Source organism: Clarias gariepinus, chromosome 16 (assembly GCF_024256425.1).
Source record: "Clarias gariepinus isolate MV-2021 ecotype Netherlands chromosome 16, CGAR_prim_01v2, whole genome shotgun sequence".
NCBI lineage: Eukaryota > Metazoa > Chordata > Actinopteri > Siluriformes > Clariidae > Clarias > Clarias gariepinus.
In genome coordinates, this window is record NC_071115.1 from 27,661,783 (window position 1) to 27,805,961 (window position 144,179).

At 37.6% G+C, this 144,179-nt stretch overlaps 2 protein-coding genes and 16 gene segments (V, D, J or C); 15 read left to right on the top strand and 3 right to left on the bottom strand.

The window, feature by feature from the left end:
* The first annotated feature begins 8,668 nt into the window (after positions 1-8,668).
* LOC128544299 (immunoglobulin heavy variable 4-30-4-like) lies at positions 8,669-9,138 on the top strand. The segment is given in 2 exon segments: positions 8,669-8,729; positions 8,813-9,138. Coding segments are annotated over 2 exon segments (369 nt in total).
* Positions 9,139-14,718: 5,580 nt separating this feature from the next.
* On the top strand, positions 14,719-15,642 carry LOC128544700 (immunoglobulin heavy variable 4-61-like). The segment is given in 2 exon segments: positions 14,719-14,808; positions 14,892-15,642. Coding segments are annotated over 2 exon segments (366 nt in total).
* A 4,938-nt stretch (positions 15,643-20,580) lies between these two features.
* On the top strand, positions 20,581-21,669 carry LOC128544697 (immunoglobulin heavy variable 4-39-like). The segment is given in 2 exon segments: positions 20,581-20,659; positions 20,747-21,669. Coding segments are annotated over 2 exon segments (369 nt in total).
* A 5,337-nt stretch (positions 21,670-27,006) lies between these two features.
* LOC128544300 (Ig heavy chain V region 914-like) lies at positions 27,007-27,550 on the top strand. The segment is given in 2 exon segments: positions 27,007-27,144; positions 27,237-27,550. Coding segments are annotated over 2 exon segments (366 nt in total).
* Positions 27,551-33,525: 5,975 nt separating this feature from the next.
* On the top strand, positions 33,526-33,981 carry LOC128544301 (immunoglobulin heavy variable 1-3-like). The segment is given in 2 exon segments: positions 33,526-33,572; positions 33,665-33,981. Coding segments are annotated over 2 exon segments (363 nt in total).
* An 11,491-nt stretch (positions 33,982-45,472) lies between these two features.
* On the top strand, positions 45,473-46,640 carry LOC128544708 (Ig heavy chain V region 914-like). The segment is given in 2 exon segments: positions 45,473-45,537; positions 45,637-46,640. Coding segments are annotated over 2 exon segments (351 nt in total).
* A 1,001-nt stretch (positions 46,641-47,641) lies between these two features.
* LOC128544302 (immunoglobulin heavy variable 3-53-like) lies at positions 47,642-48,174 on the bottom strand. The segment is given in 2 exon segments: positions 47,642-47,976; positions 48,077-48,174. Coding segments are annotated over 2 exon segments (375 nt in total).
* A 13,529-nt stretch (positions 48,175-61,703) lies between these two features.
* Positions 61,704-62,186, top strand: LOC128544303 (Ig heavy chain V region 6.96-like). The segment is given in 2 exon segments: positions 61,704-61,777; positions 61,870-62,186. Coding segments are annotated over 2 exon segments (369 nt in total).
* A 6,756-nt stretch (positions 62,187-68,942) lies between these two features.
* LOC128544304 (Ig heavy chain V region 914-like) lies at positions 68,943-69,422 on the top strand. The segment is given in 2 exon segments: positions 68,943-69,016; positions 69,109-69,422. Coding segments are annotated over 2 exon segments (366 nt in total).
* A 5,844-nt stretch (positions 69,423-75,266) lies between these two features.
* LOC128544305 (immunoglobulin heavy variable 2-26-like) lies at positions 75,267-75,778 on the top strand. The segment is given in 2 exon segments: positions 75,267-75,368; positions 75,462-75,778. Coding segments are annotated over 2 exon segments (363 nt in total).
* A 2,466-nt stretch (positions 75,779-78,244) lies between these two features.
* On the top strand, positions 78,245-78,749 carry LOC128544306 (Ig heavy chain V region 5A-like). The segment is given in 2 exon segments: positions 78,245-78,303; positions 78,403-78,749. Coding segments are annotated over 2 exon segments (390 nt in total).
* Positions 78,750-78,868: 119 nt separating this feature from the next.
* On the bottom strand, positions 78,869-80,535 carry LOC128544307 (immunoglobulin heavy variable 3-53-like). The segment is given in 3 exon segments: positions 78,869-78,889; positions 80,047-80,363; positions 80,464-80,535. Coding segments are annotated over 3 exon segments (378 nt in total).
* A 13,432-nt stretch (positions 80,536-93,967) lies between these two features.
* Positions 93,968-94,495, top strand: LOC128544308 (Ig heavy chain V region 914-like). The segment is given in 2 exon segments: positions 93,968-94,086; positions 94,179-94,495. Coding segments are annotated over 2 exon segments (369 nt in total).
* A 7,499-nt stretch (positions 94,496-101,994) lies between these two features.
* On the bottom strand, positions 101,995-106,434 carry LOC128544309 (uncharacterized). The gene is made up of 3 exons (XM_053514317.1): positions 106,180-106,434; positions 105,695-105,796; positions 101,995-104,842 (listed from the first exon to the last, which is right to left on the bottom strand). Exons 1-3 carry the CDS (start codon positions 106,432-106,434, stop codon positions 102,710-102,712), a joined length of 2,490 nt encoding a protein of 829 aa, XP_053370292.1. The 3' UTR covers positions 101,995-102,709.
* Positions 106,435-106,619: 185 nt separating this feature from the next.
* Positions 106,620-110,929, top strand: LOC128544688 (uncharacterized). Of its 2 annotated transcripts, XM_053514963.1 has the most exons (8): positions 106,620-106,709; positions 106,821-106,912; positions 107,485-107,612; positions 108,244-108,651; positions 108,736-108,821; positions 109,303-109,439; positions 110,245-110,304; positions 110,645-110,929. In XM_053514963.1, exons 2-8 carry the CDS (start codon positions 106,873-106,875, stop codon positions 110,893-110,895), a joined length of 1,110 nt encoding a protein of 369 aa, XP_053370938.1. In that variant the 5' UTR covers positions 106,620-106,709; positions 106,821-106,872; the 3' UTR covers positions 110,896-110,929. The 2 variants fall into 2 exon arrangements, with proteins under 2 accessions (XP_053370938.1, XP_053370939.1); XM_053514964.1 differs by lacking the exon at positions 106,620-106,709 and having other exon boundaries at positions 106,748-106,912.
* Positions 110,930-114,130: 3,201 nt separating this feature from the next.
* On the top strand, positions 114,131-114,574 carry LOC128544310 (Ig heavy chain V region 5A-like). The segment is given in 2 exon segments: positions 114,131-114,173; positions 114,267-114,574. Coding segments are annotated over 2 exon segments (351 nt in total).
* Positions 114,575-124,756: 10,182 nt separating this feature from the next.
* On the top strand, positions 124,757-125,191 carry LOC128544311 (Ig heavy chain V region MC101-like). The segment is given in 2 exon segments: positions 124,757-124,799; positions 124,884-125,191. Coding segments are annotated over 2 exon segments (351 nt in total).
* An 18,429-nt stretch (positions 125,192-143,620) lies between these two features.
* LOC128544312 (Ig heavy chain V region 914-like) lies at positions 143,621-144,115 on the top strand. The segment is given in 2 exon segments: positions 143,621-143,686; positions 143,796-144,115. Coding segments are annotated over 2 exon segments (357 nt in total).
* Positions 144,116-144,179: the final 64 nt, after the last annotated feature.

Sequence of the window (144,179 nt, forward strand, 5' to 3'; positions counted from 1 at the left end):
AAATCAGACTAACAGAAATCTGCTTTCTCTGTCATGGTTTTAAAAAAGTCTATGACTTAGTCTAGTCCAGAATTTAATAGGCTAATTTCCTGGAGGAAGACTAGAGCAATTTCAGGACTAAATTGGATTCAGGCTTAAATTAAACCTACCAGGAGGCAGGTTTACCTTTAGATTAATTTCATTTGGAGGACACAGGGATTACTTAGTGTAGGTGCATGTTATTCACAAGTTCTGACGCGTGTCTTTAGTTACACAGTGTCACTGACGACATCAGACGTTTCGTTGATTTCTTTGTCTCTTGTTTATTTTCAACATCAAAAACAACGGTTGTTACAGTTTCTTGCATAAATCCACTGTAGTCACGACAAGTCGCTTGCTGTGTTCTGTAGCTTCGATGGATTACAGTAACAACAACTTATTTTACTGTATTCCTTTTAGCTTACTGTCTCACGTTATCACGGTCAAAAGCTTGTGTGCTCCAAACCTTTCTGTATCCTTCCGTGTCTAAACAACAACTACAACTAACGTGCGTGATAGACATGGAACTGCATAACTGTGGGATGATGTCACAGAACAACCCATGAAATGATGTCACAATACAAATTATATGTATGATACTTAATGCTTAATGCTTAACTAATAAACCTAAATAAGATAAACATAACAACAAATCACAAGAATGAAATATGGCCCTTACACTTAGACTATTTCAATGATGATCAGCGCTTTCCACCAGCCAGGCAAGTTCTTGCAGACAGAAGTGACACATTGCAACGTTTTGATAAAATAAGTTTTCGAGATCGTTTCCGCAGGCATAAAGTAAATGCAGTGAAGATAATTTCACTCTTAGAACCCAGGCTTTCATCTGTGACACAAAGAGGACAGCCTACTCCAGTTTGTCTCTAGGTGCTCATAACTTTAAGGTTCTTGGCATGTGGCACCTTTCATCGAGAAACTGGGGTTCCCTTTCAAAGGCTACACTCGATGCTGTGTGAAAACGCTATGGGAATATCTTTTCGTGTTGCCGGTTGTGAAGCATGTGTGTACCAAACACGCCAAATTTTGGCTTATATAACCTCGGTCAGGTGACGTCATCTGATTAGATGCACCTGCAGGTTATAAATAGGAGTGAGACGGCAACATTCCTCAGATCTTTTTCTTCACCGCATTGTGCGTGTGTGTGTGTCAGCAAGCATAACAAAAGTACAAAATAAGCAGAATTAAATCTCATAAAACTCACCAGATAGTATGGCGGAGTTTAGAACTAGATGTCCCCCTCCTTGTGAAAATTTCCTTTCGGAGGGCGATATGCACACATTCTGCTTCGAATGTTTGGGTGAAAAGCACCCTCTCGAAGGGCTTAATGGAGAGTGTGAGCACTGTGATCTTCTCCCCATGAAGCTGCTTCGTGCGCGTCTCGCGTTCTTTAGGGAACCACGAGCCGCGCTGCACTCATGGGGATCACAAGCAGATCTGGCCGAGGAGCGAGAGACGGAGTCCCTCCTTTCTCTAGCCCTCTCCCCCGATCCCGATGTCTCTCCTTCCACTTCACGAGCGCACTCCGGTGCTTCTCGCGCGTGTGTTGAAGAGACTCGTTTTTCTGCTTTTGTGGAAATGGAAGTTGCTTCCTCAGAACGCTCCTCAAAAGATGAGAGAGAATATGAGGAATTGCTCGAAGTTATAACGCGTGCAGTCGAACGACTGCATAACAGGCCACAGGAGCAGGCTCACCCAAAACAATCTACGTAAATTAGATGACAGATTTCTGTCGGGTGGCCAGGAGATGGAGCCAAAACACTGCTCTCTCCCATTTTTTGATGACCTCCACAACGAGTTATCTCGTTCTTGGAGAAATCCTTTTTCTTCCCGTATTTTTGTACCATCGACTTCGTTTAATTCGAACATCGTTGATGCAAAAGCACGAGGTTTTGTGGTGATGCCCCAGATAAAAGAGACGCTTGCGGGCTATCTCTCTCCTGGAACATCATCCTCATTAAAGAAACCAACACTTCCCTCCAAGTCGTGTAGAACTCCTTCTACCCTGGTAGGGAAAGCGTTCCAAGCAGCAGGTCAGGCCGGCGCTTCCTTGCACACCATGGCGGTTTTGCAGGCGTATCAGGCTGATCTGCTGAAAGATTTGAGCACGAGCGGCACACTGAATCATAACGCATTCAATGAATTACGCCGGGCTACTGATTTATTCCTGCATGCGATTAAACAGACAGCCCGTGCAATCGGCCGTTCCATGGCCTCCTTGGTGACCGCTGAAAGGCACCTGTGGTTAAACCTGACAGGCATCAAGGACAAGGATCGACGATTCCTCCTTGATGCCCCTGTCTCACCTTCCGGCCTATTTGGCGACGCTGTGAATTCCGTCGCCAGTAGGTTCCGAGAAGTTAAATTGTATGAACAGGCTTTTGAGAAATTTCTCCCACGCCGTGCTCAAGTGTCGAGGCCCTCGGCCACCCAGCCTCGGCCAGATCTGAATGTCACCAGGCGAGAGGCACAGAAAGAGAGCGTCAGCAGCCGGGCACCCCGCCGTAAGGACTGGGGTACGGCTCGTCGCCTCTCACAAGCTGCCTCCAAAAGATCAGATCGCAGCACTGTCTTCTTTTCAAAGACTAAGTCCTAAAAGCCTACGTGCCCAGGACTGTGGGGGTGATCTCTCCCGGGGAACGGCACTCAACGCTCTTTCCTATAAGAGCATGCCCCCCCGGACACCCCCAGGATCCAGAGATATGTTAGTGCCTCGGATTTATCCTGCTATATTCCAGGATGCCGAACCACTAACACCCCCCCGTGCACTAAAACTTGTACCCCTTTCGGAGAAACTGGCAGCGTGGAAGCTACTGCCAGGCATATCTCCCTGGGTGCTAAAGACTGTAGAGAAAGGCTACAGGATTCAGTTTGCTCATCGCCCTCCGCGTTTCAACGGCGTGGTCTACACTTCTGTGATACCGGAGAGAGCGCATCTGCTAAACTCCGAACTCCAGGCGTTGCTGGAGAAGGGAGCCATAGAACAGGTTCCTCCTCCAGACAGGGAGTCAGGCTACTACAGCCGCTACTTTCTGGTTCCCAAGAAAGGCGGGGGGCTGCGTCCGATTTTGGATCTTCGCGGGTTGAACCGCTATCTCAAAAAGTACAGATTCAAGATGTTAACCATCAATATGATTGTCTCGCAAATCCAACCAGAAGATTGGTTCGTGACGATATATTTAAAGAACGCATACTTCCACATAGAAGTTTTGCCACAACACAGGAAGTTCCTGAGGTTCGCTTTTGGGGGAGAAGCTTACCAGTATCAGGTCCTTCCATTCGGTCTAGCTCTGTCACGCCGCACATATACAAAATGTATGGATGCTGTCCTGGCTTCCTTGCGACTCCAGGGCATCCGTATTCTCAATTACATAGACGACTGGCTAATCCTGGCCCAGTCTCAGCAGCTAGCGCTCCGACATCGCGATGTCGTCCTAGCTCATCTTCATTTGCTGGAATTGAGACTTAACGCTACCAAAAGCGTTCTCGTTCCGGCTCAGAGGACAACATACTTGGGTGTCAGATGGGATTCGATCACTATGCGGGCACAATTGTCTCCCGTTCGTGTCGAATCCATCTTCAGCGCCCATAAGGAAATCAGACTAGACCAGGAAGTGACTATTTATCACTTTCAAAAATGTTTAGGCCTCATGGCAGCTGCATCCACGGTGATACCTTTGGGCCTTCTGCACATGAGAGCTTTTCAGTTGTGGCTAAGAGCCAGGGGATTTCATACAAGGGCCAATCCCCGAAGGCGAATAAGGGTTACGCTCGAAGGACGTCGTACCCTTTCTATGTGGTCAGACCCCAGTTTCTCACCTTGGGTCCCACTCTAGGTCCGTCTTGTCGTCGCAAAATGCTAACGACAGACGCTTCCCTTACTGGCTGGGGTGCGGTCTTGGAAGGCCGTCCAGCTCAAGGGCGCTGGAGAGGTCATCTTCTCACATGGCACATCAATTGCCTCGAAATGATGGCTTTATTTTTGGCCCTACAGCACTTCCTCCAGCAGCTGAGAAGCTACCATGTTCTAGTGCGGGTGGACAATACATCGGTAGTCTCCTACATAAATCGCCAGGGCGGACTGCACTCGTACTGCTTGAAAAAGCTAGCGCATCAGGTTCTGCTCTGGGCACAGGCCAAGTTCCTGTCCCTCAGGGCGATTTACATTCCAGGGCACATGAATGTGGGAGCAGATTCACTGTCCAGACAAGCTGTGACAAAGGGGAATGGAAACTCCACCCCGACATAGTCAGCCAAATCTGGGAAAGATTCTTTACAGCAGAGGTGGACCTCTGTGCCTCCCAAGAGACAGCACAATGTCCTTTCTACTACTCTCTGACTCATCCAGCTCCCCTGGGTCTGGGCGTGATGGCCCATACGTGGCCCAATTTACGCCTTTATGCGTTTCTGCCAATATCTCTGCTCCCGGGAGTCCTGGCGAGGGTCCGTCAACACGGTTTGCGCCTCTTACTGATAGTGCCCCGTTGGCCAGCCAGAGTATGGTTCTCGGATCTAATATCTCTCCTCGATGGCTCACCTTGGATGATTCCAGTGAGGAGGGATTTTCTGTCTCAGGCGCAGGGGACAATATTTCATCCCCGACCTGAGCTTTTGAACCTTCACGTTTTAACTAAGTCACGCTGGTCTCCCAGCCAGCGTTATTGACACTATTCTAGCCACTAGAGCTCCCTCCACTAGAAAAGCTTATGCCCTCAAATGGAATGTTTTTGAAAGTTGGTGCATGACGAAGCAGGTAGACCCAGTCCACTGCCAAATTGTTTCAGTGCTGAAATTCCTGCAAGATAAGTTGTCCTCGGGCTTGTGCCCTAGTACCCTTAGGACGTACGTGGTCGCTATCTCAGCCTGCCACGTTCCAATCGAGGGGATTACTGTGGGAAAACACCCTTTAGTTGCCCGTTTTATTCGTGGAGCTAAACGGTTGAGGCCACCCACTAGAGCCACGACCCCTTCATGGGATTTATCTATCGTGCTCAAAGGTCTAATTGACACTCCTTTCGAACCGCTAGAGTCAGCGCCTGACAGGCTTCTGACTCTTAAGATGGTTTTTCTTATGGCCATTACCTCTTTCAAGAGGATTGGGGATCTGCGCGCCTTGTCAGTCTCCCCATCCTGCCTGGACTTTGCCCCTGGGCTAGTCAAGGCCATTCTGCATCCTCACTCGAACTATCTTCCGAAAGTTCCATTTTCAAACATGCACCCTGTTGTTCTTGAAGCCTTCTGTCCTCCGCCTTTTACAGCTTCGGAGCAGGAGAAACTTCACCTATTATGTCCAGTACATGCTCTTCGGATTTACGTCCACCGCACCTGCCAGTGGCGTAGATCAGAGCAGCTCTTTATTTGCTACGGAGGCCGCAACCGGGGGGCGGCCGCTAATACGCAGACCATGTCACATTGGGTGAGAGATGCTATTGCTCTCTCCTATGAGGCGTGTGGGCTCACTTCGCCTCTAGGAATCAGGGCTCATTCAACCAGGGGGATTGCTTCATCTATTGCACTAGCAAGAGGTATTCCCCTGCAACAAGTGTGTGACGCGGCGGGCTGGTCCTCTCCGCACACATTTATTAGATTTTATAGTCTGGATGTTCCTGTCACTCCGGGCTCACGAGTCCTCGAGTCAGCTTCCCAGACATAGTTCTGAGACCTCTCAGCCTTGTGCGCACACACTACACAATGCGGGGTCCAGACACTCGCAGTGCGGCGACGTTGGTACTCTCGTTCCCATAGCGTTTTCACGCAGCATCGAGTGTAGCCTTTGAAAGGGAACGTCTCGGGTTACTTTGTTGTAACTCTGTTCCCTGAAAAGGCGGGAACGAGATGCTGCGTCCCAATGCCGCACTGCCCACGTGACCGGACGTCCGTTCAGACAATCAATCTGAGGAATGTTGCCGGCTCACTCCTATTTATAACCTGCAGGTGCATCTAATCAGATGACGTCACCTGACCGAGGTTATATAAGCCAAAATTTTGCGTGTTTGGTACACACATGCTTCACAACCGGCAACACGAAAAGATATTCCCATAGCGTTTTCACGCAGCATCTCGTTCCCGCCTTTTCAGGGAACAGGGTTACAACAAAGTAACCCGAGACGATTTATGCGGTGTCATTTTACAGTTTTTTCCAAAATTATTACAATCAAACACCTTCAATAAAGCAAAAGCATTAGACATTTAGCAGGGAAACACTGTTATTTACAGATGTTTCCTAAATTGAAGATCAAACACCTTTAAATAAGCAATAACACAAAAACCCTGATATTTAACAATTTTTCTCATAAATTCCTATCAACACACATGTTCAATAAAGTGTTAACACAAACTTAAGATTACAATATTTGTAAAATAGCCTGTAGAACTGTTACACGGTATAGTACAGGTACGATGCAAAATACAATAAAAAGAAGTTCAGTTTTATAGCATTACAGTAAAATCCTAAAATGAAAAACAAAATGAAATATTTAGACTATTGTGCTATAACAGTGGAACATTCTCTCTCACAAATTTAAACATTTCTGTGAAATATCCTTGACTAAAAACCTATGAAGAAATGAACAATTCCAAACAAGATTCCAAATGTTCCAATTAAAGTTGGATTGGAAACTTTATTACAAATAAAGTACAATGTGGTCCCTTTTTTTACTCTATAGTTCTTTTATAATGTACAGTATGTGTACAAATAACTTTAACTTTTAGTTCAGAATCCTAATGCCTTAGTGCAAGTAAGTCAAATCTAAATTATACCAAAATGGCAAAATGGATGGTCCAGTGTATCCAAGAAAGATCCTCTTCCAAACAGGCAGGAAACAACTGGATCCTTGGTGCATTAGGATGGATTGGAAGAGAGAAGAGAAAAACACATTAAGATCTTAGATTTAAAAGAAAAACGTAATCTGAGATTTGCGGCAGATTAATAAATGAGCTTTGTTTACAGCAACAACAATAAAAATTAAAATAACAAAAAAATATCTTACCGTCATTGTCTCTTGAGCTTGCAGGTATTTTTTTTCCCCACAGAAACACGATGTGACTGCTTTTCTTCTCACCTGTAGCTTGTCTTCACTCCTCTAAATTTACACAGACAACCATTTACCGGCTGGAGTGTCAGACCACCTCTGCACGCGCTAAACATTTGAAGGACGCCTGTTTCCCATTGGCTGGTTCATATCACGTTACAGTATGTCTGTGTCCGATACCTGAGCAATAAACGTACTGTAGGCGTATTACGCATCAGGTTCCACAGTCGACTTAGTAATTTACAGATAATGTCTGTAATTTAACAGAGATTTGTATGTAGTTTTTTTTTAAAAGTCATTTTTCTTGAAATTATGCAAATCATGCAAATGAGATTTCCTCTTTATAAGTACAGACTCCAGATGCATTATTTCTACATAGTTTGGACTGTTTTTCAGTAACAACCATGCATCCACAAGCCGTTTACTGTTTTATTTTGACATTAGTGACCAAAACCTATGAATAACAGCATATTTCAGAATGTTTCACTAAAGTATATTGTAGAATTATGTAAGACTTTATAATCATTATATTTATTTGACAGGTTGTGGATGTCAGACACTAACCGAGTCTGAGCCGGTGGTCATTAAACCTGGAGGATCTCATCAACTCACCTGTACCTACTCTGGGATTAGTGATAGTGATGCGTATGTAGCTTGGATTAGACAGGCTTAAGGAAAAGGCCTTAAGTTGATCTCATACATTACTGCTCCGAGTGGTAACAATAAATACTACTCTCAGTCTGTTGAGGGAAGATTCACCATCTCCAGAGACAACAGCAAGAAGCAGGTGTATCTGCACATCACCAGCCTAAAGACTGAAGACACAGTTGTGTATTACTGTGCTCGGGACACACAATAACATAAACTTCACTCCACTTTCACTTACTCCTTCATTTATTTTAAATAAAGCTGAAAGACTCACATTGGAGTCACATGTTCTGTCTTATTCCCACAGTGAAATAAATCCACAGAGATCCATACTGTATGTATAAATAGGCTAACTAATATTTTAACCTCAGATAAAAATGATGGTGTGTGTTCACTGTATCATGTCATCAGTAATGATTGAGAAGGTGGATTTGAACACCTGACTTGCATCAACAGGAAATCATATATTCCTCTCCATCCCACCTAAAATAGAAAGAATATCTGCCTTATTGTATATTATTTAGTGGAGCCATTATCGATGATGATGATGATGTTGATGATGATTATTATACTTGTTCGTATTATTATTATTATTATTATTAATATTATTATTATTGTTGTTTTTGTTGTTGACAATCTTCAGTTATTTTTACAGCATAGCTATAATATTTTATTTATTTATTCATTCATTTATTTGCTTGTTTATTTACAATATTTTAATTATTTTACAAAATATATTATATAAAATCATATAATTTACTAATGAGAACAAATAGTTATATTATTTATCCTATAAAACTGATATTTAAATAAGTAAATAAATAAATGGGATGTGACTGTGATTCCCAGCTGCAAAGCTGCACTTTAGTTTCTGTGTAATATTTATGCAAATCTTTATTTCCTGTTGTGATATAATAACCATGTTTATCTAGAGATGAAGCGGTTCTCATTAGTCCTCCTTCAGCACAAACATGTTCACTTCAGCTCCACTGCTGCTGTTGGCTCTCGCCACCTGTGAGTGTTTGGGTTTAAACTTTATTAGTTCAACTGACACTTTCAGGTCAATGTGTAAATCTTTTCTGTTTCTCTTGTTACAGATGTGTTTTGTGCTACTGAGCTCATCCAGCCAAACTCAGTGGTTATAAAGCCAGGAGAGACTTTAACCATCACCTGTAAAGTGTCTGGAGCTTCTATCACTGATGGCAGCAGCCACTATGGAACAGCTTGGTTTCGACAACCTGAAGGAAAAGCTTTAGAATGGATCAATTTAATTTACTATGATGGGAATATTTATAAAAAAGATTCACTCAAAAACAAATTTGTCATCTCTCGAGACACATCCAGTAACAGCGTGTCCTTACGAGGACAGAACATGCAGACTGAAGACACAGCTGTGTATTACTGCGCTCGTCGTCCACACTGACACAACAAGCTGCAGCGCTGCACAAAAACATCATCTACTGTACATCTCAACTCAGTTCTGCATTTAAACAAATGAGTTAATACATTTAACTCATTTGCTCATCCCCACATTTTAATGTGTTTTACCTAGCCATTTAAATGATATAGAATTTAACTAAAAATAATATGAATGTTTACTCAGATTATAGGTGAACTATTTATTATTAATATTTGTTAGCTGTTTGAAATTGAATTAATCTAAATTTACATTTTCCGTTCATCTTGCTTCATGTTCGAAAAATGGTTTAGACTTCATATAACTGAATTTAAATGCTACTCATAATACATGACATTTGAGTGAAATTATAATTCTAAATCCTCTGCATCCCCAACTAACCTCATGTCCTCTCTCACTGCATCCATAAATCTCCTCTTTGGTCTTCCTCTAGACCTCTTGCCTGGCAGTTCCAACCTCAGCATCCTTCTACCGATATATTCACAATCTCTCCTCTGAACATGTCCAAACCACCTCAATCTGGCCTCTCTGACTTTATCTCCAAAACATCTAACGTGGGTTGTCCCTCTGATGAACTTATTCTTGATCCTATCCATCCTTGTCACTCCCAAGGAGAACCTCAACATCTTCAGCTCTGCTACCTCCAACTCTGCCTCCTGTCTTTTCTTCAGCGCCACTGTCTCTAAGCGGTAGAGCATTGCTGGTCTCACCACTGTCCTGTACACCTTTCCCTTCATTCCTCGCTGATACTCTTTTATCGCACAACACACCTGACACTTTTCTCCACCCATTCCAACCTGCCTGTACCCGCCTCTTCACCTCCTTTCCACACTCTCCATTGCTCTGGACTGTTGACCCTAAGTACTTAAAGTCCTGCACTTTCTTTACCTCTGCTCCCTGAAGCCTCACCGTTCCTCTTGGGTTCCTCTCATTCACACACATGTATTCCGTCTTGCTGCGGCTAACCTTCATTCCTCTGCTTTCCAGAGCATACCTCCACCTCTCCAAATTTTCCTCGACCTGTTCGCTACAAAGCACAATGTCATCTGCAAACATCATAGTCCATGGAGACTTCTGTCTAACCTCATCTGTCAACCTGTCCATCACCAAAACAAACAAAAAAAGGCTCAGAGCCAATCCACCTTGAACTCTTCTGTCACACCTACAGCACATCTCACCACGGTCGTACAGCTCTCATACATGTCCTGCACCACTCTAACATACTTCTCTGCCACTCCAGACTTCCTCATACAACACCACAGCTTCTCTCTTAGCACCCTGTCGTTTGCTTTCTCTAAATCTACAAAGACACAATGTAACTCTTTATTACCTTCTATGTACTTCTCCATCAGCATCCTCAAATACTGCATCTGTTGTACTTCTCACAAATGCTCACCTCTTTCCTTAACCTAGCTTCCACTACTCTTTCCCACAGCTTCATTGTATGGCTCATTAGCTTTATGCCTCTATAATTGCCACAGCTCTGCACATCTCCCTTGTTCTTAAAAAAATCGGCACCAATACACTTCTCCTCCATTCCTCTATGAGTGCCAATAATTATTTAAGGCACTGTATATGGTGATAAATCATCAATGCTACAGGGCTTTTTGTGACTCATGACCTATTGGGCTGTTGTGTAGAATATGTACCTACTGTATGCATCATGTTATACACTGTGTTCTTGGATTTCCTATATCCTCGTGCACTGTTGCAGCTCTTATATTGTCTAATTACATGAATAACTGCTTCTGACATCCCTAATGTTTGACATCCCTAAAAAATCCCTAATGTTTACACACATATACAATTGCAATAATAGAGCTCATATCCTTTTGACCATTATAGGTTAAATTAATTTTAGTCTAAACTAAGAAATACTAATGAATTGCACAATTTAATCCATATGATATTACACTGTGAGATGATAGGGGGCACTCTTGTACTTTGTCACTTCATGTCATATTATTTCTGGTTCTCAGTTTCAGGTGATATACAATGTCATGAGATATTACAGAATTATAGTCACCTAAAATCATTGGGTTTATTATGATTTTAATATTTTATGTTTATTATATAGTTTCTCAGTAATATTATATACTGCATTTGAGAAATTGCTTTTTTTTCCCACTTTTCTCCATGAGTTTGATGTCATGATGCAAATATGTGTCCATGCAGTATTTATGTAAAGCTGAGCTGACCATCTTCACTTACCATGAAGATCCCACTCTTCCTTTCTCTGCTACTAATAAGTCTGTGTCCAGTGATTTATTTATTTTTTTTGTTAATTCATTTTACTGCTTTAATGCTAATGGTAAATATATCGGTAGAAGGATGCTGAGGTTTGAACTGCCATGCAGGAGGTCTAGAGGAAGACCAAAGAGGAGATTTATGGATGCAGTGAGAGAGGACATGAAGTTAGTTGGTGTGAGAGAAGAGGATGCAGAGGATAGGGTTAGATGGAGGCAAATGATCTGCTGTGGCGACCCCTGAAAGGGAACAGCCGAAAGACAAAGAAGAAGAAGAATGCTAATGTACTAATTTGTAAACAACCTCTCCCTATTAGCTGTGAAAGGACAGAGTTTGAAATCTACTCCTAGTCACGCGGTATTGAGTAATCCCGGTGGAACTGTCAGCCTCTCTTGTAAGGCTGTAGCATAATTTGGAAAGTTATCCCATGGGCTGAATATGACAACCTCATGAAAAGTTTCATAAATGAGTTGTCAAGCTGCTGTGGTATAAACAGAATAAAACATTTGGGGACCTCAATATAAAATGAATGATAATAAGAAAAAAACAAGTAGTGCAAGCACTCAAATACATTTACAAAAAAAAAGATAATAATAATAATAATAATAATAATAATAATAATAAATAAATAAATAAATACTGTATCTCATATTGCCTTTATTTCTAAAATAAAGAAAGAAAGAAAACAAGTTTGTTGAAAAAGAAAAAGTTTATATTTAAAAAAAAAACAATTATTTATCACACAAGTCATATAGGTTAAATCATATAAGTTTATTAATTACAAAACACATGGGATTAATTAACAACCATGTGTCAAGTGGAAAACAATACTTTTATGAACAACAACAACAACAATAATAATAATAATAATAATAATAATAATAATAATTGTCTCCTGCTGTGGTACAGAAACCTAGAGAAACTGAAGATATCTTAATGATGACGATGATGATGATGATGGTGATGATTATTATTATTATTAAAAACTTTCAGTTATTTTTTTCAGCATAGCTACAATTACAAATTTATTCATTAATATATTTATGTTTTCATGTATTTATTTGTTTGTTTAAAATATTTTAATGATTTCACTAAATATTATATAGTCATATAATTTAGTAACGAAAACAAATAGTGAAACCATTTACCATATTAAACTTATATTTAAAGATAAATGAATGAATGAATAAATGAATGAATAAATGAATGAATAAATTAATGAATGGGATGTGACTGTGATTCCCAGCTGCAAAGCTGAACTTTGGCTTCTCTGTAATATGTATGCATTTAAGAAATCTTGCAAAATAATTAGATATTATAAGACAAGCTACAACATACACTGGATATCCCAGAACCACGGAAAGCTCGGGATTGTATCCGTGAAAAGTATACAGCCAAACATTGAGCAATATACGCCAGTTCACCTTTTGCCAGTTCAGTCAGAAGACGTTTAAGCAAACATACAGTACATAGAAGTCAGGAGTTTGAGGACAGAGGACACTGTGGTTTGTTAGTGTGCCTGAAGAGACACAGTGACTGGAGCTGAGGAATCTGCTGTACTAAAAACAGATACAAATATTTTTCACGCAGCATTTTACTAAACAAGACATTACTATTGTCATGCTGTTGTAACAGATTAATTTAATCTCCCCCTGATTATGCTCGATCATATTGTCTTTTTTTATTGGAATACAAACCAAAGACAAATAAATGTGATTTATAAACATATATTAAATAAAATGTCATTTTAATTAAATAAAGGATTACTGCAGAATGCAGATTCTGTAATGGCCAATTGACACGAGCACATTAAAATTTCCATCCTTCTGTATAATAATTCTGAATGACAAATAATCACAGCAGCCTGCAAGCAGGGGAAAAACAGAAAAAAAATTAAAAAAAGGAAGATATAGGTCAATTTTAAATGAGTATTTTTTGTGTTTTTGTTTTTTGAGTCTTACAGTGTTAATAAAGCACCTGGGCAGGACACAATATACCCGTATGTTTACATCACTAATATCAAATACCTGACATTGGTCATTTATATACAACACATTGCTTGCATTGATCATGTTTGACCAGAATATCAGATTTTTATACTGTATATTGTTTAACTCCTCTAGGGGTTGGACATGCAAATGAAAATTCCTCTTTATAAGTAAAGACTCCAGATGCATTATTTCTACATAGTTTGGACTGTTTTTCAGTAACATCAGTGGATTCACAAGCTGTTTAACTGCTTTATTTTGACATTAATGACCAAAACCTGTGAGTAAGAACATATTTTAGAATGTATCACTAAAGTATATTGTAGGATTATGTAAGACTTAATTATTGAAAATAATAATAATAATAATAATAAAAATCATTATATTTATTTGACAGGTTGTGTGTGTCAGTCACTAAACGAGTCTGAGCCGGTGGTTATTAAACCTGGGTAGATCTCATCAACTCACTTGTAACTATTCTGGGATTAGTGATAATGATGCAGACTTAGCCTGGATTAGACAGGCTCAAGAAAAAGGCCTTGAGTGGCTCTCACACATTTCTGCTCCGAGTGATATGTCTAAATACTACTCTCACTCTGTTCAGGGAAGATTCACCATCTCCAGAGACACCAGCAATTACTGTGCTCAGGACACACACTGACACAAGCTTCACTCCACTTTCACTTACTGCTTCATTTATTTTAAATAAAGCTGAAAGATTCACATCAGAGTCACATGTTCTGTCTAATTCCCAAAGTAAAATAAATCCACAGAGATCCATACTGTGTGTATAAATGGGCTAACTAATATTTTAACCTCAGATAAAAATGATGGTGTGTGTTTTCTGTATCATGTCATGAGTAATGATTAAAAAGGTGGATTTTCAACAAGAAATCATAAATTCCTCTCCATCCCACCTAAAATAGAAAGAATTTCTGCCTTATTGTATATTATTTAGTGTAGCCAGGGCTGACAATGATGAAGATGATTATTATTATAATTCTTCTTGTTCGTATTATTATTATTATTATTATTATTATTATTATTGTTGTTGTTGTTATTGTTGACATTCTTCAGTTCTTTTTACAGCATAGCTATAATATTTTATTTATTTATTCATTCATTTTATTCATAGCAATATTTTAAATATTTCACAAAATATAATCTAAAATCATATAATTTACTAATAAGAACAAATAGTTACATAATCCTATGAAACTGATATTTAAAATAAATAAATAAATAAATAAATGGGATGTGACTGTGATTCCCAGCTGCAAAGCTGCACTTTAGTTTCTGTGTAATATTTATGCAAATCTTGATTTCCTGCTGTGATATCATATAACCATGTTTATCTAGAGAGGAAGCGGTTCTCATTAGTCCTCCTTCAGCACAAACATGTTCACTTCAGCTCCACTGCTGCTGTTGGCTCTCGCCACCTGTGAGTGTTTGAGTTTAAACTTTATTAGTTCAACTGACACTTTCAGGTCAATGTGTGAATCTTTTCTGTTTCTCTTTTCACAGATGTGTTCTGTGCTACTGAGCTCATCCAGCCAAACTCAGTAGTTATAAAGCCAGGAGAGACTTTAACCATCACCTGTAAAGTGTCTGGAGCTTCTATCACTGATAGCAGCTACTATGGAACAGCTTGGATTCGACAACCTGCAGGAAAAGCTTTAGAATGGATCAATTTAATTTACTATGATGGGGATATCCGTCAGAAAGATTCACTCAAAAACAAATTTGCCATCTCTCGAGACACATCCAGTAACAGCGTGTCCTTACGGGGACAGAACATGCAGACTGAAGACACAGCTGTGTATTACTGCGCTCGTTACCCACACTGACACAACAAACTGCAGCGCTGCACAAAAACATCATCTACATCTTAACTTAACTGTTGCCTGTGGAATCAGATCTTTCATGACATGGTCAGAGTCTCCCAGTGCAGTGCAGGGATGGTGTGATTGGCATTGCTGACTGTAGTGTCAGTGGTCACAGGGCTTAACTTACAGTTAACTTACAGTCCTTATAGTTACCAATGACAATAACTGAATATGTCTGGTTTGTTTGCTCCATAAACACACAATGTTTTGTCAAGGTTACAGTCACAGGAACAGGATGCATCTGTTCTCTAACCTTTGCTGCCACATGTGCTTTCTTTCTACATAATGGAAATCTAAAAGCAACTCTGTGAAACCTGTTCATTATTAATGTCTGAAGGATGGATTGAACTCAGTCTTCTCATTATATGTATTTTTTATTTAAATTACAACCTGACCACTGCTCATATTCTTTTGACCATTTTTAGGTTAAATGTATCTAAACAATAAAATACTAATGAATTGCACAAATAAATCCATGTGATATTACACTGTGAGATGATAGGGGGCACTCTTGTACTTTGTCACTTCATGTCATATTATTTCTGGTTTTCAGTTTAAGGTGATATACAATGTCATGAGATATTACAGAATTATACTTACCTAAAATCATGGAGTTTATTATGATTTTCATATAATATTTTATGTTTATGTTATGTTTTTTTTTTTTTTTCACTTTTTTCCATGCGTGTGATGTCATAATGCAAATATGTGTCCATGCACATTTGAGCCTCATCACTCACCATGAAGATCCCACTCTTCTTCCTCCTGGTACTAATCAGTCTGTGTGTCTCCAGTGATTTTTATTATTAATATTCATTTATTAATTATACTGCTTTAATGCTAATGGTCTAATTTGTTAACCACCTCTCTCCATTAGCTGTTAATGGCCAGAGTTTGGAGTCTATTCCTTGTCACAAGTAATCCTGGTGGAACTGTCAGTCTATCTTGTAAGGCTGTAGCATATAATTTTGGAAGTTATCCCATGGGCTGGATATGACAACCTCATGGAAAGCCTTTACAGTGGATGGGGTAATTCAGAACTATTACTGGAAAGACATAAGTTCTTGAAGGACAAATTGAAATAAAAAAAAATATATATATATATATATAGATATATAAATAAATAACAGTAAAGGCATTTCAAGACACAGTGGCATAAATAGATGGGAAGGAAGTGCAAAAAGTTTAGCTGCTGACGCTGATACTGAGCCTGACCTCATTGGGGTCCTTAAGCAAAATTCTGTTAAAAGGCGCTCCTACCTAACTTGTGGGACATGCAAACTGTTTGCTATACAGTCACAACTGACATTCTACTTCACTTGAGTTGATGGAAGTACTATTGTTATCAGTTTATCAGGGCAAATTGATCAACAAAAAGTTTGTTTTTACTCATTTTTTAAAGACTACATATATATATATATCTGTGTGATTGCATTACTTACATTATTATCATATGAAATCTGATAATGCCTTCATTTCTAAAAACAACAACAACAACAACAACAACAACAACAAAAACAAGATTATAATAATCACCGGTCTCCACCCAGTAGAGTACCTGACTCTGATCTTTTTTAATTGTGACGTTGTAATGCAAGTCCAGAGTGCTGTGTGTCCGTGCAGTATTTATGTGCAGCTGAGCTGAGTGCAGCAGTCGAGTCTCATCAACACTCACCATGAAGATCCCACTCTCCTTATTCCTGCTACTAATCAGCATCATCAGTGAGTTCTCAACCTCCGTTTATTAGTATTAAAACCCAAATAACTACATTTTCTTCATTTATATATATTACTTCCTTCAGCAGGTGTGAAATGTAAAAGTCTCGAGTCATTACAAACAACAGTGCAGAAGAAACCTGGAGAAACTCTGAGTCTCTCCTGCAGAGGATCTGGATTTACTTTTGGAAGCTACAACATGCACTGGATCAGACAACAGGCGAATAAACCACTGGTGTGGATGGGGGATATCCATCATGATGCCAGTCTTACTGGTTTTAGTAAACTTTTTGAAGATAGAGTAAAAATCAACAGAAATAATTCCAACAGCATGGTGTATCTGAAACTTTCTGGTGTAACAGCAGAGGACACAGCTGTGTATTACTGCGCACGTCAAGCACAGTAACAGAAATAAGGCGAAACACTGTACAAAAATCAGTGGTGCTCCTGATCCATTACATCTGTCCAAAACATTTTAAAGAATAAAATATCTTCCATTCAAATTTAAGTATTTAAGCAGTATAATTAACATTTTACACTGAGTCAGCACAATTCCTATTGCAATATGATTACATGTGAAACATTGAACCTGTGTTTGACTGTCTTTTATACACATTACCAATATTTCCACAGTGTTTTGAAATATAATTATGATTTTATAAAATTAATGTGTTAAAATGTATTAAATACGAAAGATTTTTTTTCTTGCAGAATTCTGCTTCACCTCTATCAGAGTTTTTCCAGTCCACTACACATACAGTACATCATATTCATTTTCATTCAGTTTTCTATCACATACAAGATAGTACATGATGAAATATTAAGTGCTCACAGACAAATCGAAAATATAATCAAAAATATATAAAATTATATATAACTATAAAATAAAAATATATTAATAAACATAGGCCAAGCTCGATTCCCATCTCTGTGTGCATGGAGTTTGCACTTAATTGGCGTTTCCAAATTGCCCATAGTGTGTGAATGAGTGGGTGAGTGTGTGTATGTGTGTGTGCCCTGCGATGGATTGGCACCCTGTCCAGGGTGTTCCCTGCCTCGTGGCCTAAGTCTCCTGGGATAGGCTCCAGGTCTCCGCGACCCTGAATACAGGATAAAGGGGCGCTGTTTCTCTATTCATACAACATCTACCTAACTACTAGGACTTAAGTTTAATAAATATGAGAGCATGTTCTCCTGGAATTTACATAAAGGTCATAAACTCTAACTGAAACATTGTTTCAAAGCTTAGAAATTTTAGACCTATTATATCAATGCTATTAAACCAGGCTTCATCCTCACTGTAAATACTAGTAACTCTACATGTGTATGTACTTTAGTGAATGTGTACATATATTCTACATTTGCATGAAATGCATCATGCCTCCATCCTTCTGTGCCTTTATGAAAGACTAAACACTGTTATGCAAATCAAACTCCCTATATTCCAACAGCGTAGTCCGATCATAAACTATAATAGGTGAAACAACAGCTAAAACAAACAATAAAAAACAAAGTAACAAGTGGCAAGCCAAACATAGCGGCGCAATCTTGAATTTCATCTTGGATACAGCCAAACATTGAGCAATATACGCCAGAAGCCAGGAGTTTGAGGACAGAGGACACTGCGGTTTGTTAGTGTGCCTGAAGAGACACAGTGACTGAAGCTGAGGAATCTGCTGTACTAAAAACAGATACAAATATTTTTCACGCAGCATTTTACTAAACAAGACATTACTATTTTCATGCTGTTGTAACAGATTAATTTAATCCCCCCCCCCCCCCCGATTATGCTCGATCATATTGTCTTTCCATTGGAATACAAACCAAAGACAAATAAATGTGATTTATAAACATATATTAAATAAAATGTAATTTTAATTAAATAAAGGATTACTGCAGAATGCAGATTCTGTAATGGCCAATTGACACGAGCACATTAAAATTTCCATCCTTCTGTATAATAATTCTGAATGACAAATAATCACAGCAGCCTGCAAGCGGGGGAAAAACAGAAAAAATAAAAAAGGAAGATATACTGTAGGTCAATTTTAAATGAGAAATTTTTTGTGTTTTTGTTTTTCAAAAGTTATGAAACAACTGACATGAAATATAAAGTTTGAAATTATCGTCTAACTAAAATGTTTAGTGATTCCACATTTACTCTCACAGAGTCTTACAGTGTTAATAAAGCACCTGGGCAGGACACAATATACCCGTATGTTTACATCACTAATATCAAATACCTGACATTGCTCATTTATATACAACACATTGCTTGCATTGATCATGTTTGACCAGAATATCAGATTTTTATACTGTATATTGTTTAACTCCTCTAGGGGTTGGACATGCAAATGAAAATTCCTCTTTATAAGTAAAGACTCCAGATGCATTATTTCTACATAATCATACTGTTTTTCAGTAACATCAATGGATTCACAAGCCGTTTACTGCTTTATTTTGACATTAATGACTAAAACCTGTGAGTAAGAGCATATTTCAGAATGTATCACTAAAGTATATTGTAGACTTATTAATGTAAGACTTAATCATTAAAAATAATAATAATAATAATAATAATAATAATCATTATATTTATTTGACAGGTTGTGTGTGTCAGTCACTAAACGAGTCTGAGCCGGTGGTTATTAAACCTGGGTAGATCTCATCAACTCACTTGTAACTATTCTGGGATTAGTGATAATGATGCAGCTATAGCTTGGATTAGACAGGCTCAAGGAAAAGGCCTTGAATCGATCTCACACATTTCTGCTCCGAGTGATATGTCTAAATACTACTCTCACTCTGTTCAGGGAAGATTCACCATCCCCAGAGACAACAGCAATAAGACTGAAGACACAGCTGTGTATTACTGTGCTCAGGACACACACTGACACAAACTTCACTCCACTTTCACTTACTGCTTCATTTATTTTAAATAAAGCTGAAAGATTCACATCGGAGTCACATGTTCTGTCTAATTCCCAAAGTAAAATAAATCCACATTTATACTGTGTGTATAAATGGTAACTAGTATTTGTACCTCAGATAAAAATGATGGTGCGTGTTTCCTGTATCATGTCATTAGTAATGATTGAAAAGGTGGATTTTCAACAAGAAATCATAAATCCATCTTTATCCCACCTAAAATAGGAAGAAATTCTGCCTTATTGTATATTATTTAGTGTAGCCAGGGCTGACAATGATGAAGATGATTATTATTATCATTCTTCTTGTTCGTATTATTATTATTATTATTATTATTATTATTATTATTATTATTATTATTATTATTGTTGTTGTTGTTGTTGTTATTGTTGACATTCTTCAGTTATTTTTACAGCATAGCTATAATATTTTATTTATTTATTCATTCATTTTATTCATAGCAATATTTTAAATATTTCACAAAATATTATCTAAAATCATATAATTTACTAATAAGAACAAATAGTTACATAATTTATCCTATGAAACTGATATTTAAAATAAATAAATAAATAAATAAATGGGATGTGACTATGATTCCAAGTTGCAACTTTAGATTCTGTGTAATATTTATGCAAATCTTGATTTCCTGCTGTGATATAATAACCATGTTTATCTAGAGATGAAGCGGTTCTCATTAGTCCTCCTTCAGCACAAACATGTTCACTTCAGCTCCACTGCTGCTGTTGGCTCTCGCCACCTGTGAGTGTTTGGGTTTAAACTTTATTAGTTTAACTAATAAACACTTTCAGGTCAATGTGTAAATCTTTTCTGTTTCTCTTTTTACAGATGTGTTCTGTGCTACTGAGCTCATCCAGCCAGATTCAGTGGTTATAAAGCCAGGAGAGACTTTAACCATCACCTGTAAAGTGTCTGGAGCTTCTATCACTGATAGCAGCAGCCACCGTGCAACAGCTTGGATTCGACAACCTGCAGGAAAAGCTTTAGAATGGATCAATTTAATTTACTATGATGGGGATATCCTTCAGAAAGATTCACTCAAAAACAAATTTGCCATCTCTCGAGACACATCCAGTAACAGCGTGTCCTTACGGGGACAGAACATGCAGACTGAAGACACAGCTGTGTATTACTGCGCTCGTGAAGCACACTGACACAACAAGCTGCAGCGCTGCACAAAAACATCATCTACATCTTATCTTAACTGTTGCCTGTGGAATCAGATCTTTCATGACATGGTCAGTGTCTCCCAGTGCAGTGCAGGGATGGTGTGATTGGCATTGCTGACTGTAGTGTCAGTGGTCACAGGGCTTAACTTACAGTTAACTTACAGTCCTTATAGTTACCAATGACAATAACTGAATATGTCTGGTTTGTTTGCTCCATAAACACACAATGTTTTGTCAAGGTTACAGTCACAGGAACAGGATGCATCTGTTCTCTAACCTTTGCTGCCACATGTGCTTTCTTTCTACATAATGGAAATCTAAAAGCAACTCTGTGAAACCTGTTCATTATTAATGTCTGAAGGATGGATTGAACTCAGTCTTCTCATTATATGTATTTTTTATTTAAATTACAACCTGACCACTGCTCATATTCTTTTGACCATTTTTAGGTTAAATTTATCTAAACAATAAAATACTAATGAATTGCACAAATAAATCCATGTGATATTACACTGTGAGATGATAGGGGGCACTCTTGTACTTTGTCACTTCATGTCATATTATTTCTGGTTTTCAGTTTCAGGTGATATACAATGTCATGAGATATTACAGAATTATACTTACCTAAAATCATGGAGTTTATTATGATTTTCATATAATATTTTATGTGTATTATATAGTTTCTCAGTAATATTATATTATATATACTGTATTTGAGATTTTTTTTTTTCACTTTTTTCCATGAGTGTGATGTCATAATGCAAATATCTGTCCATGCACATTTGAGCCTCATCACTCACCATGAAGATCCCACTCTTCTTCCTCCTGGTACTAATCAGTCTGTGTGTCTCCAGTGATTTTTATTATTAATATTCATTAATTAATTAATTATACTGCTTTAATGCTAATGGTCTAATTTGTTAACAACCTCTCTCCATTAGCTGTTAATGGCCAGAGTTTGGAGTCTATTCCTTGTCATGGACTAAGTAATCCTGGTGGAACTGTCAGTCTATCTTGTAAGGCTGTAACATATAATTTTGGAAGTTATCCCATGGGCTGGATATGACAACCTCATGGAAAGCCTTTACAGTGGATGGGGTAATTCAGAACTACTACTGGAAAGACATAAGTTCTTGAAGGACAAATTGAAATAATAAAATATATATATATATATATATATATATATATATATATATATATATATATATATATATATATATATATAGATAGATAGATATATATATATATAGATATAGATATAGATATATAAATAAATAACAGTAAAGGCATTTCAAGACACAGTGGCATAAATAGATAGGAAGGAAGTGCAAAAAGTTTAGCTGCTGACGCTGATACTGAGCCAGGCCTGACCTCATTGGGGTCCTTAAGCAAAATTCTGTTAAAAGTCACTCCTACCTAACCTGTGGGCCATGCAAACTGTTTGCCATTGCTACACAGTCATAACTGACATTCCACTTCACTTTAAATTTACTGTTTTCCTGAGTTGATGGAAGTACTATTGTTAATTTTATCAGTTTATCAGGGCAAATTGACCAACAAGTTTGTTTTTACTCATTTACTCAAGACTATATATATATATATATATATATATATATATATATATATATATATATATATATATATATATATATTTTTTTTTTTTAAGAAATTACCTACATAAAAAAAAAAAACTACATTGTTTCATAAATGAGATGTCGAGCTGCTGTGGTATAAAGAGAATAAAACGTTTAGGACCTTATCATCAAATGAATGATAGTAGGAGAAAACAAGTAATGCAAGCACACAGATACATTTACAAAATAATAATAATAATTATAATAATAATAATAATAATAATAATAATTATTATTATTATTATTATTATTATTATTATTATTATTTATATTAATATTACCATTATTATTATTATTATATGAAATTTGATAATGCCTTCATTTCTAAAAAAAAAACAACAACAACAACAACAACAACAACAACAAAAAAACAAGATTATAATAATCACCGGTCTCCACCCAATAGAGTACCTGACCTGAATCTTTTTTAATTGTGACGCTGTGATGCAAATCCAGAGTGCTGTGTGTCCGTGCAGTATTTATGTGCAGATGAGCTGACTGCAGCAGTCGAGTCTCATCAACACTCACCATGAAGATCCCACTTTCTTTATTCCTGCTACTAATCAGCATCATCAGTAAGTTCTCAACTGTAACCTGTGATTCACTCTTATCTCCTGTAATCTCTTGATTCACTTATCTGTATTCATTTTTATTAAAACCTGATTAACTACATTCTCTTTATTTATAAATATTACTTCTTTCAGCAGGTGTAAAATGTCTTGAGTCAATACAAACAACAAAATTCTTGAGTCATTACAAACAACAGTGCAGAAGAAACCTGGAGAAACTCTGAGTCTCTCCTGCAGAGGATCTGGATTTACTTTTGGAAGCTACAACATGCACTGGATCAGACAACAAGCGAATAAACCACTGGTGTGGATGGGGGATATCCATCATGATGCCAGTCTTACTGGTTTTAGTAAACTTTTTGAAGGTAGAGTAGAAATCACCAGAGATAATTCCAACAGCATGGTGTATCTGAAACTTTCTGGTGTAACAGCAGAGGACACAGCTGTGTATTACTGCGCACGTCAAGCACAGTGACACAAATAAGGCGAAACACTGTAGAAAAAGATCAGTGGTGCTTCTGATCCATTTCGTCTGTCCAAAACATTTTGAAGAATAAAATATCTTCCATTCAAATTTAAGTATTTAAGCAGTATAATTAACATTTTACACTGAGTCAGCACAATTGCTATTGCAATATGATTACATGTGAAACATTGAACCAGTGTTCAATGAACTCCTCATGCTTGGTGGGTTAGGATAATTGGGGTTCCCAAATTGGCTGTAGTGTGAGTGTGGCACAAATCCTGCTAAATAAATACAAAGCTCTACAATGATCACTAGGTTTCTGTATGGATGGAGAGGGAAAATAACTTTTCCTAGGTTGAAGGGACAAAACATCATGAATACCCTTATTCCTTGGTGCATAGATACATACATCACACAGACATATTCATTCACTACATTATAAAGATACAAATATTGAGAAGTGTTCTAGTACTAGCCTGTAAAGGCAAAATTGTCATAATGACAAAGTAGCAGCGCCATGTCTCTCAATGTGAACCTGTGTTAAAATCATTTACATTAAAAGCACATGTAATTACAAACATTGATTAATAACATCATGTCTCATTTACCTTGTTGTCCTCCGAGTGTTACCACACTGTAAAATCCAATTAGTAAACCTTACTAAACAAAAGCATGCAAACTGATTGCCCTAAAAAAAAAAAAGAAAGTTAAATAGAAATAGTTTGTAGTATTAACAAACGGCTCTCCAGTATTGTATACTTACAAGAGAGTTACAGTAACTTAAAGCTAAATTGTAGCATATACTTGATTGTTTACTTTAGATGTACTCATCTTTAGTACAGGTTACTCAGAATGACTATTTTTAACCACTATAGAATTTCAGGTGAAAGATACTTTGTATGTATTCCAAACTACTGATTTATGCAAGTTGAGATAACTTGACATTTTCTGCATTCAACTTGAATTTCTAAGTTAAATTTACTTCAAAAGCAACCCGGTTTACTTGTTAAAACCATGCAAACCGATTGCCTTAAAAAAAAACAAGTAAGCATTACTCTGATAACTTAAGTGCATCAATTGTTTATTACGTTTAAAACACTGAGAAGTGGTTCGCAATTTCACAAAGGAATAATCTAGTGACAATTCAAGGGTCAATTTATGGAATTTTTTTTTTTTCTTCTTAAGTGAAAGTTTACATTGGGGTATAAAATTACTTCAAATATTCACTTTAGGTTTTACAATTTATTACATTTTTAAAATAAAATATAAACCATTCAATTGTAAAATAAATCTATTTACAATTCTTCATAAAATACAATTTCTGGACCAAAGAAAAAAAAAAAAGACCTTGCCCTGACTGTAACATCTTAAACCAACAGATATAACACTTCGATCAATATCCACTTCGATCAATATCAGGAACAATTAAAATCTAACCCAAATCACCCCTATTCTTACACATTTTAACCTAACATGTAACTTAAAACCGTAACAAAGCTTCAGATGTTAAAAACTTCCTGCTGCTTCTTTCAACATCTGGAAATTGGCGCCAATTCACCCGTTCATGAGCTGAGCAGGCACAAATTCTATTACGCATGCTCTCACAAGTCTTGCTTCTTCTTCCCCCTTTTTTTTACTTCTTCATTATTCTTGGGTGCACTGCTGCCTCTCACTGGTACAATAACATCATTGCTTCCTTTGTTGCTACTTATGTGTTGCAAGTAAGTACCACTAAAACTATTAAGTAAATTGTTTTACTCACCCTGCAATTACGTGTAACTCAACAAAACCTTGTAAGAAGTATAGTTTTAATTTTTTTTGAGTAAAGTTTACTATTTATATGCGAGTCAGCAAAGCTATTGGAATTTACAGTGCATTAGCAAATATGCCCGACATTTAGAGATGCTTGACACAGATCTAGATTAAAATACCTCAATCATTAAATAACTCACATCCCTACTGTATATCACTTTTTTTTAACAAGTTAAATTTTTTAAACTGTGGCACAAAATAACAACTTTTGTGTTCCCAAAACTGACTGGTATGATATATTAAAAAGAAAAAGTCCAAATGCACACAGGGAAAACTATATTACAAATATAATGCTTGACCCATACACTGTTTGACCATATTTATCATTTTAAAGTGGCCCTACTGGCATTTCTAGGACTAGACCAACAATGCATTGCAAAATACAGAAGAAAAACCGTATTAAATAAATACAGACGACTACTGATGAAAAGTGAAAAATATTTCCCAAAATACATTGTTTTCTACAGCACATTACTGATTTAATGGAAAACACTACATTACGGTCAGATTGTGGCTGTTTTTTTAACAGCATTTTTTTTTTTACGATGTACATTCAGTAGCTTCTTCTGTCTCTAATAAGTAATTAAATGAAGAGCCATGTGCCATGTTGAAATGCTGTGATCACAGGTATTTGAAATGTTGTGATAAAGACCCAAAATTATACTGTTTCATATAAACTAGTTTATAAGAAACGATATCTAAAATAATATGTTAACTAATAATGTGTATTTTTTTTGTTATTAATCTTTTAAATTAAAAAGAAACAATGGACACTTTAAAAGTCTGTGTCTCAATACAAGAACCAGTTACTGTTGTTTCTTGCCTAAAGAGGGCAGCCTGTGTAAACTAAATCATCTCTATCTGTTCTTTAATACACATTCAGCTTCTTCTGCCCTGTTTTGGGGACCTGGACCCTATCCCAGAGGGGTGCCAATTCATTGCAGTGCACACACACACACACACACACACACACACACACACTATACAAGCAAATTGGGAATGCCAATGAATCTAATCTGCATCTCATTGCTGTAGGAGAAAACTAAAGAACCTGAAGGAAACCCACAAAACCCAGGGAGAACATGTAAAGGGCATGTACACAGACCCGAGGTGGGAATAGAACCCTGGAATGTAGATGTGCAAGACCACAGTGCTAACCAGTATGCCACCATGCCGTCTTCTGTCTTATTTTTGAAAATAATTTCAGTTTTATTAGGTAACCCGGATTAGACAAACATCTAAAACTGATAGTTTCAGAAACATTTGTGCAGTCCAGTGATTATCCCTGTTCAGAAATCTTCATGATCCGTTTAGTGTTACCATTATACCATTATACAGTATCTAATGAGTAAATTTAACAGTATGAAACACAGTCTTACAGTAAGATTTCTTTTTCTCCCTTCATTTATATTCCTCAGTGAAGTCTCTAGTGGGAGTGACATGCAAATGAACCCTGTGTTTGAACCATTTATTCTGGAACCAGCAGTTTGAGATCATTTACAGCAACAGTAATCATTTTTTAAGATGGGACAAGGCCGAGTTCTTATTTACTTTGCTCTAGCAATGTTTATTCAACGTTAGTATTAATACTGATTTCTTAATAAAAAATCTTCATTTATACTTTTTTTCTTAAGTTAACTTAAATCTTTGTTTACTCTTGTATTTCAGATTCCTGCAGTCAGACACTGATTGAGTCTGAATCAGTAATTATTAAACCTGGTCAGTCTCATACACTGACCTGCACCGCCTCGGGATTTACCTTTAGTAGCTACTGGATGGCTTGGAACAGACAGGCTCCTGGAAAAGGGCTGGAATGGGTTGCATCTATCTCAGATGGTAGTGGTAGCAAGTATTACTCCAGTGCAGTTAATGGTCGCTTCACCATCTCCAGAGACAACAGTAAGATGCAGGTGTATCTGCACATGAGCAGCGTGAGGACAGAAGACACTGGAGTGTATTACTGCGCCAAAGACACACAGTGATACTTCTGCTTAGACACCAGTACAAAAACACATGCTTGGTGTAGTCACATGACAAGTTCACATTTTCATAAGCAGAGCATTCCTAAAGAACCAAAAGGTTTAGATTGGCTATGAGTGACCTAATACCACTTTTTGTGGCCTATATCGACTTTTATACTGTATTTACTCATTTCATGTAAGTTTAAGACCTTTTCACTGGATTTATATAGGAAAATTAACCAATCTGCCCTGATACAACATAACAATACATGGTGATTTTTTTGCTGATTCTTATGTACAGTCCCTGACCTTCTCTGCTTCTGTGATAAAGAGTTCTGTAGAGTCAGTCACTCCTGTAATTTATCTGGGCTCATAATGAGCAGCTACTATACGCACCGGATCCGTCAGAAACCAGGACAAGGACTTAAGTGGATTAAGTGCATTGATGCTAACGGAAGTAAAGAGTCTGAAAGCTGATGACATGGCTGTTTATTACCGTGCACAAGACTCGCTCTGACACAACAGACTCCAGAGCTGTACAAAAACACTTTATCAAGAGCTGTGAAAATTCCCTTAGCAAGGAACCTAACATCAGAAAAATTTATTATAAACATCATCCATTCTAACTCAGAATTTACCTCTTTATTCCCGACACCTTTAAAAACTCCTTAAGCTAGTTCTAATTAATAATAGCGGCATCTGATGTCATTTGTCCACAGCATACATTGATAATGGATAAATATAAGGACAAGGCATGCATTACTTATCCATTTATTTTTTTATTTATTTTTTATTTCTTTTTATTTATTTATTAAACCTCAAAAATGCTGTTGAATGCTTTTATTAGTACTGTATTTAATGGATTCTGTATAGGATAATGTGAATTGTTTAATAAGTGGGAGTTTCTGAAAGGATGTAACATGTTTTCTTTGTTCAGTGATCATCCCTCATCAGAAAACTTCATGGTTTAGACACAAAAAAATAGAAATACACTTAACACAACAGCTTTCTCTAATATTAAACAAAAATCATTTATGCATTGTTAAGCAATAATATATCCGGATGTATGTTGAAAATAATCTAAAGTGCCATGTTCCTGAGTTTCTCTTAGAACCCTGAAGTTGGTGTTTCTGTAACTCTAAGAGGCTGCTGCACAGATCCCCAGAGTTCTCCAGTTTGATTAACATGGATTGCCATCAGATGTCATTCCGGATACTTTATTAGATACCTAAACGTCAGACCTGGATACAGTTTTTCGTCACTTTTTTTTTTTTTTTTTTTTTGCCTGCAGGTAAGATGAAAAGAAAATAGAAACAGGATAAAAAAGGAAAACATTTAGAAAAGACACAGAAAATAGAAGAATCAGGGGAGAAGAGAAATTTAAGGCATGACCAAGAAAAAAGTTGCACTTTAATTGTTTGTACTTACAACTAATATTAAGTGTCCACCAAATAAGATGTAAACCACCAAACCTTCCATTCTGAAGACTTTTTAACTGTACATTATTGATAACAATCCTATTATTGATTTTATCAGTGGCATCAGACCGATTCCACCTGACCCTCAGATTTCTTTTCATGCATTTTAAACGTAAAATACTATTTATGCTATGATTGGCTGAATGTCTACCAGTTATTATAATGGCAGCATAAACCAATCTCATCCACATCTTAAATTCAATATTTAATCATCAGTCAATGTAAATCCAATGGCATTGCTTTTTATCTTGCTTTAGTCCAGAGTTGTTACCTAACTATGATTAACAGACCAGATGATTAATGTTTAGTCTGACACTTATACACACCAGACAGACTAGATAGAGAGATGCACTGCAAACTAGTGCATCAGTTTAACATTTCTTAATACATGATCTTGCAATATGGTAAAAAGATACTCCTTCAAAAATGTTCTTTATAATTTCTACCACAATGATAGTGGAAGCTCTACTATGTGGACATTTTTCTATGTTATTATTTCTAAATTTCTAAGTAAATGTCGTTGTTCTGGCATCAAAACGAGAGTGCTTCTTAATAACATGCCAAGCTACTCTAATAACATGAACCAACTTCCTATTAACAGTAATTACAAATGGATAAAAAGAATTTACATTGTAAATAATTTATCCAGATGTTGTTGCATGAACGGAACAAACTCTTTGGGACCTCAACATGAAATAATAGTATGAACAGTAAGAAAAATCAAGGAATGCACACACAGATACATGCACAAAGAAAAAGAAAAAAACACTATCTATAGTCCCTTATTTATTTATTTATTTATTTATTTTATTTTTTATTCCTTTATTTATTTTTCCTCTATACTGCTTATCCTGTGTGCAGTGTTATAGAGGCCTGGCACGATTCCAGGAGACTTAGGCACAAAGCAGGGTACAATATGAGCAGGGTGCCAAATCCATCACAGGGCACACACACACACACACACACACACACACACACACACACACACACACACACACACACACACACAGACTCCAACAAGGCTCCAATCATTCTTTATGTTTTTAGTGGCCACTGAAAGCTGTAAAACACAATTTTGAATTATGGAAAGACATATAATATATAATATATATAATATATAATATTAATAATGCATGTGTTATCGTGTTGTTAGTGGGGTTTCTAATATAACAGAGGCATCTATCAAGAAAACAGTTTTTCCCACCAAAAATTAAAAATTCATGCTTTGTCTATTTTAAACATGTTTTAAATACTAACTCCTCCCATCATTAGATATGCAAATACAAGCATCAGGGCTGGACATCACTCAATATATGTGATGTGATGGTCGCTTAAACTTTGGAGAACAGAGAAGAGAAACAACACACATCATGTTCTCTACATCTCTACTCCTCCTGCTGGGAGCTGCTTCCTGTGAGTGTTTTATATAATATAATTTATATATATATATATATATATATATATATATATATATATATATATATATATATATATATATATATATATATATTTACTACAATAATAATAAATCTGCAGCAGACTGTATATTGTGTGAGATAATACAGTGAGTTTTCTTGTACAGACGTCCACAGTGAGGAACTGACTCAGCCTGCTGCCATGACAGTCCAGCCGGGCCAGAGTCTCTCCATCACCTGTAAGACTTCATATTCAGTTACACTATATGGTACAGCTTGGAACCGACATCCTGCAGGAAAAGTTATGGAGTATATTGGGTACATATGGATGGATGGGAATACATATTACAGTGACAAGCTAAAAAATAAGTTCAGCATCTCCAGAGACACTTCTACTAACACAATAACAATTCGAGGACAAAATCTGCAAACTGAAGACACAGCTGTGTATTACTGCGCAAGATTCTCACAGTGATACAGAACAGTGGATTCCGCTTACAAAAACTATATAAGAAATAATGATTGTACTCAAAGCTTTACTTTCTTACACAAACTGAGTATATAATAGTTTGTGTTAATTTTAAACAATATTTATTAAAAATGCTTTCTTCAAAACTTTTTTTTTTTTTTTTTCATTTTGAACCATTACTAATCCCTTCGTTGAAGAAAATATTTAATATTCAGTTCAAATAAATGTTCAGGCAGCGGATTCAAGAATAATACAGCATGTTTACAACAGAGTATTGTGTTTAAGTATTTTACATAGTTTAGATTCTGATAATTGAAATAAATCATGGAGGCAGCAGAGAAAGGAATTATATTCAAATGCACGAGACAGCATACTCAGGAGGCAGAATACGCACCATACTCATACGCAGGCAGCAACATACTCATACACAATAGACAGAATACGCAGCTTACTCATATGCAGGAGGCAGAATACACAGTATCTTCATACGCAAGAGGCAGCATGCTCGTACGCGGGAGGCAGCATACTCATACTGTAAGTAGGAGGCAGAGTACGTAGCATACTCATACACAGGAGACAACATAGACTGTATAGGGCTGGATAACACTCAATTTATGTAATGTGATGGTATCTTAAACTTTGGAGAACAGAGAAGAGAAAGAACAAACACGTTTTCTACAGTGGATCTCTACTGCACCTGCTAGCAGCTGCTTCCTGTGAGTGCCAATTTACTACAATTATAATAAATCTGCAGCATGCTGTTTATTGTGTGAGATATCACAGTGTGTTTTCCTTCACAGATATCTACGGTGAAGTGCTGATTGAGACTGCTGCCAAGACAGTCCAGCCAGGCCAGAGTCTCTCCATCACCTGCAAGGTTTCATATTCAGTTACAAAATATGGTACAGCTTGGATCCGACAACCTGCAGGAAATCTTAGGGAGTATATTGGGTATATATGGATGGATGGGAATATATTACATTGACAAACTGAAAAATAAGTTCAGCATCTCCAGAGACACTTCTACTAACACAATAACAATTCAAGGACAAAATCTGCAAACTGAAGACACAGCTGTGTATTACAGCACAGGTGTACTCAATTTGGTGCAAACAGAAATCAACGGGAAAGCAATACACACGTAGACACACTAGGGGGAGACAAAGAGGCAGCTCAGTAATCCAGTGTAATAATAATAATAATCTTATTCCCCAGGGCTGAGGTGGCTCAGATGTGACACAAATGTTTTGTTAGTCCTCTAAAATAGCAATATAATATAATTGTAATAGGTTCTGGTAATTTTAAATGCAGATTTAAAAAAAATGCATTCTTTAAAGACTTTATTTTGAACCATTATTTATTGCTTCTTTGTACAGATTTAAACAAATGTTTAATTAGCAGATTTGGAAATAATACAGCATTTAAGGCACACTTCATTCTCGTAGTTTGAGTTCTGGCATGAATGTTTAACAGTGTCCATTGAGACAGTAACAGTATATTATATATATACAGTATATAATAAGACACATTAGAATGGTTTTTAGAAACTTGTGTGTTTGTTTGTGCATGGATCATGTAAATGAGCACTACTGAGCAAATTTTAAAGGGGTTTTCACTGGTGTATTTGGCTGAGCTTGAAGTAATCACAGTGGCCCACGGGAAGAGAAGATTTGGAATGTAAATAAAATAAAAAAAAATACATGTGTACTTTCATCTTTAAATTCAACAGATGGTGCTGTAATTTTTTTAATACGCACTTATGAATGTGCAATTGAAATCTAATTAACAAACGTGATCTCACACCTTCATTCTGCAGACTTCATAGTAACACGTAAAAATTTTAGTTTATTCCAAAATTCAAAACATTTTTGCTTTGTTATTGTGATTTGGATAATATCGCTGTTGGTAAAAACTTTTTAACAAGGCTAGAAATGCAGAATTTCAGGGAATTCACAAATTCATTTTTACTATACCTATTTATTATTTGACTTATTTGACTGGTGTGTGATTTGGCTTTTTGGGGGGTATTCCACAAAACAAAGTTACTGGCACAGCTAGTATACTGTATACTATAAAATAGCAGCAGTATCAAAAGTTGGACCCTCACCACACTCTCTCTCTCTCTCTCTCTCTAATGTGTAAAGTTGTAGTTTATGCTGCTGTAAAACCGCAAAGTAGTACCTTCTGAACACTTTCTGAAAAATTATTTTGAAAAGTTATGTCTTCGCTTTTGACTAGTACAATGCCCTGCCCCAGACTGCAAAGTAAACTCCTTAACAGAAAACCAAATCAACAATAACACGTGTTTAAATCTGTTTATGTGAAGTGCTGTACAGATATAACTGTGTAATGACACAACAGGCATTAACAACTTATTCACACATGGCCTTATGAGCTGTAAATATTCTCTCGGTATGAATTAGCAAACAATAGATTTTTATTACAGGAAGTGGACTAAAAACCTAAAGGACATATATACAATGATATAATAATACAAATAATCAACTTGGCTGTAGTAAAAGTCATTAAAATATTTTTTTCCTCGGATAAGGAGTGTCTCTATGCAAATGTCCTTCCCTGTGATATACAGTATATAAGCAATCAAGGCCAAGCACTTTTAATTTCAACACACACCATGATCTCTACATCCCTACTGCTGCTGCTGCTGGCAGCCACCGACTGTAAGGGTTTTAATTATATAATACACTTTTTCTTCCTCGATTTGCAACATTTACATGTGTATAATTTTATCTTCTTTTTTTTTTTTGAACAGTTGTTCACAGTGTTGAGCTGATCCAGACTAACTCCATGATAGTAACCCCTGGTCAGTCACTGACTCTGACCTGTAAAGTGTCTGGATATTCATTGACTGATAGCAGCTACTGTACACAGTGGATACGACAACCTACAGGAAAAACTCTGGAGTGGATCGGATGGATATGTAGTGATGGTGGCACTGGCTACAGTGAAAAACTGAAAAGCAGGGTCCAGATTTCCAGAGACACGTCCAGCAGCACAGTAACATTAACAGGACAGAACATGCAGATTGAAGACACAGCTGTGTATTACTGCGCTCGTCAACCACAGTGAGACAGAACAACAACATCACTGTACAAAAAACCCTGTACAGTGAAAGAGTGTACAGTCTCAGTATGGTCACTGACACTATGTCATAAATTGTGCATGATACTCCTAAGATTGAAATAACTGTCTTTATCTAGTAGGTGCTGTAATGTATACAGTAAAGTGATGTTTAATTATTTAATTAACCATTTGTTATTTAGTGTATTTATGGAAGCAATTTGAGATAGCAGAACCCAGAAAACTCCTCTGTCCTGATGATGTACAGTACATCTCTTTATAAAAATCTTCATTATATTACTGACCATACTGTACATTTTGTATTGTTAAATAAGAGCACATGTTCCAATCTGTTCTTATATTATGTGGAAAATACCCTCATACAAGTCCCTGACTAGTCCCTTAACTAAATAAAGGAATTAGAAAAAGTTCACTTAAAGTTATTGTTGTAAAACCACAAGACCTGGAAACAAAACTGTGTGATGTAAATTGCTCAGTGTTTTCACTGCATTACACCACAGCACAACTGAATTCACCAATCTGATTAGTCAGTGGTTTTGGTTGTAATTCAAATCACATTGTCAGGGGCGGACAGAGGTGGCTGGACGGAAATGAACCCAATAGCAGACACACAGTGATTAAATGATGGGAAATAATGTTTTTAACCTTTATTTTATAAACTGAGGCTTGGGTAGCAGGCACAGCAGGAGCAGGGGAGAGAAGCAGTGGCTGTGTGTGCTTGGTGACTGGGGAAGCCTTTAGTGACGTGAGAGGAGGCGGGGCTATGACGCGAGGGGATCTCCACAATCCCGGAAGTCGAACGCGGGGAATCCTCTCGGGCTCTTGCAAGCGATCTTTTCTTTTGCTGTCAGTCCGCTTAGCACGTATACGTTGGTGAATGGAGTGCAGTGGCTTGTCTTCTTCGGCGAAAGTGAAGATCGGCGCGCGCCGCGAGTGTCTTTTCTCCGCGAATACGGGAATGCTCGAATGCGGAAGTGCTCGCGAGCAAGGCGAGCAAGATGAAGTGGCGGCTGGAAGAGTCGCCCTTGTCCAGGCAGAGGTCGATATCCGAAAATCCAGCAGCGAGGGCGAACAAATCCAAAACGTGAGTGCAAATCCGAAATCCCGGGAACATGCGAGGTCATACACATTAATCAGTCCGATAACAGCAGAAGTACCAGGAGGGGCGTAGACGAGAGAGAAGTCCGAAAAACAGGCAGGGTCGATAACAGGCTAGATAACACTGAAAACTGCTTTACAAGATAGACGTGGGGCACACGAGTAAGATACTGCGGCACTGAATGGTTCTCTCAGCGTGCTTAAAAAGCCTAGAGATGATTGCATAATAGGTTTCAGGTGTGCTTGAGTGGCAGGTGACATTGAGAGGGGAAAAACCTGGAGTGGAGTTTAGAGTCTGGAGGTGCTGGGTTGATCTGGCTGGCGTGTGACAGTACCCCCCCTCCTACGGACGCCACCTGGCGTTCTGGCTGGTGCGTTGGGATGTTGTTGGTGGAAATTCTCAATGAGGGATGGATCCAAAATGAATCTTGACGGAATCCAGCTCCTCTCCTCTGGGCCATAGCCCTCCCAATCTACTAGATACTGGAGGCCCCTGCCTCGTCGTCGAGCCTTCAGCAGTCTTCGTACGGAGAACGCTTCGCCACCATCGATGACCTGGGGAGGAGGAGCTGGGCGGGTGGGTGGATTTAGCGGGCAGGAGACCAGAGGTTTGATCTGGGAGACGTGAAATGACAGGTTTATCCGACGCATAGTGGAGGGAAGACGGAGTCTGACGGTGCAGGGGTTGATGACTTTAATGATAGTAAATGGGCCGAGAAACCTGGGGGACAGTTTCCGAGAGATGGTCTTGAGGGGGATATGACGGGCAGACAGCATGACCCTTCGGCCTACTCGATAGGGCGGTGCCCTGGAACGATGTCGGTCGGCTTGTTGTTTGAAGGCCGAGACGGTGCGGCGGATCCTTGATCTGGCATTTAGCCAAGTTCTCCGGCATCCATGAATGAAGGCTTGTGCCGAAGGGACCGAGACCTCCTCCTCCAGAGAGGGAAACAGGGGAGGCTGGTACCCGAGAGAGCACTGAAAAGGCGACAGGCCGGTAGCTGACGTGGGCAGAGAATTGTGGGCGTATTCGATCCATGGGAGCATCCGGCTCCAGGACCGGGGCTCCTTGGATATCATACACCGGTGGGCTGTCTCCAGGTCCTGGTTGGCCCGTTCCGTCTGCCCGTTAGTCTGTGGATGATACCCCGAGGATAGACTGGGCGTGGCACTGATTAGTCTACAGAAGGCAGACCAGAACTGTGCTGCAAACTGGGGTCCACGGTCCGATACAATGTCCATCGGGAGTCCGTGAAGTCGGAAAACATGAATGATTAGTAGTTCCGCTGTCTCTTTGGCCGTGGGGAGACTAGATAGGGGAACGAAGTGAGCTGACTTGGAGAAGCGGTCCACGATAGTGAGGACGCAGGTGTAACCTTCGGACTCGGGAAGCCCGGTAACAAAATCAAGGGCTATGTGGGACCAGGGTCTGTGTGGAATTGGAAGCGGCCTAAGGTGGCCAGCAGGCGGCTTATTGCTGGTCTTGTTTCTTGCGCAGAGGTCACAGGCATTCACGAAGCGACGGATGTCATTTCTCATGGTGGGCCACCAGAAGCGTTGCTGGACAAGGGCTAGAGTGCGTGCCGCCCCAGGGTGGCAGGCCAGCCTTGAACCATGCCCCCATTCCAGGACACATGGTCGTTCTGCCTCTGGGACGAAGAGCCTGCCTGCTGGTGTCTCTGGGGGACCGGGTCCCTGGTTGAGCGCTGTCCTGACTCGTGACTCGACGTCTAGCAGTGCCGCCCCTACCAGGCATTGGGGGGGCAAAATGGAGGCATCGGATGCTTGATCTTGGACTGGTGAAAACTGGCGGGAGAGCGCGTCCGGTTTAGTATTCTTCGAGCCCGGGCGGTAGGACAGGGAGAAGTTAAAACGAGAAAAAAATAGGGACCACCTTGCTTGTCGGGAATTGAGGCGTTTGGCTGTCCTTATATATTCCAAGTTCTTGTGGTCCGTCCAGACCAGGAACGGGGCCTCGGTTCCCTCCAGCCAGTGTCTCCACTCCTCTAACGCCAATTTTACAGCCAGCAGCTCCCGATCCCCAATGCCGTAATTCCTTTCGGTGGGCGAGAGACGACGGGAGAAAAAACAGCAGGGGTGCAGCTTGTTGTCCGCGGGAGACCTTTGGGACAGCACCGCCCCTACTCCAGAGTCTGAGGCGTCCACCTCGACCACAAACTAAAGGGCAGGATCAGGTTGTTGGAGAATCGGAGCTGAAGTGAAGCGCATCTTCAGTTCCCGAAATGCCTCAGCTGCTTGTTTCGTCCAGGTAAACGGGCTCTTTACTGAGGTCATGGAGGTGAGTGGCATAGCTACAGAGCTATAGTCTTGGATAAACCGCCTGTAAAAATTGGCGAAGCCCAAGAAATTCTGAAGGTCCTTACGGGTGGTCGGAACGGGCCAGTCGGTAACAGCTTGCAACTTTGCGGGGTCCATCTGGATCTTTGACGGGGCAATAATGAAGCCTAGAAAAGAAACAGTGTTTCGCTGAAATTCACATTTTTCAGCCTTCACGAAGAGCTGGTTCTCAAGGAGCCTCTGAAGCACCTGGCGAACATGTCTTGTATGTTCCTCCATGGAGCGGAAGAAGATAAGAATGTCATCAAGATAGACAAAGGCAAATACATTAATAAAGTCCCTAAGGACATCGTTGACCAAGGCTTGGAAGACTGCCGGGGCATTGGCCAACCCGAAAGGCATTACAAGATATTCATAATGACCAGATGAGGTGTTGAAGGCGGTCTTCCACTCATCTCCCTCCCTGATTCTAACGAGGTGATAGGCACTGCGGAGGTCCAGCTTGGTAAAGACCTGGGCCCCCTGCAGAAGGTCAAAGGCTGTTGACATCAGGGTAGGGGATACCGGTTTTTAACGGTAATGTCGTTAAGCCCTCTATAGTCAATACAGGGGCGCAGGGACCCATCTTTTTTGGACACGAAGAAGAAGCCTGCCCCGGCGGGTGATGATGATGGTCGGATGATGCCGGCGGCTAATGATTCTGAGATGTACTTATCCATGGCCTCTCTTTCGTGTTGGGAGAGTGAGTAGAGACGTCCGCGTGGTGGAGTCGTGCCAGGGAGGAGGTCAATGGCACAGTCGTAGGGTCGGTGTGGTGGTAGAGAAGTCGCCCGGGATTTACTGAAGACCGTTCTGAGATCAGCGTAGTCACTTGGGACTGAGGAGAGGTCAGGAAACTCCTCAGGGGAGATTATTACTGGAGCGGGGCTGAGCGCAGACTTGAGACATGATGCTAGGCAGAGTGGGCTCCACCCAAGGACGGCGTTGTGCTGCCAGTCTATTTGTGAGTTATGGCGGATGAGCCAGGGGCGTCCAAGAACGAGCTGGGCTTGAGCTTTTGGCATGACAAGAAATGATACCTCCTCTGAGTGGTTCCCAGATGTCCTCAGGGTTACTGGGGCGGTCCGTTGGGTAATGGGGGGAAGAAGTGTCCCATCGAGAGCGCGGACTGACAGCGGCGGTGCCAGAGGGACGGTTGGCAAGTGCAGTTCCTCAACTTTTGATGCACTGATTAAATTCTGGTCTGAGCCGGAGTCGACGAGAGCGTGAAGAACATGGGAGCGATGATCCCAAAGGAGCATGACGGGAAGAAGTGAACGGTCCTTAGGCGACTGTCCTTGGCACGCCCCCTCCAGTGTGCCTAGGTTCACTGGGGGGGCCTTGCTTTTAATGGGCACTGGAGGCGTAGGTGTCCGAGTTGCCCACAGTAAAGACACGCCCCTGTCTGAACCCGACGTTGTCGCTCCTCCGGTGAGATCCTGGTTCGCCCAATCTGCATGGGTTCGGTCGGAGAGCCGTTGGAGGTGGTTTGAACAGGAGAATTATTGGTCCTGGGCTGGAGTTGGCCAGGGGCGCGGCGTCTTTGTCGGAGGCGTGCGTCTACTCGCCCTGCCAGATCCATTAGACCATTAATGTCTTCAGGGAGCTGCTGGGAGACTAACTGATCCTTGACAGACTCCGAAAGTCCATTTAAAAAGGTGTCGTACAAGGCCTGGGCGTCCCACTCAGTGGCAGCCGCCAAGGTTCGAAACTCAATGGCATAGTCGTAAGCAGACCTAGAACCCTGGCGAAGCTCCAGCAGTTGCCTCGCGGCCTCCCTTCCTGCGTAAGAACGATCAAAGACCCTCTTCATCTCCTCAGTGAAGGCACTGAAGGTGGCACAGCAAGGGCTGTTAGCATCCCAGACGGCGGTTCCCCACTCACGGGCTCTGTCTGTGAGGAGGGTGATGACATAGGCCACCTTAGAGCGTTCGGTGGAAAAAGTTGAGGGTTGGAGCTCCAGTGACAGAGAACACTGAGACAGGAAGGAACGACAGGTTCCGGGATCGCCATTGTATGGTTGTGGGTTGGGCAGGCGAGGTTCGTGCCGGGTCACGGGTGTTGAAGTAGAAGGAAGGGCAGAGCATACCTGTTGAAATTGAGTCGACAGCTGAGACAAGGCCTGGGAGATCTGCTGGAGACTTTGCTGTTGGGAATTGATCAAAAGTCCCTGCTGGGCGACAGTCTGACGCAGTCGGGCATCAGAGCGTGCGCTAGACCTGAGTTGAAGCCTGGCCTGAGAGCTAGGTCTGTGGCGAGAAGCGTCCGCTGGGTCCGTCATGGCCGCAGTATACTGTCAGGGGCGGACAGAGGTGGCTGGACGGAAATGAACCCAATAGCAGACACACAGTGATTAAATGATGGGAAATAATGTTTTTAACCTTCATTTTATAAACTAAGGCTTGGGTAGCAGGCACAGCAGGAGCAGGGGAGAGAAGCAGTGGCTGTGTGTGCTTGGTGACTGGGGAAGCCTTTAGTGACGTGAGAGGAGGCGGGGCTATGACGCGAGGGGATCTCCACAATCCCGGAAGTCGAACGCGGGGAATCCTCTCGGGCTCTTGCAAGCGATCTTTTCTTTTGCTGTCAGTCCGCTTAGCACGTATACGTTGGTGAATGGAGTGCAGTGGCTTGTCTTCTTCGGCGAAAGTGAAGATCGGCGCGCGCCGCGAGTGTCTTTTCTCCGCGAATACGGGAATGCTCGAATGCGGAAGTGCTCGCGAGCAAGGCGAGCAAGATGAAGTGGCGGCTGGAAGAGTCGCCCTTGTCCAGGCAGAGGTCGATATCCGAAAATCCAGCAGCGAGGGCGAACAAATCCAAAACGTGAGTGCAAATCCGAAATCCCGGGAACATGCGAGGTCATACACATTAATCAGTCCGATAACAGCAGAAGTACCAGGAGGGGCGTAGACGAGAGAGAAGTCCGAAAAACAGGCAGGGTCGATAACAGGCTAGATAACACTGAAAACTGCTTTACAAGATAGACGTGGGGCACACGAGTAAGATACTGCGGCACTAAATGGTTCTCTCAGCGTGCTTAAAAAGCCTAGAGATGATTGCATAATAGGTTTCAGGTGTGCTTGAGTGGCAGGTGACATTGAGAGGGGAAAAACCTGGAGTGGAGTTTAGAGTCTGGAGGTGCTGGGTTGATCTGGCTGGCGTGTGACACACATATTATTTATATACAGTAGTAACTTTCACAGCCACTTGTGCCATGGACACTTCACATAACCAGATTTAAGAATGTGTGTAATTGTTGATTATGGTGGAGTTTTATTTAGCATTATTCAAAATCTAGTCTCCAATGTCTTTGCTTTGTAACAGTCAGAAAAAAATCCGCAAATTAAAGTTCTGGTGCATTTAAAAGCCACACTTTTAAAATTGTTGTAATGCATTTTTTCACCACCCAGACAATTTCACCATTTTCCTTTATGATGGTGTTTCTCCTTACCTAGGAATCAGCAAGATGATATGAAACCTCTCAGTAAATGAACATAATGCCATGCTATAAAGATCTTAAATTGCCGTTCACCACAGACACACTAACACAAGGAGTTTTTACATTTTTATGTAACGATTTACACGATTGTTAAGGATTTTTATAAGCAAAGCTAACGCAGCTGTTGCCCTTCTATAGCTGTGGCGGATTCAAATAAAAATAAAATAATGAAATCAAATTCAAATAAACTTTGAATTTGATTTCATGCTGAATATTATACAGTATATGTTTAAAAATTGGAAATTTTTATACACCAATGTTTGTCTTTTATGTGGCAGGTATTCATGGTCAAAGTCTTGAGTCTCTCAAACCTGTTAATGAGCTGTACAAAATCTTCTCAAAATTGTGTTTAAAGAGAAAAATGCATTCAATTTATGTGCAACTTTCACAAGATCTGCAGGTGGCGATACAGCAAAACAAATATTAGACATTGAAGCTTGCTATTAAATTGACACAAATACAACATATTTCATCCACAGACATGGCTAAACACTGAGACTGGGACACTAAACACTGAGACTGTCAATTTATAGCAAATTCCCGCTGAGGACCAATGTAAAAATATACATACATATATAACATTTAGAGAACTATTGCTGCCTTTAATCAATGATTATTAAATACACACAGCATCAGAATATTTAAAATTAATAATTGCATGAAGCTATCACTTTTACCATTTCTGACACTGTAAAGTTCTCAGGGTGGAGGGCTTCACTCATTGCAGTTTTGCTAAAGCTTTTTTCTAAACTTCAAGTGAGGAAAAAAAAAACATGTTTATTTATTCAATGTCATTGAATTTATTTTTGTCCAGAGTTGCATTATTTTTTACCCTGATATCTTGTATCCATGAGGGGAGATTCAAACCACTCTTTAAAGTCTTCTCTAACACAACCAGTGGTGCATGTGGAAATGCTTGTACATTTAGTATTAAACATAGCTGTGATCTTCTATCATAAAGTTTTTACAATATAACTTCACCAAGCATTTAATTCAATTCAATTCAATTTTATTTGTATAGTGCTTTTAACAATTGTCATTGTCCCAAAGCAGCTTTACACAATCAAAAGAATTATTTAAGTTTGTATGGAATGTGAGTGTGTATGAATCAGAATGATCAGATAGTCCCTGGTGAGCAAGCCGAGAGCGACAGTGGCAAGGAAAAACTCCCTGAGATGGTAATAGGAAGAAACTTTGAGAGGAACCAGACTCAACAGGGAACCCATCCTCATTTGGGTGAAACAGAAAGCAGGAATTGATCTGCATTCATACTGTGTGTTAGTTGGCAGGCAGTTCAGCATAACAGTTGATGTTAATTGATGTTAATATGAAGTCCAGTTAGTTATTGAAAACTCAGGTAGACTTGTATGAAGTTCCAGTCCTGAACTATCGAACTGTCAAGTCCTCAGAGAAACAGCTGCCAACACCAGTCGAGGCCAGAACCGTCTTCTAGGTCGAGAGAACCATCCCCAGACACGTAGCGCATCCCAGAGAGACACACGGGGCATCCATGTGATTTAAGTGATCTCCAATCACACTCACTTATGATTTCATTGTGGGTTTTCATTCTTAATTGAATTCCAGTTATTTCAGCAATTTCTTTAGTTGTTTGCTTTGATAGATTCTTATTATTTGACATTTCTGAACCGAAGTATAGTCCTTATCACCATCAAGGGTTTATAGTTTAATTATCTTCAGGTTGGTAACAGTAACTTGAATTCACTGTACTGCCAAAGAGAACAGAACTACACAGAACTATGCTATACACTACACTATGCCTAGTAATTTGTGAACTGAAGTTTTTTTCTTTGTTTTCCTTTTTTTTCTTTTTCTTTCTTTCTTTTTTTTTACAATTTCTAAACATTCGATTTGCATGTGAATCCTCCCATCACCAACAGATATGCAAATACAGTACAAGCATCAAATCTGGATATCATTGTCTGTGATGTGCTGGTCTCTGTAGAGAGAGAGGATACCCCAGTCCAAACACCACACACCATGTTCTCTACATTGCTACTGCTTCTGTCGAGCTACACATGTCGTTCCTGGGCTGCCAATGATCCAGACTCCCTCTGCCCTCCGGACCTGTCTGAGCCGTCCTGGTGCCCCGCTTCTGGTTGGAGTTCTCGTCGCATGGATGCCCAGTTGTTCTTTGGGATGCGTCTGGTGTCTGTGGATGGTTTCACTCTACCATCAAGGCGGTTCTGGACTCGACAGATGTTGACAGCTGTTTCTTTGAGGACTTGACTTGGCTGCAGTTGCTCGATAGTTCAAGACTGGAATTTCCTACAAGTCTACCTGAGTCTCCAATAACTACCTGGACTCCATATTAACATCAATTAACATCAACTGTTATACTGAACTGACTGCCACCTAACACACAGTATAAATGCAGATCAATTCCTTCTCTCTGTTTCACCCAAGGGATGGCTTAAAACACAATTGGATGAGGACGGGTTCCCTGTTAGGTCTGGTTCCTCTCAAGGTTCTTCCTATTACCATCTCAGGGATTTCCTTGCCACTGTCACCCGTGTCTTGCTCACTAGAAACAATCTGCTCATTTTGATTCATGCACACTCACGTTTCATACAGACTTAAATAATTCCTTTGATTGTGTAAAGCTGCTTTGCGACAATGACATTTGTTGAAAGCGCTATACAAATAAAATTGAATTGAGTTGAAAAACTCTGACAAAGAGTGAAATAATCTCAATGCAACTAATGAACATCTCAGTCAAATTTATCTTTATTGGAATAAAAATTCAAGAGCTTTCATTATTGACGAAGGTACAAACTAGTCTTTATTACAGAATTGCATAAAAATAGCAGTATTTTAAGCATTTGAAAGTCATTTTAAATCATGGTATTCTCAAACCTTTATTAATTTTTAAATTTTACAGAATATTTAATGAACAGTTGAAATGAATAATTATTCAGTAAATTATTATTGAGCAATAATGCAGGATGGACCCAACAATGCAGTGGGTTTACCAGCTCACAGTCAAAAAACCTAAAATATAGAAGGAATTAGAAATCAGCAAAGAAAAAAAAAAGAGTCTCTCAACCAATTAAATACTACTACTGCAAATAATAATAATAATAATAATAATAATAATAATAATAATAATAATAAATGTTAAGTCAAGTTATTTGTAATAAAATTGATCAATATCAATCAATAAATAATTAATTAAACTATAGCAGCAGGAAAATTACAGGGTGGTGGTTACTTTCTCCTATTTATAAACACTGAGTGTGTCTAGAAGAATCTGACCAGAGATATAATGAAATGTACAGGTTGTTTACAGCTTTTTTACTACAATCACTTAATTAGGATATTTAATTTCATAGATAGGGGGCAGCATCTCACTTGTTTTGAATAAAACAATAAGCAAATTTATATTGTTATAAAAATCAGCAACTTGCTCACCCAAAGCTTATGTCATATTGTTTAATATGTTTATGCAATGTGGTATAGAGATATAACTTTGTATTGGCACACACACACACACACACACACACACACACACACACACCATGGCTTGCAGCCGTACACTAAAAGTCATTTACATTTAACATCTGCAGTAATACATTTTTGCTTCCTTACCCTAGATATTTTTATTTGAAATATTAAAATATTTTTCAGACTCTTAATTGACTCTAAAGTTTAAAGCTATCACTTTTAATTTTCTCAGATTGGAATGTTGTTAGAGCGCTGTCTTAAAGTCCATTAGTGAAGTTTTTTAAACTCATTAATTTTTTTTTCCACAAAGTTGCTAATGCATCATTATCGTTTCACATTATAATTATATCAGATTATATAATATGTTGGACAGTTTGTAACCCAATTCCAGTCATTTCATTAACTTCCTTAGAGGTTCACTTTGCCTAATGCAGGACTATAGAAATTAAAAGCTCCTTACTACATATTTTAGACTTAAAAGAAACTTTTTAAGGACTGCAGTAATTACTAATCCAAGATTCATGAGTATTTGCTTATTTACAGTTCAAAAAGTGACAATTTAAAAAGTAAACTTGGCAGTGCAACTATCTTTAGGCTGGTAACAGTAACTCCATATGATTGTAGCGCCAAATGGCCCATAACTACACTACGCTACACTACACTACACTACACTACACTACACTACGCTACGCTACACTACACTACACTACACTACACTACGCTACGCTACACTACACTACACTACGCTACAGCATGCCATGTGGTGTTAATAAGGCATAAAGAATTAAAAGATAAAAGGTATATGACATGCTCTAGCTGTAAGTCCTAGTTTTTCATTATCTTACCATAACATTTTAGTTGTAGTTGTGCATGTCTGTGTGTTCTTGTGTGTGTGTGTGTGTGTGTGTGTGTATGTGTGTGTGTGTTCATACTTCACAGTAAATTATCTGCACTTTTTTACAATTTCTAACTGTGCTTGTGAATCCTCGCATTACTAACAGATATGCAAATGCAAGCCTGTGGGTTGGATCTCACTCTATTTATAGGATTAAATATTCTCTGTTAAATGTGTAAAACAGAGGAGAACCCAGGACAAACAACACACACCATGTTCTCTACATCTCTACTGCTCCTGCTGGCAGCTGTTTCCTGTGAGTGTTTTATTTAAATTTATCAATTGATTACAATAATAATAAATGTGCAGCATATTGTATATTGTGTGAGATATTACAATGTGTTTTCCTCTACAGATGTCCACAGTTATGAACTGACTCAGCCTGCTGCCATGACAGTCCAGCCAGGCCAGAGTCTCTCCATCCCCTGTAAGACTTCATATTCAGTTGCAAGCTACTGGACAGCTTGGATCCGACAACCTGCAGGAAAAACTCTGGAGTGGATTGGACATATCAGTAATGGTGGGAGTGCATATTACAGCGACAAACTGAAAAATAAGTTCAGCATCTCCAGAGACACTTCTACTAACACAATAACAATTCAAGGACAAAATCTGCAAACTGAAGACACAGCTGTGTATTACTGCGCCAGAGAGTCACAGTGACACAGAACAGTGGATTCCCCTTACAAAAACTTTATGAGACATGAAATGACTCAAGTTGTCTTCCTGGTTTCTTACAGTTGCTCATTGAGAATCCAGAGTCAGTACAGGACAGAGTGACTGACTCCCCAGGTCTCTTCCCCACAGAAGCAGAGGAGGTCAGGGACAGTCCAGAAGAATCTGGAAAATAAGAATAAATTCAAATTTAAATTTTATTTGTCACATACACAGTCATACACAGTACGCTATGCAGTAAAATGCTTAGACAACTGCTCGTGACCTTAAAATAAAAGCCTAAGAATAAGAAATAAATATGAAAAATAAAATAACAGGTAAATTTAACTAGGAAGCATAAAATATAAAATTAAAGTTAAAATAAAATAACTGTACAACAAAATACACAATATAGAAAATATGTGAAGAAATATTGAACAAAAAGAAAACAGCTGTATAAAGTAGGTATGGATTTATGTCATTTTTGTGGAATGAAGTTAGAATAAATGGTAAAAAGGAAATGGTAATGTCCAGGGTTGTGCAATCCACATATTTAAAGTGTCTTGTGCAGTGCAAGTATGCTTAAAGAATGTAACTAGGTAATGTTATTTTATGTTGTAATGTTTATTAAGCCAGAATGGTTCATTTTCCTTTAGGCATCGCATGAAAATGTTGAAAATGTTATCCATAACAGAGATTACTGGAAACTAGACCAGGCAAAAATGTGCTATTTATACATGACTCTTTAAATAGGAAATGAGTGTCTATGGTCTCTATAGATGTAGAATATTCACAACCACAAGCTGCTCGGTGCACTGATATAATTGATGTTTATAAACTGTAACATTATACAAATTTTATTTTTTTAAATATTACTGTAGATTCTCCATAATAAATAGATAATCTATGGTTCAACACAACACAGGTTGCTGTTTTCTGTAACTGAGAGTCGTGATGCTGGATACAGTCATAACAGAACGTGAAACGGTAGATTACAAATAGCAACAGGTTATTTTCCTGTTTTACTTATTTCTTTATTTTAACACAGAAAAAGTAAATAAATGTTTAAAAGCATTTTAATGTTATGCACTGAGAGTATCAAATGTAAATTCAGTCTTTTATAAGTTTGTCTTTTTTTGCGTTTGATCTTTACCTTTTATGTTACTAATGTTGTTTAAAGAACAAAATACAGAAATTATGTAAACTAATTTTATAATTCATGAAGTTTGTCAGAAGATGTTAATTGATTTTCTATTATTTGCACCTCTTCTAATGAGTTTATTTTAACATTTTATTCTTTACAGTAAGTAGGACTTAAGCAGCATGGTGACTTAGAGGTTAGCACTATCTCTTGGAACCTTTAGGGTCCAGGTTTCCTCCCTCTGGGTCTGTGTGCATCTAGTTTACATGTTCTCCCCATGCATGGTGGGTTTCCTCTGGTTTCCTCCCTCAGTCCAAAGGTATGCAGATTAGACTAATAGTTTTTTCCCTATTCGCAAAATATATATATATATATTTTTGTGCTAAATTTTTCTGCTAAAAGATTTAAATGCTCATCAGGGTCATTGAATGTTTTAGACATTTTTCTAAGCATAGAGAGAAGTTATACGTTTCAGTAAAAGTCACAGTCTTTACTTAATCTAATACACTAATGATGAAAATGTAGGCTCAATTCATGACCACAGCATGTGTTTTTGTATTGACATCTAAGTGGAAGTATCAGTGTGTGTGTAGCGGGCGCAGTAATACACAGCTGTGTCTTCTGTCTGTAGATTCTGTCCTCTCAGAGTCACCGTGCTGCTGGAGCCGTCTTTAGAAATACTGAACTTGTTTTTTAGAGACTCTTTTTGACGAATTGTTCCACCTCCCCAAATGTGGTTTATCCATTCCAGAGTTTTCCCTGCAGGTTGTCGAATCCAAGCTGTGCCGTAGCTGTTATCAGTAACAGAGTATCCGGATACTTTACAGCTGAGGGTTAAAGATTCTCCTGGCTTTAACATCACTGAGGAGACCTGAGTGAGTTCTACTGCACATTCCACATCTGAAAACAAAGACACAATTTCAATCAAACATGTACAGTAGGTTATAGAGACAATCGTTTACTAGCATCTCTCTGAGTTCATTACTGAAGTGAGACTCACAGGATGAAGCTGCCAGCAGCAGCAAAAATAACAGGAACATTGTTTAACTAAAAGCAGTGCTGAATTCTCCAGAGCCCACAGTGACCGAGGATGATATTTCTCTATATGTAGCTGTAAATTGGTTGGGGCTGAGAGAGATTTTGCATATGAATTTGTATATTGTAATGCTGGTCCATTTAAAACACCTTACTGCTTTCTGTTTTTATTAAATGACACAATGGGAAGGTTTACAGTAATTAGCTTTGTTCATATTTAATAAAGACAGAACAATTATTCTAGAATTAGTTCTTTAAATGAGATTATTACCATACTGTATTTTTTAAGCAACACTACTATTAAAATTGTTGCTAGACTATACTTGTTCATTATTCATATGAGTTTCAAACTATACCAAACATAACCACAGATTAAATTTAATTTACCAAGTTACATATAAACTGTATGTAACAATTTTTAACTATGATTAAAAAAGATATGAATAATAAAATAAAATAATAGAGTATGTGTGTGAGAGAGAGAGAGAAAGAGAGAGAGAGAGAGAGAGAGAGAGAGAGAGAGAGAGAGAGAACTCAAGAGTGCTCCAGAAAGCTGTTGCATTTGCGAAGTATGGCTCTGTTCACTCCATTCCATTCTCCTTTAGGATTCTTAAACTATATTATAACCTTATGGGACCATGGGTGTATATGTCTTAATTGTACTATTCTTAGGTGACGTCATCAACTATGCAGATGAACCTGGTAGAGTTCAAGGTTGATGATGCTGTAAACTGAAAATATTTTTTAATCCATATGACACAGATCTATAGTCTTGTACAGATGCATAGTCTTACGGTTTGAATGAGAACGGGCAGATCAGAATTCATGTAACTTTTTGCCTCTGCATATGCGTAGAGCACTTGCTGACGTCAGGCCACATTCACAGCACTGGGGTTTCACAGCAGGGGTAGCAATAGCTGATAAAACAGTTGAAAAGAGGTGTCTGGCTTTCTTCCTTCTTCTGGACCTTAACAAATACAGCGGACTACCTGCTTGTCATCAGCCAGAGTAAAGGCCTGAGCATATTTTGCAAAAAATCGTTTGAAATGAGAGGTTTCACAAATCAGTGATGTATTTTAACCAAGATGGCACAAGCAAGTTAGACAAAAGTCACTTTTAATTATAAATATTACACTTCACGACATAAATCCGATCTGACTAGAAAGAGGAATTGAGCAATGTGGCTTGTAATGTAAAGTCAAGACAATATATCCAATTTTGACTTCAAAGGCAAAGGCTGTCCGTGTTTCATGTTGCGGGTTTGTCATGTGTGTATTTGAAAAATTGAGCACAGGATGGCAAGTTTTCCACATCTACAAAATGCATTATAATCTATGGACTGCTTTTTGTCACTGATTTCAGGGCCATTTTTAAGATGAATTATTTTTAATTAACATGTTTTTATCACATGTCAATGCCTCAGTGTAAATTGTCTTAAAATTTAGTTTATTTCCTATTTGATAGTGTTAACTACGGTATGTGAATGTCGTGATTCGTGAATATGTCAAAAACAACATATCTGAAACAAATTAAAATCTATATTTTCAAGTAAATATTTTAATATGAACATACTGTAAGAATCTTTCTCCGAGAAAATGACTTGAAAATGGCCCTGATAACCCCGATTTGTACATACAGTTTTCATGCGATTTGGCATGCTTTTTGTTTTTTTAAATTGCTGTTGGGTAACTTTATACCACTCTTTTTGCAAAAAAGCAAACAACTCAGATTTGCTTGATGGTTTGTGACCATCCATCTTCCTCTTGATGACATTTCATACATTTTCTGGAATTAATTTTTTTGGAGTAAAGAGCTGTATATACAGTACACCCACTCACAAAAGTAAGTACATCCCTCTAATTTAAGTTAACATTTTAGTTTACTTCTGAAAGGACACTCACTCACTCACTCATTATCTATACTGCTTAATTCTGTAATCAGGGTCACGGGGCCGTGGAGCCTATGCCAGGAGACTCAGGGCACGAGGCAGGGTACACCCTGGATAGGGTGCCAATCCATCGCAGAGCACACACACATACACACACTCACACACTACTGTAAATTTGGGAACTTTGGAGGTTTAAGGTGACAGCGCTAATCATTACACCACTGTGCCACCTTTCTAAAGGACAATAGAAATAAAACTTGGATATATTTTAGAGTAGTCAATGTTAGACAGTAGATTTACTGTCAAAATAGCTGGCAGCAAAAGTAAGTTCACCCGAAGTAAAAACAACTGTATATCTTTACTTATGCAAAGTCACAAGTCTTATTCATCATGTTCATGTCTTTCTCAGTAGCCGTATTGTATGTCTCCAGACCTGAACCCTATTAAGCACCTGTGAAGCATCCTCAAGCAGAAGGTGTCTAACATCCAGCAGAGCTGTAATATCATTATATAGGAGTGAAAGAATCTCAGCAGCAACATGTGTAGCTCTGGTGAATTCCATGCCCAGGAGGAATAAGATGGTAACAATCTAGGCATAGACAGGTTGTTTCCAAATCATGCCCAATCAACTGAAGTACAGGTCCAGGTAGACTCTAATCAAGTTGTAGAAACATCACCAGGATCATCAGTAGAAACAGGATGCACCTGAGCTTAATTTTGAGTGAAGGTTGTAAATATAAGGCTGAAAATATACAAAATATACAATGTGAACTCCTTTCACATTGCTATTATGGGGTATTGTTTGTAAACAATTTAGGGAAAATAATGAATTTAATCTATTTTGCAATAAGACTTTAACATAACAAAATGTGTGTCTTTCTAAAGTAATGTATTGCTCCAAACATTTGCACTCATTTGCTTAAAATACTGTATCTTCTGTTCTGATAATGATATAACAAAAATTAAAATTAAGTACTATTGTTACTCATGAGTTATATTCTTATTAATAATTAATGTAATTAAAAACATTATTATTTAATATGTATTTGTTTTTACTTAATTTTGCTTTCAATTTTAACAGGACAGCACATGAGAATGTGATTGTGTAAGTGGCTTAGACGTTAGAACTGTCACCTTGCACCTCTAGGGTTCAGGTTTGATTCCCAGCAAGATTCCATTCTCACCTCTGTGTGCATGTTTTGAGTTTGCATGTTCTCCCCGTGCATGGTGGGTTTACTTCGGGTGCCCCCGTTTCCTCCCACAGTCCAAATACATGCAGGTTAGTCTAATTGCCGTTTCCAAATTGCCCGTGGTAAGTGTATGTGTGTCTGCCCTGCGATGGATTGGCACCCTGTCCAGGGTGTACACTGCCTCATGCCCTAAGTCTCCTTGAATAGGCTCCAAGCCCCTACGACCCTAAATACAAGATAAAACGGTATAGTAGATGAGTGAGTGAGTGACTCCTTTTTACCACTATCTAAGTTTGTCCAGTGCACCATGCATACAGTATACAATGTCCAATGTACATATAATCTACAGAAGATTTTTTTAAATCTGCTTTAACATTTGAGCAGTAATGTAAAGTATTTTATTTATTTATTTTTTTACAGATCAAATAAAAAAGTTTACTTAAGGTTTTTTTTTTTTTTTTTGTAGCTTTGATGTGTGTGCAGGTGAAATACTGTGTACTTCTGTTGCAATAAGCTTCAAGGCCAGTGAGGGGCGCTCTTTCTCTATTCATTTAACATGTTGAGGTTCAAAGGACTGAGACAGTGTAATAATTATAAGAGCATGTTCTTCTTTAAAATAAAAAGAAATAAAGTCTAACTGAAACATTGTTACAAAGCTAAGAAATTACAGATCTATTATATCAGTGCTATTAAACCAGGCTGCTTAATCCTCATTGTTTGATGAATTAGTCAACTCTTATAGGTAACCCTTATATTTTATGAATTGTTGCATATTTTTTACATTAGCAGGAGATGTAATCAAACTTCCTATAAAATGTTAATGGTGCTCTGAAGAAGTGAGATTTTGGGACCAGGTTTCACTTAAACCATGTTCTCTACATTTCTTCTCCTGCTGTTAACAGCTGCATCAGGTAAAAATGTGGAGAATTTTGAGGATATACAGATATACGTGTGCATTTTCTTTTTTGACAGAATGAATCTGAATAATTTTATGGTTGTTGTTCACAGGTATTAAATGTATTGAACTGGTTCAGCCTGCAGTCATGGTGGTTAAGCCTGAAGAATCAGTTTCATTCCCATGTAAAATCACTGGATACTTACTGTAGCCACAAGTAGCTGTACTGATTGGATACGGCAGGGATCAGGACAAGCACTGGAATTGATTGGCTGGTACTGCAGCTCCAGTAATACCGACAGTATCGAGTCACCAAAGAATAAGGTCCATTTTTTAGTCAAGGCCTTCAGCAACACTGTGATGGTACATGGACAAAACTTTCAGACTGAGGACACAGCTGTGTATTATTGTGCTTATAAAACCACAGTGAACCAGATCAATAACATGCGTCGTAGGCCTTAGTACAATCTCAATATCAGAAGTAATTTATTTACTAAATAGGTATTCACTGACATCTGTTCATACATAATGTATATTATCACGTACATGCATTACAACACTAAACCATGGTGAAACAGATCAAGGACCATATATAAAAACACATAGTACAGAAGACTGTTACAGAAAGAAAAATCTTTACACTCTCTAGCCAAAAATAAGAAAATCTGGCATTACAGAAGTGTCAAATTACTGGCTTGCAGCAAGCAAATGGAACAATTACTAAAATTAGGTCATTAATTGTCCCACACATAATTATTTATCGGAAGGATCAGCTGCCAAGTTTGTGAAAGAAATGTGAGCAGAAAAAATGTCATGAATGATCAAGATCACCTTAATGGTTGGTGAAGTTTTGTTGTAAAAAAAAAAAATGAACATAACTGTAAAAGCATATTTGTCATGAGCCAGCACAACCAACCTGAGCGCACCTGCTACTAATCTGCAGAGGTGGAAAGTAATGAATTACATTTACTGTAATTGAGTAGTTTTTTTGTGTGTATTTCTACTTTTTAAAGTAGTTTTTAAAATCTGTAATTTTACTTCTACTTGAGAATTTTTTTTATTTGAAATATTGTAATTTACAATTATTGTAATTGTAAATTATATTCGCTACTGAGTAAAAAATAAATGATTGAAAATGATAAAATATTAAAAATATTATGCTTTGTATAACTGCTTCGTTGCGCTCGCGTGTGTGTATCATGTCCTGGTCGCGCGCCGCTCCAGACTCCACTCCAGGTTTTCTGACTGTCCCCACATGGGCATCTACCTGACCTTCCACACGGTCGCTTCCGCCCTGAGAGTGACGTCATCGACTCGCGCGACCATATATAAACCGGAGAGAGACGCGGGAAAGAGGAAAGAGACTGTGATTTTGGCGTTTTGATATGTGGTTGTGTATTCTGGTTTTGACTTTATGCCTCCCATTGACTTTGATTGTTGCTTTGTCCCTTTGGTTTGGTTGGTCTTTGTATATATTTGTAGATAATTTCACTGTATGTTTGTGCACTCACTAGTATTAGGGGTGTGGCTGCCATTTATTTTTAGGAAAAGGAAATTTGTTTACTGTTTTTGGTTTAGGGAGACCTGTATTTTTGTTTGTGTGTGTGTTTTTTTTTTTTTTTGCAGGTAATCTAGCTACTAAATATAAATACCATTTTGTTTATTATTTTGGCCTGGGTTCACCCTGAATCTGATCCTCTTCCTCCTGTTGTGTGTGTGTATTATTATTATTTTTTTAATATATAAAACCTCATTATTTATCTCAGTTAATGATTGGATCTAGTTCTTTCAGCCATAAACCACCATTTCCATAAAGTTTAAAATAGAACCCTGAACCATTCTTTTGCTGTATGGCCCAACCCTAGACTGGGACGTAACACCATATTTAAGTGACCACTTTGATTTTCAAGCACAAGAAAGACAACAGCTTTCCCATTGCGCAATGTGACGTCGTAGTGACATCTTTTCCATGTCATTTTTGGACATCCAATTTCCATCTTTTGTAAGATAGGAATAAGGTGGATAGGCTAGGCTACCAAGATTTTTTTTTATATAAAACATAATATATATCAATTTATATGTATTAATTTTTTTATTTAATACTGCCGTTTTTTTTTTCTGCCGGAAGGATCTTAGAGAACAAGTGAGCTTCCTTGCTGCCTAATGCAAATGGCTGGGTGTACTTTATTTACACACAGCACTGTATAGCATAAGCAACACATTCACCTGGGACCTACACCCAATTTAGCTTTAGCATGAACTTGAGCACATTTACAGGTCACACACACACCCACTAATACACAAAGTCACTAGCCCAAACAAACGCACAGAAACCCTCCCGCAATGCATGATGGTCGTCAGCTGCCGCCCCGCCTATGCCACAATACAATATAAAATAAAAATTAAATAACTTAATTTTAAGCTACTTTAAGTAAAATAAAAACTGTAATATATATATATATTTATATAGTCTACCAACTAAATAAATAGTCATACAGATAATAAATCTTGTTTTTTTATAAATAATCTGTATTTATATGTACACTCACCTAAAGAATTATTAGAAACACCATACTAATACGTTGTTTGACCCCCTTTCGCCTTCAGAACTGCCTTAATTCAACGTGGCATTGATTCAACAAGGTGCTAAAAGCATTCTTTATAAATGTTGGCCCATATTGATAGGATAGCATCTTGCAGTTGATGGAGATTTGTGGGATGCACATCCAGGGCACGAAGCTCCCGTTCCACCACATCCCAAAGATGCTTTATTGGCTTGAGATCTGGTTTTAGTACAGTGAACTCATTGTCATGTTCAAAAAACCAATTTAAAATGATTCAAGCTTTGTGAAATGGTGCATTATCGTGCTTGAAGTAGGATAGCCATCAGAGGATGGGTACATGGTGGCCATAAAGGGATGGACATGGTCAGAAACAATGCTCAGGTAGCCTGTGGCATTTAAACAATGCCCAATTGGCACTAAGGGGCCTAAAGTGTGCCAAGAAAACATCCCCCACACCAGTGGTTAAGGCATTAGACTACGGTTTAGAAGATCCCAGGTTCAAACCCCACAACCACCAAGTTGCCACTGTTGGGCCCTTGAGCAAGGCCCTTAACCCTCAACTGCTCAGATGTGTAATGAGATAAAAATGTAAGTCGCTTTGGATAAGAGCGTCTGACAAAATGCCCAAATGTAAATGTAAATTACACCACCACCACCAGCCTGCACAGTGGTAACAAGGCATGATGGATCCATGTTCTCATTCTGTTTACACCAAATTCTGACTCTACCATTTGAATGTCTCAACAGAAATCGAGACTCATCAGACCAGGCAACATTTTTCCAGTCTTCAACTGTCCAATTTTGGTGAGCTCGTGCAAATTGTAGCCTCTTTTTCCTATTTGTAGTGGAGATGAGTGGTACCCAGTAGAATCTTCTGCTGTTGTAGCCCATCTGCCTCAAGGTTGTGCATGTTGTGGCTTTACAAATGCTTTGTTGCATACCTCGGTTGTAACAAGTGGTTATTTCAGTCAAAGTTACTCTTCTATCAGCTTGAATCAGTCGGCCCATTCTCCTCTGACCTCTAGCATCAACAAGGCATTTTTGCCCATAGGACTGCCGCATACTGGATGTTTTTCCCTTTTCACACCATTCTTTGTAAACCCTAGAAATGGTTGTGTGTAAAAATCCCAGTAACTGGGCAGATTGTTAAATACTCAGCCCGGCCTGTCTGGTACCAACAACCATGCCACGTTAAAAATTGCTTAAGTCACCTTTCTTTCCCATTCTGACATTCAGTTTGGAGTTCAGGAGATTGTCTTGACCAGGACCACACCCCTAAATGCATTGAAGCAACTGCCATGTGATTGGTTAATTAGATAATTGCATTAATGAGAAATTAAACAGGTGTTCCTAATAATTCTTTAGGTCAGTGTAAAATCATTTGTTGATAGGCTCTATTTTGTAAAACACATATACTGCCACTGTCATAGACGTCCAAATGATGTCCAAAAAAATAAGCCAGATTAGGTCAAATGTTGAACGTCAAAATGACGTCCAAGCTGTTTAAAAAAAAAAAAAAAAGAAAGTAACTCTGTAACTTTTACTCTGAGTAAATTTTTAATGAGCTACTTTTTACTTGAGTAGATTTTTATAATGGTAACTTTACTTGTACTTCAGTAAAATTTTACTGAAGTAACAGTACTTGGACTTTAGTACAAAATTTTATTACTCTTTCCACCTCTGCTAATCTGGCATTCTACTGTCGGCTTTAAAAGGACGCAGAAAGTTCCACTCATCGCAGATGTATCTTACTTGCGTGCATTGTCTCCCGTTTCCCTGAAGATTTCTCAGAGTGCTCTATTTCTGTGTTCAATCTCGCTCATTTTCTGGATACTGTCTCGTGCCTAGTCCTTTTGGATTATCTCTCTTCGTGTTTCTCCCTACATGTATGACCTCGCCTGCTTAACGACTTTGATCTTGGACCGCTTTTGGATATCTCTGCCCTCACTGCTGGATAAAGATTACCGACCCTGTTTCGTTTTACTGGCCTTCCGCCTTCACGTCTGGACTTTGAAACCGTCATTGGATTTCCCAGGTTTTCTACCCCGCCTGTCCCTTTTACCTTCATTCACGCTCTCTTAACCTGCATGTTTGCGCTTGTGGATACTTATGCGCCCGCAGACCGCAGACAAAACCGCATCAACATCACACTCAGGATCTCTTTCCTGGCTGGATTAACTAACTATAGATCAAGTGCCGCGATCATGGATACTCTGCCTTCATTCACAGACACACAATGTTCTAGAAATCCTATCTCACGCTCTACTTCCGGGTTTGTGGTGATTCCCTCACGTCATCGACACGCCCCCGCTCACGTCACTGGGGATTTTCCCACACAGTCTGGTCATTCACTCTCGCGCAAGGCTTTTCTTCTCTACTCATGCTGCGCCAATACAGTAACATCTCTGGACTATAATAAAGCCTCTTAAGTAACTGTCTGCCATTCACTCCTGTTCATCCCCGCCCGTGACAAAAACAGTGTTTAATAGTGAATGCAAGATCAGGATTTGGACTAAAAAGCTGTGTGGCCATACGAAAACAATTTGTTAGTGAAACTAATCACAAAATTATCATGGTCATTTTGTCAGTCTACAAGCTCCTGGATGCAGTGATATGATCTAGAGTTACTTCAGTTGGTCTGATCTTGTCCCAGAAACATTATATGGCAAAGCTAATGCGCAAGGCACTATGGGATTTTGAGGCTGACCATGCCGGTGGAGTTCCACGTCTTATCTATGGTAGAATATCCAGTGAATTATAGCGTGATAACATTATAATTTTTACTGAATTTGCAAGTGGACACACTTACCAGGTACTGTTTAATATATAATATTAATTGAATGTTACTGTTTAGGGCAGTAAACAGTAGCTTTAAAAAACTCTGAGACAGGTTTAAACATCTTCACACAATATTATGTTGCACATTTATTATAATTGTATTAAATGACCAATGAAAAACACATAATATCTCAGACAATACATGGTAGAATGTTATTGTATTTAACAAATTACTGTATATTATATAAACACTTACAGGAAGCTGCTGTCAGTAGAGATGTAATGAACATGGTGTGTATTGTTTGTTTTTTCTGTTCTCTAAAGTCTAACAGAGATGATCACATCTCATAAATGGTGATATCCAGCCCTGATGCATGTATTTGCATATCTGGTGATGATGGAGTTAGTATTAAAAACACACATAAAATAAATAGGACACTAATTTCATGGAGGCAATGTTATTTTTTTATTGGAAAAAAAACCTTTCTTAGTCAAATGTCTCTTTTCTACTTTAAACTGTAGTAAAAAATCATATTAACACATTTAGATAATATTCTTTTTGGAGTCAAAGTTCTTTCTATAATTCCTAGAAGTAAAAGAGTGAGGTATGTAAAATAATATAAAGTAAATTATCTGTAAACGTATCTGTTTTTAAGCTGCTGAGAAATTGTTTACACAAAAAAATACCTACAGTACACTAATATCTGTAGGTAATGCATACAGCGTAGAGTGTGCTTTATGCATAGAGTGTAACATGGTTATGATCTTACATTCCTCCTGCGAATGTTTATTTTCTTAATAATACTGCAGGAAAAGCCTGTAGCTATAAAATCCATTTGCTGATCCTTATGGCACCGTCTCAACATCAACATGTTGGGTGGATGTTGTGTTTGATTCGTCTCGCTCTTCTGTTTCATTAGCGGTTCATGACAGCTGGCGTCTCGCTACTTCCCCCCTGCTGTATGTATGAAATGTTGACTTAACATGAACGGTTTGTGTTTAGACAACGTATTAGGAATGTGTACGGTCAAGATCAGACAAAATTACGTTAACCTTAAATGAAAAAAAAACAAAAAAACATTTTAAATCAACAAATACGATAATTTGAGTATACTAAAAGTAATTGTGTGTTGTAAAGTGCCTTTTTCATTTTTTTAAAGTGTAGGAACATTATGCTTTTTTATGCATATAACGTTTAAGACCTGTGGAGCGCTGTTTCTGTATTAATACAATGTTCTCCTGGGATTTGCATAAAAGTCATAAACTCTAACTGAAACATTGTTACAAAGCTTAGAAATTTTAGACCTATTAAATCAATGCTATTAAACCAGGCTTCATCCTCACTGTTTGATGAACTGGTAAGTAAATACTAGTAACTCTAATGTGTACGTACTTTTGTGAATGTGTACATATCTCTTACATTGGCAGGAAATGCATCATTCCTTCATCCTTCTGTGCCTTTATAAAAGCCTAAACACTGTTATGCAAATCAAACTCCCTATAAAATATTAGAGGTGTTCCTGTAGAAGGGAGGTTTTGGGTTCAGGTTCAAACCATGTTCTCTACATTTCTTCTCCTGCTGTTAACAGCTGCACCTGGTAAGTAAGGAGACTTTGGGGGATATACAGTACAGATATTTTTTGTGCATTTCCTTTTGATACAATGTAGCTGAATGATTGCATGGTTGTTGTTCACAGGTATTAAATGTATTGAACTGGTTCAGCCTGCAGTCATGGTGGTTAAGCCTGGAGAATCATTTTCATTCCCATGTAAAATCACTGGATACTCAGCCTCAAGTAGCTGTACTGATTGGATACGGCAGAGATCAGGACAAGCACTGGAACTGATCGGCTGGTACTGCAGCTCCAGTGATACTGGCAGTCACGAGTCACTAAAGAATAAGATCCGTTTCTCAGTCGAGGCCTCCAGCAACACTGTGATGTTCCATGGAAAAAACTTTCAGACTAGTTTTCCAAACGACGTTTGAGTTTGAATTTTTTCACATCTACATCTATTATTGGTGCGCAAACTTGAATACCGGCGCGCTAGAGATAGTACGGTAGTTCACGTTGACCAAAACAAAAAAGAAAACACATTTTGGGAAAAAAAAAATCGGCCAATCACAGACATTCGCATTCGGACGGGACTAGATTTCTCAGAGGACCTCCGAGTTTGCCGGAAAACAGTAGTTAATTTGCTCTGGAATTTTTACAGAGGTCGTGTGAGAGAAAGAAGACATGGCAGATTCGGACGGGATTAAATCACAAAGTACACAAAGTCTGTGAAACAGAAAAATCTCTAACGACCCTGTGTAAAACTAGTCGCGTCCGGATCGGGCTTTAATCCTATGACTATACTGCATATGTTTAGAAAAAAAAAAAACGTCAAAACGTCATGTGATTTGTCATGATTAACGAATTTAAATATTTAATCAAAAACTAAATATGAAAATTGTTATAGAGAACAACTGAAAAATGTGGGAACATATAGATAATAGAGAAAATATACATATTCTGAAGATCTTTATCTAGATGTTACGATTAACATTGTATGAAGAAATGGAAGGTGAGAAATATTCACATTGACATTTGTTTACTATTACCATGAACACTTGCGATAAAAGAATATATATATATATGTGTGTGTGTGTGTGTGTGTGTGTGTGTGTGTGTGTGTGTGTGTAAATACATAAATAAATAACATATGATCCAAATGACAATTAAAAACAATTTAATAAGGCTTGCTGAGACCAAAATCCATGTAAATATAAATGCTCGAGTTACTCACATGTCAGCACTAAAGTACATTCTAAACACATGTTCACAAGCTCGACAGCTTTTACTGTCAAGAAAATGAAGAAAAAGGTTTAAATTATCATTTAGTTTGTTGGTGCAGATACTGATAATTGTAGAGTTGAAATCTAAGACCTTCTCGTGTGTCCTCTTTAAAATAAAAGCTATATAAATAATCAATGACGTTTAAATTTGACGTTAAATTGCTGCTTCTAAAAGTTCTGTTTAAAATAATAACACAAGAATTTTGACAGAACAGTAATAAGATTTGATTAGATTTGCACTTATACACTCCAATCAGTTTACGAAAAATACTAAAATGTATCATTATTTAAAACATTGGCAAATAGGACTAGACCACAATGCATTGCAAAATACAGAAGAAAAACCGTATTAAATAAATACAGAAGACTACTGATGAAAAGTGAAAAATATTTCCCGTTTTCTACAGCACATTACTGCTTTAATGGAAAACACTACATTACGGTCAGATTGTGGCTGTTTTTTTTAACAGCATTTTTTTTTACAATGTACATTCAGTAGCTTCTTCTGTCTCTAATAAGTAATTAAATGAAGAGCCATGTGCCATGTTAAAATGCTGTGATCACAGGTATTTGAAATGTTGTGATGAAAATCCAAAACCATACTGTTTCATATAAACTAGTTTATAAAAAACGATATCTAAAATAATATGTTAACTAATATTGTGTATTTTTTTTTATTAATCTTTTAAATTAAAAAGAAACAATGGACACTTTAAAAGTCTGTGTCTCAATACAGGAACCAGTTACTGTTGTTTTTTGCCTGAAGAGGGCAGACTGTGTAAACTAAATCATCTCTATCTGTTCTTTAATACACATTCAGCTTCTTCTGCCCTGTTTTGGGGAGCTGGACCCTATCCCAGGAGGGGTGCCAATTCATTGCAGTGCACACACACACACACACACACACACACACTATACAAGCAAATTGGGAATGCCAATGAATCTTATCTGCATCTCATTGCTGTAGGAGAAAAATAAAGTACCCAAAGGAAACCCACAAAACCCAGGGAGAACATGTAAAGGGCATGTACACAGACCCGAGGTGGGAATAGAACCCTCGAATGTAGATGTGCAAGACCACAGTGCTAACCAGTATGCCACCATGCCGTCTTCTGTCTTATTTTTGGAAATAATTTCAGTTTTATTAGGTAACCCGGATTAGACAAACATCTAAAACTGATAGTTTCAGAAACCTTTCTGCGGTCCAGTGATTATCGCTGTTCAGAAATCTTCATGATCCTTTAAGTGTTAACATTATGCCATTATACAGTATCTAATGAGTAAATTTAACAGTATGAAACATAGCTGCAGTCTTACAGTAAGATTTCTTTTTCTCCCTTCATTTATATTCCTCAGTGAAGTCTCTAGTGGGAGTGACATGCAAATGAAACCTGTGTTTAAACCATTTATTCTGGAACCAGCAGTTTGAGATCATTTACAGCAACAGTAATCATTTTTTTAAGATGGGACAAGGCCGAGTTCTTATTTACTTTGCTCTAGCAATGTTTATTCAACGTTAGTATTAATACTGATTTCCTACTAAAAAATCTTCATTTATACTTTTTTTCTTAAGTTAACTTAAATCTTTGTTTACTCTTGTATTTCAGATTCCTGCAGTCAGACACTGATTGAGTCTGAATCAGTAATTATCAAACCTGGTCAGTCTCATACACTGACCTGCACCGCCTCGGGATTTACCTTTAGTAGCTATTACATGGCTTGGAACAGACAGGCTCCTGGAAAAGGGCTGGAATGGGTTGCATATATCTCAAGTGGTAGTGGTAGTAGCAAGTATTACTCCAGTGCAGTTAACGGTCGCTTCACCGTCTCCAGAGACAACAGTAAGATGCAGGTGTATCTGCACATGAGCAGCGTGAAGACAGAAGACACTGGAGTGTATTACTGCGCCAGAGACACACAGTGATACTTCTGCTTAGACACCAGTACAAAAACACATGCTCGCTATCGTCACATGACAAGCTCACATTTTCATAAACAGAGTATTTCTAAAGAACCAAAATGTTTAGATTGGCTATGAGTGACCTAATACCACTTATATCATGTAAGTTTAAGACCTTTTTACTGGATTCATATAGGATAATTAACCAATCTGCCCTGATAAACGTTGCAACATTACATTACATGGTGTGTATATATTTATTTATTTATTTATTTATTTATTTATTTTTTATTTTTTTGCTGATTCTTATGGACAATGCCTGACCACCTCTGCTTCTGTGGTAAAGAAACCTTTTAGAGTCAGTCACTCCTGTACTTTATCTGCATTCGTAATAAGCAGCTACTATATGCACCAGATCCATCAGAAACCAGGACAAGGACTTGAGTGGATTAAGTGCATTGATGCTAACATTGGCACTGGCACTATATTCGCTCAGTCTCTGCAGGGCCAGTTCTCCTTCATTAAAGACACTAACAAAAAAATGCAGTATCCAGGAGTGAAGAGTCTGAAAGCTGATAACACGACTGTTTATTACTGTGCACAAGACAAAAGACTGCTGTACAAAAACTTACAAAAACACTTTATCATGAGCTGTAATAATTCCCTCAGCAAGGAACCAAACATCAGAAAATTTTATTATAAACATCATTCATTCACATTCAGAATTTACTTCTTTATTCCAAATACCTCTAAAAACTCCTTAAGCTAGTTCTAGTAAATAACAGCGACATCTGATGTCATTTGTCAACAGTGCATACATTGATAATGGATAAATATAAGGAAAAGGCATGCATTACTTATCCATTTATTTTTTATGCTCAGAAATGCTGTTGGATGCTTTTATAAGCACAGTGTTTAATGGGTTCTGTATAGGATGCTGTGAATTATTTAATAAGTGGGAGTTTCTGAAAGGATATAACATGTTTCCGTTGTTCAGTGATCATCCCTGATCAGAAAAAAAAATGTTTTAGGCATAAAAAATGTAAATACATTTGACAAGACAGCTTTCTCTAGAATATTAAACAAAAAGCATTTCTGTATTAGTAAGTAAAACAATCTAAATTGCAATGTTGCTGAGTCCCTTTTAGAACCCTGAAGTTGGTGTTTCTGTAACCCAGAGTTCTCTAGTTTAATTAACATGGATTGCCATCACATGTCTTTCAGGATACTTTAATAGATATATAAAGGTCAGATCTGGCCGCAGTCATTTTTTTGCCTGAGGTAAGAGGAAAAGAAAATAGAAACAGAAAAAAAAAGAAAAGACACAGAGCAGAACATGGAAGAACCAGGGGAGAAGAGAACTTTAAGGCATAAATCTTATAAAGAAAGTTATAAAAAGGAGACAGATGCTAAAACACACTAAACCCTAAACCTTTATATTATCTATAAATAAATCCTATATGAATTCATTACATTACATTCTCATCAACACTTACCATAAAGATAACATTGTCAGCCTAATATAATTCTGCTGCTAGACACGGAATGTACGGTAGGAATGCTTTCAACAACAGTTCAATTTCTAAACTCTAAACTATAAGACTAATATGTTGTAAAATCTTTTAAATAAAACCCTAAGTTTTACCCAAGGTTTGGATGGTAGGCTATGCTCATTTTTTGTCTTTATGTCCCCCAAGACAATTTAGTCGGTATGCGGACATAATGCAGGACCAGGTATAAGAGGGAGACAATCCGATAATGAGGAAAAAGTTAAAAGACAAAAGAGTGAATACTGTTTTAGTATACAGAAAAGATGAGAATATGCAAAAAGAAAACAAAGAATTGCAGAAATAGAAGAATTGTTCTGAAAAAATTTATCATTTTAAAGAAAAAAATAAGTTGATTTTAAATTTCATGGCATCAACACATTTAAAAAAAGTTGGGACAGGGCCATGTTTACCGTTGTGTGAAATCCCCTCTTCTTTTAATTTTTAATTTTACAGTCTGTAAACGTCTGGGGACTGAGGAGACAAGTTGCTCAAGTTTAGGAATGGGAATGTTGTCCCATTCTTGTTTAATACAGGCTTCTAGTTGTTCAACTGTCTTAGGTCTTCTTTGTCACATCTTCTTTATGATGCATCAAATGTTTTCTAAGGGTGAAAGATCTGGACTGCAGGCTGTCCATTTCAGTACTCGGATCCTTCTCTTACGCAGCCATGATGTTGTAATTAATGCAATATGTGGTCTGGCATTGTCATGTTGGAAAATGCAAGGACTTCTCTGAAAAAGACGACATCTGGATGGAAGCATATGTTGTTCTAGAACTTGGATATAGCTTTCAGCATTGACGGTGTCTTTCCAGATGTGTGAGCTGCCCATGCCACACGCACTCATGCAACCCCATACCATCAGAGATGCAGGCTTCTGAACTGAGCGCTGATAACAACTTGTGTTGTCCTTGTCCTCTTTAGTCTGGATAACATTTTCTCAAAAAGAACTTTAAATTTTGATTTGTCAGACAGTCCATATTAAATGAGCCTTGGCTCAGAGAAAACATCTGCCCTTCTGGATCATGTTTAGATATGGCTTCTTTTTTGACCTATAGAGTTTTAGCTGGCAACTGCGAATGGCACGGTGGATTGTGTTCACCGACAATGTTTTCTGGACGTGTTCCTGAACCAATGTTGTGATTGCCATTACAGTAGCATTTCTGTATTTGATGCAGTCTAAGGGCTTGAAGATCATGGGCATCCAGTATGATCTTCCAACCTTGACCCTTACGCACAGAGATTGATCCAGATTCTCTGAATCTTTGGGTGATATTATGCACTGTAGATGATGATAACTCTTTGCAAAGTTTCTCTGCAAAACATCTGTCTGATATTGCGACAATATGTCTCTCCACAGCATTGGTGATCCTCTGCCCATCTTGACTTCTCAGAGACCCTGCCAATTTGAGAGGCTCTTTTTATACCCAATCATGTTACCAATTGACCAAATAAGGTGCAAATTAGTCCTCCAGCTGATTCTTATATGTACATTTAACTTTTCCGGCCTCTTATTGCTAACTGTCCCAACTTTTTTAGAATGTGTAGCTCTCCTGAATTCCAAAATGAGCCAATATTTGGCATGACATTTCAAAATGTCTCACTTTCAACATTTTATATTTTATCTATATTCTTTACTGAATAAAATATTGAAATTTGAAACTTCCACTTCATTGCAATCTGTTTTTATTTAAAATTTTTACAGTGTCCCAACTTTTTTAGAATCAGGTTTGTATTTTAAGCATAAATATAATAATAAGCACACGGTAATAAGCATAATCTCCACCAGTAACAAATGCTCTTATTAATTAAAATTTAAACAGGAATGTATGGATGGAGAGGGAAAATAACTTTTCCTAGGCTGAAGGGACAATACATCCCTTATTCCTTGGTGCATAGATACATACATCACACAGGCATATTCATTCACTACATTATAAAACTATAAATTTTGAGGAGTGTTTTAGTACTAATGGTATAATGTGCAGTGTACAGTATGGAGACTCAGAACCAATAGCCTGCAAAAGCAAAATTGTTGTAATGACAAAGTAGCAGCACCATGTCTCTTAATGTAAACCAGTGTTAAAATTATTTACATTAAAAGCACATATAATACAAACATTGATTAATACTGTAACATTGTGTCTCATTTACCTTGTTGTCCTCCAAGTGTTACCATTAGCAAATATGCCCTCCATTTCGAGATGCTTGACACAGATCTACACTGTTAGACATTTTAAGGGGTTTTTACAGTAACTTACTGGCAACACTGTTGCAATACTATGGATAGTGAATACTTTAGCGCTATTCGGACGGGACTAGTTTTCCAAACGACGTTTGAGTTTGAATTTTTTCCAAATGACGCCTGTCATTTCATGTATGCATTCGGACAGGACTAACATCTCCGGTTTTGTTACGGAGGTACTGTAGGAGTGTCTGTGTTTTACATGTGGTCGTTGCACAAGATCACATGTCCACATCTACATCTATTATTGGTGCGCAAACTTGAATACCGGCGCACTAAAGATAGTAAGGTAGTTCACGTTGACCAAAACAAAAAAGAAAACGCATTTTGGAAAAAAAAAAATCGGGCAATCACAGACATTCGCATTCGGACGGGATTAGATTTCTCAGAGGACCTCCGAGTTTGCCGGAAAACAGTAGTTAATTTGCTCTGGAATTTTTACAGAGGTCGTGTGAGAGAAAGACAGACATGGCAGATTCGGACGGGATTAAAATCACAAAGTACGTCTGTGAAACAGAAAAAACTCTAACGACCCTGTGTAAAACTAGTCCCGTCCGAATCAGGCTTTAATCCTATGCCTATACTGCATATGTTTACAAAAAAAAAAAAAAAAACGTCATGTGATTAGTCACGATAAACGAATTTAAATATTTAATCAAAAACTAAATATGAAAATTGTTATAGAGAACACCTGAAGAATGTGGGGACATATAGATAATAAAGAAAATTTACATATTCTGATGATTCTTTAATTAGATGTTACGATTAACATTGAATGAAGAAATGGAAGGTGAGAAATATTCACATTGACATTTATTTACTATTACCATGAACACTTGCGATAAAAGAATATATATATATATATATATATATATATATATATATATATATATATATATATATATATATGTGTGTGTGTGTGTGTGTGTGTGTGTGTGTAAATAAATAAATAAATAAAATATGATCCAAAAGACAATTTAAAACAATGTAATAAGGCTTGCTGAGACCAAAATCCATGAAAATATAAATGCTCGAGTTACTCACATGTCAGCACTAAAGTATGTTCTAAACAGTGGCGCAGTGGTAAAAGTGCTCACCCTATCATCCGGAGATCGCTGGTTCGAACCCCGGGTGATGCTGTTTTCCTCTCACAGCCGGAGGCACAGAGAGAGCTCATTGGCCGAGCTCTCTCAGGGGGGAGGGATGAGAGGTACTTGCGCTCCCACATTAATCATGGCTCTACAGCCAATCAGGGGCGTCTGTGAGCTCACGCACGCGGAAGGAGCGGCTAGCGCTTTCCTCCGAGTGTGTTACTCCGCCCCTAACGGTGCGTGAGCGAGCAGTTCGAAAAGATGCGGTCGGCTGACGTCACGCGGTTCGGAGGAAACACGTGATAGTCTTCGCCCTCCCGGCTGAATGGTAGTAGAAGCCTTAATGTGGGAGCCCCCTAGTGACGGGGAGGAATTAGCCACAACTAAATTGGGGAGAAAATTGGAAAAAAATAAATAAATAAATAAAAATAAAAATAATAAATTATCATTTAGTTTGTTGGTGCAGATACTGATAATCGTAGAGTTGAAGACTAAGACCTTCTCGTGCGTCCTCTTTAGAATAAAAGCTATATAAATAATGAATAACGTTTAAATTTGACGTTAAATTGCTGCTTCTAAAAGTTTTGTTTAAAATAATAACACAAAACAAATTATTTTGACAGAACAGTAGTAAGATTTGATTAGATTTGCACTTATACACTCCAATCAGTTTACAAAAAATACTAAAATGTATCATTATTTAAAACATTGGCAAATAGGACTAGACCACAAAGCATTGCAAAATACAGAAGAAAAACCGTATTGAGTAAATACAGAAGACTACTGATGAAAAGTGAAAAATATTTCCCGTTTTCTACAGCACATTACTGCTTTAATGGAAAACACTACATTACAGTCAGATTGTGGCTGTTTTTAACAGCATTTTTTTTACAATGTACATTCAGTAGCTTCTTCCGTCTCTAATAAGTAATTAAATGAAGAGCCATGTGCCATGTTGAAATGCTGTGATAAAGACCCAAAACCATACTGTTTCATATAAACTAGTTTATAAAAAAAAAACATATCTAAAATAATATGTTAACTAATAATGTGTATTTTTTTTTTTGTTATTAATCTTTTAAATTAAAAAGAAACAATGGACACTTTAAAAATCTGTGTCTCAATACAGGAACCAGTTACTGTTGTTTCTTGCCTGAAGAGGGCAGCCTGTGTAAACTAAATCATCTCTACCTGTTCTTTAATACACATTCAGCTTCTTTTTCAGTTTTGTTTTTCATTCATTTATCTTTTATACCACTTATCCTGTGTACCGAGTCTCAGGGGAGCTGGACCCTATCCCAGGAGGTGTGCCAATTCATTGCAGTGCACACACACACACACACACACACACACACACACACACACACACACACACACACACTATACAAGCAAATTGGGAATGCCAATGAATCTTATCTGCATTTCATTGCTGTAGGAGAAAACTAAAGTACCCGAAGGAAACCCACAAAACCCAGGGAGAACATGTAAAGGGCATGTACACAGACCCGAGGTGGGAATAGAACCCCCGAATGTAGATGTGCTAACCAGTATGCCACCATGTTGTCTTCTGTCTTATTTTTGGAAATAATTTCAGTTTCATTAGGTAACCTGGATTAGACAAACATCTAAAACTGATAGTATCAGAAACTTTTGTGCGGTCCAGTGATTATCGCTGTTCAGAAATCTTCATGATCCTTTTAGTGTTACCATTATACCATTATACAGTATCTAACGAGTAAATTTAACAGTATGAAACATAGCTGCAGTCTTACAGTAAGATTTCTTTTTCTCCCTTCATTTATATTCCTCAGTGAAGTCTCTAGTGGGAGTGACATGCAAATGAAATCCTGTATTTAAACCATTTATTCTGGAACCAGCAGTTCAAGTTCATTTACAGCAACAGTAATCATTTTTTTAAGATGGGACAAGGCCGAGTTCTTATTTACTTTGCTCTAGCAATGTTTATTCAACGTTAGTATTAATACTGATTTCCTACTAAAAAATCTTCATTTATACTTTTTTTCTTAAGTTAACTTAAATCTTTGTTAACTCTTATATTTCAGATTCCTGCAGTCAGACACTGATTGAGTCTGAATCAGTAATTATCAAACCTGGTCAGTCTCATACACTGACCTGCACCGCCTCGGGATTTACCTTTAGTAGCTATGACATGGCTTGGAACAGACAGGCTCCTGGAAAAGGACTGGAATGGGTTACATATATCTCAAATGGTGGTAGTAGCAAGTATTACTCCAGTGCAGTTAACGGTCGCTTCACCGTCTCCAGAGACAACAGTAAGATGCAGGTGTATCTGCACATGAGCAATGTGAAGACAGAAGACACTGGAGTGTATTACTGCGCCAGAGACACACAGTGATACTTCTGCTTAGACACCAGTACAAAAACACATGCTTGGTGTAGTCACATGACAAGCTCACATTTTCATAAGCAGAGTATTCTTAAAGAACCAAAATGTTTAGATTGGCTATGAGTGACCTAATACCACTTATTTTATGTAAGTTTAAAACCTTTTTACTGGATTCCTATAGGATAATTAACCAATCTGCCCTGATAAACGTTACAACATAACAATACATGGTGATTTTTTTGCTGATTCTTATGGACAGTCCCTGACCTTCTCTGCTTCTGTGATAAAGAGACCTGTAGAGTCAGTCACTCCTGTAATTTATCTGGGCTCATAATGAGCAGCTACTATACGCACCGGATCCGTCAGAAACCAGGACAAGGACTTGAGTGGATTAAGTGCATTGATGCTAACAGAAGTGAAGAGTCTAAAAGCTGATGACACGGCTGTTTATTACCGTGCACAAGACTCACACTGACACAACAGACTCCAGAGCTGTACAAAAACACTTTATCTGTAAAAATTCCCTTAGCAAGGAACCAAACATCAGAAAAATTTATTATAAACATCATCCATTCTCACTCAGAATTTACCTCTTTATTCCAGACACCTCTTAAAACTCCTTAAGCTAGTTCTAGTTAATAATAGCGGCATCTGATGTCATTTGTCAACAGTGCATACATTGATAATGGATAAATATAAGGAAAAGGCATGCATTACTTATCCATTTATTTTTATTATTTATTTTTTTTTATTTATTAAAGCTCAGAAATGCTGTTGGATGCTTTTATTAGTACTGTATTTAATGGATTCTGTACAGGATCATGTGAATTGTTTAATAAGTGGAAGTTTCTGAAAGGATGTAACATGTTTCCTTTGTTCAGTGATCATCCCTCATCAGAAAACTTCATGGTTTAGACATAAAAAAATAGAAATACACTTGACAACAACAGCTTTCTCTAATATTAAACAAAAAGCATTCATGTATTTTTAAGAAATAAAATATCTGAATTTATGTTAAAAATAATCTAAAGTGCCATGTTCCTGAGTGCCATGTTGGAGAGTTCTCCAGTTTAATTAACATGGATTGCCATCAGATGTCATTCCGGGTACTTTATTAGATACCTAAACCTCAGACCTGGACACAGTTTTTCGTCACTTTTTTTTTTTTTTTTTAAAGAGGAAAAGAAAATAGAAACGGGATAAAAAAGGAAAACATTTAGAAAAGACAAAGAAAATAGAAGAACCAGGGGAGAAGAGAAATTTAAGGCATGACCAAGAAAAAATTTGCACTTTGATTGTTTGTAGTTACAAGTAATATTAAGTGTCCACCAAATAAGATGTAAACCACCAAACCTTCCATTCCGAAGACTTTTTAACTGTACATTATTAATAACAATCCTATTGTTCATTTTATCAGTGGCATTAGACTGATTCCTCCTGACCCTCAGATTTATTTTTATGCATTTTAAACGTAAAATACTATTTATGCTATGATTGGCTGAATGTCTACCAGTTATTATAATGGCAGCATAAACCAATCTTATCCACATCTTAAATTCAATATTTAATCATCAGTCAATGTAAATCCAATGGCATTGCTTTTTATCTTGCTTTAGTCCAGAGTTGTTACCTAACTATGATTAACAGACCAGATGATTAATGTTTAGTCTGACACTTATACACACCAGACAGACTAGATAGGAGATGTACTGCAAACTATCGCATCAGTTTAACATTTCTTAATACATGATCTTGCAATATGGTGAAAAGATACTCCTTCAAAAATGTTCTTTATAATTTCTACCACAATGATAGTGGAAGCTCTACTATGTGGACATTTTTCTATGTTATTATTTCTAAATTTCTAAGTAAATGTCGTTGTTCTGGCATCAAAAGGCGAGTGCTTCTTAGTAACATGCCAAGCTACTCTAATAACATGAACCAACTTCCTATTAACAGTAATTACAAATGGATAAAAAGAATTTACATGGTAAATAATTTATCCAGATGTCGTGGCATGAACGGAACAAACTCTTTGGGACCTCAACATGAAATAATAGTACGAACAGTAAGAAAAATCAAGGAATGCACACACAGATACATGCACAAAGAAAAAGAAAAAAACACTGTATCTTATAGTCCCTTATTTATTTATTTATTTATTTATTTTATTTTTTATTCCTTCATTTATTTTTCCTCTATACTGCTTATCCTGTGTACAGTGTTATAGGCCTGGCACGATCCCAGGAGACTTACGGCACAAATCAGGGTACAATATGAGCAGGGTGCCAAATCCATCACAGGGCACAAACACACACACACACACACACACACACACACACACACACACACACAGACTCCAACAAGGCTCCAATAATTCTTTATGTTTTTAGTGGCCACTGAAAGCTGTAAAACACAATTTTGAATTATGGAAAGACATATAATATATAATATATATAATATATAATATTAATAATGCATGTGTTATCGTGTTGTTAGTGGGGTTTTTAATATAACAGAGGCATTTATCAAGAAAACTGTTTTCCCCACCTAAAATTAAAAATTCATGCTTTGTCTATTTTAAACATGTTTTAAATACTAACTCCTCCCATCATTAGATATGCAAATACAAGCATCAGGGCTGGACATCACTCAATATATGTGATGTGATGGTCGCTTAAACTTTGGAGAACAGAGAAGAGAAACAACACACATCATGTTCTCTACATCTCTACTTCTCCTGCTGGGAGCTGCTTCCTGTGAGTGATTTATATAATATAATTTATATATATATATATATATTTACTACAATAATAATAAATGTGCAGCAGACTGTATATTGTGTGAGATAACACAGTGTATTTTCTTGGACAGATGTCCACAGTGAGGAACTGACTCAGCCTGCTGCCATGACAGTCCAGCCGGGCCAGAGTCTCTCCATCACCTGTAAGACTTCATATTCAGTTACACTATATGGTACAGCTTGGAACCGACATCCTGCAGAGTATATTGGGTATATATGGATGGATGGGAATACATATTACAGTGACAAGCTAAAAAATAAGTTCAGCATCTCCAGAGACTCTTCTACTAACACAATAACAATTCGAGGACAAAATCTGCAAACTGAAGACACAGCTGTGTATTACTGCGCAAGATACTCACAGTGACACAGAACAGTGGATTCCCCTTACAAAAACTCTATAAGAAATAATGATTGTAGTCAAAGCTTAACTTTCTTACACAAACTGAGTATATAATAGTTTGTGTTAATTTTAAACAATATTTATTAAAAATGCTTTCTTCAAAACTTTTTTGTTTCATTTTGAACCATTACTAATCTCTTCGTTGAAGAAAATATTTAATATTCAGTTCAAATAAATGTTCAGGCAGCGGATTCAAGAATAATACAGCATGTTTACAACAGAGTATCGTGTTTAAGTATTTTACATAGTTTAGATTCTGATAATTAAATCATGGAGGCAGCAGAGAAAGAAATTATATTTAAATGCAGAAGACAGCATACTAATGCGCACGAGAGAGCATACTCATACGCAGGAGGCAGAATACGCAGCATACTTTTACACAGGAGGCAGAATATGCAGAATATGCAGCATACTCATATGCAGGAGGCAGCACACTCAGGAGGCAGCATACTCATACACAGGAGGCAGAATATGCAGAATAGTCATATGCAGGAGGCAGCATACTTGTACGCAGGAGGCAGAATACACAGCATCTTCATACGCAAAAGGCAGCAGACTCGTACACGGGAGGCAGCATACTCATACTGTAAGTAGGAGGCAGAATATGTAGCATTCTCATACACAGGAGACAACATAGACTGTATAGGGCTGGATAACACTCAATTTATGTAATGTGATGGTATCTTAAACTTTGGAGAACAGAGAAGAGAAAGAACACACACGTTTTCTACAGTGGATCTCTACTGCACCTGCTAGCAGCTGCTTCCTGTGAGTGCCAATTTATTACAATTATAATAAATCTGCAGCATGCTGTTTATTGTGTGAGCTATCACAGTGTGTTTTCCTTCACAGATATCCACGGTGAAGTGCTGACTCAGACTGCTGCCATGACAGTCCAGCCAGGCCAGAGTCTCTCCATCACCTGCAAGGTTTCATATTCAGTTACAAAATATGGTACAGCTTGGATCCGACAACCTGCAGGAAATCTTAGGGAGTATATTGGGTATATGTGGATGGATGGGAATATATTACAGTGACAAACTGAAAAATAAGTTCAGCATCTCCAGAGACACTTCTACTAACACAATAACAATTTAAGGACAGAATCTGCAAACTGAAGACACAGCTGTGTATTACTGCACAGCTGTACTCAATTTGGTGCAAACAGAAATCAACGGGAAAGCAATACACACGTAGACACACTAGGGGGAGACAAAGAGGCGGCTCAGTAATCCAGTGTAATAGTAATAATAATCTTATTCCCCAGGGCTGAGGTGGCTCAGATGTGACACAAATGTTTTGTTAGTCCTCTAAAATAGCAATATAATATAATTGTAATAGGTTCTGGTAATTTTAAATGCAGATTTAAAAAAAATGCATTCTGTAAAAACTTTATTTTGAACCATTATTAATTGCTTCTTTGTACAGATTTAAACAAATGTTCAATTAGCAGATTTGGGAATAATACAGCATTTAAGGCACACTTCATTCTCGTAGTGTTTGGCATGAATATTTAACAGTGTCCATTGAGAATGCAAAACAGTAACAGTATATATATATATATATATATAAGGTTCTGTATTTTTTTTTAATACGCACTTATGAATGTGCAATTGAAATCTAATTAATAAACGTGATCTCACCTCCTGCATTCTGCAGACTTCACAGTAACACATAAAAATTTTAGTTCATTCTTTGTGTCATGCTTTGTTATTGTGATTTGGATAATATCGCTGTTGAGAAAATGTTTTGGTTCTTATTTGACTAGGCTAGAAATGCAGAATTTCAGGGAATTCATTTTGTGACTTGAATTGTTGTTGTACTATACCTATTTATTATTTGACTTATTTGACTGGTGTGTGATTTGGCTTTTTGGGGGGTATTCCACGAAACAAAGTTACTGGCACAGCTAGTATACTGTATACTATAAAATAGCAGCAGTTTTATTTTTTTGCTTTGGATTTTCACAATGCAAGGTCAACAAAACAAGGTACTGTACTTTTAATACTTACATTACAGCAGTATCAAGAGTTGGACCCTCACCTCAAAGTTGTAGTTTATGCTGCTGTAAAACCGCAAAGTAGTACCTTCTGAACACTATCTGAAAACTTTTTTGACTAGTACAATGCCCTGCCCCTGGACACTCCTTCCATGACTGCAAAGTAAACTCCTTAACAGAGAACCAAATCAACAATAACATGTGTTTAAATCTGTTTATGTGAAGTGCTGTACAGATATAACTGTGTAATGACACAACAGGCATTAAAAACTTATTCACACATGGCCTTATGAGCTGTAAATATTCTCTCGGTATGAATCAGCAAACAATAGATTTTTATTACAGGAAGTGGACTAAAAACCTAAAGGTCATATATACAATGATATAATAATACAAATAATCAACTTGGCTGTAGTAAAAGTCATTTAACTTTGTGTTCAGCCCCATCACCGCTCATCATCTATAATCGTTAGTTTCTGCAAGTATGTCTTTATTACATAATTCTAGTTATGTTCTGGTATGTTCACGTAATATATAATCAAAACATCTGAATTTTCTTATATATGAAAATATGGATTTGAATAGAAAAACATATTTCATTATTTTTTTCCTCGGATAAGGAGTGTCTCTATGCAAATGTCCTTCCCTGTGATATACAGTATATAAGCAATCAAGGCCAAGCACTTTTAATTTTAACACACACCATGATCTCTACATCCCTACTGCTGCTGCTGCTGGCAGCCACCGACTGTAAGGGTTTTAATTATATAATACACTTTTCCTTCCTTGATTTGCAACATTTACATGTGTATAATTTTATCTTCTTCTTTTTTTTTTGAACAGTTGTTTACAGTGTTGAGCTGATCCAGACTAGCTCCATGATAGTAACCCCTGGTCAGTCACTGACTCTGACCTGTAAAGTGTCTGGATATTCATTGACTGATAGCAACTACTGTACACAGTGGATACGACAACCTACAGGAAAAACTCTGGAGTGGATCGGATGGATATGTAGTGATGGTGGCACTGGCTACAGTGAAAAACTGAAAAGCAGGGTCCAGATTTCCAGAGACACGTCCAGCAGCACAGTAACATTAACAGGACAGAATATGCAGACTGAAGACACAGCTGTGTATTACTGCGCTCGCTATCCACAGTGATACAGGTCAACAACATCCCTGTACAAAAAACCCTGGTACATGGAAAGAGTGTACAGTCTCAGTATGGTCACGGACACTATGTCATAAATTGTGCATGATACTCCTAAGATTGAAATAATTGTCTTGATCTAGTAGGTGCTGTAATGTATACAGTAAAGTGATGATTAATTATTTAATTAACCATTTGTTATTTAGTGTATTTATGGAAGCAATTCGAGATAGCAGAACCCAGAAAACTCCTCTGTCCTGATGATGTACAGTACATCTTTATTATATTACTGACCATACTGTACATTTTGTATTGTTAAATAAGAGCACATGTTATAATCTGTTCTTTATTGGTCTTATATTATGTAGGAAATACCCTCATACAAGTCCCTGACTAGTCCCTTAACTAAATAAAGAAATTAGAAAAAGTTCACGTAAAGTTATTGTTGTGAAAACCACAAGACCTGGAAACAAAACTGTGTGATGTAAATTGCTCAGTGTTTTCACTGCATTACACCACAGCACAACTGAATTCACCAATCTGATTAGTCAGTGGTTTTGGTTGTAATTCACATCACATATTATTTATATACAGTAGTAACTTTCACAGCCACTTGTGTCATGGACGCTTCACATAACCAGATTTAAGAATGTGTGTAATTGTTGATTATGGTGGAGTTTTATTTAGCATTATTCAAAATCAGTCTCCAATGTCTTTGCTTTGTAACAGTCAGGAAAAAAAAATCTGCAACTTAAAGTTCTGGTGCATTTAAAAGCCACATTACCACAATACACCCTCATAATTCAAATGCTTTTAAAATTGTTGTAATGCATTTTTTCACCACCCAGACAATTTCACCATTTTCCTTTATGATGGTGTTTCTCCTTATCACCAAGATGATATGAAACCTTACAGTAAATGAACATAATGCCGTGCTATAAAGATCTTGAATTGCCGTGCACCACAGACACACTAACACAAGGAGTTTTTACATTTTTATGTAACGATTTATACGATTGTTAACGATTTTTATAAGCAAAGCTAACGCAGCTGTTGCCCTTCTATAGCTGTGGCGGATTCATGCTGAATATTGTACAGTATATGTTTAAAAATTAAAAATTTTCATACACCAATGTTTGTCTTTTATGTAGCAGGTATTCATGGTCAAAGTCTTGAGTCTCTTAAACCTGTTAATGAGCTGTACAAAATCTTCTCAAAATTGTGTTTAAAGAGAAAAATGCATTCAATTTATGTGCAACTTTCACAAGATCTGCAGGTGGCGATACAGCAAAACAAATATTAGACATTGAAGCTTGCTATTAAATTGACACAAATACAACATATTTCATCCACAGACATGGCTAAACACCGAGACTGGGACACTAAACACTGAGACTGTCAATTTATAGCAAATTCCCGCTGAGGACCAATGTAAAAATATACATACATATATAACATTTAGAGAACTATTGCTGCCTTTAATCAGTAATTATTAAATACACACAGCATCAGAATATTTAAAATTAATAATAGCATGAAGCTATCACTTTTACCATTTCTGACACTGTAAAGTTCTCAGGGTGGAGGGCTTCACTCGTTGCAGTTTTGCTAAAGCTTTTTTCTAAACTTCAAGTGAGGAAAAAATAAACTTGTTTATTTATTCAATGTCATTGAATTTATTTTTGAGTTGCATTATTTTTTACCCTGATATTTTGTATCCATGGGGAGATTCAAACCACTCTTTAAAGTCTTCTCTAACACAACCAGTGGTGCATGTGGAAATGCTTGTACATTTAGTATTAAACATAGCTGTGATCTTCTATCATAAAGTTTTTACAATATAACTTCACCAAGCATTTAATTCAATTCAATTCAATTTTATTTGTATAGCGCTTTTAACAATTGCCATTGTCCCAAAGCAGCTTTACACGATCAAAAGAATTATTTAAGTTTGTATGGAATGTGAATGTGTATAAAATAAAATGGTCAGTTTGTCCCTGATGAACAAGCCGAGGGCGACAGTGGCAAGGAAAAACTCCCTGAGATGGTAATAGGAAGAAACCTTGAGAGGAACCAGACCTAACAGGGAACCCGTCCTCATCCCATTGTGTTTTAAGTCATCCCTTGGGTGAAACAGAAAGCAGTAAATGATCTGCATTTATACAGTGTGTAGGGTGGCAGACAGTTTAGCTATAACAGTTAATGTTAATTGATGTTAATATGGAGTCCAGGTAGTTATTGGAGACTCAGGTAGACTTTTTAACATTTTAGTTGTAGTTGTGCATGTGTGTGTGTGTGTGTGTGTGTGTGTGTGTTCATACTTTACAGGAAATTATTTGCACTTTTTTACAATTTCTAACTGTGCTTGTGAATCCTTGCATCACAAATATGCAAATGCAATCCTGTGGGTTGGATCTCACTCTATTTATAGGATTAAATATTCTCTGTTAAACGTGTAAAACAGAGGAGAACCCAGGACAAACAACACACACCATGTTCTCTACATCTCTACTGCTCCTGCTGGCAGCTGCTTCCTGTGAGTGTTTTATTAAAATGTATCAATTTACTACAATAATAATAAATGTGCAGCATACTGTATATTGTGTGAGATATTACAATGTGTTTTCCTCTACAGATGTCCACAGTTATGAACTGACTCAGCCTGCTGCCATGACAGTCCAGCCAGGCCAGAGTCTCTCCATCCCCTGTAAGACTTCATATTCAGTTTCAAGCGAGTATACAGCTTGGATCCGACAACCTGCAGGAAAAACTCTGGAGTATATTGGGTATATCACTAGTGGTGGGAGTGCATATTACAGCGACAAACTGAAAAATAAGTTCAGCATCTCCAGGGACACTTCTACTAACACAATAACAATTCAAGGACAGAATCTGCAAACTGAAGACACAGCTGTGTATTACTGCGCAAGACTCACACACAGTGACACAGAACAGTGGATTCCCCTTACAAAAACTTTATGAGACATGAAATGACTCAAGTTGTCTTCCTGGTTTCTTACAGCTGCTCATTGAGAATCCGGAGACAGTAGAGGACAGAGTGACTGATTCCCCAGGTCTCTTCCCCACAGAAGCAGAGGAGGTCAGGGACAGTCCATAAGAATCTGGAAAATAAGAATGTAACTAGGTAATGTTATTTTATGTTGTAATGTTTATTAAGCCAGAATGGTTCATTTTCCTTTAGAAAATGAAAATGTTGAAAATGTTATCCATAACAGAGATCACTGGAAACTAGACCAGGCAAAAATGTGCTATTTATACATGACTCTTTAAATAGGAAATGAGTGTCTATGGTCTCTATGGATGTAGAATATTCACAACCACAAGCTGCTCGGTGCACTGATACAGTTGATGTTTATAAACTGTAACATCATACAAATTTTTTTTTTCAAATATTACTGTAGATTCTCCATAATAAATAGATAATCTATGGTTCAACACAACACAGGTTTCTGTTTTCTGTAACTGAGAGTCGTGATGCTGGATACAGTCATAACAGAACGTGAAACGGTAGATTACAAATAGCAACAGGTTATTTTCCTGTTTTACTTATTTCTTTATTTTAACACAGAAAAAGTAAATAAATGTTTAAAAGCATTTTTATGTTAAGCACTGAGAGTATCAAATGTAAATTCAGTCTTTTATAAGTTTGTCTTTTTTTGCGTTTGATCTTTACCTTTTATGTTACTAATGTTGTTTAAAGAACAAAAAACAGAAATTCTGTAAACTAATTTTATAGGTGATAAACTTAAATTCATGAAGTTTGTCAGAAGATGTTAATTGATTTTCTATTATTTGCACCTCTTCCAATGAGTTTATTATAATATTATATTCTATACATTAATCAGAACTTACTGTAAGCAGCATTAAGACTTAGAGGTTAGCACTATCACCTTGCACCTTTAGGGTCCAGGTTTCCTCCCTCTGGGTCTGTGTGCATCTAGTTTACATTTTCTCCCTATGCATGGTGGGTTTCCTCTGGTTTCCTTCCTCAGTCCAAAGGCATGCAGATTAGACTAATAGTTTTTTCCCTATTCGCAAAATTTTTTTTTTTTTTAGTGCTAAATTTTTCTGCTAAAAGATTTAAATGCTCATGAGGGTCATTGAATGTTTTAGACATTTTTCTAAGCATAGAGAGAAGTTTTAGGTTTCAGTAAAGGTCACAGTCTTTACTTAATCTAATACACTAATGATGAAAATGTGGGCTCAATTCATGACCACAGCATGTGTTTTTGTATTGACATCTAAGTGAAAGTATCACTGTGGGGTAGCGTGCGCAGTAATACACAGCTGTGTCTTCTGCCTGTAGATTCTGTCCTCTCAGAGTCACCGTGCTGCTGGAGCCGTCTTTAGAAATACTGAACTTGCTTTTTAAAGACTCTTTTTGATGAATTGTTCCACCTCCCCAAATGTGGTTTATCCATTCCAGAGTTTTCCCTGCAGGTTGTCGAATCCAACCTGTGGCGTAGCTGTTATCAATAACAGAGTATCCGGATACTTTACAGCTGAGGGTTAAAGATTCTCCTGGCTTTAACATCACTGAGGAGACCTGAGTGAGTTCTACTGCACATTCCACATCTGAAAACAAAGACACAATTTCAATCAAACATGTACTGTAGGTTATAGAGACAATCGTTTACTAGCATCTCTCTGAGTTCATTACTGAACTGAGACTTACAGGATGAAGCTGCCAGCAGCAGCAAAGATGACAGGAACATTGTTTAACTAAAAGCAGTGCTGAATTCTCCAGAGCCCACAGTGACAGGGGCTGATATTTCTCTATATGTAGCTGTAAATTGGTTGGGGCTGAGAGGGATTTTGCATATGAATTTGTATATTGTAATGCTGGTCCATTTAAAACACCTTACTGCTTTCTGTTTTTATTAAATGTCTAAATAATCACAATGGGAAGGTTTACAGTAATTAGCTTTGTTCATATTTAATAAAGACAGAACGATTATTCTAGTATTAGTTCTTTAAATGAGATTATTACCATATTTTTTAAGCAACACTCCTATTAAATTAAAATTGTTGCTAGACTATACGTGTTCATTATTCCTACATGAGTTTCAAACTATACCAAACATAACCACAGATTAAATTTAATTTAACAAGTTACATATAAACTGTATTTTTAACTATGATTCAAAAAGGATATAAATAATAAAATAAAATAATAGAGTATGTGTGTGTGTGTGAGAGAGAGAGAGAAAGAGAAAAAGAGAGAGAGAGAGAGAGAGAACTCGAGAGTGCTCCAGAAAGCTGTTGCATTTGCGAAGTATGGCTCTGTTCACTCCATTTCATTCTCCTTTAGGATTCTTAAACTATATTATAACCTTATGAGACCATAGGTGTATATGTCTTAATTGTACTATTCTTAGGTGACGTCATCAACTATGCAGATGAACCTGGTAGAGTTCAAGGTTGATGATGCTGTAAACTGAAAATATTTTTTAATCCATATGACACAGATCTATAGTCTTGTACAGATGCATAGTCTTGCGGTTTGAATGAGACCGGGCAGATCAGAATTCATGTAACTTTTTGCCTCTGCATATGCGTAGAGCACTTGCTGACGTCAGGCCACATTCACAGCACTGGGGTTTCACAGCAGGGGTAGCAATAGCTGATAAAACAGTTGAAAAGAGGTGTCTGGCTTTCTTCCTTCTTCTGGACCTTAACAAATACTGTTTGTCATCAGCCAGAGTAAAGTCCTGAGCATATTTTGCAAAAAATGCATCCATCGTTTGAAATGAGAGGTTTCACAAATCAGTCATGTATTTTAACTCAGATGGCACAAGCAAGTTAGACAAAAGTCACTTTTAATTATAAATATTACACTTCACGACATAAATCCGATCTGACTAGAAAGAGGAATTAAGCAATGCGGCTTGTAATGTAAAGTCAAGACAATATATCCAATTTTGACTTGTTGCGGGTTTTTCATGTGTGTATTTAAAAAATTGAGCACAGGATGGCAAGTTTTCCACATCTACAAAATGCATTATCTATCTAATCTATGGACTGCTTTTTGTCACTGATTCAGGGTCATTTTTAAGATGTTTTGATCACATGTCAATGTCTCAGTGTAAATTGTCTTAAAATTTTGTTTATTTCCTATTTGATAGTGTTAATGTAAGGATTTCTTGAATTTTGGTAGACCTCCTTTTGTCTACTCAGTGCTCAGCCTGTATTCTGCTTGTCCCGCCTGGTACCAGGGAACCCCTCAATGATACACACAAGTCAGTGCTCAGTGAGACGTTCAAAGTTTATTGTGGGAGACAGGAGTATATATACGCACACACACAAAGAACCAAAGAAAAGGTGGATGCAGGAGTGTTTACATCCGGTCTGGAATGATTTTAAAAAATAAGGTAAAGAAGAACATAAATTCAGGAGTAGCTTTGCATTTATAAGCGTTTAACAGTTTTACGACCTTTAACATAAACTACTATAGAATGTGTTTATTGAAAGTACAGCTCGTGTCGTGAGAAAAGGAAGAAAAACACTGTGTTCTCACGAACACAGAATATAATGAAACACACTAAAAATCAAATAGCAACTCAGATTTGCTTGATGTTTTGTGACCATCCATCTTCCTCTTTGACATTTCAGACATTTTCTGGAGTAAAGAGCTGTATGTACACCCACTCACAAAAGTGAGTACATCCCTCTAATTTAAGTAAATATTCTGTTCTGATAATGATATAACTAAAAATTTAAATTAAGTACAAATGTTACTCAAGTTATATGCTTATTAATAATTAATGTAATTAAAAACAATAATTATTAATATAAAACAATTTTATTAATTAATCGAATTATTTAATATGTATTTGTTTTTCCTTAATTTTGCTTTCAATTTTAACAGGACAGCACATGAGAATGTGATTGTGTAAGTGGCTTAGACGTTAGAACTGTCACCTTGCACCTCTAGGGTTCAGGTTTGATTCCCAGCAAGATTCGATTCTCACCTCTGTGTGCATGTTTTGAGTTTGCATGTTCTCCCTCGGGTGCCCCCGTTTCCTCCCACAGTCCAAATACATGCAGGTTAGGCTAAATGCCGTTTCCAAATTGCCCGTGTTGAGTGTATGTGTGTCTGCCCTGCGATGGATTGGCACCCTGTCCAGGGTGTACCCTGCCTCGTGCCCCAAGTCTCCTGAAATAGGCTCCAAGCCCCCGCGACCCTAAATACAAGATAAAACGGTATAGTAGATGAGTGAGTGAGTGATTTACCTGGGAGTGAATCAATAATTATAATTATTGGTTTATAAAATTTAATTTTAGCCCACGGTACTCCTTTTTACCACCATCTACAGTAAGTTTGTCCAGTGCACCATGCATAGAGTATACAATGTCCATTTTAATTTTGCACTATATTTATTACAGTACATACTGTACAGTATGTACATATAATCTACAGAAGATTTTTTTTTAATCTGCTTTAACATTTGAGCAGTAGTGTAAAGTATTTGATTTATTTTTATTTTTTCACAGATCAAATAAAAAAGTTTTATAAGGTTTTATAAGGTTTTTTTTCTTGTTGTTGTAGCTTTGATGTGTGTGCAGGTAAAATACTGTGTACTTCTGTTGCATTAAGCTTCAAGGCCAGTGAGGGGCGCTCTTTCTCTATTCATTCAAAATGTTGGGGTTCAAAGGACTGAGACAGTGTAATAAATATAAGAAAACGTTCTTCTTTAAAATAAAAGAAAATAAACTCTAACTGAAACATTGTTACAAAGCTAAGAAATTACAGATCTATTATATCAGTGCTATTAAACCAGGCTGCTTAATCCTCATTGTTTGATGAATTAGTCAACTCTTATAGGTAACCCTTATATTTTATGAATTGTTGCATATTTTTTACATTAGCAGGAGATGTAATCAAACTTCCTATAAAATGGTAATGGTGCTCTGAAGAAGGTTTTGGGACCAAGTTTCACTCAAACCATGTTCTCTACATTTCTTCTCCTGCTGTTAACAGCTGCATCAGGTAAAAATGTGGAGAATTTTGAGGATATACAGATATACGTGTGCATTTTCTTTTTTGACAGAATGAATCTGAGTAATTCCATGGTTGTTGTTCACAGGTATTAAATGTATTGAACTGGTTCAGCCTGCAGTCATGGTGGTTAAGCCTGAAGAATCAGTTTCATTCCCATGTAAAATCACTGGATACTTACTGTAGCCACAAGTAGCTGTACTGATTGGATACGGCAGGGATCAGGACAAGCACTGGAATTGATTGGCTGGTACTGCAGCTCCAGTAATACCGACAGCCTTAGTACAATCTCAATATGAGAAGTAATTTATTTACTAAATAGGTATTCACTGACATCTGTTCATACATAATGTATATTACTGTAACACTTACATGCATTTCAACACTAAACCATGGTGAAACAGATCAAGGACCATATATAAAAACACATAGTACAGAAGACTGTTACAGAAAGAAAAATCTTTACACTCTCTAGCCAAAAATAAGAAAATCTGGCATTACAGAAGTGTCAAATTACTGGCTTGCAGCAAGCAAATGAAACAATTACTAAAATTAGGTCAATAATTGTCCAACACATAATTATTTATCGGAAGGATCAGCTGCCAAGTTTGTGGAAGAAATGTGAGCAGAAAAAAATGTCATGAATGATCAAGATCACCTTAATGGTTGGTGAAGTTTTGTTGTAAAAAAAAAAAATTAACATAACTGTAAAAGCATAATTGTCATGAGCCAGCACAACCAACCCAGTACATCCAGGTCATAACTCCATCCAAGGTTTTCCACGCTTCCTGAGTTGATTACCTGAGCGCACCTGCTACTAATCTGCAGAGGTGGAAAGTAATGAATTACATTTACTGTAATTGAGTAGTTGTTTTTTTGTGTGTATTTCTACTTTTTAAAGTAGTTTTTAAAATCTGTAATTTTACTTCTACTTGAGAATTTTTTTATTTGAAGTATTGTAATTTACAATTATTGTAATTGTAAATTATATTCGCTACTGAGTAAAAAAATGAATGAAAATGATAAAATATTAAAAATATTATGCTTTGTATAAATGCTTCGTTGCGCTCGCATGTGTGTATCATGTCCTGGTCGCGCGCCGCTCCAGACTCCACTCCAGGTTTTCTGACTGTCCCCACATGGGCATCTACCTGACCTTCCACACAGTCGCTTCCGCCCTGAGGGTGACGTCATCGACTGGCGCGACTATATATAAACCGGAGAGAGACGCGTGAAAGAGGAAAGAGATTGTGATTTTGGCGTTTTGATATTTGGTTGTGTTTTCTGGTTTTGACTTTATGCCTCCCATTGACTTTGATTGTTGCTTTGTCCCTTTGGTTTGGTTGGTCTTTGTATATATTTGTAGATAATTTCACTGTATGTTTGTGCACTCACTAGTATTAGGGGTGTGGCTGCCATTTATTTTTGGGAAAAGGGAATTTGTTTACTGTTTTTGGTTTAGGGAGTCCGGAAAGGTACCTGTATTTTTGTTTGTGGTTTTTTTTTTTGCAGGTGTTAGAATTATTTTATATATAAAGGAGTTATTTCTACTCTCTTGCTCTCTTCCTCATAGATCTGATATTAACGTGTTAAATCTTTCCTGTTGCTATCTTCCTGTCTCCTCTTGCATCTGCTCCTTAAGGTGTGAACGCTCCCACGCTCACCTTCCTATTCTCTCTTCATGTCTCTCTCCCCCTCTCTCTCTCTCCCCCTCTGTCTCCTACCCCTCTCCCCCTAACTCGAGCCAACATCTTGTGATCTGTCTCTGGACGGACACCTCTCTATCTTCCTCTTCTTTGATTCTTCAGGATCTCACCAGGACATTTACAATGGTTCATGTTCTTTGTAGTAACATATGTCTATGGCACAGGCGTTTGGTCAAACATATATAAACCCCATCTTTTGCTGTTAATAAACAGAGACCTTTCTGACAGACAACGTGTGTGTGTGTGTGTGTTTGACTGAGTCTCTCCTGGCGCTAGAGAAGCTTACCGAAGCACAGCGGACAGACCGAGCAACTCGCCTCTTCTACTACGTAACTTTAGAAAAACTTTACAATCTGGGGGCTCGTCTAACCTTTTCTCTCCAGGAAGGTAAGTTAAGCATTATTTTTGCTATTGTACTTCCTTCCTTGGTCAGAAAAGTTTTTGAACCAATAGTTCATTTTACATGGTAAATTGGCGTATATTTGGGGTATATTTTGGAAAAAGATACTTTATGCGTGTTAATTTGTTTTTGTCTCCCATTGTTTTTGGCATTACTCGCGTTGATTTATTGATTAAAATTACAGCGGCTGTAGCGGTTGTGGTTAATTGAAAGATATAGATAAAACTAGGTGTTTAACTGAAACTGAACCGGTGTTGTTAGCAATAAGCTAAAAACATACACAGCGCTGTCGTCGCGAGTACCTACGTCATCAAAACCGCGTCCCGTTAGAGGAGATGCGCTACTTCGGGTGTGTTTTAAAAAGTTTTACGTTCACTAACTTCTGTTGTTGACGTAATTTATGCATTACAATATTAGTAATTTAGTGAGGCATTTGTAGCGTGCACTTTGTGTATAAGCTGGCCCTGGCGTAGAGGCGCGTGGTTAGAAAATAAATAAATTAATTGGTTATAGCCATATTCCTTAGAGTGTTCTTTGGAACAGGGAGCGGCGTGCAGTTGCAGTTATACACGTGGGAGGTGCATGAGTTTTATTGTCTCCCTGACGTAGAGGCGTGTGGACTCAGCCCGGCGCACCTGAGGTTCATTTTTCTGAGAGTGTTCTTAGAAACAGGGTAGATTGGCCGAATGCCTTATTAATTCACTATATTGGTATTTGATAAATGTGTGGATAATCTCCAAAGGTGTAGAGGCACGTGAGATTTGAAATAGAATCCATATTCCTGGTAGTGTTATCAGGAACGCGGAGATATTGCACATTTTGATAATACACTTATAAATTACAGTATTCTTCAGTTTTAAATAGATTCTGATACACTCTGTTCGAACGTCACACCACCCATAATTAAAAAAAGCTTAAAGTGTCCGCTTAACTTCGATAAGCTTGGTTTGTTTACTAACTGTAACTTACTAACAAAATGGGTAATGGTCGTTCCAAACAGTCTCTTACTCCTAATGATTGGATGTATAATCAAGGATTTGGAATTTTTGTTCAACCTTTCATTAACAATTTGGCTGGATGGACGGAGGGTTCTTCTCAGTGGAGACATTATCCAGGAGAAGGTTCATTTGACAATGCTGACATTATCACATGTTAATCTTGTCTCTAATCTTTTACAGGCTAGTTTGCTTCCCTCACAATTGGCTATAGTGAAGGTCAAAGGTCATGCATCTGGTGACTCTGAAGAGGTTTTGGGTAACTGTTTAGCTGATGAAGTTGCCAAATGGGCCACTAAAGAAGCACCTTTGTCCCCACAGGTTTGTAGGGATACAGTATTCTCTCTGACGTCCCATGTCTCCGTCCCAAGTTTGTCATCTGACATTGACATAGCCTTCTTGCAAACCCATTCATCACCCGAAGATCTACATTTTTGGTCCTCCCGTAAGTGTTCACCTGGCAGCGATATGCTAATTCGGGATGAGACTGGCCGTATATCTCTCTCTTCCAGCATCTGTCCTCCCGTTATTAGTGCGACATTTTCATGGTATTTCACATGTCGCAAAACGGGGGGTAATCCGTATGATCGAGGACAGATTCTGCATTCGCAATATCAACGAGGCTACACTTGTTCTATTAGATTCCTGTTTGATCTGTGCTCGCGCAAATACACAAGGACAACATGTTAAACATGATGCCTTGCCGATGCCTATTGCACCATTTCAATGTTTACAAATTGACTTTACACACATGCCACCTGTCAGAAATCTTAAATACATGCTTGTAATTGTGGACAGATTTTCTAAATGGGTAGAAGCATTTCCATGCTCAAAAGAAAATGCAACAATAGTAGTTAAAATTCTGGCTAAAGAAATCATTCCTAGATATGGTATTCCAACATCTATTGACAGTGATAATGGCACGCCCTTCGTCTCCAAAGTGACACAAAAATTGTGTAAATTTTTAAGCATTGATTGGAAATTTCACATCCCCTACCACCCCCAAAGTTCTGGTGTGGTAGAAAGGATGAACAGAACAATCAAAGATAGGTTGACCAAAGCCATGATGGATACAGGTAAGAACTGGGTTGACCTGTTACCGTCTGTGCTTTGTGAAATTAGAATGACACCCAACTCTACAACCAAACTTTCACCATTTGAGATTATAATGGGACGACCATTCCCCACCCCCTGGGTAAAAGGTAACCCTGGTGTTTCCCTTACAGGTGATCTGGACGTGATTGTCGGCGATTACACGCAAGCACTCATTGAAAAACTGAACAGTGTTCATGGTAATGTCTCTGCTTCTCTCCCTCTGCCTACAGACAAGCCTACTCATTCTTTCATCCCAGGTGATACAGTGCTGGTGAAAAGTTTGAATCCCAGGAAGGTGGGGGACGCTGCCTACAGTACACCTACAACTGTAATTGCAGTGACTCGCACAGCTGTTCTCACAGATTCACAGCCACAGTGGATTCACGCCAGCCGTGTGAAGAAGGCACCGCAGACGACTCTGACTGCTTGAGATAATCGACCACTACTTCACAAGATCTCCTAGCCTGCACCGAGGGGCTAGTGGAGCGACACACGTCCTGAAGACACCTCAAAAGGGGGCTCTCGTCGCTTCTCACCTTTTTCACATACACATATAGGTTCAACTTTGTATTAGCTCTTTTTCCACATTTTATTTTATTTTGTGCCAACGCCTGATGACCTATGTACTGTTAATTTCATTTCTAATTGTGATTCTAGAAGTGATTTAATCCTGATCTTCTCTATAACTGTTCTATCTATTCTCTTTATTATCCTTCTTATCATCTTTGCTGACTTTACTAATTATGAATCTCTGCTTCTTCACGTTAATATCTCTTGCTATGTTAACTAATTGACATTCACAAATTCTTTTAGAATTTAAGGGGGCAACTGTTAGAATTATTTTATATATAAAGGAGTTATTTCTACTCTCTTGCTCTCTTCCTCATAGATCTGATATTAACGTGTTAAATCTTTCCTGTTGCTATCTTCCTGTCTCCTCTTGCATCTGCTCCTTAAGGTGTGAACGCTCCCACGCTCACCTTCCTATTCTCTCTTCATGTCTCTCTCCCCCTCTCTCTCTCTCCCCCTCTGTCTCCTACCCCTCTCCCCCTAACTCGAGCCAACATCTTGTGATCTGTCTCTGGACGGACACCTCTCTATCTTCCTCTCCTTTGATTCTTCAGGATCTCACCAGGACATTTACAATGGTTCATGTTCTTTGTAGTAACATATGTCTATGGCACAGGCGTTTGGTTAAACATATATAAACCCCATCTTTTGCTGTTAATAAACAGAGACCTTTCTGACAGACAACGTGTGTGTGTGTGTGTTTGACTGAGTCTCTCCTGGCGCCAGAGAAGCTTACCGAAGCACAGCGGACAGACCGAGCAACTCGCCTCTTCTACTACGTAACTTTAGAAAAACTTTACAGCGGGTAATCTATCTACTAAATGTAAATACCATTTTGTTTATTATTTTGGCCTGGGTCCATCCTGAATCTAATCCTCATCCTCCTGTTGTGTGTGTGTGTGTGTGTGTATTTTATTATTATTTTTTAAATATAAAACCTCATTATTTATCGCAGTTAATGATTGGATCTAGTTCTTAAACTACCATTTCCATAAAGTTTAAAATAGAACCCTGAACCATTCGTTTGCTGTATGGCCCAACCCTAGACTGGGACGTAACACCATATTTAAGTGACCACTTTGATTTTCAAGCACAAGAAAGACAACAGCTTTCCCACTGCGCAATGTGACATCGTAGTGACATCTTTTCCATGTCATTTTTGGACATCCAATTTCCATCTTTTGTAAGATAGGAATAAGGTGGATAGGCTAGGCTACCAAGAATTTTTTTTTTTATAAAATATAATATATATAAATTTATATGTATTAATTTTTTTATTTAATACTGCCGGATTTTTTTCACTGGAAGGATCTTAGAGAACAAGTGAGCTTCCTTGCTGCCTAATGCAAATGGCTGGGTGTACTTTATTTACACACAGCACTGTATAGCATGAGCAACACATTCACCTGGGACCTACACCCAGTTTAGCTTTAGCATGAACTTGAGAACATTTACAGGTCACGCACACACCCACTAATACACAATCCTGGTCGAAGCCACTAGCACAAACAAACGCACAGAAACCCTCCCGCAATGCATGATGGTCGTCAGCTGCCGCCCCGCCTACGCCACAATACAATATAAAATAAAAATGAAATAACTTGATTATAAGCTACTTTAAATAAAATAAAAACTGTAATATATATATATATAGTCATACAGAAAATAAATCTGGTTTGTTTATAAATAATCTGTATTCATATGTACACTCACCTAAAGAATTATTAGAAACACCATACTAATACGGTGTTTGACCCCCTTTCGGCTTTAGAACTGCCTTAATTCTGCATGGCATTGATTCAACAAGGTGCTAAAAGCATTCTTTAGAAATGTTGGCCCATATTGATAGGATAGCATCTTGCAGTTGATGGAGATTTGTGGGATGCACATCCAGGGCACGAAGCTCCCGTTCCACCACATCCCAAAGATGCTTTATTGGCTTGAGATCTGGTTTTAGTACAGTGAACTCATTGTCATGTTCAAAAAAACTATTCAAAATGATTCAAGCTTTGTGACATGGTGCATTATCCTGCTGGAAGTAGCCATCAGAGGATGGGTACATGGTGGTCATAAAGGGATGGACATGGTCAGAAACAATGCTCAGGTAGCCTGTGGCATTTAAACAATGCCTAATTGGAACTAAGGGGCCTAAAGTGTGCCAAGAAAACATCCCCCACACCAGTGGTTAAGGCATTGGACTACGGTTTAGAAGATCCCAGGTTCAAACCCCACAACCACCAAGTTGCCACTGTTGGGCCCTTGAGCAAGGCCCTTAACCCTCAACTGCTCAGATGTGTAATGAGATAAAAATGTAAGTCGCTTTGGATAAGAGCGTCTGACAAAATGCCCAAATGTAAATGTAAATTACATCACCACCACCAGCCTGCACAGTGGTAACAAGGCATGATGGATCCATGTTCTCATTCTGTTTACACCAAATTCTGACTCTACCATTTGAATGTCTCAACAGAAATCGAGACTCATCAGACCAGGCAACATTTTTCCAGTCTTCAACTGTCCAATTTTGGTGAGCTTGTGCAAATTGTAGCCTCTTTTTCCTATTTGTAGTGGAGATGAGTGGTACCCAGTGGGGTCTTCTGCTGTTGTAGCCCATCCGCCTCAAGGTTGTGCATGTTGTGGCTTTACAAATGCTTTGCTGCATACCTCGGTTGTAACAAGTGGTTATTTCAGTCAAAGTTACTCTTCTATCAGCTTGAATCAGTCAGCCCATTCTCCTCTGACCTCTAGCATCAACAAGGCATTTTTGCCCACAGGACTGCTGCATACTGGATGTTTTTCCCTTTTCACACCATTCTTTGTAAACCCTAGAAATGGTTGTGTGTAAAAATCCCAGTAACTGGGCAGATTGTTAAATACTCAGCCCGGCCTGTCTGGCACCAACAACCATGCCACGTTACAAATTGCTTAAATCACCTTTCTTTCCCATTCTGACATTCAGTTTGGAGTTCAGGAGATTGTCTTGACCAGGACCACACCCCTAAATGCATTGAAGCAACTGCCATGTGATTGGTTGATTAGATAATTGCATTAGTGAGAAATTGAACAGGTGTTCTAAATAATTCTTTAGGTGAGTGTATAATCATTTGTTGATAGGCTCTATTTTGTAAAACACATTTACTGCCACTGCCATAGACGTCCAAATGATGTCCAAAAAAATAAGCCAGATTAGGTCAAATGTTGAACGTCAAAATGATGTCCAAGCTGTTTAAAAAAAAAAAAAAAGAAAGTAACTCTGTAACTTTTACTCTGAATAAATTTTTAATGAGCTACTTTTTACTTGAGTAGATTTTTATAATGGTAACTTTACTTGTACTTCAGTAAAATTTTACTTAAGTAACAGTACTTGTACTTGAGTACAAAATTTTATTACTCTTTCCACCTCTGCTAATCTGGCATTCTACTGTCGGCCTAAAAGGACGCAGAAAGTTCCAGTCATCGCAGATGTATCTTACTTGCGTGCATTGTCTCCCGTTTCCCTGGCGATTTCTCAGAGTGCTCTATTTCTGTGTTCAATCTTGCTCGTTTTCTGAATACTGTCTTTTTCTGAATACTGTCCTTTTGGATTATCTCTCTTCGTGTTTCTCCCTACATGTATGACCTCGCCTGCTTAACGACTTTGATCTTGGACCGCGCTTCTGGATATCTCTGCCCTCGCTGCTGGATAAAGATTACCGACCCTGTTTCGTTTTACTGGCCTTCCGCCTTCACGTCTGGACTTTGAAACCGTCATTGGATTTCTCAGGTTTTCTACCCCGCCTGTCCCTTTTATAAATATATATATATATATATATATATATATATATATATATATATATATATATGTGTGTGTGTGTGTGTGTGTGTGTGTAAATAAATAAATAAATAAAATATGATCCAAAAGACAATTAAAAACAATGTAATAAGGCTTGCTGAGACCAAAATCCATGAAAATATAAATGCTCGAGTTACTCACATGTCAGCACTAAAGTATGTTCTAAACACATGTTCACAAGCTCGGCTTTTACTGTCAAGAAAATGAAGAAAAAGGTTTAAATTATCATTTAGTTTGTTGGTGCAGATACTGATAATCGTAGAGTTGAAGACTAAGACCTTCTCGTGCGTCCTCTTTAGAATAAAAGCTATATAAATAATGAATAACGTTTAAATTTGACGTTAAATTGCTGCTTCTAAAAGTTCTGTTTAAAATAATAACACAAAACAAATTATTTTGACAGAACAGTAATAAGATTTGATTAGATTTGCACTTATACACTCCAATCAGTTTACAAAAAATACTAAAATGTATCATTATTTAAAACATTGGCAAATAGGACTAGACCACAATGCATTGCAAAATACAGAAGAAAAACCGTATTGAATAAATACAGAACACTACTGATGAAAAGTGGAAAATATTTCCCGTTTTCTACAGCACATTACTGCTTTAATGTAAAACATTACATTACGGTCAGATTGTGGCTGTTTTTTTTAACAGCATTTTTTTTTACAATGTACATTCAGTAGCTTCTTCTGTCTCTAATAAGTAATTGAATAAAGAGCCATGTGCCATGTTGAAATGCTGTGATCACAGGTATTTAAAATGTTGTGATAAAAACCCAAAACCATACTGTTTCATATAAACTAGTTTATATAAAAAAAATCATATCTAAAATAATATGTTATTTTTTTTTGTTATTAATCTTTTAAATTAAAAAGAAACAATGGACACTTTAAAAGTCTGTGTCTCAATACAGGAACCAGTTACTGTTGTTTCTTGCCTGAAGAGGGCAGACTGTGTAAACTAAATCATCTCTACCTGTTCTTTAATACACATTCAGCTTCTTCTGCCCTGTTTTGGGGACCTGGACCCTATCCCAGGAGGGGTGCCAATTCATTGCAGTGCACACACACACACACACACACACACACACTATACAAGCAAATTGGGAATGCCAATGAATCTTATCTGCATCTCATTGCTGTAGGAAAAAAAATTAAGTACCCGAAGGAAACCCACAAAACCCAGGGAGAATATGTAAAGGGCAAGTACACAGACCCGAGGTGGGAATAGAACCCTCGAATGTAGATGTGCAAGACCACAGTGCTAACCAGTATGCCACCATGTTGTCTTCTGTCTTATTTTTGGAAATAATTTCAGTTTTATTAGGTAACCCGGATTAGACAAACATCTAAAACTGGAAGTTTCAGAAACCTTTGTGCGGTCCAGTGATTATCGCTGTTCAGAAATCTTCATGATCCGTTTAGTGTTACCAATATGCCATTATACAGTATCTAATGAGTAAATTTAACAGTATGAAACATAGCTGCAGTCTTACAGTAAGATTTCTTTTTCTCCCTTCATTTATATTCCTCAGTGAAGTCACTAGTGGGAGTGACATGCAAATGAACCCTGTGTTTAAACCATTTATTCTGGAACCAGCAGGTTGAGTTCATTTACAGCAACAGTAATCATTTTTTAAGATGGGACAAGGCCGAGTTCTTATTTACTTTGCTCTAGCAATGTTTATTCAACGTTAGTATTAATACTGATTTCCTACTAAAAAATCTTCATTTATACTTTTTTTCTTAAGTTAACTTAAATCTTTGTTTACTCTTGTATTTCAGATTCCTGCAGTCAGACACTGATTGAGTCTGAATCAGTAATTATCAAACCTGGTCAGTCTCATACACTGACCTGCACCGCCTCGGGATTTACCTTTAGTAGCTACTGGATGGCTTGGAACAGACAGGCTCCTGGAAAAGGGCTGGAATGGGTTGCATCTATCTCAAGTAGTAGTGGTAGTAGCAAGTATTACTCCAGTGCAGTTAACGGTCGCTTCACCATCTCCAGAGACAACAGTAAGATGCAGGTGTATCTGCACATGAGCAGTGTGAAGACAGAAGACACTGGAGTGTATTACTGCGCCAGAGACACACAGTGATACTTCTGCTTAGACACTAGTACAAAAACACATGCTTGCTATAGTCACATGACAAGCTCACATTTTCATAAGCAGATTATTCTTAAAGAACCAAAATGTTTAGATTGGCTATGAGTGACCTAATACCACTTATGGACATTTTTACTGAATTCATATAGGATAATTAACCAATCTGCCCCGATAAACGTTACAACATTACATTACATGGTGCGTATATATATATATATATATATATATATATATATATATATATATATATACTGTATATATATATATATATATATATATATATATATATATTTTTTTTTTTTTTTTTTTTTTTTTTTGCCTGACCACCTCTGCTTCTGTGGTAAAGAAACCTTCTAGAGTCAGTCACTCCTTTATCTGCATTCCTAATGAGCAGCTACTACTGTATATGCACCGGATCCGTCAGAAACCAGGACAAGGACGGGCACTATATTCGCTCAGTCTCTGCAGGGCCAATTCACCTTCATTAAAGACATAAAAAAAAAATGCAGTACCCAGGAGTGAAGAGTCTGAAAGCTGATGACACGACTGTTTATTCCTGTGCACAAGACAAAAGACTGCTGTACAAAAACTTACAAAAACACTTTATCAAGAGCTGTAATAATTCCCTCAGCAAGGAACCGAAGATCAGACAATTTTATTATAAATATCATTCATTCACATTCAGAATTTACTTCTTTATTCCAAATACCTCTAAAAACTCCTTAAGCTAGTTCTAGTAAATAATAGTGACATCTGATGTCATTTGTCAACACTGCATAAATTGATAATGGATAAATATAAGGAAAAGGCATGCATTACTTGATTATTTATTTTTATGCTCAGAAATGCTGTTGGATGCTTTTATTAGCGCAGTGTTTAATGGATTCTGTATAGGATGCTGTGAATTATTTAATAAGTGGGAGTTTCTGAAAGGATATAACATGTTTCCGTTGTTCAGTGATCATCCCTGATCAGAAAAAAATATGTCTTAGACATAAAAAAAATTTAAATACACTTGACAAGACAGCTTTCTGTAGAATATTAAACAAAAAGCATTTCTGTATTAGTAAGTAATAAAACATTCGGATGTATGTTGAAAACAATCTAAAGTGCAATGTTGCTGAGTTCCTTTTAGAGCCCTGAAGTTGGTGTTTCTGTAACTCTAAGAGGCTGCTGCACAGATCCCCACAGAATGGAGTTCTCCAGTTTGATTAACATGGATTGCCATCACATGTTTTTCAGGATACTTTAATAGATACAGTGGCTTGCAAAAATATTTGGCCTCCTAAAACTTTTCCACATTTTGTCACATTACAGCCACAAACATGAATCAATTTCATTTGAAAGACCAATACAAGGTGGTGTACACTTGAGAAGTGGAAGGAAAATCATACATGATTGCAAACATTTTTTACAAATAAATAACTGCAAAGTGGGGTGTGCGTAATTATTTATCCCCCTTTGGTCTGAGTGCAGTCAGTTGCCCATAGACATTGCCTAATGAGTGCTAATGACTAAATAGAGTGCATCTGTGTGTAATCTAATGTCAGTACAAATACAGCTGCTCTGTGACGGCCTCAGAGATTGTCTAAGAAAATATTGGGAGCAACAACACCATGAAGTCCAAAGAACACACCAGACAGGTCAGGGATAAAGTTATTGAGAAATTTAAAGCAGGCTTGGGCTACAAAAAGATTTCCAAAGCCTTGAACATCCCACATAGCACTGTTCAAGTGATCATTCAGAAATGGAAGGAGTATGGCACAACTGTAAACCTACAAAGACAAGGCCGTCCACCTAAACTCACAGGCCGAACAAGGAGAGCGCTGATCAGAAATGCAGCCAAAAAGCCATGGTGACTCTGGACGAGCTGCAGAGATCTACAGCTCAGGTGGGGGAATCTGTCCATAGGACAACTATTAGTCGTGCACTGGTTGACCTTTATGGAAGAGTGGAAAACAAAGAATTGGAAAAATGGAAGAATTGTTTTATCTTTGCATTTTTTGGTTATTTTAAAAGAGAATCATGTCCTGAGAAAACAACGTATCTCGTTGTCACAGTGTGTGCTTGTGTGCTTCTTGTTGTCCTTTTTTGTTTGTTTGAAAGAGTTTTCCCACATGTGTGCACAATCACTCCAGCAACTCCCTTCTCCTTCCACACACACACACACACACACACGCACACACACACACACACACACACACACACTTACACTCCAGAATATGTTATTTAGAATACAACATAGATGGCATATCAAATGTTTAAACTGAGAAAATGTATCATTTTAAGGAAAAAATAAGTTGATTTTAAATTTCTTGGCATCAACACATTTAAAAATAGTTGGGACAGGGCCATGTTTACCGTTGTGTGGAATTGTGTGGACTGCAGGCTGGCCATTTCAGTACTCGGATCCTTCTTATACTCAGCCATGATGTTGTAATTAATGCAATATGTGGTCTGGCATTGTCATGTTGGAAAATGCAAGGACTTCCCTGAAAGAGACGACATCTGGATGGGAGCATATGTTGTTCTAGAACTTGGATATACCTTTCAACATTGATGGTGCCTTTCCAGATGTGTGAGCTGCCCATGCTACACGCACTCATGCAACCCCATACCATCAGAGATGCAGGCTTCTGAACTGAGCGCTGATAACAACTTGTGTTGTCCTTGTTCTCTTTAGTCTGGATGACATGATGTCCTAGTTTCTCAAAAAAGAACTTTAAATTTTGATTTGTCAGACAGTCCATTTTAAATGAGCCTTGGCTCAGAGAAAACGTCTGCGCTTCTGGATCATATTTAGATATGGCTTCTTTTTTGACCTATAGAGTTTTAGCTGGCAACGGCGGATGGCACGGTGGATTGTTTTCACCGACAGTGCTTTCTGGACGTGTTCCTGAGCCAATGTTGTGATTGCCATTACAGTAGCATTCCTGTATTTGATGCAGTCTAAGGGCTTGAAGATCACATGCATCCAGTATGATCTCCCGACCTTGACCCTTACGCACAGAGATTGTTCCAGATTCTCTGAATCTTTGGGTGATATTATGCACTGTAGATGATGATAACTCTTTGCAAAGTTTCTCTGAGAAACTTCCTTCTGATATTGCGACAATATTTTTCTCCACAGCATTGGTGATCCTCTGCCCATCTTGACCTCTCAGAGACCCTGCCAATTTGAGAGGCTCTTTTTATACCCAATCATGTTACCAATTGACCAAATAAGGTGCAAATTAGTCCTCCAGCTGATTCTTATATGTACATTTAACGTTTCCGGCCTCTTATTGCTACCTGTCCCAACTATTTTGGAATGTGTAGCACTCCTGAATTCCAAAATGAGCCAATATTTGGCATGACATTTCAAAATGTCTCACTTTCAACATTTGATATTTTATCTATATTCTTTACTGAATAAAATATTGAAATTTGAAACTTCCACTTCATTGCAATCTGTTTTTATTCAAAATTTTTACAGTGTCCCAACTTTTTTAGAATCAGGTTTGTATTTTAAGCATAAATATAATAATAAGCATACGGTAATAAGCATAATCTCCACCAGTAACAAATGCTCTTATTAATTAAAATTTTAAAAGGAATCAAATAATAAAGAAGTGCACCCTCAGACGAGTGTCTCCATTCAAATGTCCTTCCCTTTTATATTTAAGTAACAGAGACCAAGAGCTCTTACTTATTCTACTTCAACACACACCATGATCTCTACATCATTACTGCTGCTGCTGCTGCTGCTGGCAGCCGTACACTGTAAGTGTTTTACGTTTAACATATACTACGTACAGTTTCTGCTCATTTTTACTTTATGTATTTATTTATTTATTTACTTATTTATTTACCAGGTGTTCACAGTCTTGACCTGATCCAGACCGAGTCCACATTAATAACTCCTGGTCAGTCACTGACTCTGACCTGTAAAGTGTCTGGATATTCAGTAACAAGTACCTACTGTACAGGCTGGATACGACAACCTGCAGGAAAAACTCTGGAGTGGATCGCACTTATTTGCCATGATGGTAGCACTTACTACAGCGAGAAACTGAAAAGCAGGTTTCAGATTTCCAGAGACACGTCCAGCAGCACAATAACATTAAAAGGGCAGAACATGCAGACTGAAGAAACAGCTGTGTATTACTGCGCTCGATAGACACAGTAAGACGGATCAACAACATCCCTGTACAAAAACACTTCTGTACATTTTAACAGAATATCCCCAGGAAACAACACTATTCTATCCAAAGTGTTTTTTATTATTATTTTATTTTATGATTTTATACATAATTGTATAATTTTAAAGTCTTAAAAAAAAATTCACTTTTTGTGTCCTTGGTTTCTGGCAGTCTTTTTTTTTTCAGCTTATTTGTTTATTTATTTATTTATTTATTTTTTGTTAAATAACTGGCTAGAATTAAGCAAAAGAAAACAAGTGAATATTTTTCAAGTGCAGTGAAGTAAGTCTGGGCTTTGAAATGCATGTGATAGGCTAATCAGAGTTGTATAGTGGTGTTGAATTGATGATGTGTAGGAAAAACCCTGAAACAATCTCTCTCTCTCTCTTGCTCTTGTTTTGAACTCTTTCTGAAGGTAAAACATTCTGTTGTAAGATTCTACAGTTCATGGAACATTATAATCATCTTCTCATCTCTACACTGAACAGCCTGTGGTTAAGGATTTAATACCTCCATAGTGCTCATGAAGACTCCCTATTCAAATAGTCGGGTTTAAACAGTATGTTCTTGGCTGTTCTTGTTTCCAGTGAGCTCTGTGGTAGATAACACTTCCATGTACTTTAAATCTTGGTTAAATAGATTTAAACAAAAGTATGATTTTAGGACACTATTTTCTTGGACTAGGACCAACCTGCCGCATCACACACTTGCTGCAAGGGGACACCTCTTGCCAGCGCAATAGATGAGGCAATCCTCCTGGACGAATAAGCCCTGATTCCTCGAGGCGAAATGTAGTGTCCTCGAAGTGTTGCCTCATAGGCTAGGACAATAGCATCTCTCTTGAAAGAAGTAACTGTATAAGAAAAAACATCTTAAGGGTCAGAAGCCAAACAGGCGCTGACTCTAGTGGTTTGGAACGATGTCAATCAGACCATAGTCTCGTCCACTCGCACTAGGACATGGTAGCCTCTCAACTGCTGGAGGAAGTGTTTTAGGGCACGAAATAAAGCTCAACTCTTGAACATGGCGGGGAATGAATTTCCCAAAACCTTGTTCGTATAGCTTTGCCTCCCGAAACCTACTTGCGGCCAAAGTAATGGCGTGGCCAAATAGGCCGGAAGGTGAGATGGGGGCATCAAGGAGGAATGCATGATCCTTACCCTTTTCTTACCTGCCATGAACTTATGATATCCCTCCTGCTATGGTTATGCAGGAGGGTTTTTTGTTTTGTTTGTTTGGTGTGTGTGATTTCCTGTGTTAAGGCGTGTCTCTGCTGTTCCCCCACGAGAAACCACGCTAGCGGCCGAGTGCACGCGTCACTGCTTCCTCGGTGACCACCGTGCCGCCATCAAAGGGGACGTCGCTCGCAGAGGACATCGTGCGCTGGGCATTTTACATTCATGGACTTGTGTTGAGAGAGAAAGAGACTCTGAATCTTAACCAAGTTACATAAACTCTATATTCTGAGTGAATGTGGTGTGAGTGGCCGGCGAGTGAGTGGCATTTTGTACAGCACTATATTAAATATAAATACACGTTGAATTTTTATTGATATCTCTGGTGGTCCTTATTCACTCCCTGATTTTTGATAATGGCTAGCTATTGTTCTAATATTAATAGTAGCGAGTTTATTACACGGTGAGATTCAGCCACAAGTGCCTCTGCGCGGAAACCATCAAACCAACGAAGAGACAAGTCTGTGGCTCGGCGTAATTCCAAGAACTCCCTATCCTCAAGAGCCCCGCCAGTGCTCTAGACTTTCAGCAGGACAGACTGGTAAGCCTGCAAAACCGCCATGGTGTGCAGTGCAGCACCAGCTTGACCTGCTGCCCGAAAAGCTTTCCCCCCAGGGAAGATAAAAGTCTACACAGTTGAAAGAAAGTGTTGGCTTTTCCAGGGTGGATGATGTCCCAGGAGAGAGATAGCCAGCAAGCGTCTCTTCTATCTGGGGCATCATTATATAAACCCGCGCCTCGGCATCAACGATATTCGAATAAATCGAAGTCGATGGCAGGAAAACACGGGATAAATATGGCTTGCTCCATGAAAGGGTTAACCCGTCATGGAGGTCGCTAAAGAAGGGAAGAGAGCTTAATTAAAGCTCCGCCCCCCAGCCACCCGACAAAAACTTGTCGTCTAATTTTGAGTGCTTTCGGTTTAACTTCCATCTCCGTGGACGCGAGAGAGGATGCCTCTCCTGTCCATTCACAAGAAGCGCTGGAGTGCGCTTGAGAAGTGGGCGGAAAATTATTTATTTATTTATTTATTTTCCTGATCCGGCGAGAGGGCAAGAGAAAGGAGGGGTTAGACTCCGTCTTGTGCACATCTGCCAGATCCTAAGGAATGCACCACGGCTCGGGGCTTTAATTGGGACGGGGTCACAATGCTCACACTCTCCCTGAAGCGGGAGAAAGAGACCCTGATTTCCCCCTCTCGTGGCAGAAATTGTGGAGATTGCCCTCCAAAAGAGGTTTATCACACGGAGGGACGCATCTTGCCTGAACCTCAGCCAAATCGTTGAGTTAAACATTTTCTTAATTTTGCTTGTTCACACACACACAGACAATTTTGCTTGTTCAGATACAACAAAGCTGTCCTGAAGACAAAAAGATCTGAGGAATGTTTCTGGTTCACTCCTATTTACCTGCAAGTGCACGTCATAATGATGTCACCTGACCGAGGTTATATAAACCAAAATTTGGCGTGTTTGATGCACACATGCTTCACAACCGGCAACATAAAAAGATGTTCCCATAGCGTTTTCACGCAGCATCGAGTGTAGCTTTTGAAAGGGAACTCTGAAGAGTCAGTCACTCTGTCCTGTACTTTCACTGGATTCCCAGTGAGCAGCTACGACGTACATATGGATCCATCAGAAACAGTCGCTGCAGTGCCAATTCTCCATCTATTTATTTAAATTTAGCAGCAATGGCTGATATTAATTATAACATATATAAGAAATTGTTGGCTAAGCATGTTATATTAGTTTTCTGTTAACAAAAAGCCTGCAAATCCACACTGCAAAAACTCAAAATCTTGTCAAGTATATTTTTCTAATTTCTAGTCAAAATATCTCATCACACTTAATATAAGACAAAATCACCTAAAGACCAAGATTTAAGTGAGATAAAGGAGCTTGTTTTTAGACAGTGCATCTTGAATATCTTGTTAAGTGAATCTGTCTTGAAAATATCTTGTTTTGAGTCATATCTCAGATGAAACAAGCTTTTTTTGACATGTCATAAGGTTTTTAAGCTGCTGTGTTATTTGTTAAAGATGAATCGTCTTGTTTCAAGAAATAGACTTGACTTGAATTGAGACAACAAATCTGCTTTATTGAAAACTGCATGGTCAACATGCCCAACTCACAATGCAGAGTACAGTGTGGCTATTTTTCTTACATTTGCATCAAACCATGTCCATGTGATATGTAAAAAAGACAGTGGCAAAATCTGGAATTATGTTTCCTTCTCTGTTCTGTTGCACTCTGGACATACTGCAAAAGCAATAAGTAAAAATAAATGCTGTCATCAATTACAGTGTTTGTAGTGCTTAAAAAAAATACCCGCCCAAAAAAACTGCACCCAAATACCCACTGTAACGTACGGACAGAGGCGGTCGGATCCATGTGCAGCACTTTATTTCAGCTCAAACACAAGCAGACATAAACTCCGGCATACAGTTAAACAAGGGGCAAACCAGTAACTCGTAGTGAAAACAGGCTTAGGTCGAGGCAGGCAGCACAGGTTCATGAACAGTTCAGAAAGCAGGCAAGGGTCAAGAGTCCAGAGAAACACAGAATATTAAAACAGGGAAAGCTCAGAGATGTACACTTACAGTGTAACAAGACTTTGCAAAGGACACAAAGGAAAACCAAGGCTTAAATCAGAGAAGCTAACAAGAATAATCTAAAACAGGTGAAAGACAAAGCACAATCAGTCCAGGTAAAGCCATAAGATGAAATGATAAATAGAGAAGGAGTGCACTCCAGCCGCTGATTGTCACACCCACACTCAATACAGACTCAAGAATTATGTTTAATGATGTCTGTGAGATCATACTTCAGTGGAATGTACTTGCTATTATTGAAGTTTACATAGTGGTATGGTGTATAATCAACAAGCTTTTCAGCATCCATGAAAATATTGGCTTGAGCTAGATCGGGAACTTCTACCTCATAAGCTAAATAATGATCATTCCACCCAACTGTAGAGAGAGGTTGGCATTCAAAACAATACACTGACGCATTTAAAATATAAATGTTTTTTACAAGTGAAAACTCTGGAGTATCATTGATGACATTAGAAATAACCAAAGATTTTCCACATGTATGCTTATTACCATGTTGTATAATCCACTTTACAGAAACTATATGTTCAACATGCTCTATTCCTAAGAAGTCTTTAATCTTTCCTTCTACATAATGAACATTTTTCACCTCAGAGGCTGGGCCCATGTCAACTTCCCTTGAACAAATTGGATGTTTCTCAAGCACATTCTGACTACATTCATAAAGTTGGTTGTGCTTCACAAGAGACTTACAGATATTTTTAAAACTACTTTTCAAAGCCCACTGCTTAAAAAAGCAATGCTTTGACTCAAAGCGCATACACATATGCCTCACTGTAGGACCAAGTGCCTTAATCTGAGAAGGAAGATGCAGCAAGTAATGCTGTTTAGGTATAATATTTGCATCTGGAAACAGTTGTTTGAAATGTTTTAAATGGTGCTCTATTAAAAGCTTCAGCCTTGAAAGAGTTGAGAGAGCAATAATTGGTGAAAAAAGAATTTTGACTATCTCTAACAACTTAAGTAGCATTTGTGTGTAATCATTTTCTCCAAGTTTGTCAATGAGAAATGGCAGGATCTTTAACAAAACCAGCATCTGCCCAGCTGACTGTTTCAATTTATTGTCATTTGATGATAGTGTATTGACAGATATGGGGCAAGGCTTATCCCTTGCATCCACAGGAGAATAAGGGAAGCAAATAATTGCACTGTTGAATGCGTCCAAGTCCATATGCCCTGAAAGCACAAGATGCTTTAAAACACATTTGATTTCATATGGGGCAACACCTTCAAGAATGACATGCATGATGTCCTGTGGGGTTTGATTGATTATATCAAAGTGAGGAAATTCTGTTAATTTGCTTCTCCTGTTTATGCCATATGTCATTTTAAGATTGTCTTTCAGAAAGTCAGTATTTGCCTTTTCAATGTCATTACATTGCCTGTTATGACTTGCCGTAGTCCTTTTAACAAACAAATCTTCATTAAATTGCTCCTGCATGTCTTCAAAGTTGCATTCGCAGTGCCTGCATTTACTGTAGGCAAATCCCACTCCTATCTTAAATCCAGCCACGTCATGCTGAGCTAGAGTGTCTCCGCACACAGACATAAGTGCCCCATAAATTGTCCTCTCACCACTTGCAGTGACAACCTGGACACCATCATACAGCTCAGTTAAGTCATGGTTAATCCTCTCAAATATCTCATCAATACCACAATGGGAAAGATCTTTTGATTTTACCATGGCAAGCAGACGAATGGCAGCAAGTCTTGATCGGTATTTAGGGTTGATGTTACCTAAGGTGTAATAAATCAATAACAATTTGTTTTTGTTTGCCCGAGATCCAAGAGGATTGCATAGCTCAATTTCATCTGTATATAAAATCAACTGCAATGCTGTGGGAAATTTCAAAAACAGTGGGTGCGACTTAAAAATGTCTCCATCTATGAAATCATGAAAAAATCCATCCTTGCATGTCTGTGGCCTGTTGTCAATCATTGCAATTATTTGTGGATGTGATAGCAGCTGCTCCAAACTTTTCACCAACGGTATATAATGAAATAAATGGTCCTTAATAGTAAGAACTCTGGAGTCTCCATTTTTCACATAACATACTGTTTGTTTTGCGACAAGAATCTCTGGTTCAACTGGTATTAGCAGTTCTTTGATGGTCTTATCCTGCAAATGGGTGGAAGCAATTTGACAGAAAGGGTCAACAAACTGGTCAAATATCCCCATTGCATCACTCTTTAGTTGATCCAGGTCCCCAGAATGTCTCTCAATCATGTCGCTCATTTGCTGTTTTAGGTGCTCCAATAATGCGGCCTGATATTGCTGGACTCCACTCACCATTTGGTTAACAGCTCTCTGAAGAGTAGAAAACAAACAAACAAAAAAATTATACATTATAAAATGCAGTCAACATGGAAACTCAGACACTTTTTTTTTTTACATTTTTTTTTTTAAGTAACCCTTCAATTACATGCTGTATTGTTAGTGAAATGCAATGATCAAAATAGGCTATTTACAGCAAAACTATCATGAAATAATATTAGCTTCTGCAGCTTTAAGACCTTGTTTACACTTGGTCTTAAAATGCGTTTTGAGCAATAGGATCAGGTGGACTAAGTGCTAAATAAAAGTGTAAGTGCTGGGTTTATTATGTTGTCTTCATTTTTAGCTCATGCTCAACAAATGGAGTGGATGGGCAGATTTTGTAAGCAAAGTATGTGTCCATTTGCATATATAATGGGGAAGTGAGATCCGATCACAAATGTTCACTGAACCCTTACAAAAAACAACTGCAGTACAATGAAGTACACCGTATATGGCAATGCCGGTGTGTGTACACTCAGAGAGAATAATGTGTTTGAATTTAAAAGACGTGGCGCTGTGCGACCGGTGTGCGCCCCCCTTTAAGCTATCTTAAATAACTAGATAAACAAGTCTGTTAGCAAACTTTAAGTTGGCTTGAAAAAGCATAGCCAGAAAGTTTAAAGCCAATTCATCAGATAGATAGAAAGAAAGTACTTGGAAGGAAAGAAGCATGTGCATACACATTCTATTTCAGGTGTTTCTGAGATGTCCACCTGTGATCGGATCAACCAAGATGCCAGGTCTAAACAGTGGCTAAGTCATTCTACAGTTTAAGCTTATTGCTTTTAAGTTTGCTACTAAAAATTAAATATAATAAATTGGAAAATCAATGGCATAAGTTACCTGTGTCAGTTGATGGGTTTCTCTGGCTTGAAGAAGAAATCCAGTTGCATGTTTACAAAGACCAACGTCCATGCGACCCTCTCCATCTTCTTGGAATCCACTCTGAAAGAAATTAACAACAAACCTATTGAAACAGGGAAAATATTGTCATGTGTAGGTAGCACCACCAGACAATCTAATAACTACCTGGGTAAGCTAGCTAGCTAGATTTCTTCTTATAAAAAGGTACAAGATGGGTGTATTTTTACTGATTGGTGTATTTATTTATGTATTTTTATTATTCGAGTATGTAAAATAACAACAACAATAAAAACAAAACAGTACTTTGACAGCATCAGAAAAAAATCTGTCCTTCATGAGTGTTAAGATTGACACACATACTAAATTGTATCCCTTCACCTGCTCTCTTACCAATAAATTAACATAAAGGCCTTTGAACTGAACTTGTATTGTTACGTTAAATTCTAGTTTGTGTAATGACTTACCGCTGGAATGACGATGCTTGAGCCCTCCGCTTCAGCCACATGGATTGAATTAGTTTGGTCGGTTGGGCCTGTCCTTTCACCTGCTCCAGGTAACACGTGGCGAGTCGGTCCTTCCTCCTCCGTCGCTTCAACTTGAAGAAGATGATGCGCATGTGTTCGCTTCACGTGATAGTAGAAGGAGTTATACACCCTGTACTCACTCGGACAGCCATCAATCCCACACACGACGCGAAAGTCAGGGCTGCGACTGTGCATGGTGTTAATGTGACTCAAAAGTTGTTTCAGAGTCAGTGCCACAAATATGTAGCATATGAAGCAACGCCAAATCATGTTGGAAGCAAAGACAAGCAAGATGCAAGAGTACGGTAAACAACTGGTCGCAAGACTGCCGTAAAAACTCGTTTCTATGGTTACACCCGCCAGCCACCTGCTGCAAATGAGAATGTAGGCGTAAACTAATTATACTGGAAACTAACGGACCGATTTGAACTTGGATGTCTTGGGAGTCTTCTTGACGTGTTTCATTGCAAGTAAGTTGTATTCAGTGCTCATTCTTTGTAGTTCACATTGCACACCATTTGAATGTTATCGACGTTTATATGTGTTTTCAATGTTTATTGTGTATCGTTGCCGCTGAACAGAGACAGCGAGGCGGGCTAACGTTAAGTTAGCGGAGCTAAAAGCTATTGCGACATGGAAGAATTGGATGATGTCGCAGTGTCGATTTTAAGGGGTAATGTATGCAAATGTTATTATTTATCATACGTACAAATGCTGATGAGCTTTTGGATAATGTTTTATATTGTGTTCGGAACTTCAGACCAATATCAAAGTGAATTTTACCCTCCCGTTACTCGCGCAATTTTGTTCCCGCTAAATTCATAAACTAGTCAACTGTTAATTTAAATTAATAAACTAATTATATAAAACTATTGTCAATGCACTACAAATTAACTGGTTCTATGCCTTTACTTTATTAATACAACTTATTAAAAAAATACAAGGCATGAGACATTTATTTTTCTTTGGTGGTAACGTTAGTGCATTCTCTAATCTAATCAGCAGTCTGCCGTGTTTTCACGTCACATTTTAGTATCGCCTCAGCTCGCTCAGAACCTCGCCTGAGGTGGTACAAAAAAAAGTACCTGAAAGCAGGTACAGGTACAACTTTTACACAGTGTAAAACCAAACAGAGCCGAGGCGAGCTGGTACTGTGTAGTGGAAAAGCGCCATAATAGTCTCATTCAGTTTGATTTCTAGGGCACTGTTTCATCTAGCTATGTTTGTCTTTTAATGTTTTCATAGCTGCAAACATCACAGAGACAATGATGAGCACTCTGTCTCGTGAAGACTTGCGAGATCTTTTCCCAGGCCCAGAGAACTTTATACGGAGAAAAGCGGTCTGGCGTGCCTGTCATGGTGCCTCAGAAGAGGTCAGTTTCTCATAGGGTTGTGCCGATAGACAATAGTATTGTGTATCGACGAGAGTCAGAGATATCGCTGCTGGCAGATGCCTTTGACGATATCAATACGATAATTAGCTTGTTTTCCCATTAATGTATTAAATCATTATTATTATTATTATGAAGCTAGTATTGTTATTAAATTAGTTAGGAACTACAATTAATTTGCCTTGCCTAAATTCATAACGACATCACCGCATAACCAGACTTGTGACATTGGAAACAGTCGGGATAATGTAAGTACACAACTACAAAAAATATATAACATAGATATAGTGATTTTTGCTATTTTTAAAGCAAAAAAGTTACATATTGTGCCTTTAAGTGGTTTAAACTAAACACCTATTTAAGTTGGCAGCAGCACATTAAGCTAACAGCACAGTGTTTTTGGAACAGACATGGTAGTCTACATCTGTGTTCAATTCAGTTTAGATTAATTGATAGGTGTTCAGTTAGTTAATGTTATCGATTTCACACACCTAAAATGGAACATTGCTTATTTTTACGTGTGCAAAGCTGTCAATGCTACACTGCATTTTGTGTTGACATGAAAAACAAAAATGTTGCTTTTTACATTAGTTCATTATCTTTTATTTTACAGGAGTCTGGCCAAGAACACTCAAAATTATCGGGCATTTCCTCCTTTAATGCTTCACCCATGCAACAGACATCCACTCCTGTGAAAGCAAGTCCTGCAAAGTACACAACCCCTGAAAAGGTTGTGAAGTTATCCTTTCCAGAATATGTATTGCACACCGACACAGAACTTGAGCAAGTCCGACAACAGTACTTTGAGTTGTCGAAGAGAGGCGAACAGCGCGACTGCCAAATGTCAAAGGAGCTCAGATGCCGGCTCATTCGAAACACCATGACCAGTATGATTGCGATCCTGAGGGCAAAGGGGGATAGAGAATCACACAGATACCCATCAAAGCCAGAAATCACAGCAATGGCAAAGAGAATAGTACTGTACTACCCCATGCTGCAGGACCAAGGCCTCCATACATGGGTAAGTGAAATGCACCCAGTTTGATGACGGTTTCATGTTGGACATTTTTAGCGATTTGAAAAATTGATTAAATGTCTTGTGCAGTTCACTGTGTACAGACAGCTTTACAAAAGATTGCAAAATGTGAGATCCCCCCAAAAAACAAATCCAGATGGGAGACATTCAAAGAGGTGAGCTGTAACTAATGATTTTGTTCATCAAAGATTCATCTGTTAATCATTTTCAAGATTAATTGATTAGTTGTCTGGTCAATATAAAGTACAAGGTGATGTCCTCAAAAGTCTTGTTTAATCCATAACCCAAAGCTGATAATTTCACTGTCATAGAGGACTAAAGAAGCTAGATCACATTTGAGAAGCTTCAATCATATTTGGACATTTAAAAAAAAAAAAAATACTCAAAGTGATCAGTCATGTCAATGTCCTGTCCTGGGTGATCTGTCTCTAGTGTCTCCTCACTTCCCGGTTTTAATGAGTGCTGTTAGTGTTTGACTACAAAGTAATTGCTTTGGATGTGTGTGGGGATATTGCTTTTTATTATGAAGCACTTTGTTACACTTTGTTTGTATGAAAAGTGCAGTACAAATAAAGTCAGATGGATTGATTGATTTAGTAGTTGACAACTAATTGATTAACTGACTAATCTTTGCAGCTCTACAAAGAGGCGCTGTCTTGAGCAGTCAACAGACACGGATGAAATGGGTTCAAGTGACTCCACAATCATTCTAGATCTGTCCACAGAAGAAAGTGGTAGCCCACGCTCAGACGGTAAAGAAAGTGAGTTAGAAGGTGAGTTTCAACTTTGCATTTACATATTTGCCCTTGTGAGGTATTTATATTTTAGATAAACTAATAAACCCACTTTATTGGTCAAGATGACAGTCCTGACATGACAGAAGTAAAAGGCTTTAAAATTCACTTTAGAGAATAGGTACAGTGAGGAAAATAAGTATGTGAACACCCTGCTATTTTGCAAGTTCTCCCACTTAGAAATCATGGAGGGGTCTGAAATTGTCATCGTAGGTGGATGTCCACTGTGAGAGACAGAATCTAAAACTAAAATCCAGAAATCACAATGTATGATTTTTTTTAACTATTTATTTGTATGATACAGCTGCAAATAAGTATTTGAACACCTGAGAATGTTAATATTTGGTACAGTAGCCTTTGTTTGAGGTCAAACGTTTCCTGTAGTTTTTCATCAGGTTTGCACACACTGCAGGAGGGATTTTGGCCCACTCCTCCACACAGATCTTTTCTAGATCTGTCAGGTTTCTGAGCTGTCGCTGAGAAACGCAGAGTTTTATTAACATTATTGTAGAAATTAAGTTTTAACAGAAATCTGGTATTAATAAAAAGCTGGTATTGTATCATTTTGGACAGTTGTGTACAGCAGCACCTTTTAGTATCAGTCTACTGTGCAACATTACTTTCTATAACCTCTCCAGCATAGCAAATAATGTTATGCATTTAAAACCCATATGTCTCATTAGTGGCATTTTGCTCTTTTAAATTGAATGTAATTTTTGGTTACAAAATACCGAAATGATCCTTAAAGTACTTGTCAGAAATATGTGTGTGTTATATTTTGAAGGAAAAAGAAGATCCCAAAGCCTACCTGAAGAAGCACCCTCTACCCTGTCCAGTCCTGATGGTGAGTTCGTCCAACTACCACATGACTGTGTGTAGTGGGGGTGTACTTGTGTGCCTACATGCAATTGTTTGTGATTGCATGACCATATGAGTTTCAAACAAATAGTTCTCATGCATTATTATGCAAAAAATTATTTTTATTTTTTTTTTATGGCATTTAAATGGTTAAAATTCCAAAAATGAATAGGCATTTGGTAGTTAGGATCAGGGCTGATATTTGTTAAAAGATTTCATTCCATTAAAACATTTAATATTAATGTATGATTTTTATGGCAGTTTTGAAATATTTTTTTCATGCAACAACATGAGGAATATTAATTATGTATTTTTGTGTCTTACAGCTAACAAGTCTGCAGATGTTGACAGTCCAGACACCAGTTCAGCAACCTTGGCCAAGCATTACAAGACCCTACATTCTATGTATAAAAGAAAAAATCCAAATCACCAGGATGTCTCTCATCTCTTGGATTTGGAATTTGTAGCCAGAAGAGCATTCATTGATTCAAATACCGTTCGCGAGGAGAACAGACATGAGAAGGTTCTAGAAGCATATCCTTGTTTCAAGGACGTTGGACATGTAAGTCATTATTGACTGCATGATTAAAACCATGGTATCACACACAATGTTTAAAATACCAGTTTCCTCTTAAATTATATTATTCAAATGTCTGTATTGGTATATTTTATATTTCATAGGTGATGGAGGAGCTTAAACGCATTTTGGATGCAGAAAATACCAACTTCATCAATGAACTAAAGGGAAGATGGCATGACTTCTGCCAGAAGGTGCAGTTTTTCGGTGTATGGAAAAAGGTGTTGAAACCCCCAATGGGAATGGACAAAGGTAGGGAATGCTGTTTTGGTGTTATTAGTGAATAGGGTTTAGGGTGGACCTTCAGGCATGTTGTCAAGTACATTAGCTAGTGTTTTTTTTTTTTTTTTTTTTTCGTCTATGATGGCTATCCCATTATTTGCTGATTTCTTTATTTTTTAAGCATTGTGTCTGTTGTATACCTTTTATCAGATTTTACCTTGTGTAAGTAATGAATCACTTCCTGTACAGCTGAACAGGCTCTTGAGATCCTACGTGTGCTGCCATCACTGTTCCCCTCCACCTCAGCTCCTCCAAAGAGGGTACGAGATGCGAGTGAGGCTCTGGTGCATGTCCTCGAGGTGAGCCGTGTAAAATGTTGTACGATCGTTTTGACTGCCGTATCGGAAAAAAATATAACTGAAGGTGCTGCCCTTGATGACTCCCAATGCATTTCCTATTCACGTACTGTATGTTCTAAGCCTTCAAAGACACCTAAACATTTGTTTTTAAAAAGAGGATTTTCACTGAGTAGATTTCTTGGCTGTCACAGTATGTACAAAAATGGGTGCATTACATGGTAGCAGGTTTAATCACCCTAATGATAACCAAGCAAGACTAGCCATAGCCTTGGTTTTTACTTCTTTTGGAAGGGTAGACATGTGTAAACAGTAAATGCATTGGGGATAGTTAAAAACAGCACTTTCAGATGGAGCTTTCTCAGTAACTTTTGTCAGAATTTTGCTTTAAGTGTTTGTAAACAACCCTCTACCCTAGGTTCCAAATGACCAAAATGCATTATCCTGACAGAAGGATGTCTGTGTTATCTGTTACAGGAAGGAGAAGATCCCAATTCCTACTTGAAGAAACGCCCTCTCTCCTGTCCAGTCCTGATTGTCGGTCCGTCCAACTTCCTCCTAGCGGTGGGAGATGTGGCAATAACCACCTTTCCAAAAGACAAGCTTACCGAGAGTGCTTTATACCTTATGGCCTACTATTATAGCCTACACCTGACTTATCCAAAGTGTGTAGCCACTCTGCTTTCAGTCATACAGACGGAGGTCCTCTTAGACATAATGCATGAGAGAGATCTCACATCGTCTTACAAGAAGAGCATGGCAGAGTGGAAAGCTTTTATTGGCCAATAAAACCAGTGGTCAGATATGGTGTTAGGATAGCACTTCCTCTCTCCCTCCAAAGGTATTGCAGTTCAATGTTCTATTGATTCTTGGTTGGAATTTGTCTAAGTTAGCCCAGTGTTAATTTGGGGTGCACGACAATATTAGCCAACATGCCGTTATATTGTGTGTGTGTTTGCACTTTTCAAAATTTCACACACTTCAGTTTAAATAACTAATTGTCTGTTCAGCAGATGCAGTCACTAATTTAGTATGGTCCATCCTTAAAGGATAATTCTGGTGAAAAATTAACCTGGGGTAATTAACACATGGTTACTGAGTCAATCGTTCCCTGGAATGCGTTTTCATGATATTCGAATGTAAAGAGTTTTATCTCTAAAAACAGATTAGCTTATAACACTAGTATATGGGGCATAGTGTAAGTAAAAGTAAATCGCTAGTTAATACCACTAACAAGGCTCAAAATAGCCTCACACTAACACGGTAGCATAATGAGGGTCCCTACATGCAAACCGAAGCATTGAGAACTTTGTAAGTGTACAAACAGTTTAATAAGAAGATACTTTATAAAGACAGTACATTACGCGTTTACAGAGATGATCCATCTTGGAAAACAGTCTCGACTAGTCGAGCCACGAACGCCGTGACTCGATTAGTCAAGACTGTTTTCCAAGATGGTTCCTGCATGTTTTTAGAGATAAAACTCTTTACATTCGATTATCATGAAAACTCATTCCAGGGAACGATTGACTCGTTAACCATGTGTTAATTAACCCAGGTTCATTTTTCACCGGAATTATCCTTGAAGGATGATGTTACAAGGGTTAATGTTGTATTGAGGAACTAGTTAGCTCAGAACCCTTAATTTGAATGTTACAATATTGTGAATGTCACAAGTGGAGCAGTTTTAGTGTTTCTGTGCTGAGTGCCTGTGCAAAGCACAGATTTTGTACGTGTATTGGCACATTGGTCGGATGTTTGGACCTGACCTTAACTGACATATTTGGCATATTCTACTATGTTTTCATATTTCTGTTTCATAAATACTGTGAGCCAAAATGTTGAGAAATTAAGCTGTTTCCCTTTTATGCTGTTTAAATAAAGTCGGTTAAATGCAGGTCTATTTTTCACTTTTTCTTTCTTGTAAACAGTAGTTAATGTCTTGAATCTAGTAGGTAAAATGTCTTGAATCTAGAACAGTATTACTTTTGTAGAGCTTACAATAAGGTAAATACACTTGAGATGATGACAGGATGGTAAATTATGGCTTATGGCAAAAGGGCACTGCCTAATACGAGTCAGGAATGCTAACTTCAAGACATTTTGTCTCAAAATGCCAGTTTCCAATCTTATTTCAAGTTGGTGGTGACTTAAATCTAGAACAGTGTAACAATTATAGAACTAAAAATTAGTTAAAATACACTTGAAACAAACAGGATGACAAAAAATAAAATGCTACTTTTGAGGGCAAAATACTATTTTTGAGCATGACAAGCTTATTATGAGACACAATATTAGTAAAATATAGCTAAAAATGAGTTTTCCCAGCTAATTTCAAGATCATTCATATCTTGTAAGGCTTAAATATAATGTCTTATTTTAAGAAATCTTACCAAGACAATTTTCACTTGTTCCATTGGCAGATTTTTTTGCTTATTACAAGCAAAAATATCTTGTTTTAATTTTTTTTTGCTTATTTTTGGAGTGGCCTTTTTTCCAGTGTAATACATATAACGTCTTGTAAATTTTAAATCTCTTTTAAATTCATTCCCCTCCCATCAGCAGCCGATATGCAAATACAAGCATCAGGGCTAAATATCACTCGATTTATAAGATGATGTTTTCTGTTAACGAAGATAAGATAATCAACACACACCATGTTCTCTACATCTCTACTGCTCCTGCTGGCAGCTGCTTCCTGTAAGTATAATAAATATTTATTTATTACATTAACTATAAATGTGCGGAATACCTTACAGTTTGTCAGATGCCACAGTGTGTTTTCCTTTACAGATGTACAGGGTGAGGAACTGACTCAACCTGCTGCCATGACAGTCCAGCCAGGCCAGAGTCTCTCCATCCCCTGCAAGGTTTCATATTCAGTTACAACCTATGAAACAGCTTGGATCCGACAACCTGCAGGAAAAGCTCTGGAGTGGATTGGATATATCTGGAGTAGTGGGGGTACAGAGTACAGCGACAAACTAAAAAATAAGTTCAGCATCTCCAGAGACACTTCTACTAACACAATAACAATTCAAGGACAGAATCTGCAAACTGAAGACACAGCTGTGTATTACTGCGCCAGACACACACAGTGACACAGAACAGTGGATTCCCCTTACAAAAACTCTGAGACAGGTTTAAACATTCTCTCAAAGCAACAACTAATAATCTTGGTCAAAGCTTTACTTTCTTACAACAGGATAGATATAATCATAATGGTTTTTGTTCATTTTAAAACACAGTTGTTAATAAAAATACGGCCAATCCGTATATTTTGTGAAACGATGATGTCATCACATCAGGTGTCGGCTGCGTCACACGTAACAGCAACACAATAATGGCGGACTACATGATTGTGTTCGTGTTGCTACAAAACCTACTAGCTTTATTACAGCAAAATCTATTGCTTCTATGCAACTGTTGTGAGCAACAAGCGATAATGGACAACACCATCTTGGTTCGTATACAGCGCGCAAGTTTATGCGCATGCTCAAAGTCTTCTTTTCCGTGTATAGTGTATCTCTATGGCAGAATTACTGCGCCCCATACTGGTCTGGCATATATACTACACCGTTTTCAGTGGTTTCGTGTTTACGCAGATATTTCTTGAGACGATGCCGTGTTTACGCCAAAAAATTATCGGATAGGGAACGCACCGGCTTCGTGTGAACGGAGTCTTAATCTCACTTACTCATTATCTATACCGCTTAATCTTGTATTCAGGGTCATGGGGGGCCTGGAGCCTATCCCAGGAGACTTAGGGCACTAGGCGGGGTAAACCCTGGACAGGGTGCACATACACATTGTCATACACTTATTCACACACTACGGGCAATTTAAGAATGCCAGTTAGCCTAACCTGCATGACTTTGGACTGTGGGAGAAAACCGGAATACCTGGAGGTAACCCACTAAACACGGGAAAACAACTCCATGCACACAGAGACGGGAATCGAGCCTGACCGAAAATCTAACTCAGACCCTGTAGGTGCAAGGCGACAGTGCTAACCATTACACCACTGTACCGTAAAATTTATTTTTATATTCATAATCTTTATATGTATTTATATATTATAGGCTATGTTTATTTATTTATATGTTTTTTGTAATCAAATGTTTAAACATGTTCCAATAAATTAGATACAACTCTACTAATCTCTTGCAAAATGAAACACAACACTTAAAACTTTGTTCTCAAAAACAATACACACAGCTTTCCTCTGCTGATCTCTTATAGTGCATCAAACAAACACTGAAGTGATAAATTGACATCCTACCACAAGTCTTTTGGATATCCCATGCATGTGTGCATGCGTGTGAAAGTACTGTTTCCTGCTCGTTGGTTTGGTGAAGTGTAGGATTTTGTCCTGAAATAGCATTTACAGTGCTACATGGATATGCTAGCAAAAAAAAAAAATGTTACCTATTTTATGTGGTATTTAGCAAAACACAGTAATGTAAGTACAATGAAAAAGACCACAAAAATAACCAATGCCCAGATAGCAAAAGGTAACAAAATAATAATATTAAAAAAAAAAATCACTTTACATAAAGTGCTCAGCTTAAAATGCAATAAAACAGATACGGTTATATCCCACCTCAGATCCTGGTCATGCTGAAGGACCTCAACCGCTCCGGCTGTGATGTTTTCCATAGTTAGGCAGTGGAGGGACAAAGTCTGGCATGGCACATCTACCCCTGGCATTTTTCTGCATGGATGGCACTGCATGCATCCTCCATTGTTTGGAGAAGTGCCACATGGTCATAGGATCTGTGTTTGGCTACTTTGCACTGCCATGCTGAAAATAATTCCATTATTGGATTTAAAATATAGTGAAAGGTAGAGCACGACAAAACATGGGCAGTTGATTAACCAGTTGTGGTTCAGAGCTGCTTGTGGAAACGTACATTATCAAAAAGAGACGTGTATGGTCTGGATCATCTTATCTGGAAGGATGTTTTGAGTTCAAGAATGTTAGCAAACTGGGAGTGTTATAAGGAAAGCGCTGCCGGGTGATGTATGACCCCACACTGACAAATGGCGGCACACATAGCGAGACTTCCTCCATGCCGCCCAGGGACACTGACAATGATATGGTTACCAATGATGTTCCACCCCACCATCTGGTCTTCTGCGGGTTAAACCCTTTTTTTGTCACTGAAGATATATTCATAGGGAATAGCATTTTCAAGGAGTTGCATCAAGGAGTCATCAAGCACCCAAAAAAGAGAGATAATGACCAGATCTGTCAAAAGGCCTACATACACATGGGCATTCACCCAGTCAGAGGTGCACAGTTGTGGACTGGCAAACCTGGTCAATGTTTATGCTTTTGTGTACAGTATAAATTAGGAACAGGAATTACAGTAATTACAGGAACTGTAATAAAAGTATATTAAACAGGATTTAATGGAAAGGTTTCCTAATATACAGAAGAGGTGTCCTTCAAATTTCTCCTCTGATAAGGAGGGTCTCTATGCAAATGTCCCTTTCTGCCTACTTATTCTGGTTTACACACCATGATCTCTACATACCCTGTACCTACTGCTGCTGTTGGCATTTGTACACTGTAAGTGTTTAACACAGGACACATAATACAGCTGGGGCATTATTTTTCTACTTTAAAACAACTCTTCTTTAAATATTTAACAAGTGTTTGCAGTGTTGAGCTGATCCAGGCTGGAACCACAGTACTAACCCCTGGTCCGTCACTGACTCTGACCTGTAAAGCGTCTGGATATTCAGTAACGAGTACCTACTGTACAGGCTGGATACGACAACCTGCAGGAAAAACTCCGGAGAGGATCGGGTGGATATATATGGTGGCATTTACTGTACTACTAAAAAGCAGGTTCCAGATTTCCAGAGACACGTCCAGCAACACAGTAACATTAACAGGGCAGAACATGCAGACTGAAGACACAGCTGTGTATTACTGTGTATTGCACTCGTAACACACAGTGAGCTGAATAGAAACCCTTTACAGAACCACTTAGTACAGAAAGCTATTGACATCATCCAAAGCAGAAAGCTACCAAGAACGGGGAGAACATGCATGTGTGGGACAATCACATTTAGCAAAACGTTTTTTAGATATCGTCAGATGGACTCAGACTTTAACCTCTGCCTTGGTTAAACTGGCTCCCTGTGTGAGATGATTTTGCAGGAACAAATCCCAAATAACAAAGTACAAGTTAACATTTCCTTACTGACTGAAATATATGTCTAATCTCTCATAATAAGAAACCAAAGACATGAAAAAGATTTTGACCAAAAATGTATCAATCAAATCCAATCTACTGGTCTAGACAGTCAGATTTATGGTTTCATCAGTCTTTGTGCTTGTACTGTATATCATTTCACCTGCACTCACATTATAGATGTATGAACAATAAACTTTAAGACCTGTGAGGATCACTCTTTCTCTATTTACATTCTACCCAGCATGTTGAGGTTTAAACAATTTCAATAAATGTGGTTAAATTTCAGCTTTGTCTAGTATAGATACTCCTAAACAGTATAGTCTTTTTTGCCTCTATCTCATTTACAAGTTAAATTCTACCGTTTTATGTTTTTATTCTGACTGTGGTGAGGAAGCACCGCAGACATTTTGACATCCGGTAGTCCGACACTGACTGGCTGTTTAAGATTTATACAAGATTTTGGCCAGACACCTGTACATACAGTAACTTACTCACTCTCACTCACTCATCATCTATAACGCTTAATCCTGTATTTAGAGTTACGAGGGGCCTAGAGACTATCCCAGGAGACTTAGGGCACAAGGTGGGGTACACCCTGGACAGGGTGCCAATCTACTGCAGGGCAGCCAGTGAAGGCTTCAACAAACATTTTAAACATTTTGGGAAGACATATAATATGTACTGTATATGATATTAATAATGTATGTGTTATGTGTAGTTAGTGGGGTTTATAATATAATAGAGGCATTTATCAGGAAAAAACCCTAAAAATAAAAAAAGAATAATGTTATGTCTATTTTAAACATGTTTTAAATGCCAACTCCTCCCATCATCAGATATGCAAATGCATGCATCAGGGCATACTATCACTTAATTTATGTGATATGATGGTCTCTTAAACTTTGGAGAACAGAGAAGAGAAACAACACACACCATGTTTTCTACATCTCTACCGCTTTATAGTGCTTTACATAATATAACATCTTAATTTACTACAATAATAATGAATGTACAGCATACTGTATGTTGTGTAAAATATCATTATTTTCTTTTCTTCTTCAGATGTTTATTCTTATGAACTGACTCAGCCTGCTGCCATGACAGTCCAGCCAGGCCAGAGTCTCTCCATCACCTGCAAGGTTTCATATTCAGTTACAAGCTATAGTACAGCTTGGATCCGACAACCTGCAGGAAAAGCTCTGGAGTGGATTGCATACATTAGGTATGATGGGAGTGTACATTACAGTGCCAAACTGAAAAATAGGTTCAGCCTCTCCAGAGACACTTCTACTAACACAATAACAATTCAAGGACAGAATCTGCAAACAGAAGACACAACTGTGTATTACTGCGCGAGTGACACAGTGACACAGAACAGTGGATTCCCCTTACAAAAGCTCAGATTGATGTTCAAACATCCTTTAAAAGCAGCTAATAAAGATCTAAGTCAAAGCTTTATTTTCTTACATCCAAATGAATATAATCATGATAATTTTTGTGCAAAATTTTGTTACAAAAAAATAAACATAAAATAGTTAATATCAAATATAAAGTAAAAATAAAACAAATTAACCTGCACTTTACCTTTGAAAAGAATTGCTAAAAGAAGAGCAGTGTTTCTGTGTAGAGCAGTGTGTGTGTGTGTGTGTGTGTGTGTGTGTGTGTGTGTGTGTGTGTAAAGGCGACAGGAGGGGCGTTGGCGGGGTGAAAGTGCACAGTGTCAAATGATGTACCCAACCTGCAGGCTGATACAGACAAAAAGAGAAAATGGATCTTTAACCTCTCTAATGAGACTTTCTGTGCTTTACACACATGCACACACTTGTGTTATAATAAACAGTACACGCGCGCTGGACACACACGCATACAAACACAAAATAAAAGATGTTTTTACACGCACACATGGTCACACATTTTTAGAGTAAACAGTATACGCGTGCGCGGATGTTGATTATACCAGTGAGAGACGCGCACTAAGACCAAGCAGGGGAGATTACGCACTATTCTGCAGTGCAAGTTGTGACCACGTGAGGCTCGGTGTCAAAACAGGAAGTGCATGCATGATACATGGTAAACGAACAAGTCTTGGTTTACGAGTACCGAGTATTACTCGTAAACCAAGACTTGTTCGTTTTCCAAGTCAAAATGTATTAAACATCTTTGCTAGTTTTGCGGAACACTCGCAAACCGTGTTACTCGCAAACTGAGGTTCCGAGGTACACAAACTTACACATGTGCTCAGTAGAGGTCAGTAATGGCTCTTAACAGCATCTTTTGTACTTGTGGTCTTGTTCATTAGTGGCAGGAGGAAAACAAACGCAAGAAAATTGCAGGGTTTTTTTTGCTGTGGGAGGAAACACAGGGAGACTCCATGCAAACTCCATGCACACAGAGACGGGAATTGAACACGGACGGGAATTGAACCCAGATCCTGGAGGTGCAAGGTGATAACCACTACACCACTGTGCTGCTTTAAATTGACCATATAATTTTTAATTTCCTAAATTTATGTGGGTTTGTCATTTCATTTCCATAAAAAAAGTAGTTACATTTTGTTTATAAATTTTAATATCATTCTAATAGTTATACATCAAGTTTCATAAACTTTTATTAACCAAAAAAACCCAGTGTACAAGTTACATCACAATTTTATTCATATTTGCATTAAAACATTTGTTATATATATATATATGAGTATTTGTGTTTGACTGTTGAGTTTGTTGTTGTGCCGTCTTTGTTTAATAAATCCACATTATCGCAGAGAAGAGAGCACTTTCCCGCAAGTATGCATAATCACTCCTGCAGCTCGCATCCACACAACTTCCCCTCTGAAGCACTGCATCAGGCTCACCATAAAATCACCAAACCTCCTGGCGCACTAACATCCTGCATCATCTCCACACCATACCAGACATATAAGTCATATACAAGTTCTCACCATTAAAGAGGATAATATTAAAATACATTTTTTAATAGAGGTACTTCAATGAAAAATTATTCCATCTACATCTTTTACGAAATTGAATTTGAACATTCAACTGTTATATGGTATAAGTCCATGTAATACCTTTAAATTTACTGAACAAAGTTTCCTTATGAGATTTAAATGACAGTGATACGATACAGCATGAAGAACCATCTTTATCACGAAGACAAAGTTATAAATTACCTTAAAGGGGTCATACAGGCCTACATCCACTTGCACTACAACTTTTTTAAGCTGTTTGGACTGAACTGTGTGTTAGGAGAGTGCGTACACAACCACTCTACGATGATAAAGAGCCGCCCAGTGATTCTCTTTTCATTTATTACAGTAACATCCCCCTTCTGAAATCAGGCCAATCGCAAATGCCTGTGGATGTGACGCCACACCACAAGAGGCCGCTCCTACACTAGTTGATTGACACTGGTGTTTTAGCAAAGACCCGCCCCGAGTGAGAAGAAGCTGTCGGCCATTGTTTTTCGCCGCTGGAGCAACATGGCGCCTAAGCGAGTGTGTTGTGTACAGTTGTTGGGTGTAATAGCGAACACAGCAGTCGTCATTCACTACCTAGGGTTAGTGACCTAGGGTACCTACCTAGGGTTAGGGTTAGGGTTAGGGTTAGGTATCTGAGCCACTGAGGACGCAGTGGCTGAATTTAGTTTTTAAAGCTAACGTCCCCGCCGATTTACCTAAATGCGTTCATGTTTGCGATAATCATTTTTCACCAGACTGCTTTATAAACGCGGGTCAATATAAAGCAGGTTTTACTAGGAAGCTGCTCCTGAAAATCGGATCTGTACTAACGCTTCGTGTTCCTGCTTCATCTTCACCAGGCTTATTAAGTGTAATTCCTTTTACTATGACTCTTTGCAGATCGCCTTTTTTAATAATCACGATGAATGCGGAGTGTAAGTTAACTTATACTCTCATAGAACATGGTTATGGCTTCTTCTCTATGTACATCCGTCTCTATATAATCCCTCATCGCCCGTTTATAATAAACAATGCATTGAGGTGATTGTCTAGTTGCAAACTGTGTACGTAGTCAGAAAACTGTATTATGCTTACCTTTGTTACGTTAGATGGTTTATAACGATGTCTGTCGAAGATTAAGAAGTCATGTAAACACATCAGTAAACACATCGCGTCCGTATCTCTCTCGGTAAGTTTCTCTGCTTAATGTTGTTGTTGCTCGCGGCAGCGTAACAGCCCATTAATTCATGCCCATGCAGTTATGAGAAAGACAAATCGAGTCGATGCATGTCCATTCTTTTAATTTCTGCGTTGTCAGGCGATATTACAAACTTCCGCGTAGGTTCCGTACTTAAATCAAACCAAAAACGACTGAAGAAAACAGGCTCAGGCTCTATAATCCAGCGTTTTCCAGTTTGGATTGCATTACCCACAAAGCACTGCGTTGTGGGCAATGCTTTGTGGGTAATGCAGTCCAAAGCATTGCCCGCACTGGACTACACTTCCGTGGCTAAACCCCACGTGTGCTGTGAAGACACGCCCCACAGAACTGGGGGGGGGGGGTGGGGGGGGGCTCAGCAGAGGTCATGAGCATTTAAATTAGCATGTACTGAAACAGGTTGCTGAGAACAGAGCTAGTTTTTACCAGGTAAAATTAGTGTTTTTTTTTACACAATCCTTTTGAATTTTTAATTAACGTATAATACAAAGTTAGATAGCTACAGTAGCTTGGCAGTTCAAATTACGTCAAATCGCGGTAGTCAAAGTAACAGGTGATAAAACCTTTGTCGAGCTGATATTTCAACGGCTTACAATCAGCCTCTTGAGTGAAAGAAAACAACATTAAAAGAAGAAAAAATGGATTCTGGTCGAATCAGGCAGGTGAAATAACCTAAATGGCACGTGCACATTTATCTAAAGATAAAGGGGTATGGTTACGGCTAAAACTTATTTTTAAGCGACTAAACTTAAATTATTTATATATTACATTATTATCAAATGCAAGTATATTGTATTACAAATTAGTACAATATACTTACCTATAATAGTAATGCAATCAAACTTAAAATTATTTATTGATTGTTTAATTAGATATCAAATCCCGGTTTACAGTGTGATAATAACATGGTTATTATCATTGTAACCAATTATCAATGATGTTTCACCCCACCACCTGGTCTTCTGCAGGTTGAACCGGATGTCTTGTCATTGAAGATATATTCATGGGGAATAGCAGTTTCATGGAGTTTAAGCACTATTTAAAAAAAGGAGAAATATCGGACAAAAGGCTTACATACTGTACATGATAATATAAAGGTACAGTATACTTCAAATTTTCCCTCTGATGAGGAGTGTCTCTATGAAAATGTATATTTCTGTTATACATTTAAGCAACAAGGACACACTACTTATTTTTCTTCACACACCATGATCTCTACATCCCTACTGCTGCTGCTGTTGGTTTCACAAGTGACACATAATGCAGTTTTTTTTTGTGTAACATTTGACATATTTTTTCTTATTCAAATGGTGTTTGCAGTGTTGAGCTGATCCAGACTGGATACACAGTAGTAACCCTAGGTCAGTCATTAACTCGAGTACGTATACTGTACATACTGACAACCTGCAGGACAAACTCTGCAGTGGATCAGATGGATATGTCATGATGGTAACACTGGCTACAGAGAAATAAAAAGCAGGTTTCAGATTTCTAGAGACACGTCCAGCAACACAGTAATATTAACAGGACAGAACATACAGGGTGAAGACACAGCTGTAACACACAGTGAGATAGCTGAACAGAAACCCTTTGAGAGAAACTCCCAGTACAGACGGATATTGATGTCATCCAAAGCAGAATAATAATGGTTTATTCTTTTGGTGTATTGTCACGTTCATCCATGAACAGTGGACAAAACCCTGATTGAAAAGCCCCAAGCAACAAACCTAAAAATTTATTCATTGTTGATTAAGTAATAATTCTGACTCATGCATGGTGAACATGTTGAAAGTCATAACATAATCACAGGATAGAATTCTAATCAAATAGCAAAGTTTTTGGTAACATTTTTTACACCGATTTATAGTTTCCTTATCCTTTGGCCTTGTACTGTATACCATTTCACCTGCACCCATATTGGAAATGTATAAACAATAAACTTTAAGACCTGTGAGGGTCTTGAGACTGACTGGCTATGTAATTTTGGCCACAAAAAAATAAATAAATAAATAAATAAATAAATAATAAAAAATTATTATAATAATATAATAAATATTATAATAATAATTTTGTTTTATGGGGTGATGTTGACATGGTGTTGATTATTTTTCTTTAACAGATAGCAGTGTTTTTCAATACTGCAAGTGTGCACACAGTTACATTGTATAATTAATTAATTAAATGACGCATAATTCATTTATCTAATTATTATACAATTTATTAATGAGGAGTATTTAAAAATATATATATTAGTTACATTATAAGTACACAATGCAAACTTCTCTATTGTGAATACTTGCCAAAGACATCTCTGCCCATTTAATGTGACTAAATACAGAAGTTTGAGTCTTTGACTGTAAATTTTTTTAATAATCTGTATCAGTTTACAGAAAATGTCTGTAAAATCCAGTATGAATTTATAAGCATTTCTGTACAAATCCTAGCACAAGCTGTTACTACAGTCCTGTATTATATTAAAGCTCCCTTATATAACCTTGTTGATCTAATGTCAGAACTGCTGTTATAAAAATCAATCAACAAATAAAATTTAAAGATTCGGTGGTGCTATGGGATGAAGCCATTAAGTCATTGTACTAAACCTGATAGATTCTTTAGACACCATCCTAAGGAAGAACAAACAAAATAACAACTGTGTAATTCCTTATATCGATTAAAAGTATTAGCTACTAAAAAAAAGTTTACTTTAATAAACTAATTACATATTATCCATAAGATTAATCTTCTTCTTGTAATGTAAATCCTTTTTAAAATCATTCTCCTCCCCTCTTCTGCAGACATGCAAATAAAAGCATCCGGGCTGGAGATCACTGTATTTATGTGATGTGATGGTCTCTGTTAAACTTGAACAGGGGAGACCCCAGTACAAACATCACACACCATGTTCTCTACATCTCTACTGCTCCTGCTGGCAGCTGCTTCCTGTGAGTGTTTTATTAATTTTATTACAATAAATATGCCGTACACTATATATTGTATGAGATATCATTGTGTGTTTTCCTCCACAGATGTCCATGGAGTGGAATTGACTCAGCCCGCTGCCATGACAGTCCAGCCAGGGCAGAGTCTCTCCATCCCCTGTAAGGTTTCATATTCACTTACAAGCACTGGTGCATGTTGGATCCGACAACCTGCAGGAAAAGCTCTGGAGTGGATTGGATGTATCTGGAGTGGTGGGAGTACAGACTACAGCGACAAACTGAAAAATAAGTTCAGCATCTCCAGAGACACTTCTACTAACACAGTAACAATTCATGGACAGAAGCTGCAAACTGAAGACACAGCTGTGTATTACTGCGCCAGAGAGACACAGTGACACAGAACAGTGGATTCCCCTTACAAAAACTCTGAGACATGAAATGAACATTTTAATGCAAGTAATAAACAACTCAGTCAAACTTTTACTCAGATTCATTGGCATGAAGATTTAACAGTGTCATTGAGAAAGCATAAACAGTCTACTGTAGTTTTGATTAAAGAATTGTATAAAATGTCTTTCAGGCAATCTGTTAGGATTATTTATTTATTTCGTAACTTTACAGAATATTAATTTAACAGTTGAAAAATAATATTTAGTAAATTCAGGAACAACACAGCATGTGTCTCACAGTGTGCTTCAGTCTGTTTTTACAAGTTGATGACTAATGTCCTTAAATCACCTAGGATACAAATAAAGTGAAATAAAAAATATTGAAAAAAATATATTATTATTTCCTTTATTTATGTATTCATGCGGATATAAAATAAATATTTAATGAGTTAACAGAAAACATTAATTGTTTATGTAATAGCTACACAAAAAAATATTATACACACTAACCTGATGTTAAGTAGCTAAACAGAGAACACAGATTATATGCAAAATGTCCTATAACATTATCACCATGTTTATCTAGAGAGGAAGTGGTTCTCATTAGTCCTCCTTCAGGTTTGCTTCAGAATGCAGAATGTAACTGTATATAAATAAATACAGTATTACAGACGCTATATAGAAAAAACAGAGTTTAAACTGGCCATTCGAAATGAGAAAAAGAGATGAAATGTTCAGATTGTCAGTGTGTGTACAGTATGTGTGAGTGAAGGGACAGTGAATTATGGGATATGTATATAAGTTGCTATAGTCCTCTGTTACATAGAGGTGAGTCGTTGTACAGTGTAATGGCAAATTTCCTGATCCGTTCTTTGTGACAGCGAAGCTCGATCAGTGTGTTAGAGAATAAACTCCGCTGACTTTGTATAGGATCATGTTGTGTAACCCTGATTGTAACCTTGACCCTGCCATTATAATAAAGTCAATTAGGGATTACTTTACATATTTTACTTGTATGTGAGTGATGATCATTTACAGTATCAAATCTAAATTATTTGTTCAGTCTTTAATTAATATGGTTTAAATGAAGCACTAAAGACTTTAATATTGTAATTATTAAAACCTGGAGAAAACCAGGAGGCACACACGCACACAAACACACACACACACACACACACACGCACACACACACACACACACACACACACATTTATGCTTCTACTTAAATGTAAAAACAAAACTGTAGTCACAAATTGTGTTGACTTTGTCATTATCAGTGTATTAAGTTCGAAAGTCCAATACAGACCAACACAGTGATGTGTTTATTGAGGCAAATGTTACTTATTTAAGCTAAATATTTAAACAAACATTTTGTTGACTTGTCCTGTGCCACTAGATGGCAGTCTGTGCAAACTCACCTTATTCATCTTCTATGTCTCTTATCAAGAACAGGGTTGTAGAGTTGTTATATATATATATATAAACAAATTCCCATCAAGGACCAAAATAAAAATATACATATATAACATTTACAGAACTATTGCTGCCTTTAATCAGTGATTATTAAAATTCACAGTTTCAGAAAATTGGAAATGAATACATTTCATAAAGCTATCACTGTAACTTTTCTGATATTAGAAAGTTATCAGGGTGGAGAGCGTCACTCTTTGCAGTTTCTTGGTAAAATTTAGCTTTTATTCTAAACTGCGAGTGAGGGAAAAAATGTGTTTATAAATTCTACAGTACCAATAAGAGATTATTGGAAAATAGACTGAAAAACATTTCAATATTTAATTGAATCACCTTTAGCTTTGATTACAGCAGGCAGTCACTGTGGCAATGTTTGGCCAACCCTGTAATGTCATTAGATTTATTTTTGTCCAGAACTTAAAATCTTGTGTCCAGACAGAGAGATGTACTGTAAAGTCTTCTCCAGCACAACCAGTGGTGATTCATACAGTTGTTTAGTCTCAATCTTGTGAGTTCTTGTCACACTGTCCATGTGAAAATGCTTAAAAATTTAGTATTAAACATAGCTGTGATATTCTTCTCAGCTAAGAATAAAATACTCTCTCTGGAGAGAATAAAGCCCAGTGTGGTGATGGGCTCACAACCACTAAAAGGCTTTGATTAAACTATGATGCACCTGTTACCATCATGGGTGAGGAGATTGGGCAAGTACTTGGTTGTTCTTGAACAGCAGATTGGACTGGAGGACCAACACTGACGGTGTGTATAAGAAGGGGTTGAGCAGCCTAAAAAGATGCTGGAAATGTTTTATCCGTCTGTAGTGCCCTTTATAGTGCCGTGGTCTGCTGGGGGAGCAGCATCAGTGCCAGGGATGCAGGCAAGATAAATCAAATCATCCAGAAGGCTGAACAAATAATTGGACACAAACTTGACAGGTTGGAGACAGTGAGGGACAACAGATGAACAAACATTTGTCAATCTTGGAAAATGCATCCCACTCACTACATGATCCCATACAGAGACAGCGGAGTCCATTCTCTAACAGACCGATCCAGCTTCGCTGTTACAAAGAACGGTTCAGGAAATCATTCCTAACATTCGCCATTGCACTGTACAATGACTCCCCTCTATGTAACAGATGACAATAATAACAATATTCAATGCCACTTTACGCACACATACATACACTGACAATTTGCACATTCTTTTCTTAATTCGAAATGTCAGTTTGCTATACAAATTCATATTGTTATAAAAATCTGCAACTTGCTCACCCAAAGCTTGTGTCACAAAACTGAATCAAGACTTTAGACTGACTTCACTGTGAGTATTATGATATGATGTCTTTGATGATTCAGTTTTATCTGCTGGGTGTCAGTGATAAGATCAGACTGGACATATGAACATTGGGCCTCTTGCTTTGACTGACGGGTGATAGAAAGCAGGAAAAGCTTTAAAATGGATTGGACATGTGACCTTAGGTCCAAGAGATAACCTTTATAAAACATACATGAAAGGGCTAATTTTCCTTTTCATTAAGTAAGATAACATCTTACTTGTAGTTTTCTACATACATTTTATTTTCTTTTGCAAAGTATAGTACTAGTTTCAATAATCTGTTATAGAAATATACATGTAACTGTACTGTATAAATTCAAACTGCATAAAAATTTGAACTAATATGAAATTTATCAGTGAAATATTTATATGATAAACAAAAATTATATCCAGAACTAAGAATGTATTCATTTTCAAATAAATATTGCACTGGATACCAACATACTGTACCACACTCCAAAACCAACATTCCAGTTCAAAACAAAACACCACAATCACAGTATAAACACAGTCTTAAGAAGTCTTGGGAAGGTTGAGATTAGAATTTGTGTCATAGCCTGCAGTTCTTTAGATGTTCTTCTGACTCATGGTTTTGTGCTCATGGAGTAATTTTGGTAGGCCGGCCACTTTTGCGAAGGTTCATCAGTGTTCCAAGTTTTTTTTTTTATTTGTGGATAATGTCTTTTACTGTGGTGTACTGGAGTCCCAAAGCCTTAGAAATGGCTTGACACCCCTTTTCAGATGTACACATGTCAGTTACTTTGTTTCTCATCTGTTCTTAAACTTGGCTTTTTAATGTCTTTTACGATGCTTCACTTTGTCAGATAAGTCATATTTGAGTGATGTCTCTATGTATGTGCATTTGACCCAGTGGAATAAGCTCCATGCCCCTTCCACCTCTATACAGGATCCACTGGGAATAGGAATCCCAGCCCATTACACACCTGTGGTCTTTACCAGATTTCCTACCAAACCCTGTGCCACATTAAATATGAGAGACCAGTTTATTTCAAGTATTTGAGTTTTTAAACCAAAAATATATATTTAATTAATTACTAAACCTAACTCTTCAAGGCAGTGTAGTAGTTGTGACATTTAATGCAAATCCTGCACTCGTGTCTGCTAGGGAGATCTCTGTGTGAGTGTGTGTGATAAGAGCATCTAATCAATTACCAAATGCATTCTGTAAGTCTCCATGATGACTCAAAGGTTTGATGACATTTGATGATGGTCTTACATTGTTATTCATGGGTGATTAAAATATTAAAGAACATTAACATAAGGTGCCACCTTTTGCCTTAAGATAAAATTATTTGTTGTTCATGGGTGAATATACATTTAAAGGGTTTATTACTCTGAGCTAAAGTGGATGTAGGTATCAATTATGTAAAGTATCAGCTCAATACAAAACACATCTGCAAAAAGAGAAACAAAATGTAAATGTTTTTTTTTTTTGGCACATATATGGGGGCCATAGCTCACTTTTATTGACATGTAATGCATTAATAAGAAAACAATTAGTGTAAGAAAATAATTAGTGTGTAACACTGGTACCACCTCAGTTTGGGGGAAGAGATCTGGGTCTCCGGATTACTAGCCGTAGCTTTGTCACCCCTAGTGTGTCTACGTGTGTACTTGTTCCCCTGTATCTGTATTAGCACAAGACCAAGTTCACCTGTGTCTACCCCTGTGTGTCTCTATGTATACTAGCCGAGCCCGTAGACCTTTGTCTGTTCACCGTTGTGCACCTGTGTCTTTGTGTTAGAGAGTGTGTGTGCTTATGACTCTGTCCCCTTCCCCCAGGAGTAAAGGTGTCTGCAGGACGGGGACCAAAGCAGCCGGAATAAATAAAGACTGTTGAGAGTTACGGCCCGCCTGCAGACCCAGCATGGGAAGCTGCCACAGATCCTGCTGTATCTTTAGTTTGTTTCTTGTTTTTTTTGGTGTTTATAAAAAATACTAATAAATATATATTTCAGTTCTGACCCTGCATCTGCGTCTGTCCTATCTACGACATGACATAGTGTAATAAAAAATATATTTTAATTGTAATCATTATCTTTTAAAACTACAAGCATTCTTAAGTATTATCAAGTATTATTAATTAATTAAATGACGCATAATTCATTTTATTTAATTATTATTTAATTTATTAATGAGGAGTATTTAAAAATATTAGTTACATTATAACTATACAATGCAAACTTCTCTATTGTGAACACTTCCCAAAGACATTTCTGCCCATTTAATGTGACTAAATACAGAAGTTTGAGTCTTTGACTGTAAATTTTTTCATAATCTGTATCAGCTTACAGAAAATGTCTGTAAAATCCAGTATGAATTTATAAGCATTTCTGTACAAATCCTAGCACAAGCTGTTACTTCAGTCCTGTATTATATTAAAGCTCCCCTATACAGTATAACCTTGTTGATCTAATGTTAGAGCTGCTGTTATAAAAATCAATCAAGAAATAAAAAATAAAGATTTGGTGGTGCTATGGGATGAAGCCATTAAGTCATTGTACTAAACCTGGTAAAACTTTGATACTGTGAAAAACCTGATAGATTCTTTAGACAACATCGTAAGCAAGAACAAACAAAATAACAACTGTGTAATTCCTTATATTGATTGAAAGTATTAGCTGATAAAAAAAGTTTACTTTAATAAACTAATCACATATTATCCATAAGATTAATCTCCTTTTTGTAATGTAAATGCATTTTAAATTCATTCTCCTCCCCTCTTCTGCAGACATGCAAATAAAAGCATTCGGGCTGGAGATCACTGTATTTATGTGATGTGATGGTCTCTGTTAAACTTGAACAGAGGAGACCCCAGTACAAACAACACACACCATGTTCTCTACATCTCTACTGCTCCTGCTGGCAGCTGCTTCCTGTGAGTGTTTTATTAATTTTATTACAATAAATATGCAGTACACTATATATTGTATGAGATATCATTGTGTGTTTTCCTCCACAGATGTCCATGGAGTGGAACTGATTCAGCCTGCTGCCATGACAGTCCAGCCAGGCCAGAGTCTCTCCATCACCTGTAAGGTTTCATATTCAGTTACAAGCTATGGTACAGCTTGGATCCGACAACCTGCAGGAAAAGCTCTGGAGTGGATTGGTATCATTTGGACTGGTGGGAGTACAGCTTACAGTGACAAACTGAAAAATAAGTTCAGCATCTCCAGAGACACTTCTACTAACACAGTAACAATTCAAGGACAAAATCTACAAACTGAAGACACAGCTGTGTATTACTGCGCAAGAGAGTCACAGTGACACAAAACAGTGGATTCTCCTTACAAAAACCCTAAGACAGGTTCAAGCATCCACTCAAAGCAAGAAATAATGATTGTAGTTAAATCTTTACTTTTTTACACAGAATGAATATATAATAGTTTTTGGGTTAATTTTAAACATAATATTTAATAAAAATGCCTTCTTATATGGAGACCTCATATGCAAGAGACGGCATACTCATGTGCAGGAGGTAGCATACTCATACTTTCTTCCTTGGAGAAACTGAGATATTAATTATATTCAATTATTATCATTTTTTTAATATACACATTTTGTTTGGAGAAATCCAAATGCTTCTGTTTAAGCTCTTCTGTGCGCTGTTTTGGCACCATTTACTTTCTCAAACCACAAAAAAAAAAAAAAAAAAAAATATATATATATATATATATCACTGCGCATTGTTCTTCTTTCATGCAAATCACAAGTGGACAGCCAGTTACAAATGAACTGATGTAAGACATTCACACCTGCACACCAGTGACTGGGGAGACAGTAGCCTTGAACGCAAAGTGCTGATAAGACAGTTTGGCCAACAGAGGTTTCAATGTAACTGGAATGTGGATGATTATTGACTGACCCTCTTATATTGTTTTATTTGCTGTTTTACCTATCTGTTTTTTATTTTATTTCATGTACCAACATTTTAGCCATTTTAAAAACATGTTAGGTGATCCCAATATCATGAAAAATAGAATTTGGTAAAGTACTGTATTTGTAATAATAGATAAGAAGATTTGTTCCTTTTTAAACTTTGTTCTAGAAACATATAATGCATATTTCACTTGAAACCAAATTAGAAATTTATGAACATTATGCTTGTGATTAAGTTTAAGGCCTCTGAGGTGTGTTATTTCTATATTCACACATCTACCCAACATGTGAAGGTTTAACAGACAGAGAGTTTATTAAATAAAGAAACAAAAATATGACTAAAATACCACATTGTCATGATGCTAATACATTATAGATTTATTATAGCAGTGTCTCAATAAACTGCATAATCCTCACTGTTTAATGAATTAATAAGAAAATAAAAGCAGCTATTATATTTATTGGGCGGCGCTAGTAGTTTAGGGGTTAGACCTGTCACCGTGTACCTTCAGGGTCCGGGTTTGAGTCCCAACCAGGTTCAATTTCTGCCTCTGTGTGCCTGGAGTTTGTATGTTCTCCCCATGCTTGGTGGGTTCCTCCTTGTACGTCGGTTTTCTCCCACAGTCCAAGGACATGCAGATTAGGCTAATTAACGTTTCCCAAATTACCCATAGTGTATGAATGAGTGTGAGTGTGTGTGTGCCCTGCAGTGGATTGGCACCCTATCCAGGATGTATTCCGCCTCATGCCCTAAGTCTCCTGGGATAAGCTCCAGGCCCCCTGCGACCCTGAATACAGGATAAAACAGTATAGACGATGAGTGAGTGGGTATTATATTTATTCTTTATGCCTATTTTGTGACTTGTGACCCTATGTTTTATTTCTACATTTAATGTGTTGGAACACTCAAAAAAAAGAGGCCTTCGGAACTGAGAATTTAAAAGCACTGTGTTGTAATTTTTTTTTTTAATCCTACCTGTAAATGGAACAGTAACTTAATTCTGAAACCTTTAACAGCTCAAAATCTGATTTCACAAAAATATTGTGTGCATAAAGTAAACAAGATAACATTTTCTTTCTTTCTTTCTTTCTTTCTTTCTTTCTATCTTTCTTTCTTTCTTTCTTTCTTTATTTATTTATAAGAAAATGGTAGGCGTTAGAAAAGACACATGACAGGTCAGAAGAACAAAGGCACATGGTGTAGGTTACAGTGTGGGGAAAAAGTGCAGACAGGATGTGAATCATGACAGGTATCAGATACATACAGTACAGGCCAAAAGTTTGGACACACCTTCTCATCTATCTGTCAATGTGTTTTCTTTATTTTCATGACCATTTACATTGGTAGATTCTCACTGAAGGCATCAAAACTATGAATGAACACATGTGGAGTTATGTACTTAACAAAAAAAGGTCTCCACAGTCACCGGACCTGAACCCAATCGAGATGGTTTGGGGTGAGCTGGACCGCAGAGTGAAGGCAAAGGGGCCAACAAGTGCTAAACACCTCTGGGAACTCCTTCAAGACTGTTGGAAACCATTTCAGGTGACTATCTCTTGAAGCTCATCGAGAGAATGCCAAGAGTGTGCAAAGCAGTAATCAGAGCAAAGGGTGGCTATTTTGAAGAAACTAGAATATAAAACATGTTTTCAGTTATTTCACCTTTTTTTGTTAAGTACATAACTCCACGTGTTCATTCATAGTTTTGATGCCTTCGGTGAGAATCTACCAATGTAAACGGTCATGAAAATAAAGAAAACACATTGAATGAGTGCAGGTGTGTCCAACCTTTTGGCCTGTACTGTATATTAAAAAGAAATATTTTAAAAAAATATTAAAAAGATGATACAGAAGTGTCTGTTATGAAACAAATGTTTTGTTAGTCCTCTAAAATATGAATCTCCTTTGCAATGATTAAATCCATTTAAATACATTTTCCTCCCATCATCACCAGATATGCAAATCCAAGTGTCGGGGCATTTATATGATGTGATGATCTCTGTAAAACTTGGAGAAAAGAGGAGACCCCAGTACAAACAAGACGCATCATGTTCTCTACATCTCTACTGCTCCTGCTGTCAGCTGCTACCTGTGAGTGTTTTATCAAATTATTTTATTTACTACAATAACAATAAATGCACAGCATATATTATAGGGTTATATCACCATGTGCTTTCTCTCCACAGATGTACAGGGTGATGAACTGACTCAGCCTGCTGCCATGACAGTCCAGCCAGGACAGAGTCTCTCCATCCCCTGCAAGACTTCATATTCAAGCTATAGTACATGTTGGATCCGACAACCTGCAGGAAAAGCTCTGGAGTGGATTGGATGTATCTGGAGTGGTGGGGGTACAGACTACAGTGACAAACTGAAAAATAAGTTCAGCATCTCCAGAGACACTTTTACTAACACAGTAACAATTCGAGGACAGAGTCTGCAAACTGAAGACACAGCTGTGTATTACTGCGCAAGATACACACACAGTGACACAGAACAGTGGATTCCCCTTACAAAAACTCATGAAATGAACATTTTAATGCAAGTAATAAACAACTCAGTCAAACTTTTACTCAGATTCATTGGCATGAAGATTTAACAGTGTCATTGAGAAAGCACAAACAGTCTACTGTAGTTTTGATTAAAGAATTGTATAAAATGTCTTTCAGGCAATCTGTTAGGATTATTTATTTATTTCGTAACTTTACAGAATATTAAATTAACAGTTGAAAAATAATATTCAGTAAATTCAGGAATAACACAGCATGTGTCTCAAAGTGTGCTTCAGTCTGTTTTTACAAGTTGATGACTAATGTCCTTAAATCACCTAGGATACAAATAAAGTGAAATAAAAAATATTGAAAAAAATATATTATTATTTCCTTTATTTATGTATTCATGCGGATATAAAATAAATATTTAATGAGTTAACAGAAAACATTAAGTGTTTATGTAATAGCTACACAAAAAATATTATACACACTAACCTGATGTTAAGTAGAGAAACAGAGAACACAGATTCTATGTAAAATGTCCTATAACATTATCACCATGTTTATCTAGAGAGGAAGTGGTTCTCATTAGTCCTTCTTTAGGTTTGCTTCAGAATGCAGAATGTAACTGTATATAAATAAATACAGTATTACAGACACTATATAGAAAAAACAGAGTTCAAACTGGCCATTCGAAATGAGAAAAAGAGATGAAATGTTCAGATTGTCAGTGTGTGTACAGTATGTGTGAGTAAAGAGACAGTGAATTATGGGATATGTACATAAGTTGCTATAGTCCTCTGTTACATAGAGGTGAGTCGTTGTACAGTGTAATGGCAAATTTCCTGATCCGTTCTTTGTGACAGCGAAGCTCGATCAGTGTGTTAGAGAATAAACTCCGCTGACTTTGTATAGGATCATGTTGTGTAACTCTGATTGTAACCTTGACCCTGCCATTATAATAAAGTCAATTAGGGATTACTTTACATATTTTACTTGTATGTAAGTGATGATCATTTACAGTATCAAATCTAAATTATTAGTTTAGTCTTTAATTAATATGGATAAAATTAAGCACTAAAGACTTTAATATTGTAATTATTAAAACCTGGAGAAAACCAGGAGGCCCACACGCACACACACACACACACACACACACACACACACACACACACACACACACACACTGTAGTCACAAATTGAGTTCACATTGTCATCATCAGTGTATTAGGTTTAAGAGTTTAATACAGACCAACACAGTGATGTGTTTATTGAGGCAAATGTTACTTATTTAAGCTAAATATTTAAACAAACATTTTGTTGACTTGTCCTGTGCCACTAGAGGGCAGTCTGTGCAAACTCACCCATCTTAGTCTGTTACTATCTGTACATTTAGGCCCTCTCTCCTTTGGAAAACTGATACAGTATGACTTCACCCAGCATTGTGTCATCTTTTTTTTAGATTAAACAGAATTACATGTAGAGACCTGTGCTGTGTTGGTTTCATGGAAATTTTCATAAATTAAAGTAAAATTAGCTGGTCAGTACATATATATTCTTTGTTTCATTACAATCGACGGATCATATCATATCCTATTATTTCTTATTCATCTTCTATGTCTCTTATCACGTACAGGGTTGTTATATATATATATATATATATATATATATAAACTATATATATATATAGTTGTTATAGTTGACCAAAATAAAAATATACATATATAACATTTACAGAACTATTGCTGCCTTTAATCAGTGATTATTAAAATTCAGTTTCAGAAAATTGGAAATTAATACATTTCATGAAGCTATCACTGTAACTTTTCTGATATTAGAAAGTTATCAGGGTGGAGAGCTTCACTCTTTGCAGTTTCTTGGTAAAATTTAGCTTTTATTCTAAACTGCGAGTGAGGGAAAAAATGTGTTTATAAATTCTACAGTACCAATAAGAGATTATTGGAAAATACACTGAAAAAAAAATTCAATATTTAATTGAATCACCTTTAGCTTTGATTACAGCAGACAGTCACTGTGGCAATGTTTGGCCAACCCTGTAATGTCATTAGATTTATTTTGTCCAGAACTTAAGATCTTGTGTCCATGAGAGAGATGTACTGTAAAGTCTTCTCCAGCACAACCAGTGGTGATTCATACAGTTGTTTAGTCTCAATCTTGTGAGTTCTTCTCACTATGTGCATGTGAAAATGCTTGAAAATTTGTTATTAAACATAGCTGTGATATTCTGCCATGAAGTTTTTTACGATATACCATCAACAAGCACCACCAACAGAGTAAAATGGCTATCGAGGGTTGTTTACAAAGTGAGACCATCCTCGCTGTAAATGTTTTTTGGGTTGAGCAGTTTAAGAATAAGCTCCATGCCCCTTCCACCTCTATACAGGATCCGCTGGGAATAGGAATCCCAGTCCAATACACACCTGTGGTCTTTACCAGATTTCCTACAAAACCCTGTGCCACATCAAATATGAGAGACCAGTTTATTTCAAGTATTTGAGTTTTTAAAAAAATATATATTTAATTAATTACTAAACCTAACTCTTCAAGGCAGTGTAGTAGTTGTCACATTTAATGCAAATCCTGCACTCGTGTCTGCAAGATCTCTGTGTGAGTGTGTGTGATAAAGAAGAGAGCATCCAATCAATTAACAAATGCATTCTGTAAGTCTCCATGATGACTCAAAGGTTTGATGACATTTGATGATGGTCTTACATTGTTATTCATGGGTGATTAAAATATTAAAGAACATTAACATAAGGTGCCACCTTTTGCCTTAAGATAAAATTATTTGTTGTTCATGGGTGAATATACATTTAAAGGGTTTATTACTCTGAGCTAAAGTGGATGTAGGTATCAATTATGTAAAGTATCAGCTCAATACAAAACACATCTGCAAAAAGAGAAACAAAGTGTAATTTTATTTTTTTTGCACATATATGGGGGCCATAGCTCACTTTTATTGACATGCAATGCATTATTATGTTTTGTAGGAAAATAATTAGTGTGATAAAAAAAAATGTAATTATTACCTTTTAAAACTACAAGCATATAAATTACAGCAGGAACGACACCTAACATTAATTCAGACAACCTTAACACACACTGTAAAAAAGTGCTTAAACTATCTAATAAAATTTCTGTTTAATAATCATATATTAATTAAAAATGTGTTCAGTATAAATATCATAAATAGTGTTTGTAAATAAATGTTAAGTATAAATAATAAATATTCTGTATGTTGTGTTAAACAACAGATAAAGCTTTATTGTGGAGGATCTAATTTAATGGAGAACTGATCCACTGTCTGATTTTACTCTGCTGTTAGATGTTACAGTTTATAAACACCAGCCATATCTATACACTGAGCAGCATGTGATTGTGGATTTAATACATCCATAATGCACATGGACACTCCCTATTCAAATAGAGTCAGGTATAAACAGCATGTTCTTGGCTGTTCTAGTTTCCAGTGAGCTCTGTGATAGATAACACTCCCAAAATCTGGTTGAAGCAGAACTCAGAGAAGGATGATTTTAGTATATTGTATTTTATTTGTACTGTTTTCATGTAAGTTTGTTTTTTTCCCTGAAATAATTAACAGGAAAATTATCCATTCTGGCATGATGAATATTACATTATATTAACTAGATCTACTTTTTTTTTCCAGATTCTTATGGACAGTCCCTGACCTCCTCTGCTGCCGTGGTGAAGAGACCTGGAGAGTCAGTCACTCTGTCCTGTACTGTCTCCGGATTCTCGGTGAGCAATAACTGGATGAGCTGGATCCGTCAGAAACCAGGACAAGGACTGGAGTGGATTGGACGCATTCACATTGACTCTAGCACTATATTCACTCAGTCTCTGCAGGGCCAGTTCTCCATCACTAAAGACAACAATAGAAACATGCTGAACCTAGAAGTGAAGAGTCTAAAAGCTGAAGACACGGCTGTTTATTACTGTGCACGAGACTCACACTGACACAACAGACTCCAGAGTTGTACAAAAACTTACACAAACACTTCCTCATTCGCTGTAAATATTCCCTCAGCAGGAAACTAAACCTTAGAGACATTTATCATAAACAAACCACCATCTAAATCTAAGGATTTACATATTTTATCATTTACAAACTAAGGATATTGGATATGATTAATAAGAAGAAATAATTATCAAGAATTAAAATATAAAGATTAATAAGAATAATTGATCAAGAGATCAAACATAATCTCAAACAGGAAAAACCGTTATGTCTTCCATCTGCACATTCTGACCATGGAGAGTCACTGTCTTACTGCAGGTGTCCCAAGTGATGCTGAACCTGGTTTTAGTGAGTCTGTGTACCCTTACTCCACTGCTACAAATTAATACAATCTACTGTATCTCTTTACCATTTCGGATCCATTTTGCACAGCAGTTATCATTAAAGCTACAGTATGTTTAGTCATTAAACTTACACTCAAATCATATACAGTGGGGTACCAGTACTGGCCATGTGCTAGCTCCTCACATGCTTCTTAATTTAAAAAAAGGATGCCTTATAGACATACTGTATTGACAGTTTATATATCATTACAAACTTAATTACTTTCGCTTATGTTGATTTCATTATGATACATAGATATCAAGTGTAACATACATTATGTTATTTTGACCCAACAACAAACTTAATTCTTTATTCTCGAAACGGCCTGCAAAATGTTTGAAATATTATTGTTATTGTGTCACAAAGTGCAGTTTTAAGAGTTGTTTATGGTAGAATGCATGTGTGTATGCAAAACCTCCATCGGTTATTAAAGATAGTGTTTATTTAATAAATTGCCCTAACGATTTCGGAGATGTGAGCTCCAGGCAATGCCCATGTACATGCCTCATGTACCCGGCCCAACGCAGTCTCACCTCGGAAAGAATTTCTGAAAACTGCTGCTGGCTGTGATGTCTCTGTAAATAGTGCAGGTATTTTAGTTGGGATATTTTTAACTGGTATACTCTGGTATAATATGGTTATAGAATAATATATTGCGGCTGTGTGATGCATCCTGTACTCTGCGTTCCAGACTCTTTGGTGGAGGCTGTTGATGTTTACTTTCAAGGTTTTTTTTTTTTTTTTTGTCTTTTATGTTAACTACACAGTGCAGTGTCATCCCACCTGGGAGATTCTCCAGCAGTTTTTTCAGTCCACATTTAATCAATAATATTGAAAATGTTTTCAATATTTAATTTTTTTTTTGTTCTTGTTCTTAAATTTATTTTGAAGTAAATAAAATAGTAAAATAAATAGTTTAATGGTTCAAATAGGTAAAATAAATAGTTAAAATATTAAGGTGAGGTATGTTTGATGTTATGTGGGCATTATAAGATTTGTATTGGAAACTTCTAAATAAAAAGTGGTAGCTGGCACGCCTAAAAATAGATGCAGGTTTATATTTTATAATATAAATAAAAATGCTTTATTAATTGTGGGCTATTGTTGTTTACTTACAATATTTGTTAATTTAATTTAAATGGGGCTTGGGCATCATGATCCTTTTTAATTTTCTACGTGCTCTAATTAGCGCTCAACTGCACGCATAAAAAGCGCGAAGAAATTGTTGTACTAAATAATATTTATGCAGTATAATTCCTATTTATCCTGGGTTGTTGTTGTTTTAGTGTTACTGTGTGTGCTTTACAATGTCAGACAACATTTAAATCAATTTCAAAGCAATTTCCCTCTGGGATTAATAAAGTTCTTTAAATCTTGAATCTTGAAATGCAAATAATCCACCCATCCCCAGGTGTGAATCAGCTGTTCTCACCTACGGTATACATTCAGAAAAACTGAAATGCACCCCTTCTCACTTTAAGACACCCCTGGATCTCTTTCTGAAGACCTGCAGTGCTTCAAGCCTTTTCTTAAGTTTGTGTAAATTTCAAATCTTGCGGATTCTAGATTCTAAAATTGACATTATTAACGTTTTTCATCCCTAGGGTGAAAGAAATTGAGATTTTTCTTATCATAACATGCTAAGAAAGTGTTTTTTTTTAAATCACTCTACAGACAATAATTTTCTTTTATATTTTTATAGAACACTTTCATTTTAGATTTTATAAAAAATATTCCATTTGTATTTCCATTTGTAAAATAGCATAAAAAATGGGTTGTGTATTGAGTGATTAAAAACAATACAAGGCTATAATAAGGGAAACTTTCCATCTCTTCCATTCCATTAATTAAAAAATGGTAACAATATCAATTTTGGAATCTGCAGAAGCTCAGTGGACCGCGCGCAACGTAATAATCTTCATATAATAAAATGTATCATGGCATGAATCCATAGTTTCAAATAGTGTTTAATAAAAAAGTGTTTATTTAACAAGTTTATGTTTGTGCTCTGTTGTGTTTCTGGGGTAGTGATTTTACAATGTGTTTGCTTTGCAAAAGTCGCCTCTCTTTATGATCTGTGTATATTATGACTGAAAAACTGCTGCTCGTTTTGGCTCATATCGGCAGCGTTTTGATCAAAGTGGAGAAGAAATCAGAGATTTATCTTTTCCAGAAGTACAACAAACACAAATTTATACTCATTAAATATGCGCTATTTTTGCGGCGCGGTGCGAAGTGGACGCCGATGTGAGCCACTTTATTTCAGTCATAATATACTAACATATTTCCGCTGTGTAGTGGACCCCGCACAACCTCTCGCGGATGAGCCTTTCTCTGAATACGCTGTTTTAACGGGGGTGGGGCTAAGAAACACGTTACTCGGTTTATTAATCCACGCGTTCGGTTTAGGTTTAGTATTCCGTGCTCACGGTTTCTTTGTTTTGTATATCTGTTATTTTACAACTATGTTATAACACTCAGAAATACCTTTTATTTGGTGTAAAGGGACTAATGAGCCCAACTTTTTCAGCAGAGCTTCTGTTTCACTAAATAATCCACGACTTTTATGCATATGTAAGACCTAGTGACATCTCTCAGGTGACACCACACACACACACATACACACACTCTCAGATCACAGCATACAAACCAAACGTCATTAGCATGTCCCTCCCCCCAAACAGCGCAGCAATGAGCATTTACTCACATCTGTATAGAGTCTATTAAATCAATGATCGATAACTGATTATACATACATTTAAACAATTTATTCATAAAGATGTTAACATGGAAATTTACAGGCTTGTCACTGAATAAGTTACCCTGACAAAGAGCCAGAGAACAGTGGCAGCTGTTTACTCTTCACCTAAACTAGATGCAGGATTATTATTTATAATCTAAAGAAAAATGCTTTTATGTTGTTTACTTACACTATTTGTTAATTTAATTTACGTTAGGTTTGGGCTTCAGAATGTTAAGGCTGCATCGTGATCCTCTTCTTTAATTTCCTACGCATAAAGTTTTCCAGAGTGCCCTGGCAGAAGTAGACTAATGATTATGAATGCATCGGGGAAAACAGCAAGGAGTCTGACTCTGGGCATTTTAATAATTCATTGATAAATTAGTGATGTCTTTGATTTCAGCTGTAGTGATGAAGGTAATCAGGTCATCTCGTCAACTTAGTAGCAGTGGATGAGCCAATAATTCATGTTTTATACAAATTACATAATCTGCAATTTGTTTTCCATTAGTTTATATAAAGCGGGTTGCAGCTTGTTATTGTGCATGGACCTCTGGGAAAGGGCCCTACACCTGTGCTGGAAGTGGCGACCTCCACAATAAATTGTCGTGATGGGTTTGGAATGGTGAGAATAGGAGTGGACGTGAATCACTTCTTGATCTCTTTGAAGGCTCTGCCAGATTCCTGGTTCCAACTGAATCGGGTCTTAGGCGAGGTCAGGACTGTAAGGGGTGTAAGGGGTGGCAGTGATGGAGCTGTAGCCTTGAATGAATTGGTGGTAGAAATTTGTGAAGCCCAAGAACCCCTGAAGCTGCTGCCATGAGGTGGGTGTGGCCCAATTTGCCACTGCTTGGAGCTTGGCTGTCTTCATCTTGATGCCTGAAGAGCCAATGATGAACCAGAGAAATGTGGTCGATGTGGCATAGAATTCGCATTTATTTGCCTTGACAAAGAGATTATTCTCTAAGAGCCACTAAAGCACTTGGTGAACATGGTGTTTTTGCTTCTCCAGGTCTTGAAAAAAAATTAGGATATCGTCCGAGTAAATGGATGAGTTCAGGAATTCCCTGAATATGTCATTAAAGAGAGATTCCCGGGGCATTCGTCAGGCCAAGCTGGACCACTAGGTACATATAATATTTCATTGAGGTGTTGAAGGCAGACTTCCACTTGTTTCTTACTCGAATGTGGTGGACATCAGTGAGAGATGGTATTGATTCTTTATTGTGATGTCATATATGCCTTGATAATCAAAACATGGATGAAGGGAACCATTTTTTTTTACCCACAAAGAAGAAGTCGACCCCCACAGGGGAGGAGGAATAATGTTGTGTACTGTAGATCTCCGGAGATGAGATTTTCCGGTGTGCCAATCTTCGGAGATTAGATTTTCCGAAGCTCTTTGAATCTGCGGAGATTCGAGAAAAGAAAGACATGAATTTAGCATGACTTGGTTTGAAAATTGCACTCACCGAACTGGCGTTTTGGCTACTTTTTATAGTCCCCTTTTGTCTCCCAGCAGGGAGCGGAAATAAAAAGCCAGTCATGTAGGATTACACCGCCCCTGTCTTCTGCCTTTTGTTGTTGCCCTTGAACTTGAACTTTGACCGGTGTGGAAGGAGCTGTGACATAAACGCCGTGAAAATGCATTCCTCCATTACACATAATGTTGCCTGGATCAACACAAGGTTGAACCCTGACCAAGAATTTAATAAGAATGAAGGAATATTTGTTTAGATTCTACATGCACTCCCAAAACCCTGCGGTTGTCTTTAAAGTAACAAAGTTTAGCAGGATATGACTGGAATCCATGCTCATATATTAAGGTCTATTAGGAATTATTTATCTGTCAATTTTATTGATGGAATAATTTCACTTGTATGTGACATCTGTGTTATGATAATTAACAGAATATAACCTAAATTTATTGGTTAGTTTATAATAAATATGTATCAAATTAAGCACTAAATACATAAAAGTTCTAAAAACAGGAAGTAAACCAGCAGGGTGTTCTGAGTTGACCAGCATTCAATATGCAAATACTTATGCAAATTTTCCCTTATAGCTTCATATAGAGAAATATCAGCCTCTGTCACTGTGGGCTCTGGAGAATTCAGCACGGCTTTTAGTTAAAGAATGTTTCTGTCCTTGCTGCTGCTGGCAGCTTCATCCTGTGAGTTTGAATTCAAATATGAACTCAGAGAGATCCTAGTAAATATTACAGTTGTAACCTATTGTACATACATTTGTTTGACTGAAATAATGAGTTTTGTTTTTTTCAGATGTGGAATGTGCAGTAGAACTCACTCAGGTCTCCTCAGTGATGTTAAAGCCAGGAGAATCTTTAACCCTCAGCTGTAAAGTATCCGGATACTCTGTTACTGATAGCAGCTACGCCACAGCTTGGATTCGACAACCTGCAGGGAAAACTCTGGAATGGATAAACCGCATTTGGGGAGGTGGGGATACTTATCATAAAGAGTCTCTAAAAAGCAAGTTCAGTATTTCTAAAGACGACTCCAGCAGCACGGTGACTCTGAGGGGACAGAATCTGCAGACAGAAGACACAGCTGTGTATTACTGCGCACGCTACACACAGTGATACTTCTGCTTACATGTCAGTACAAAAACACATGTGTGCTCTAGTCATGAACTGAGCTCACATT

What these genes read in the sequence shown, in the direction of transcription:
- LOC128544309 (XM_053514317.1), bottom strand. Translation starts at nt 106,434, where the DNA reads ATGCACAGTCGCAGCCCTGACTTTCGCGTCGTGTGTGGGATTGATGGC. An exon ending in CAAGCATCGTCATTCCAGCG is followed by an intron (nt 105,797 to 106,179) that starts GTAAGTCATTAC and finishes AATTTCTTTCAG; the next exon opens with AGTGGATTCCAAGAAGATGG. An exon ending in AAACCCATCAACTGACACAG is followed by an intron (nt 104,843 to 105,694) that starts GTAACTTATGCC and finishes TCTACTCTTCAG; the next exon opens with AGAGCTGTTAACCAAATGGT.
- LOC128544688 (XM_053514963.1), top strand. Translation starts at nt 106,873, where the DNA reads ATGGAAGAATTGGATGATGTCGCAGTGTCGATTTTAAGGG. An exon ending in GTCATGGTGCCTCAGAAGAG is followed by an intron (nt 107,613 to 108,243) that starts GTCAGTTTCTCA and finishes TTTATTTTACAG; the next exon opens with GAGTCTGGCCAAGAACACTC. An exon ending in TACCCTGTCCAGTCCTGATG is followed by an intron (nt 110,305 to 110,644) that starts GTGAGTTCGTCC and finishes TGTGTCTTACAG; the next exon opens with CTAACAAGTCTGCAGATGTT.